This window comes from Bos javanicus, chromosome 15, assembly GCF_032452875.1.
Source record: "Bos javanicus breed banteng chromosome 15, ARS-OSU_banteng_1.0, whole genome shotgun sequence".
NCBI classification, from domain to species: Eukaryota; Metazoa; Chordata; class Mammalia; order Artiodactyla; family Bovidae; genus Bos; species Bos javanicus.
Window position 1 is genome coordinate 35,124,542 of NC_083882.1, and position 132,844 is coordinate 35,257,385.

A 132,844-nucleotide genomic window follows, 5' to 3' on the forward strand; every position below is an offset into this window, starting at 1 on the left:
CAAACTTCCAGTTATAATAAGTTCTGGGCATGTAATATATGGCATGGTGACCATAGTGAACAGTACTGTATCATATATTTTAAAGTTGCTAAGAGAGCAACTTTAAAAATTCTCATCACAAGAAAAAAAATTATAACTCTGTAAAGAGATGGATGTTAACTAAACACAGTGATAATCATATCCATATATTTAGCCATTATGTTATACATCTTAAACTTATGCATTGTTATATGTCAGTTACACTTAATAAAACTAGGAAGGGGATCAATGTCTTGTCCTTGGATAAGAAGCTGATTTGAAAATTGGAAAACTTGATACACAGTCTCCAGTTTGCCAGGCTTTCTTACACAATTGAATCGCGAGAGAAAGCTTATTTGTCCACTTTTACAGTTGAAGACCAGGGAGGCTGACTTGCCCAAGGTCACATGGCTGGTCAGGGGCTGAACCAGAACCTGAACGTCCACAGCACAGAGTTTGATCCCCTTGGCTCAGGGGAACAGGAGCTGAGGTCCCTCTGGGTGGGTGGGCGGGGAGAAAGCTAAAAGGAAAACAGGTGGCCCAGCAGCATGCCCCACCTCACCCGGCTTCAGCCCTGGCTCTGGCGGGGCCCCTCAGGCCCGGAGAGCTGAGGCTGTGCTGTACCTGCCAGAGGCACCTGTCTGGGGCCAGGCTGTGCCAGAGAGAGGAGCCCAGATGGGGATTCTGCTGCAGGGCGACCTGGGTAGGGAAAGAGGAAGCCGGGCGCACCTTATGGGATCCCTGTGCATCTCACGTGCAATCATTCCCTCTGTCGCTGGAAATCATCTCCGAAGCAAATCACTGCAAGGTCATCTGTGAGCCTGCTTCACCCACAGGTGAGGCCCCAATCCACGGAACCCCCTCACACTCACGTCCTCCCACCTGGCCCCCCGACTGATGCCAGTGACTGATGTCATGACTGGTTTCCTTTGGCTTCTAACACAGAGAAAAGGCAGAGTACACAGCTGTGTAGGTTTCCCCAAAGGTCTGTCCTCTGGGGCCTGCATTCATTCCCTCCTCAGGAGATGAAGTCTCAGAGGCAATAAAATGCTCAGGACCCTCAGCATCGCTTTAAGGAGTGACTGACAGAGCAGGCTCTGAAGCTGGCCCCAACTGGGTTTTGGTCCTTTCTCTACCAATTTCCAGCTGTGTGGGAAAAGAGCTTCACTCCTCCAAGTCTCGGTTTTCTCTGATAATAGTAACTTCTAGGCAGTTCCCCTGAGATTTAAATCAGGTAAAGTGTGGTATACACTAAGAACTCAAGAGTTGTTGGGGAAACAAAAGACAGAAAAATCTTATTCTCTCTGCCAATAATCTGTCCAGGAAGAGAGCAGGTTTGAGGCCAGTCAGCAGCTAGGGAAGGGACACAGGGCATGCTTGAGAAACCCTGAGTGGGTGTAGAAGCTGAAGGCAAATACTGAATTGCCCTGGGGACTGAGGGGCATGTTTTGAAGAAGAGGCTGTGTGGGAAAAAAGGAAGAGGAGATGTAAGAAAACACAAATCAGAGAAGACTGCTGGGGCTGGAGGAGAAATAGGAGATTCTACTAAGTCTCTGTTGTGAGGTGTGAAAATCACATCTTCCCACCTCCCCATTAGGAGTTCAGTAAAGCCTCCATTTGAAATCAAGGTACTGGGGAGCCGGATCTTTTGGGAATATAGTGAGAGGATGGGCTTGTCCTCAAGCGTGTAGAGAAACCAGGTCATGCATGGAGTCGTCCTCTGGCTTGTGTTACTATGGTGAGGGTGATCTTGGACCAAAGCTTAAGTGGGCAAGAACAAGAACTTATTTAATTTCTATCCCTTCCAGGCTGGCAGAAAATGTTAACCCTGGGTTTTATTGGAGTTCCTTCCCCACTTCCCCATTTACACGGTGCCAAGACACTGGGGAGGGTTCATCTTGTTTCTGCAGCATCCACCCAGGCAAGGATGGCACAGGGTCCCCCACCGCTGTCAGTCTGGTGCCCCTGCTCTGAGGCAAGGGAATCTGCCTTCAAAATGGCCCTTGTGTGGATTTTTCTGGCACGACTGACACCTAGACTTTCCCTTGCTGGGTGGCTACCCACCCCTCCACCCCACCCTGCAGACGCACACACACACACGTGCAGCAGGCAGGCAGGGAGGCTGAGTGCAGGTTCCCGGTCTCAAGAACTTCTCTCTCTTTGATATTTCAGTTGTCTGTTCTCTGCCTAGAATTTCCTTCACAATCATCTGCCTGAAGGGTGACTTGGGGGTGGGGTTTCTAAGTTGGTTTGGATAGCCCTGGGGCTTCCCAGGTGGCGCTAGAGGTAAAGAACTCGCCTGTTAATGCAGGAGACTTAAGAGGAGAGAAGGGTCTGCCCTGGTGGCTTAGAGGTTAAAGCATCTGCCCACAATGCGGGAGACCCGGGTTCGATCCTTGGGTCCAGAAGATCCCCTGGAGAAGGAAATGGCAACCCATTCCAGTATTCTTGCCTGGAGAATCCCATGGACAGAGGAGCCTGGTGGGCTACAGTCCACGGGGTCACAAAGAGTCGGACACGACTGATCGACTTCACTTAAGAGAAGGAGGTTGGATCCTTGAGCTGAGAAGGTGATGTGGCAACCCACTCCAGTGTTCTTGCTTGGAGAATTCCATGGACAGAGGAGCCTGGTGGGCTACAGTCCATGGGGTCACAAAGTGTCAGACACGACTGAGTGACTTAGCATGCATGCACAGATAGCCTACTTTACTCTCTCTACTTACTGCAAAGCATGGATAATACCATTTTGGGTTTTGTTTGTTTTTAACCATCTCACTATTGATTGGGGTTACTGAAAGAGTTAATTTCTTGACCTATCCTCCTTCTCTACTATGTCACCATTATCATCTTGATGACCTCCTCTGTCGTGGTTACTGACACACCTGAGCCAGGGCACTAAAGGATGAACGACATCACAGCTAGAAGGAAGTTTTCTGAAACCTTGTACCCAGGTTTCCCTTCTCTGTACACAAAGCGAGGGACGATCTCTGCCTCCGTTCAGCTGGCGAGCCCTTTGAGCTCAAGAATCCAAGTTGTGAAATCCCTCCCAGGTTTTCCATTCTACTCTGAGGAAGGCTGAGAATTCTCAAAGGGGAATACCCTTGCTTCAAGCCTGCTATTGATGAAATCGAGCCAGCATCTTTGGAGGTGCAAAAGCCTGAGATCCAGTGCCTCCCCATAGAGACATTGCAGCTCCCTGTCTGTTTCTGTTGCAGAAATAAAATGGTTTCATGCCACACACACAGACTGCTCTATAGCTATGCCTTGGACATCTTTCCACGTCTCTGTACATAACCCTACTTCATCCTCTGTATTTGCCTCGCAGTATCCCACAGCATGGAATTATGATACTGTTCGTTTGTTTTTTGGTTTTGCTTTCACTAGCCCTCTATTGATGTACATTTGGGTGTTTTCTAGATTACAATCCATGTTACAGCAGAAGTCCTTTCATGCCTCCTTATGCATCCAGTTCCACATTTCTTAAAAAAATGTATTTATTTGGCTATGCTGGGTCTTAGCTGTGGCATGCAAACTCTTAGTTGAGGCATGTGAGAGTTAGTTGCCCGACCAAGGATCCAACCAGGCTTCCTGCATCGGAAGCACCAGAGTCTCAGCCACTGGACCACCAGGGAAGTCCCCTAGCTCTACACTTTTCAGGATAATACAGTCACATGATGGGCAGTGGGATGGGTATCCTCACTAGAAAGCTAGGTGTAGGGAAGGGTGGAATTTGCCCACAGTCATGCAGTAGGTTTGCATTAGAGGTGGCAAACGTGGTACCCCTTCCAGCCTCTAGACACAACACTCTCTTAGTCCCAGTGAGTGATCCCTTAATTGTCCTATATATTTGAGTCCAGCTTGGATTGTGTGCTAAGTTGCTTCAGTCGTGTCCAACTCTTTGTGACCGTTTGAACTGTAGCCTGCCAGGTTTCTCTTTCCATGGGATTAACAAGCAAGAACACTGGAGTGGGTTGCCATGTCCTCTTCCAGGGGATCTTCCTGATCCAGAGATCAAACCCATGTCTCCTGCATTTCAGGCAGATTCTTTACTATTAATGTCACCTGGGAAGCCCCCCAGTTTGGGTTAGAGCAGGCTTTTTATTTATTTCAAATGACCTAGAAGAAGCAAGTATGTGGGTTATGCTGGGCACTGTGTGCTGAGTGCAAGGAAAGGAAAGACCACTAGATAACCTTCATTGATTGATGGGGTCCCATATGTGAGCCCCCAGAGGATGATGTAGCCAGGATCATCTTCCAGGCTAACACAGCACATGTATGCCTGTGACCTCATTTGAATCCTCTAGGGTCTGTATTATTATCTTCCCCATTTAGAAAAGAGGAAAGTTAAGCACAGAATGGTGACTTGTCCTATGCGACATAAGCGGTAGAGGCAGGACTGGGGACTTGTCTTTTAAACACACCTATATTACTACTGGTAATAGCACTACTGGAATATACATATATATTCTCTGGTGAAGGACAGGGAAAACTGGTGAGCCGCAGTCCATGGGGTCGAAAAGAGTTGGACATGACTGAGTGACTCAACAACAACAACAAAATATTACTACTACTGAAAGGTAAAATAGCATTGCTGAAAGTGTGAAAAACTGAAATTATAACTACAAAAACAAAATGGCAACAAAAAGTTGCTGGGTTTTTTTAATTATTTTTTTAATGTGGACAATTTTTAGTCTTTATTGAATTTGTTACTTCAATAATATTGCCTCTGTTTTATGTTTTGGTTTGTTTGGCAACAAGGCAGCTGGGATCTTAGCTCCCCAGCCAGGGATTGAACCTGCACCCTCTGCATTAAAATGTGAAGACTTAACCACCAGACCACTAAGGAAGTCCCCAGAATGGCAGCAGAAAGTATGAAAAGAAAAACTTAGGAGTCAAAAATAAAATCCTAAAAACAATCTTGTTAGGTGACCAAGAGCACATCATATCTCTTTGAAACTTAGTTGTCTCGTTCTTACAGAAAGAGAATGGTAATAACAATAAGAATCAGCACAGCAACAGCAGCTAATGTACACTATACATCACCCTAATCTAACAGCCATTTCCAAGTCTGAGCTTCCCCTGCAGGCTTACATTCAAATATACATATTTAATATGACTATAATCAAAGGAATCATACAGTTTTATTTCTTGATTTTTCACCTGACATTGTCTCATAAGCTTTTCCCCCTTGGTTACATACACACACTCGGCAATCACTTTTTCCATGACTGCCTTCACCCATGTTAATTAACTCCTTTCACTGGTACTGGACATTTACTGCCACCAGGTTTTCACTATTTTGGCTAATACTGCAGGCCTCTTTCAGCCTCATAGAGATTCCCCAAAGTCAGAGACTGTCCAAGACTTCGGACTCTGATCTCCTGCCCTTCCTAAGCTCTTCACTCAGCCCCACCTGCCTTCTGCTCTGGTGCCCGGCTCTGCCCTGGCCTCTCTCAAGGCCTAAGGCAGAGCTGAGGCCCTGCCCGACAGTGTTCTATAAAGGCTCTGAGCCTCAAAGTGGCCTCAGAACAGGCTCAGAGAGGCTCAGAGGGAAAGGGACTGAAAAGAGCTTCCTTGACGATGCCCCAGCTCCCCCTGAGAATACATGCATTTATGTTGCAAACCTCTAACTCAGAAAATTCTTCTAAAATCTAAACCAAAATCCTCTTTGTCTTCTTTCTCCATAGGACATAAACCATTTTTGAACACAGACCTATGAGAATTTTTCCAAAAAGCCAAAAAGGCATAACACTGTCTTTACAATTTCACAAGCTTAAGGGTTCTTGAACTCCTTAAGCTTGTGTGTGTCAGGTTAAGGATACAGCTGTGTGCACGCTCGCTCAGTCATGTCTGACTCTTTGCGACCCCATGGACTACAGCCCGCCATGCTCCTCTGTCCATAGCATTTCCCAGGCAAGAATACTGGAGTGGGTTGCCATTTCCTTTTCCAGGGGATCATCCCCACCCAAGGATCGAACCCAAGTCTCCTGTGTCTCTTGCATTGGCCAGCAGATCCTTTACCACTGAGGCACCAAGGATACAGCTTGCTGCTGCTGCTGCTAAGTCACTTCAGTTGTGTCCGACTCTGTGCGACCCCATAGACAACAGCCCACCAGGCTCTGCCGTCCTTGGAATTCTCCAGGCAAGAACACTGGAGTGGGTTGCCATTTCCTTCTCCACTGCATGAAAGTGAAAAGTGAAAGTGAAGTTGCTCAGTCGCGACCAACTCGTGGGGACCCCATGGACTGTAGCCCACCAGGCTCCTCCATCCATGGGATTTTCCAGGCAAGAGTACTGGAGTGGCTTGCCATTGCGTTCTCCAAGGATACAGCTTAGGGTGACATTATCTTTCCACCTCTCTTGGCTGCCTTCCATTGCCTTAACTGGATACAGGGAGACCTTGGGTCAGTCATGTAAACTCCCTGAGCCTCAGTTTCCTCATCAGAAAAATGGGAGAGATTATAATCTGTACTTAGCAGGAGTATTGGGAGATGCCCTTTGTGAAAGAGTGGGATAGGCTATAAGGCACCTGTGAACATACAGCCCCTGGAAGGACTTTTGAAAACAATCGAACTGTCCCGCTAGATACTGTTTTTCAATGCTTTTCCTATTCATATGGGGTGGGATTTGTCCCACTCTGCCTCCATCAGGACCCTCAGATGTAACTTCATCCACCAGCACCAGGCCAGGTGAGCCCACATTTCAGACCCAGGGCAGTGAGACTCCTACAGCACTCACTCCGGACACACGAGGCCCCTCCTCTCTTCTGCACCCCTCAGCCTCCCACCCAGGATCAAGCGGGCCCACCCACCCAGCCAGCCTGCCTTCTCCCATGCCCCAGCGTGCGCGCGCAGCGGGGCACCCACCAGGCGGCCCCCCGCACAACAGCTCGTGCGGACGCCGCAGAACCCCCGGTCCCAGCGCGGCCGGGCGGGTCTGGCTCCCCGCCGGCCCCCGGGGCCCAGCAGGTAGCGGAGCAGGGAGGTGGGGGTGGGGGCGCGGGAGCGCCGGCGGGGCGGGGCCTGCGGGGTGGGGGCGGGGGCCTGGCGGCCAGGCCGGGCCGCGGAGCTATAGGGGACAGAGCGCGCGAGGCGCGTGGAGCCAGCGGCAGCCGCAGCCTTAGCCGGAGCCGGAGCCAGCGCCGGCGCCGCCATGCCCCTGGCCTTCTGCGGCAGCGAGAACCACTCGGCCGCCTACCGGGTGGACCAGGGCGTCCTCAACAACGGTTGCTTCGTGGACGCGCTCAACGTGGTGCCGCACGTCTTCCTGCTCTTCATCACCTTCCCCATCCTGTTCATCGGTGAGCGCTCTGGGCGAGCGGCTGAGGAGGGGAGGGTGGAGGCCGGGAGGGAGGAGGAGGCGCTGCGTCCTGCCGCTCTCCGTGTCCCCTTGCGGGCGGGCGGTCGCCGCTCGCCTCCCTCCGGGGTTCCCCTGCTCTGTATGAAGCCCCTCGGTCCCTGCGCTCGCATACCCGCGCAGCCCTCACTACTGGGATGTCCCTGAAACCGCGCCAACCACAACGGACGCTCCTGACCCAGGGGACCCCCAAGTTTTGCCACCGTAGGGCTAGAGCCGGAATGGAGAAAGGGGAAGGCAGGAGGTCTCTTTCCGTGCTGGAAAGGTCTGGAGGGGGTCGGGCTGTACTCTGAGAGGCGCTGTGTAGGGAGCCGGGTCACCCCTCCCCCAGGGCACCCTCCTCGTCAGCCGCCAATGGGGCCAGGGAGGAGAGCAGCCTGCGCCTCGGAGGCTGGGATGGAGGCCCTGCGAGCCCTCGGGCTGAGCCGAACAGTGATGGTCAGCAGCCTCCGGAGATCCTGGGATCCCACTCGCCCTGAGCGAGAAGAGGCTCCGCTTCCCCAGCCAACCCCATCCGGGCGCGCGTGTACCTAGAGTGCAACTTCTCAGGCTCCGTGCAGAGCCCATCCGACTTAGCAGCGACCCCGGAGGACCCCAGCGCCCTGTTTGAAAACCCTCTGCAGAGCTGGGCGGAACCGCCCGGGAGGTTTTCAGTGCCTCTTTCCTGGGGTCCCCTGAATGTATTTCCCAAGCTGGCTAGCTCTGTCAACTTACTCTGTCAACCCTGCTTCCCCCCAAACCTATTAATTCCCTCTAATTAAGAAAAAAAGCAAATCTTAACATTCATACACAGCTTTGGGGAAGAAAGGAATAATTGTCACAGAATTAAAAAGAGAAGGATGCTGCAGAAGCAAAAAGTTGTTAGTTACTGACAAAGACAATTAGAAATAGGAAGGAAGCTATGCTCACAGATACATCAAAAATTGTACCAGCATTTACACTGTTACTCTCAACCAGATGGATTATTTATGCTGTAGTTTGTCACATGAAAAGCCAGATATAAAATGGGTACCTACACATGTGGGCCTCCATGGGTCTGGGCTTCATGCAAAGACATTTAGTTCAAGTGAACAGACTGAGACATTGTCCTGGGTACACTCCTCATCCCCACCGCGGGCCCCGTGCCTAAGCACCTTCCTGGGGTTCATGAAACCTCCTCCAGGTGAGCCAGGCTTCCCACCTCTTCCTGTGTCTCCTTGCAGGATGGGGCAGTCAGAGTTCCAAGGTGCACATTCACCACAGCACATGGCTCCACTTCCCTGGGCACAACCTGCGCTGGATCCTGACCTTCATGCTGCTCTTCGTCCTGGTGTGTGAGATCGCAGAGGGCATCCTGTCTGATGGGTGAGTGACTCTCAGAGGACCGAAGTAAGCGGGTCTCTTCCAGGGTGCCTCCCGAAAGGCCCAAGGAGACCCCAGCTCACCTGCATTCCATGAGCCGATACGGTTTTATTTGCTAATAAATTCAGCAACCGTTTACTTAACATACATGTGCTGGGCTCTCTGTGCCAGGCACTGGACACTGAGAATCATGCCCTACCTAGATCTGCACACCAAGACCCAGTGAAATAATCCTAGAATTTATTAGAGTACCATAGCTCCTGTGGATATACTCAGCCTCTCCCACAGACTGCTGGAGTTAACCTTCTCAGGGCAAAAATCACTCTTGCTTGAGATCTTTCCTTGGCTCCCAGTTGTTTTCAAGGTCCCAAGTGCTTAGACTGACATCCAGGTTCTTCACAGTTGGTCCTCCCTGTCTCAAGCCTCATTCCCAAAGGCCTTCTCCCCATGCCCACCTTTCCCAGGGCCTCACAGCATACTCTCCACACCTCTGCCACTGCACAGGTCATACTCTATGTTCTCATCTATATCTATTTGCAAACTCTTTCTCCCTAAGCCAGAAAGGCCTCAGAGTTGGAAGCTGCATTTTACTCATCTTTGTATTCACCATGCAAGGCACATGAGAAAGTTCCATAGACTCTTAGTGACTCCTTAAGAGAATAAATGAAATAATCTTGCAAGTAAGTACTCTGGGAGGATAAAGGAAGGCAGATTGAGCAAGCTTCATGGTTGAGGGGACTTCTGAGCCAAATCTGGAAGGATGACTAGGGTTTTGAGGAGCAGAGGAGTTCCAGAGAGGGTGGGAGCAGTGAGGCAGTGCAGCGGGGCTAGTGTGAAACACACCAGAGCTGTGAAGGCTGAGACTTGGACACTGAGGGCATCTCCAGGAAGGTTTCCAACGCCAGGCTGAGTGTTTGAGTTGAATTTTGCAGGCAGTTTAGAAGCGATGTAATCAGCATAGCACTTGGAAGTGAGAACTTGAGGGCAGGGTGGCAGCAGTGAGTAGCTGGAGGTAAACAGCACCTAGGAGGTGACTGCGGTAGTCTAGGTGAGAGATGACTGCAGCCGAAAGTGGTGTGTCAGCAGTTGGGGGTGCAGACAAGGCGGAGGTGAGCAGCCATCGCATTAAAGAAGAATGACTCCCTTTTGGGTGAAGCAGTGATGGAAGGTGGTGGGCATTTGGCTTAAATAGGTGAGGTACAACCCTTCTGAGCGGGGGTTAGACTATGCCCAGATTCCATTCCTGCCAGCCCTGGCTCCTGCAGGTGGACAGCACGGGGAGGGGATCCCCACCCCCATCGATAGACATACTCCCTCACCCTCTGTTCCCACTGCATCCTGGCTTCAGAGATAATCTCTGTGTTAACTGCTTGCCTTGGGCTTCCTCCAAAGCCCAAGGGATAAGCAGGACAAGAATGCATACTGCCACATAACTAGCAGGTGAAAAGTCTGCCTCCTGCCTTCTATCCCAGCACCCTTTCCAAAGCGGCGCAAATGCCAGAGAGGGGAGGGCTGCCTTGTGAGCCCTGGGGCCAGAAGATACTCACTGGGCTGTAATGAACAAAACAATGGAGAAGAAACCATCATTTCTGTAGAGAAGGTAGACCTTGGTCTTCACCAGCATTTCTGCTATGCTGTGTATCAGCTGTGGGACTTTGGACAAGTCACCCAGCCTTCCTGGGCCTCACTTTCTCTACCTGTGAAATGAGCTTCATAATCCTTGCCTGACCTGCTTCATAGGAGAGTCCAGGATGATATTAGAGCATGGAGAGGATGCAGAGTGCAGAGTGGCAGAGCTCTGGGCAGATAGCACACTCCCAGGATGTGGGAGACTGGAAAGAATCAGACTGGGGACTCCTTACTGCTGGCTGTTCAACAGACCCCTCTGTGTGGGCAGCACCTGTATCCCAAACCTCTCTACGCTCAGTGCAAATCACCGTCAGCTCCCCAGAGGGTGGGTCAGCTCCTCAGTTGGGCACTTGTCACCTGGTGTCTGCTGGTTTCCATCTGTAGCCTACACCCTTGGGCAGGCAAGCATGAAAGAGGGACATGGGAGGGGAATCAGACTGGAGGAGAAGCCACAGTCCCTGCCTTCTAACACCCCCAATCCACCCACCCTGGGTTTACAGACTTGCTGGGAAGTCTACAGGGCAGATAAGAGAAGGGGTGTTAAAGCAGTGGTTTTCAAGTATAAGCCTCATTTGGGCTTCCAGGTGGTGGTAGTGGTAAATAACCTGCCTGCTAGTGCAGGAGACACAGGAAACATGGGTTCCATCCCTGGGTAGGGAAGGTCCTTGAAGGAGGGCATGGCAACCCATTCCAGTATGCTTGCCTAGAAAATCTCACGGACAGAGAAGCCTGGCAGACCACAGTCCCATGGGGACACAAAGAGCCAGACACGAATGAAGTGACTTAGCACATATGCAAGCCTCTTATAGTGATTAATTCAACCAGTCCATTCTAAAGGAGATCAGTCCTGGGTGTTCTTTGGAAGGACTGATGCTAAAGCTCAAACTCCAATACTTTGGCCACCTCATGCGAAGAGTTGACTCATTGGAAAAGACTCTGATGCTGGGAGGGATTGAGGGCAGGAGAAGGGGACGACAGAGGATGAGATGGCTGGATGGCATCACTGACTCGATGGACATGAGTTTGAGTTAACTCTGGGAGTTGGTGATGGACAGGGAGGCCTGGCGTGCTGCGATTCATGGGGTCGCAGAGTCGGACGCGACTGAGCGACTGAACTGAACTGAAGGTATAGGGCTAATCTATAGGGCTTCTTGTCTTCCTTTAAGGATTATTTCTCTGTGGTGCTCTGAATTTAGAACAACCAAAGGTTTTTAGGTTATTTATAAAAATGTTTTCTTAACATAGAATGTTTTCCCAGACCAGCATAAACTGGAAAAAGCCCTGTAGAAACTTTTACCTAATTTGTTACCTAAGTCAGTATGTATTATTTAATAAAGCAGCCGAAAATCTGTTCAAGTCATGTCATAAAATACTTATTTCAATTGTGGTTATTCATTGTCATTTTATAAAATATTTATTATTTCTACCTTCTACTGCAAACAGAAGACTGTATTTAAACTTATGAAATAACATTTTAGATGTCACTTAAAATCTATGCAAGAGTACAGAGTTTTTCAAAATTCTTTTTAAAAAATGTTCTATGTATTTCTTTTAAAAATATTTATTTGTTATTTATTTGTCTGTGCCGGGTCTTAGTTGCGGCATGGGGGCTCTAGTTCCCTGACCAGGGATCGAGCCCAGGCTCCCTGCACTGGGAGTGTAGTGTTTAGCCACTGAACTGCCAAGGAAGTCACTTCAAAATTATTTCAAGGAGTACAGAGGCAAGAGTTTTGAAGGCCCCCTGGGCAGGGTGTTGGCTGTTCCCAGTGTCCCCACTAGTGACTGCCTTGCACCTCTTATAACAGTGTGAAGACCTTGTGCTGAGACTATCCACTAATCAAGGCTTGAAGAATATCAACATTTACAGTCTCATTTACCAAGAAATCCGGAGGCCACCTTTTTTAGTTGGTGTGGTGGCTTAGTGATGGCATCAGGACCCCAGCTTCTCTGCATTCTGGTTTCAGGCTAGAAGCTTTGCAGCTGTGACTGCCAAGGCCAGCTTCCCTCTGCCAGATTCTGTAAGCGTGAAACCAGGGAGAGAAGACCATGAATTTCAAAGCCTGAACACCAAACCCTCATAGCATCTCCGTGAATGCCTGGGCCCCTTATTTAATAGATGTGTTTGGGGTACTGCCAAGCAGAGCTGCCAACATATAGCTGCCGTGCATGTGTTCTGGAGGCCGCACTGCATGCTGCACCCTAAACACAAGGCCTGGGCTACTCGGTTGGGGAATGGCGCAGCTCACCCACATCTCCTCTCTCCTTCTCTCTTACCCTCCTCTCAGGGTGACCGAGTCCCGCCATCTCCACCTGTACATGCCGGCCGGGATGGCGTTCATGGCTGCTGTCACCTCTGTGGTCTACTATCACAACATTGAGACCTCCAACTTCCCCAAGCTGCTGATCGGTAGGGAAGCGGGAGGGGTGAGAGGGGGAGGGAATAGGGACTTCCATTTGTTCCTGTGCCAGGCGCTGTTCTAGGCGCTAGAGGTTCAGAAGTGGAGAAAAATCCCTGCCATTGTGGAGCCTCCAGTCTGGTGGAGGAGACCTACAAAGACAGTAGACAAATAAGTAGTGATGATGCTAAGAAGAACACAAAGTATGGTAAGGGGCAGAGAGGAAAGGCCGTGTTGCTGTCTGTATAGGATGCTTGGAGGAGGCCTCTGGTAAGAGTGGGCACGCAGACTTGGGGGGGGGGTAGATGTTGCATGCAAATGGCATAGCAAGTTCAAAGCCCTTCTGATAGGAACACACTTGGCAAAGAAGCTGGTATGGGCCAAGGCAAATGTGGGAGAATGGTTGAAGGTTAGGTCGGGGGCCAGGAGATGAACAGAAGACTCCAGGCTCTGGGCCTGGGCACCTGTGTGAGCAGTGTATTAGTGACCACCGTGGCAAAGGAGCAGGAGTTGGGGTGTTTAAGCCACACTGAGTTGAAACAGCCAGCTCAAGTATCAAGCAGGCAGATAAACAAGTTGGGCACTCAGGGGAGGTCTGGGGCAGTCATGGCTTTGTAGGTCGCATGTAAAACTTGAGCCCAGATGCGGTAACCTTTAGAAAAGAGAAGGGCCCCAGGACCAGAGCCTGCGGTTTGCCAACGCTTGGGAGTGCCCGCTTAGACCTTCTGACACCATGTGGCTGGGGTCCCAGGCAGAAACAACAGTGATGATTGTTGACCTTTATTGAGACTGTATTGTGTGCCAAGCTCAATGCTAAGCTTCCTCCATGCATCATCTCACTTAACCCCCACACTCTCCCTCTTGTACTGTTGCTATTCCTATTTTACAGACGTGAACACTGAACTGAGAGAGGTTACACATAATGACAGCGAACACTCATTTAGCACCTTCTATGTGTCAGGCACAATCCTAAGCATTTTACATGTATTAACTCCATTTAATCCTTACAACAAATCTGTGAGGGAGGTACCATTATTACCCTTTTGCAGATCAGGAGACCAAGGCTCAGAAGTTAAGTGGTTTGCACTAGTCTCCCCAGCTAGTCAAGGGGTAAAGCCTGGTTTAGAACCCAGGAGTCTGGGACCCAAGCAGACTCTTAAAAAGAATGAAGCTGTGTGTCTAAGAGTCCTCAGACTACGTTGGACCCGAGGTATAAATCCACAGATCTTCCTCTGTGTGGGGCTCAGTCTGCATGTCTAAGGCCGGGCTGTACATCTTACTGTTAAGCTGTGGTCAGACTGTGTGTCATTAAGTCAGACCATGATTTTTAGAAGTCACAGCATTAATTGACATCTGGAGTCTGGAACTCTCTATGCTAAGCCAGAGACAGCCTGGTGTCATGAATGGGAAGGGGGTGCTTCCCAAGCTAGCCTCAGGTCTACCTTTCTGGTAAGGTGGGAGCTGCACTCCATCAGGATCGTGCAAGAGATGTCCTCACCCCAGGGGCCCCCATATGAGTGTTGTTGGGGGACTGAGGGGCAGCAGGTGGAGAGAGGTTAAATACAGGCTTCAGAGAGCCTCCCGCACCAGTGTCTGAAGCAGCTTCTCATGCACAGAGACCCCTCCTTAATCGCCAGGCCCGGCTGACCAGTGCCTCTGGAAACACCCTATCTGGGCATCTGGCAAGTTCATTTTGTCATTCTCCAGAAAGCATATAATATTCTCTCCCTAAAGCACAAATTGGGCTTCCCCTGGCTCGGCAGTAATGAATCTGCTTGCCAATGCAGGAGACACAGTTTCAATCCCTGGGTTGGGAAGATCCCCCAGAGAAGGCACTGGCAACCCACTCCAGAATTCTTGCCTGGGAAATTCCATGGACAGAGGGGCCTGGCAGGCTACAGTCCACGAAGTCGAAAGAGTCGAATATGACTTAGTGTCTCAACAACAATGAAGCCCAAATTACCACCTTTGGACAGACCAGTCCTTCTCCAAGAAACAAGGACTAATTCCCTCCATTCCCCTTAGGTAGAGTCTTGCTCTCCGTGGAGCCAGAAGTTCTAGAACAGGGGAAAGTGAAGAGGATGCACCCCATGGGCTGCAGGGCAGTGAGTACTAGAGAAAGAACTGTCCTTCTGTGGAGGCTATGGTCTGGTCATAGGTCTGGAGTCCTGCAGAAAGGTGAACCGTGTCCCGAGAAGTAACCTTGTTCGTGGACCTGGGTGAGATCAGGAGGTGTTCTATGAGAACGTCATGTTTGAGTTGAAAACGGAAGATAGGTAGGAACTAGTTAGGGAAAGGGACAGGGAAATGCTTCAGACAGAAGGACTGGCATGTGCAAAGGCCCAGAGGCAGAAGAAAGAAAGCACATTAGGAAATCTGGGGTGGGGGAGGGAAGGAGTACTAGAGGGCAGAGGGCAGAAGGGAGCTGAACTGGAAGGCTAGAGTGGCAGGTGGGGCAGGACCTTGAAGGCCACCCCACAGGCGTTGGTCTTTATCCCAAGGACAATGGGAAGCCATTGAGGATATGTAACATAAAACTTAGTTTAATCACTTTTCAACGCATTCTTCAGTGGCATTCAATACATTCACCTTGTTGGGTAACTGTCACCACCATCCGTCTCCAAAACTCTTTCATTTTCCCATTAAACAATAACTGTATGTGTTAAACAATAACTACCCTCAACCCTTCAAAGCTGGCATTCTACTTTCTATCTCTGTGAATCTGACTACTTTCGGCTCCTCATTTAAGTTAAATCATACACTATTTTGTCCATTTGTGACTGGTTCATTTAACTTTGTTTTATATTCTCAAGATTCACCCATTTGTAGCACGTGTTAGAAAGTTCTTCCTTTTTAAGGCTGAATGACATTCCATTGTGTGTGTGTCTGTGTGTGTGTGTGTATGTGTGTGTGTGTATATATATTCCATTGTGTTATACACATCCTGTTGTATATCTATATATATTATATATATATACACCATATTTTGTTTTACACTCATCCATCAATAAGCAGTTGGATTGCTTCCACCTTTTGGCTACTACAAATTATGCTGTTATGAGAATGGGTGCGTTGAGGTCATATTTCGTTAAATATATTGGTCTACAGAGGGCGAGAGGGGAAGTGGGGAAACCCTGAGAAAGCTCTAAAGGTAATCCAGGGGAGACATGATCGTGGCAACCCAGGTGGACAGAAGTGGATGGATTCAAGATAATTAGGAAGTAAAATAGAGTTTGGTAATAGGTAGGATGTGGGGGTGAGGGAGCGGAGAGAGAGGGAAAAAGCGGAGGTGATGAGAATTCAGAGGGGTTTTTCAATTATTTTATTTTTTTAACTTTTTATTTTCTATAGGAGTATAGCTGCTTAACAATGTTGGGGTAGGTTCAGGGGAATTCAGAGTTTAAAGCTCAGCAGCAGCCCCCGTGCTGTTCTTTCCCCTCTCCTGTTCCCTCAGACAAGCCCTAAGCTTTCACCGAGCACTGCTGTGTCTGGCCACAGGCTGAGAGCTCAGCACTGTAGGGTAGGGTTGTTGGCTTAGTCCTGGGTCCACCACTAACTCCTTGTGTGACCTTGGACAAGACGCTCAGGCTCTCTGAACCTCAGTCTCCCCATCTGGACAGGAATAGTAAGTCCCTGGCTAAGTCCTAGGGTTCTTATAAAGATCAAATCAGATCATGTCTGTTAAGCATTAGAGGCTGGACCAACCTGAGACGTATTTACAAGTCTGGTCCCAGTAGGAAACCCTCACGAAGGCCTCCAGAGCTTCTGGTGCCTGGGATAGAGTCTGTTGGGAGAGTGTATGTGTGGAGGCAGGGGTATGGCCTCCAGCTAGGGGATTCCTTGTGACCTGGAGACCAGACTCAGCTGAGAGACACCATCCAGACTTGAGGGCTGGGACCAGAAGCAGACACTCCTGCCCGCTATCCTGATGCTCTCACTCAGGGACCTGAGATAGGTGGCATTCGCCCCTCCCCAATTCAGTGTCTCAACCTAGTTCCCAGCCCAGAGCCAGGCTGAGACAGATCTCAGCTTTTGTCCCCAAGAGCCCACCCAGGGAGGAAAGGCAGGGTGATGGTCTTCTTCCCTCTCTGTGATTCCTCTAGAGAAGAGCTCTAGGCATTTAGGCTGACCTTATAACATATATAAGATCCCATATGTCATATATTGTAAACCATATGACTCTAGGGAGTGAGGGGGAAGGCCTGCCTGTGCCAAAGCACTCCCTAAAGGGGGACTTAATCACTGCTCTCTTTTGTCGTCACCAGTAAGCCAAAACTGTCTGGTTTATTGGTGGATTTGAATGAGGTAGATAGGAATTTAGAGGATAGACTCTACCAATGACTTCTGGTCATTTACGGTCTCAGGTCTTAAATCTGGATATAATAAATACATTAACACCTGATACCCAAAGAGTACCCAGTGTGTGCCAGGCTCATTTTGCTAAATGCTTCCCATACATTGCTCACAACAACCTTTGAGGTAGTAATATTATTATTCCCATTTATTGATGAGGAAACTGAAGCCTAGGTGGGTTAAATGACTTTCCCAGGATCATGTAGCTATTAAGTCACAGAATCTGAGCCCAAGCGTATCTGGCTGCAGGCCCAGCTCTAACCACAATACGCACTGCCTCCCAGGACTGTGACTCACTGTTTTGTATCCCCCACTCCCCAGGCTCCCTGAAGAGCATCACTGTGCTACAGTGGGCTCTGGGCGAGGGAGGCCATAGACCTAGGGCTTCACCTTCCCTCTGTCATTAGCTTGCAGTGAGCTTGGGCAGGTCCCCTCCTCTCTCTGGGCCTCAGCTTCCTCATCTGTAAAATTAAAGGACTAGATTGAAGGACTTTTAGGATATTCCCAGACTGGGGATTCCACAAGGAAGCCATTATATGGTGGAGCCTACTTGTGTTAGGCGTTAAGCTAGCCCAGTTATGCCACGTAATGGCTGTGTGACCTTGGATCAGTCACTAAACCTTTCTAATTCCTTTATCTGTTTAATCGAGGGTGATGGCAGGACTTTGCTCACGAGGCTTCTGTGAGAAATAAATGAGATATGTATGTTTAAAGTGCTTATTTGACACGGTGCCTATAACTTAGCTAAATTCAAGAAATAATTTCACCATTTTTCTTCTTATTTATTATAAAGGAAAATTTGGCTGACCACCTTGACTTGCAGGATTACTATTATTTCTGAACATGCCTGTCATGAATGTTTTAATGTATGCACATTGCTTCTCTGGTAGCTCAGACAGTAAAGAATTTACCTGCAATGCCAGAGACCCAGGTTCAGTCCCTGGGTGAGGATGATCCCCTGGAGAAGGGCATGGCAACCCGCTCCAGTATTCTTGCCTGGAGAATTCCATGGACAGAGGAGCCTGGTGGGCCACAGTCCATAGGGTTTCAAAGAGTCAGACATGAATGAATGACTAACACCTTCACTTTCACTGTCTCAAAATTATATGCTCTTATATTCACACACACAGACATCTCTCACACTGAGTGTGCTTGGCCACAGGCACACCTCCTCCCTGACACACTTTTCTGTCCTCTTGCACACACTTGCGCAGGCATGAGTCCACACACATCCACATACATGCACACACACCCTCCGTGCTCTCTCGCCTCTCCCTGGCAGCCCTGCTAGTCTACTGGACCCTGGCCTTCATCACCAAGACCATCAAGTTTGTCAAGTTCTACGACCACGCCATCGGCTTCTCGCAGCTGCGCTTCTGCCTCACGGGGCTGCTGGTGATCCTCTACGGGATGCTGCTCCTCGTGGAGATCAACGTCATCAGGGTGAGGGTAAGCAGGCCCCCCGGGCTGCCACCCGCCTTTGGACACACCTGCGCCAGGGCAGGGCTGCTGACCAGGGTCCTGCCCCTGGATGTGGGCCACCACCCTGCTTCTTAGCCACGTCCTAGAAGGAGTCAGCTTCTTTTACCTGTCCTCAGAAGGAGAGTTGAGGCCAGTGAGGGATGTTTCAGGAGGAGCCTTCCATCCAGCCCAGCAGCCCTCTACCCCAGGCTCCCAGGGGGAAAGGAGGTGACAGCCAAGGCTAAAGGACTCTGGGTTTAATAGGGAGGAAATAAAACTTCAGGTTCTGACTTCTCTGAGTTTGATTTCTTTTTTCTTTTTGAGGTGGGGGGGCTTGTTTTATTTTAATGTATTCATATAATTACACATGAATTAGTAAATGTGTTAAGTGTGGCTGCATACATATCTTTTGAGTTTTGTTTTTTTTTTAATCATTTCTGCTTGCCCCCTTTCCCTCTCTGAGATTCTTACCTTCCCCTCCCTCAACCTGTCCCTCCCCAGGTAACCCATATCAACATTCAAGCATGTATCCTTTCATTCTTTTTACTAACATATTGTGCTACATACTTGCATTTGTTAAGGATATCTCCTTAACATAAATAGGTATTGTTTCTTTCAATGTTTGTTTTATAAAAATGGGATCATATTATATGTAGTTTTTTACATCTTGCTTTTCTCATCTATCGGATATCTCTTAGGATTCCTTCCAAGTCTAGTATGGTTAATTTAGTTTTCTTAATGGCTGCATAATATTCCATTGTGTAACTGAGCCATTACCCTATTGATAAGCATTCACTTTGTTGCCAGATTTTTGCCATCACAAATAATGGCATATTAAACATACTTGTATCTATGTAAAGCTGCTTCTGTTTCTATGGGAGGGAATCCAAGGAGCAGAGTTGCTGGCTCAAAGGGCCTGTGTATTTGAAATTTTAATTGATGTTACAGATTGCCTTTCAGAAATGCTGTAATCTACCAGCAATGAATTAGAAAGCCCTTTGCTTTCCTCCAACCAGCCATTTCTAATTTGGGCCAGTCTGATGAGTGTGAAGTGCTACTTTAATTTGCATTTCTCTGCCTCCTCTGCTTTTAGTTGGTGATTTGCAGGGTATACGGGCTTTCATATTCTCTGCCTCCACTGACCCTCACAGCATTGCTGCGATGCAAGTAAAATCCCCGTTTAAGATGAGACATTTTAGATGAGGTTTGTCCAAAGATACCGTGCTAGTTAGTGGAGGGGACAGAATTTGAACCCAGGTCTGCATGGCTCCACATTCTGCAAACCCTATATGAACATGGTGGTTTCTTCAGATTTGTAGGAGAGAGAAGATGGCATATGGGAGACTCCTGCTCTTGCCCAACCCAACCCAGCCCAGGGGATTCAAAGTAGGACCTCAATGAATATTTACGAGTCAGGAGGCCCTGGCACTGGTGGTCAAGAGGAGTTGGGGGCGTCTTTTTCCTGGGAAGAGGCAAATGATGGCCCGACCTGTTAGAAGTCAAGGGTGGGACGACACAACCCCAGGTCTCTGCTGGGACAAAGTAGAGGTGATGAGAAGTTGCACTTACCCTTCCCTGGTGTCCGTGTGCCCACAGAGGTACATCTTGTTCAAGACGCCAAGGGAGGTGAAGCCCCCAGAGGACCTGCAGGACCTGGGGGTGCGCTTCCTGCAGCCCTTTGTGAACCTGCTGTCCAAAGGCACCTACTGGTGGATGAACGCCTTCATCAAGACTGCCCACAAGAAGCCCATCGATCTCCGAGCCATTGGGAAGCTGCCCATCGCCATGCGGGCCCTCACCAACTACCAGCGGCTCTGTGAGGCCTTTGATGCCCAGGCGGTCAGTGGGGGCATAATCACACTGTCCGTTCCCTGCCCTCTGGTTTAGCATCACAGACAGGGAGCTCAGAAAGCATCAGGTCAAACCCCTGATGGGACAGTGAGGAAACTGAGTCCCGTGAGGGAAAGAGGCTTGCCCTAAGTCACACAGTGAACCAGGGAGAAGTCCAAGATCAAAGACCCATAAGACAGTCACAGCTGGAATGGTCCTCACGTTTTAGATCACCTAGCCTAACACTTTCATTGTCCATGTGGGGAAACTGAGGCTCTACAGGGAGGTAACCCTACTGGTTACTGATTTCCCATGTCTTGTGGTCTTTCTTTTGGAGCTCAGTGACTGTACAGGTGGGGATTGTCACCCATTTGGAGAGTAAGGGCATTAGTGGCCTAATCCTTGCAGTAACTCTATGAGTTAGGCCAGAAGGCATCTCATCTCCTCAAACCACTGATGAGGAAACTGAGGCCCTGAGAAAGGCCATGACCTCCCCAGAGCTAGCCTACCTCTGGCAGGTGGCAGAGCTGGTCACCTGACTCCCAATCCAGTGCTCGTTCACTGCCTCTGCCCTAGCAGAGGAAAACACCAAGACAGACACAGTGGCATTGGACTGACATATGCCATGCCCTTGTTATAGCACTATGCTCACCACGCAGTCCCTGCCCAGCCATGTGACCTTGATCCATCACCTGGCCTCAGTTTCCCTATCTGGACCACGTTAGGTGTCTATTTGGACCCACACAACCATGCACTTGGTGGCTCCATAATTTCTTCTCTGAGCCCACCTTTTTGCAGCAGACGTGGCCACTGGGTTTCTCTAGGCAGCAGGAGCCAGGGGTTCCCTGGAAGGCTGGGCCCTGCTGTGAATGGGCCCTCAGCCACTCTGACTCTGTCTCTCTGGGCAGCGGAAGGACACGCAAAGCACACAAGGTGCCCGGGCCATCTGGCAGGCTCTCTGCTGTGCCTTCGGGAGGCGCCTGGTCCTCAGCAGCACGTTCCGCATCTTGGCTGACCTGCTGGGCTTCGCTGGGCCACTGTGCATCTTTGGAATCGTGGACCACCTTGGGAAGGAGAATGGCGTCTTCCAGCCCAAGGTAGGCCCCCAGGGGGAAAGCAGGGCGTCCTCGGCAAGCTTTTCACTCACTAGTGAGAACAGGCAAGAGGTTGATGTGTGTGAGAGTGGCTGCACCGGGCAGTTCCTCACCATGCAGAGCGCTTAGCAATATCTGTCTCTAGGAGATGTCTGCACCTGGTCAGCAGAAATGCTAGAAGGCAAGCTTGTGCCCCTAAAGAATTTATGGTGCCCTACGCTTTTGACTTAGCAACGAAACAGCAGCATACCGTAATCACCATAATACTTCTCTCGGTTATGTCATCATTCAGAAAGTTGCAGGAGGTGTCTAAGCTTTTATTTATTAGTTTTTAATTCATGCTATCTTAACAGACTCTCGATAACTTTTACGGATCTCTCTTCTTCAGTTTTGTATGCTCATAGCACTTGAGGCTCTGCAGGGCTACTTTGGTGGCTGCTGTTGTGGGGAGGAGAGTGGGAAGCCTCCATCTGTGGGGCTTTTTCTCCCTCCACTCCAAATTTTGTTAAAAGCTGCCCCAGTTTTATTAACATGTTAGAACTTCCCATTAAAATTTCTTTTTTAAAAAAGAATCCCGTGTCTTAAAAGTAATTGAAACCCATTGGACTAGATGGTACCCAATGGCCTTTCCGGCTCTAAAGATGCTACAAACTGAAATTTGTCGGACGACAGAGACAGGAAATCTTTCTGGGGTTTGTTTTCCTTCCTGGGGGCAGTACCATTCACTCTGGGGGTGAGGGTGGAGTACCTGATTCTTTCGTCTGTTTCTTTGCGGCTGCTTAGGTTTGTTGTTGTTCTTCAGTCGCTCAGTCACGTCCGACTCTCTGGGACCCCCGCAGACTGCAGCACACTCGTACTTCCCTGTCCCTCACCGTCTCCCAGAGTCTGCTCAAACTCATGTCCATTGAGTCGATGATGCCAGGTTTACACGGCCACAAAATGGAAAACTTTTCACCTCTAATAAGATTCAGAGTCTTATTTCCCTAGCAGGAACATCATTATAACCTTCTAACCACAAATAGACAGTCCAAAAATGATGCAGGTAATTACTGATTAGGGATCTGATTACTAATTTACGACTTCCCCTCGTGTAGTATTATCCATCTCGTGGGTTCCAAAACTGCAGATACCATTTAATTCCCAGGAGGTGCATATGAATCTTTTTCCAGAGACATAATTAATCAGCTGAGCACTTTTGGCCAGGAATATGAGACACTCTAAGTCTGTCTGATTTACTCAGCAAACAATTATTGAGCCATACCATGTGCCAGACCTGGGTAAGACTGTGAGAGTATAGAAACAATGGTTACGATGAGGAAGATTAATAACAACCACTTATTGACTGCTTAATACTTATCCATGTGTTATCTCATTGAATCCCTAAAACAGCCTTTTAGGGTAAGTTTTTTTTTTTTTTTTTTGTAACAGCATTTTGAGATGTAATTGACAAACTATACAACTTATAAGGTAGGTATCTTTAATCCGCATTTTATAGATGAAGAACTTGGGGCTCAAAGAGGTTAAGTAACTTTCCCTAGGGTCTCTCAGCTAGTTAGTGACAGAGTCAGGATTTGAAACCAAGTCTCTTTTACTCCATAGTCTGGGCACTTACAATCATGATGTTAAATTGATTACTATTATCAAGTCTTCATCTCTGGCCTCGAGGAATATGGAACCAAATGGAAGAGAGAGAAATCTAAATGAAACATTTTATGTGTGCTAAGTCACTTCAGTCATATCCAATTCTTTGCGAGCCTATGGACTGTAGACCGCCAGGCTCCTCTGTCCATGGGATTCTCCAGGCCAAGAATACTGGCGTGGGTTGCCATGCCCTCCTGCAGGGGATCTTCCCAGCCCAGGATCTAACCTGTGTCTCTATGTCTCCTGCGCTGGCAGGCAAGTTCTTTACCACTAGTGCCACCCGTGTGTTAAATACTGCTACTTGGAAGTAGATACGAGGAACTGTGGGAAAAGGAGTAATTAACTCAGCCAGTGATCATGACAGCTTCGAGAAGGAGAAGATATTTGAATGGGGCCTTGACAGATGAGTAGGAGTTACCTAGGCTAAGATGGGTAGATTTCTTGTTCATTTAAGGATGTGAGAACTATTAACTTGGAAATAAATTTCATGAAAACTTTACAGTACTTCACAATTTTTTCACTTTTAAAAATGTTTATATAATGCATCAATTTCTTTAAAAAACTAACATGAGAAAGCCTTAAAAAAAAGAAAAGAAAAGATGATTAGGACTCTTTTTGCTTATGTAGACTTCAGTGGCTCTTGAGACCTTCTCTGGCTTTTGAGCTGCTGAACTTTATTTGGCCCCAAAATGGGGGGAAGAGACTGTTTCTTTTGTAAAAAAGGAGTGTCACCTTCAGCTTCAGACTAACCATAAATGAAAAAAAAAGAAAAGAAATGTTACTCAGTCGTGTCTGACTCTTTGTAATCCCATGGATTGTAGCCTGCCAGGCTCCTCTGTCCATGGGATTCTCCAGGCAAGAATACTGGAGTGGGTAGCCATGTCCTTCTCCAGGGGATCTCCCTGACCCAGGGATCAAACCCAGGTCTCCTGCACTGCAGGCAGATTCTTTATATCTGAGCCACCAGGGAAGCCATAGGGGATTCCCAAATACTCCACACTGATAAGCCTGCAGCAGTGTGGAGCCGATTGTTGGCATTAGGGAAAAGTGACACCAGCCAGAGCCCTTATCAGCTTGTCTACATCATCTTCTTCATCCTGTGTTTCTCTAAACTCTTATACCAGTCTCCTAAGAACTCTGGGGCCAGATGTGTCAAAGAAATGGTAAGAGCAACACTTAGAATACTAGTTCATTTGAGTGTTAGCTTTGCATTCTCTTTTCTCTTTGTTTGTACAGAAAGAGAATTGGGATTTGCTGCCCTCTCATTGGAATGCTCTTGTCTCAGTTACTTGTCAGCACATAAATCGCCGAGACAGATGGCCCTGCCTCAGTGGCAGCAGGTCTTATCAAATTTAATATTTGTTCCCAGCAGCCCAAATGCAATCAGCAAATTACAGACATAGAAACGAGAGTTGAAAGTAAATATCGTCTCCAATGTCAGCAACAGAGAGTCCTCAGTCGTGTGGTTGCCTGGGATATGCCTTAATTCTCATGTAGTGGGGGAAAGTGAAGTGAAATTGCTCAGTCGTGTCCAACTCTTTGCGACTCCATGGACTGTAGCCTACCAGGTTCCTCCATCCATGGGATTTTCCAGGCAAGAATACTGGAGTGGGTTGCCATTTCCTTCTTCAGGAGGTCTTCCCAACCCAGGGGTGGAACTCGGGTCTCCCGCATTGTAGGCAGACGCTTTACTGTCTGAGCCACCAGGGAGGGTCTAGTGGGGGAAAGGGGTCATTTATTGAAGTTATTTGGTTCACCACCACCCCCTGCCTCCCAGTGGCTCTCACCCAGAGAGACAGGTGCTATTCTGGTCTTCATGAACACAGAAGGAAGCTCTGTAGCTGTGTTTAACAATCCTCTCCATGAGAAAGCCCTTCTTCCCATTCAACCCGGATCCATCCTGCTGCAGTCGGCGCAGCCGGGCACCCACTGTTTACTCTGTTATCAGAGGCTGCCCTGTCATCTCTTCCCTTGCCAGGATACTCATGGTTGGCAAGAAATCTTGCCGCCCTTGACATCCTCAAGGACAGGCATTTCTTATTTCTTCTTTTATTACTGGAAGTGTCATATGGCCTGCTAGGTCCTCAACACTCCTGTCCCCACCGTCACTCCCCAGGGAGTGCTGGGACCCAGGCCCTGCAAAACCCCTGATAGGTCTCTTTCCAGCCTCCTCTGCCACCCAGCCCCCACCCACAATCTGTCACCTGCCATGGGTGCCTCTGATCTGGCTGGAGGGCAAGGGAATTGGATTTATAAAGAACTGCTGGCATCTGAAACTGGCCAGCACTGCTCTAGGCTGTCAGCTGAGCAGAGGAAGAAAGAACAGTTTGGGTTTGATCTCAGGGCCAAACAAAGCCTCACACGGCCTCTAAACCTCCGTGGGGATCATGTGTAGGTTAGTGTGTGTTTCTGACTGAGTTCTTCTGGGACCTGCTTATGAGTCTTTGTGTGTGTCTTTCTGTTGTCCCTGTGTCTCTTGGTATGTCTGTTTCTGTGTGTATCTGTGTCCCCATCTGGACATCCGTATTTGTGGCTGTCACTCTGGGTACTTTGAGAACTTATACACATTTCTGTGACTGTGATGTCAACGTGCGGGTTGGTCTCTTTATGACAGTGTCCATGTGGCTGCTCTGGTCTGGCATGCCTCACTCCCTCTGAACTGCGAAGACATGTCTTTGATGTCACCTCCTCCAGGAAGCCTTCCTCTGATTGAATTAGATGCTCCTCTTCTGTGCTCCTGTAATATCCTATGTTTGCACCATCAAAACACCCATTTTCTTTTTCTTCAACTTGACCCTGAGTCTCCTAAGACATGACCTGCATTGGCTGATCTCTGTGTGCCCAGCTCCATGCCTGACACCCCAGAAGCACAAGAGAAATGATTTTTCAATGAAAAATGTAGACATTACCATATACTTGTAGTATACTTACATGTAGTAAGTATAAGTACTTACTACAACCCACTCCAGTGTTCTTGTCTGGAGAATCCCAGGGATGGGGGAGCCTGGTGGGCTGCCGTCTATGGGGTCCCACAGAGTCGGACATGACTGGAGTGACTTAGCAGCAGAGCAGCATGCTTACTACAAATCTTTATTTTTCCACACCATGTAACATATGGGATCTTAGTTCCCCAACCAAGGATCAAGGCAATGCTCCCTGCGTTGGGAGTGTGGAGTGTTAACACTGGACCACTGGGGAAGTCCTAAGAAAACTTTTTACTTACATTGTTACACTGAATTGTCATAACAGCTCTCTGAAGTAGAAACCCTTAATAGCTTCATCTTACATGTAAAGAAACTGAAGCTCAGAGAGGTTGAGGAACTTACTAAAAACACAGTCACTAACATAATGAGCCAGAACTTGAACTCAGATATGGGCTAACCTCAAACTCTAAACCACCATGTCAAATGGTTGTGGTTGGATGGGTGGATGCCTTGGTCTATAAGCAGTCAAAGACAGTTATCAACATTTTTACCAGGGCCTTCCAGAGCTGGAACCTTACATTCAGCATGCCTTGATTGGCTCAACTGTAAAATAGGGAAATGGATAGCTTCTATAAAAAGTAGATGGGAGATGAAGATCATATGCATTGATTACTTTAAAATATATTTATTGAGTGCTACTATGAAAACCCCTGGAAACAAATACAATTTCTTCCCTGAGAGCTTATGAAAATGTGAGACAAGGGCATCTGATCTTCCAAAGCATTTTCCACTCATCAAATGTCAAGCTGTAAGTCCTTGGCCTTTCTCTCCAGCTGTCAAGGTGCTGGGCAGTGCCAGTGCCCTGACAGCCATTTGAAGCTTCCCAGGGCTTGCCGTCCACGAGCAATATCCCTGGCCTCTTTGGCTAGTCTGTTACCTACTTCTTAATCAAAAGGTAGCTACTCTGGCCTCTATCTCTTTTATTCTGTCTCTTTGAAGAGTGATAAAAAAATGACCCAATGACTTACACCTGCAGGCAGATTTTCATTTTAACAGGTCATAAAACTCTTGACCCAAATACATATTATTTCTGACCGTAGGGTGTGTGCATTTTGGGGAAAGGGAGCAAGGCTTTTCCTTTAGACCAAAAATTCCAACAAATTCTAAAAAGAGAATTTGTTGCTTTGTGGAAAATGTACAGATATTGATGAGTGCATTTAACAAAGAACACACATGCACCCGTAACCTAAACAGTGAGATCGGTTGATTTTTCTAGCCCTCATTCTGCAGCCTATGTGCTTTCTAATCATTGTGATATAGTGAATGTGAGCCGTTCCATGCTACTTAAGAGCTTTCATATTGATTGGTGTTCTTGGGTACATAGTGTTTCCCATGAGTGTCATAATATACTTAACCATCCCTTGTGGTTACACATTTACATGGATTTTTGCCTGCTCTAACCCAGAGACAGTACATCTTTGCACATACAGCTATTTCATTATGTAAAAGTATTTCCTTTGGGATAAATCCCCACCATGTCCTTTATGGCTTTAAAATAATGGAGTCCATTCTCCAGAGCTGGGTCTCTACATAAGCTGGTAGAACGGAAGAATTCCAAGGCTACATAGGCTGGTAGAACGGAAGAATTCCAAGGCATGTTAAACAGGACCAGGTTTTTCCCTAGACCAGATGCCTTCATTTTGGACCTGGAACTAGCCAAGTGGGCAGGTTCCAGTCCCTGCAAGGTCACAAGCTTGCAGCTGACAGTAGGAGACTCAAAGTTAACAGGTTGGATGAGGCTCAGGTAGTGGATCTACGGGAGCGTTTTTGGCCTCACATGGTTTCATGTTCACATCTTTTCCTTTATCAGCATGTGACCCTGGGCCAGCCACTGAACCATGATGAAACTCCATTTCCTCATGTATAAAACTGGTCTAATAATGGTGTGCTTCTCACTGGGTGTTGTGAGCATTGTACCTGGTGAACACTGGGCCCTGCCCCTTGCTTCCCTGTAAGATCAGGTCTCAAACTCAGCAGCCCAATTTTAAGGTCCATTTTGCTGCTCCCAGCAACCCCCACTGTCTTCCTTCTCCCTTCCCCCTCTGCCTTTCCCCCTTGTGCTTTAACAAGTGAGGCAGAATCAGGGCTTCAGGTTTCAGTAGGACCCTCTTTCTAAGAGGCCTCAGTGTGCCCTGTGACTGTTTCCTGCTGACCCCAAAAGGGAGCGACCCTGTTCCACAGAGGAAGGGAAATATAGTTGTAACCAGAACCAGCTCCATGGACCTGTGAGAGCTGGTGGAAGGGCACTCTTGAACCAAGAGGCACAATCTTTCCTACTGTCAGAAAGGTCTATGTCCAGGATGCAGGGATTTCTGACTCTAGAAAAGGCGTCCGCTTAGAATCCTGACCCTTTCAGCCTGATCCTAGTGTGGACACGCCCTCAGGTTCCTTCTCATCATTTTGTTCCCACCACTCTTTACCCTGCAGCAGCAGCTCCCACAACCTTCCAAATCACTTGCAGAGTTCAGGGCAGAGTCTCAGAAAGGGGTGAGCTGTGTCTTCATGGAAACATTGATGTGGAGCGATGGACTTAATCAAGATCAAAGTTTTCCTGGGAGCTGTTGATGCTGAATTTAGAAACGGACATGCTGTTGTTCTCTGGTATCTTTAGCAACAAAATCAAACCATTTGGTTTTTTTTCCCCACTGCTTATCATCTGAGATCTTGCTGGAGGTTCAGAAAGCTTTCCATTTGAAAGGCAGTCCCAGGAGCCCACAAGCCTGGGGTGCTTGGGTCTGAAATGGTCCATTACAGGCGATGCGGTCCATCCCTCCCTGGGAGCACTGCTGCCGTGTTTTCTGCTGGTCTTTCTGCCCAGAAATTTCTACAGTGCAGGCTGTTGGTGAGTGTGAGACTAAACCTCAGCTGATTCCACTTTTGTAGCAGAGAATACATCTCGTGCGATCTGTTGTAGTGGTTCTAGTTTTGACTGCTTTATGATTTGCTCTATTTATTCTTGCCCCCATTCAGAGTGAAATCCCCTGGCCTCATGCCCACAAAGCTAAGAATCATATTTATGGACATGAGGTTAGAACTGGGTCACATTCTGTTTACCTAAGTGGGTTGACAAACAGACGATAGGCAACTCTCCCTATAGTTACAAGAATGTTTAGCCTGATGATTTTTCCACTCATAAACAGTTGCACAAGGCTTTCAAGCATGGAGAGTCCTATAACAATGGCCTCTGTGGCCCATAACAGGTATTAATGGCAGTCATTTTGCTGGCAATGACAGCTACCTCTGAATTTCTCTTTCCAACAGACACAGTTTCTCGGAGTTTACTTTGTCTCATCCCAAGAGTTCCTTGCGAATGCCTATGTCTTAGCCGTGCTTCTGTTCCTTGCCCTCCTACTGCAAAGGACATTTCTGCAAGCATCTTACTATGTCGCCATTGAAACTGGAATTAACTTGAGAGGAGCAATACAGGTACTTGAATGATTATCTTTTCTCTATGCAATAAGGAGCACATTATGTGTCCTCATGAACACTCAAGAATGATTTCCCTGTGAATGTATTGTTTTGCTGCCTTTTGACAGTGTTTTGAAACTAACCATTGACAAGGCAGTGTGACACTTGGAAAGTGCCTTGGGCTGGCCTTGGAACTGTAGTAGTTCCAGCCCTAGTTCTGCCTTGGACTAGATCTGAGATGTCAGCTGCTTAGCCTCGAAGTGGGACAGACATCACTAATCAATCACAGAACTTTTTCCTGCTGAATGCAAGTGCAGCCTCATAATCCTTCTACAAATTCTGTTCCAGGGCTCTGCTACTGGATAGTCTTCTTTGGCTACAAAAAAGCATCTTTGACATACCAGGATTAGATAGACTGAGTAGCTCAGATGGTAAAGAATCTGCTTGCAATGCAGGAGACCCAGGTTTCAATCCCTGGATTGGGAAGATCCCCTGGAGAAGGGAGTGACAACCCACTCCAGTATTCTTGCCTGGAGAATTCCATGGACATAAGAGCCTGGTGGGCTATTGTCCATGTGGTCACAAAGAGTTGGACACGACTGAGCGATTTCAGACCAGACCAAGATCAATTTGAGCTCTTAAGTCTCAGGCCATGATGAGAGGGACATATCTGGCCTGTCTGGTCCCTGGGTCTAGGTTCTTGCTACTGCCTGCTGTGACTTCCTCCTCAGAGTCTGTTGGAAGGCTGATCAAGGTCAGGAAGGATTCAGGGACCCTTTAGGCAAGATAGTAATGAGCCCCAGTGTTTTCATTAGAATTTTAGTTCCACTGTTAGAATGGAGAGACCCAGTGTGATAGTGGCTTAAATAGGATGGAAGTTTGTCTTTCACGTTTGGTCAGGGCTAATACAGTCATCAGAGATCTTGGCTCCTTCTGTACTGTTGTGCTGCCAAGCCTTCTCACATGACTTTGTCCCATGGTTTAATGTGACTATGGATATCGCCACTATTGTGTCTACATTTAAACCAACAATAATAAAGGTGGGACAGTAGGAGGGAAGGCTGCCCTCTTTTCAAATCATGATGCAGAAGTTGCAGAGATCTTCACCCATCCCTTTGGGGAACATTTGGCCCCATGGCTATACCTAGAGAAGCTAGAAACTGTGGCTTTATTCTTGACAGGCTTTTATGCTACCCTGCTACAAATTCTTCTTATGAAAAGAAGAGAATGGATAATGAGGGACAGCTAGCAGATTCTGCCTTACCCAGCAATTCCCATGAAGTCAGTAGAACACTGAGAGGTTGTGACTAAATCCCAAAGCTGCCTCATTCTTCAGAAATGTTCCTCAAAGTCATTTACACTGACTGGTCCTCTGGGAGCCAGGATCAGAAGCAATGCAGAAAAGGGACTAAGGAGAAGGGTACAGCCTAGGCTGGGGACAGTGTCAAGGCCCAAACTCTGGTTATCTTGGTATAGTCCATGTGAATGGCGCCCCCTGGAGTTGTGTAGTACACAACTTGTGAAGCTGTGCATGACAACACTCCATCGCCAATGCTTTTTTTGTTGAAAAGCAGAGCCATTTCCTCATGAAGGTCTTCATGTGAAAATGATGGAAAGATCCCAGAAAAATCCAAGACCCTTAAGACTCATAGGGGTTCAGATCTAGGAGAACCAAGCTATTGCAAGTTCAGAAAACCTTTCTAAAATCCTAACCTCTGTTCAGAGCCTTCCAGTGATAAGCAGGCATGTACCACTACAAAAAACAGCCAGTTTTGTAGCCAAGCAGTTTTGTAATTAAATCTACTTTCTATTTCTGTCATAAATCACACTCTAACCTAATATTTTCCAATTATGCTAAAAGAGCCAAATATGGCTTTTTAATGTAGTAGCATGTAATTGTTTTTATTAAACTGTCTGAATATTTTGAATGAATAAGAAAGATTAATACATTATGTCCCCAAAAGAAAATGCTGGCATTAATTATGGGAACAAATTAGAAAAAAATTCTTCCATTCAAAGATTTACAGAAATCTATAGATAAAGATTTATGTCTTTGTGAGTTTGAGAACAGCCACAGTTCTTGCACAAAAGGTTATGAAGCAAAATTCCTGTATTGTATATAATTTTTGACATATACCAGGTTTTAGTTGTGTAATTCTGTGAATGCTAGTCTTTACTTAATAATGCTTTCTTTGTTAGTTTACTTATGTTCCTACTTCACTGAAACTAGATTTATTATTATTCTTTAAAAACTGATTGTATATAACTTAGGATAAGCCTAGATCTGTCAAAAAAAAGTCATTGCCATTATTTTAAACCTAAACCATGGTGTACATAACTCAAAAAAGACAGAAGAAGTTCATGCTTTAAGCAGACCTGCCCCATGAAAAAGCCTGGCTTTACACAAAAGATGAATTAAGGGCTGGGAATCTACCTTACAACAGAATGCACAATAAAATTTCCTTCAAGAGCAGACATCCCCAGGTCATTAAGACAGAAATGCATTTTTCCTTGTTTCAGGACACATAGCCTGAAAATTGCCATCTTTCTGGAAGGCACAATCACTCTGCACATAGAGCTTTTAGGTTCAGAGCTCATGGGAAGCCATTACTGTGGCTGTTCCTCATGTGCCCTGGAGAGACAGAACAAGGTCCTCGGGGGTGGCTGGACTGGGGATAGTGCTAGGGCTGATCGACATACACATTTGTCTCACATAAGACCTTCCCAGGCTGAACCCTTGTATTTATTTCAAGGGTCAATTAAGACAAGATTTAGCCCCAGAGCAAACCCCTTTCCCCATTGGAGAAGCCACATTAAAACAGATGGCTGCCACCTTTCATCATTTTTATGGCTCTCAAGTATGTTCTCCACTGACCTCCAGTAAATCAAGAATACGACTGGGCATGACAATCTGCATTTAAGATTTAAAAGCCAATTAAGTCCTGTCCAGTTAAGACCAACCAAGGGAAAGGTCTTGCTTGCTGGGGAAGTAGCTTGTCATGCTGGTGTAGATTCCTCATGGGAATGCTGCCTCTCTAACTTGCTTGGACTGTAGTCAAAGCCCTTTACCTCTCTGAGCCTCAGCTTCTCCATTTATAAAACTGGAACAGTCATGCAGTGCCCTTTACAGGGCTGCTCTGGGGCTCCATGGGGGGAGGCCTGAAAAGCCCCTGGCACTTTAGAGACACATGGCATCTGGAGTGGTGATTAGGGGGTTGATGATGACAAATGTGAAACACTCTACTCTCATTTCCAGACCAAGATTTACAATAAAATTATGCACCTGTCCACCTCCAACCTCTCCATGGGGGAAATGACAGCCGGGCAGATCTGTAACCTGGTAGCCATCGACACCAACCAGCTCATGTGGTTTTTCTTCTTGTGCCCAAACCTCTGGGCCATGCCAGTACAGGTAAGGGACACGTGCTTTGTTGGGAGTTGGGAGACACGAAATCGGAATCTGCTGGTGCATGCCCGGTGGCTAAGAGCCTGCCGTCTTCCAGTCCATGTTTACCTATACCTTTCGCCTCCTTGGGATCTCCACGGGGTGTATCCTGGGTGTCTGCACTGCCTCACACTCTCCAAGGGGTCTAGGCGTCTCTCTTGATGATCAAAGAAGGCAATGGTCACTAAGACTTTAAAAGTGCAGCCAACCTTAAAAAAACCCAACAACTGAAGGATAATCATGTGTAGAACACTTTCACATAAAAGTCGTGTTATAGCAAAGTACTTACTTACATTGAAAAGTGTTCATGATGTGTTTTTAAGTGTGTTTTTAGTATTCAAAGCATGTATCTAAAAACATGATGTGTTTTTAGTATTCACAGTGTGCTTCCTGCTAAATTGGAAAACACATATGTATGCATTTGCACACATTTTTCCACACAGGAAAAAAAGAACTAAAGGGCCTCATGGGGGCTTACAAATGATTTTTTAAAGAAATGAATTCCTTTTAAAATTTTATTTATTTTTAGCTGTGCTGAGTCTTTGTTGCTGAGCGGGCTTTTCGCTAGTTGCCGTGAGTGGGGCCTACTGTTCATTGCAGTGCACAGGCTTCTCATTCTGATGGCTTCTCTCGTGGGTCACAGTAGTTGTGGCGTGAGGGTCTGGTGGTTGCAGCTCCCAGGGCTGTAGAGCACAGGCTCAGTAGTTGTGGTGCATGGGCTTAGTTGCTCCACGGCATGTGGGATCTTCCCAGATCAGAGACTGAACCCATGTCTCCTACATTGGCAGATGTGTTCTTTATCACTGAGACACCAGGGAAGCCCTACAAAATTTTAATTTATTCGTTTCTAAATTCTCCAATAAGCCTGTTTTAATTTTGGAAATCTAAAACATGGCACTTTCTTTATTTTTATGTATATATCTTTTTTTTTTTTTTTACTTTACAATATTGTATTGGTTTTGCCATACATCAACATGCATCCGCCACGGGTGTACATGTGTTCCCATCCTGAACCCCCCTCCTACCTCCCTCCATACCATCCCTCCGGGTCATCCCAGTGCACCAGCCCCAAGCGATTTGTTTCTTATATGATATTATACATGTTTTCATGCCATTCTCCCAAATCATACCCCACCCCTGCCTCACAGAGTCCAAAAGACTGTTCTATACATATGTAGAACATAGGCAAAACACTCTCTGACATACATCACAGCAGGATCCTCTATGACCCACCTCCCAGAATATTGGAAATAAAAGCAAAAATAAACAAATGGGATCTAATTAAAATTAAAAGCTTCTGCACAACAAAAGAAACTATAAGCAAAGTGAAAAGACAGCCTTCAGAATGGGAGAAAATAATAGCAAATGAAGCAACTGACAAACAACTAATCTCAAAAATATACAAGCAACTCCTGCAGCTCAATTCCAGAAAAATAAACGACCCAATCAAAAAATGGGCCAAAGAACTAAATAGACATTTCTCCAAAGAAGACATACAGATGGCTAACATGGCATTTTCTAAAGCCAGACAACTTTTGAGATTGGCTCTGGAGGAGGCGCGTTCTCCTCCAACAATAGAATGAGAATTCTTTGCATGGTTTACTGACTCCTGGCCTCGTCTGCTCCTTCTCCCATCCTGAGCTCTTCCACCACAGAGTCTGTGACTCCTGTCCTGTGCCTGGGGGTGAATCTTCATTCTGGTGCTCAGGTCAAGAGCCAAAATCCCAGATCCATTCCCAGAAAGTCTGCAGGCTCCCTGGGTTCAAGATACTTAACCTATCCTGAACCTTAGTTTCCTCATCTGTGAAAAAGGGGAAGATTCCTACTCTCTGGAGTTGCTCTGATGATTCAGTTAGATAATGTAAGCAAAGCACCAAGCAGGGAGCCTGACATAGAGTGTTGTTTAGTCGCTCACTCATGTCCAACTCTTTTTCAACCCCATGGACTGTAGCTCACCAGGCTCCTCTGTCTGTAGAATTTCCCAGGCAAGAATACTGGCATGGGTTGCTGTTTCCTTCTCCAGGGAATCTTCCTGACTCAGGGATCAAACCCACGTCTCCTGCTTAGCAGGTGGATTCTTTATCACTGAGCCACCTGGGAAACTCAAAGTTTGTATTTAAGAGACACTAAAGGAAAATAGAAGAGGCTTGTATAGGGAGGCAGCTAGACAAGATTGGAAGAAGTGTGTTAGTCACTCAGTCATGTCCGACTCTTTGTGACCCCATGGACTCTATCCCATCAGGCTCCTCTGTCCATGGAATTCTCCAGGCAAGAATACTGGAGTGGGTTGCCATTTCCTTCTAGACAAGATTGGATGTAGGGTAGAAAATCTGATGGTCCTTTTTATGGTAACAGCCATATATGTTATGCCCCACTTACTCACTCCCAGACCCCTGTGCCCCCTCCGCTCTGCTAAGATTTACCATTTTATCTTTTATCATTTCACTTGTTTTCCCTTAAACAACTCGTTTCAGGAGATTTTGTCCACAAAACTGCTACAAACCTGGTTACTATTAATAATAGTTTTTATTGCATAGGGACCATTGCTAACAATACTAATACTAACTAACAACTAATAACCCCTGCCCTGTGCCTGGCCTGTCCAGCTTCTCTCACTTGTGTGATTAACCCTCACAACATAGTGGGAGGAAAGTTAGGTAGGAATTTTTACCTCCACTGATTACTTGCTGCTGCTGCTGTTTAGTCACGTCAGGCATGTCCGACTCTGTGTGGCCCTATGGACTGTAGCCTGGCAGGCTTCACTATCCATGGGATTCTCCAGCAAGAATGCTGGAGTGGGTTGCCATGTCCTCCTCCAGGGGATCTTCCCAACCCAGGGACTGAACCCAAGTCTCCTGCATTGCAGGCAGATTCTTTACCGCTGAGCCACCAAGGAAGCCCCCACTGATTACTTATCTATACTTATTTATCACGAAGTATCATTTGATTTTCTAGGTTTTTTACATTTATTTTCTAATATTTATTTATTCATTTGGCTGCACTGGGTCTTAGTTGCGGCACACGGGATCTTCAATACTCATTGTGGCATGCAAACCCTTAGTTACAACCAGAGATAAAACCCAGGCCCCCTGCATTTATCTTAGCCACCAGACCACCAAGGAAGACCTTGATTTTTTGTTTTTAATTCCTCAAAGACTGTACCTTTGCACTTAGAGCTTTGACCAGCCCTCAAGACCCAGTATTACCACCAGAACTAATATAATCCCTTCAACCGGCTCAGGATTCCATATGCAGCCTGGTTATCCACAGGGCACACGAGGCTTTTGATGGTGTTGAAAAGAGCTCAGGAGCCCCATTCCTTCATCCCCAAAGGCTCTCCCTGATTGGAATCTTTTTGGATTACATATGCCTTTTAAATAACACTTTCATTGAGATATAATTCACCCATTTAAAGTGCACAGTTTAGTGGGTTTTAGCATGTTCACAGAATTATGCAACATCATCATAATTTTAGAACACTTTCATTACCCCAAAAAAGAAACCCATACCCACTGGATGAGTCACTCCTCATACTTGCCCCCAGCTCTACACCGTCACTGATCTGCAAATACTTCTTTTATATAATTTTCATTGGTGTATAGTTGATGTACAATGTTGTGTTAGTTCCAGGTGTACAGCAAAGTGAATCCGTTATATATACACCTGTATCCACACTTTTTTAGATTCTTTTCCCATATAGGTTATTACTTTTGAAAACATAATGAAACTTCTCCTCAGAAAAACAAAAGTGCATTCACACGTTTTGCCTACAATTTCAGGGGCTTTGTGGGCCCCCTGAAGCTTATGGACAACTATGTTAAGGAACTTGCCCATAGTGGGGACCTCTGTGCCACCTCATCCCATGAGCATTGGAAGCCCAGAGAGGGCAAGGGCCTTACCCTGGGCGACCCAGCAAGCTGGTAGCAACACCATACCCAGGTATATCCTTTCTGTGGTTCCCTAGTGACAGAGTTCCCATGAGGCTTGTTTGTTTATTTTAATAAGGAGGATCAGCCACCTTGTCTCCAGCTGTGTGCCAGGCACTATATATGTGCTTGTTATATATGTTCATTTCATCTTCACAACCCTGGAGAAGGGCATGGTAACCCACTCCAGAATTCTTGTCTGGAGAATCCCATGGACAGAGCAGCCTGGAGGGCTTCAATCCATAGGGTTACAAAGAGTCGGACATGACTGAAGTGACTTAGCATGCATGCATGCAATCTTCACAACAGTTCTGCTAAGTGGGCAGTTAAAATCACCACCTTAAAAATGAAGAAGCTGAGACTCAATATTGCACAGCCAGTAAGTGCTGGGACTGCATTCAAACTCAGGGCTCCCGACTCTTGGACTGTGATCACCCCACTACTACACGAGATTGCTCTCCTGGCCTGTGACTAGGAGATAAAATAGTCTTTTTATTCCCCACACTTGCTTTGCGCACTCCAAATCCCTGATTTCTGGTGTGTTCTTCCACGTGGTCCATTCAGACCCCTGCAGAAGAACAGAGCAGACAGAGGGTCTGGGGAGCATGACACGGGGTGGACAAATTGTGGGGATAAGCCTGGTGGCAACAGTGGTCACATCCCCAGCAGCTGCCAGCCTTGGAGGTGGTGGTGGGTACAGATACCTATACCCAGCTGGGGCCCTAAGAGTGCTCTGGGAGTGCTCTAAGAGCTTTTGTGGTGTCCATTTTTACTCAAGCTGCTGAACGACACCCTGATAGCCTCCAAATGAGGACAGCTAATGAAAAGGGTGGATGCCAAGGATAATTTTCCGGAATGACAATGGGAGTGTGTTCTAGCAAGAGTAGGAATGTTCCCTAATGTGCTCCTCTGCCTGCCCGTGCCAGCATTTAACATCAGCTAAACACTGGGAGGTAGATGGTGAAGGGGTCATTTTCCAGCCCCTAAGAACCCGCTAATGGAGGAGGTGTTCTGTAATTAATAGATATTACAGAGTCAGCCACCCACTCCTCTCTCCTTGAGATGGTGCAGGAGCTTTGTGCCAATTTGATGAGGGCTCAGGCAGTGCAGGGCCAACCTTACCATTTTTTTTTTCAATTAAGGAAGACAGCACATCTGTTCTTCCAGAATAAGCCCTGAATTTAGAAGTGTCTGCCTTTGAAGGCAACCTGCGAAATTGTCATCTTGAGGCTTTGGGGGCTGGCAAGAGTAATTTACACTTCTCATCAATATTCAGAAGCCGGCTGTCACTTACATAAAGCTAGAAGCAGAATGAATTCTCTTTTTAGAGAATACCTACTGGATTCATTAAAAATTAAAGACACCAGGAACATTAGAATAAAAAGTAAACTCTCAGAGCCTGGACTCATTTTGTCGGGCATGGGTGCCGTTCTTTTACCTCTTTTCTCAGGTATCACTTTTTTCCAATAGAGTGAAATATCAACCTTGATAAGCAGCAAACTGAACAAAAGGTACCGTCACTCTTTGTGCAGCCTCAGCTCTGAGACTGGCTTCCATCTGGAAAGGATACCTGGAGAGAGTGAATGCCCCAGTCAAGCTTGCAGATAAATGTATTTAGTTGCCAGTCCAGAAACTCTCTGCTTGTGTGCGAACCCATCGTATTAATCCCTCCTTCTGAAATCACACTGTCACACCTCGTCTTTTCTCCCAGGAAACTTTGGAAGGCTGGACACCAAGGCATGTCCCACTTTAGGGTGGTGGGATTGGGGGGATGGAGTGCAGACTTTGTTAATACCCGCTGGCAGGGGCTTCCCTTGTGACTCAGTGATAACGAATCTGCCTGTCAGTGTAGGAGATGCAGGTTCCATCCCTGGGTTGGGAAGATTCTCTAGAGAAGGAAATGGCACCCCACTCCAGTATTCTTGTCTGGAAAATCCCATGGACTGGGGAGCTTGGTGGGCTACAGTCCATGGAGTTGCAAAGAGTTGGACACGACTTAGTGACTGAACAACATCAACATGACCTGGCAGGGCAGCCCCCAGGTCAAAGGGAACTCATCTCCACAACCCTCCCTCAGATCATCGTGGGTGTGATTCTCCTTTACTACATCCTCGGGATCAGTGCCTTAATTGGAGCGGCTGTCATCATTGTACTGGCCCCTGTCCAGTACTTCGTGGCCACCAAGCTCTCCCAGGCCCAGCGAAGCACACTGGTAAGAATCCACAGTGTGCATGTGGCCCCTCTCCCCATCCTTCCCCAACTCATCTCCCCTCGTATTGGTGGGTCTCCTCACTCTTCCCCCGGGTGCCACCAAACAGCCCCTCACACATCCACACTGTGACTGACCTTAAACAGGTCACGTCAGCTGTCCAGACTTCAGTTTCTTTGTGAAATAGGGTTAATGCAGGGACATTCCTGTGGGGACAGAAGCTGGGCATCATCTGTAAAACGGCAAGGGCATTGACTCAGCTTCTTCCTCTTGGGTGGGATGGGGGCAAAGGAAACCCTCCTCTGACTTGGGGACTTCTGGCAGGAGTACTCCAATGAGAGGCTGAAGCAGACCAACGAGATGCTCCGTGGCATCAAGCTGCTCAAGCTGTATGCCTGGGAGAACATCTTCCGCACGCGGGTTGAGATGACCCGCAAGAAGGAGATGACCAGCCTCAGGGCCTTCGCCATCTGCACCTCCATCTCCAGTGAGTACCCGCCGCCTCCACCAACCAGCCAGCACTGTGTACTGCTGCCTACATGCCAGGATAGGGTGTCGGGGCTGGAGGAGGAAGTAGGGGTGCAAAAGCAGGAGACTTTGGGACCATCCCATCCAGGGATGATCAAACTGTCTCTTAGAGCTGCCAGAAAGCAGTGTTCTCAACCATTGATCCAGCAACTGTATTGAGAGCCTGCCACGTGCAGGACACTGGGCTGGCCCTCAAGAGACAGTGATGAGAAAGACAGATGTGGTCTTTGATGTCTTACTAAGCTGATGTGTTATTGAGAGGCATCAGTAACTGAATAAAAAACAGCAGTTTTGAATTCTCCCAAGTGTGAGGACTTCTCTTCAATAAGTCAGGCTGAGCTGCCACTGCCCTAAGGAAGCTACAAGGAAGCTTTTGTCTCCCTGGGGCCATAGGAGTGAGAAGTTTTCTCTTTAAAGAACAAAAGCTCAAACTTGAGGTACTTACAGGTATAGATACTGAATTTACATTAGTCAAGTGGTTTGGGAAGCCCAAATCCAGAAAATAGAGAAAAAAAAAACCAAAAAGCATAAAACTCTTATGGTCCCAGAAGATACACATATTAAAACCGTTTTCCAGAGAACATAGGACTCCAGTGGCAAACATTCATGTTAAATAATGAGCTAATAATTAAGAAATTAAAATCCACCAGAAAAGATGCACCATCAGAGTGAAAGTCAGCAAATGCAAAAAATAGAATTAGTTCTTCAATACTTAGAGATGATAGAATAGTTTGAAAGAGATAATAAAATATACGTGTTAAAATAACTAAAGAGCTAAAGGAGGGCACAAGGCAAAACAGCGAAAAGAAAGCCAAAAGAACTTCTCAAAATTAGAAATTCAGTTCTTGAATTCAGATGGCTTCCTGGTCAGAGTGAGCATATAGAGGTCAGGCCGTGGATGGAGTCCTGGCCTGAGTTTATCTCCACAGTTGGTCTAGTGGCTCCATGGACTCACCGCTTTGCAGTTACTGCCCAAGTCCATAATCAGGATGTAGATATTTAGCAGCTAGAAGACCCCATACCGATTCCCTGATCTGCCCAGTTTAAGAGCCATTTTTGTAGGAAGGGCTGAGGGGAAGCCCCCAAAGAGAAAAAATAAAAGGGCAAGAACTCAGTGTACAGGTTAAATGAATTCACATAGCCCAAGAGGGGATTTTTGAATAAAAAGATATATCTGTGGAAATTACACAGAATGTGGCAGGGATAAGTAAATGGGAAATGTTTTTGCAAGTTAGGAGAACCATTTTACAGATGGGAAATTGAGGCCCAGAGTGGGTATCTCCCTGAGGTCACTTCTAGGTTAATAGCATGGCTCAGACTAGATTCTCTGGAATCTCTGAGACTCTCAGAGCTGAGAACCTAAATGAGGTGAAGAAAACTTAGGACACAATGGAACACCATTTTCAGGCTGTGGTCTCTGAATGGAAGAAAAGCAACCTAGAATGGGCTTTGATGGGAATGGGAAACGAAGGGAATTAGGAGAGAGAGACACTACCACCCCCTCCGCCAGCTGAAGCTGGCTCTCTTGATGCGCCAGGAAGAGACATACGTGTGGGTGTGCCAGCAGTGGGTAGCAGTGGAGGGTGCACTGACTGTGTTTCCCAGAGAGGCACGGGGGAATGAGATGGGATTCGGGTCATCTGTGTGTTCCTGGCAGTCCACTGCCTAGAGAGAGGGTCTGGCGGGGCAAAGTGGCCTGCATTCAACCTGAAGGTTCTCACAGGGCAGGGCTTGCACTGAGCACCTCCTTGTGTCTGGCCAGACAGCACAGGACAGATGGTATCCTGGTCCATGCAGCAGTGACCAGCCCATCCACCATCATGGCACCAGCCATGGCATCTTTCTGCAGGAAATCCTGCTAAGAGCTGATTTTCACAGAATGGAGTGATGAGCATCGCAGGCTTCCTGGACTTCTCACTGAGACACTCCAGGTTCCTCTGCCATGACCCTGTGGCCTCCTCCTAGACTGAGCACTTGATCAGTTTGGTTCATTCACTCAGTTGTGTTCAACTCTTTGTGACCCCATGGACTGCAGCCCACTAGGCTTCCCTGTCCATCACCAGCTCCCGGAGCTTACTCAAACTCATGTCCATTGAGTCGGTGATGCCATCCAGCCATCTCATCCTCTGTTGTCCCCTTCTTCTCCTGCCTTCAATCATTCCCAGCATCAGGGTCTTTTCCAATAAGTCAGTTCTTCTCATCAGGTGGCCAGAGTATTGGAGTTTCAGCTTTAGCATTAGTCCTTCCAGTGAATAATCAGGACTGATTTCCTTTAGGATGGACTGGCTGGATCTCCTTGCCATCCAAGGGACTCTTGTGAGCACTTGATAGAACAGGAGAAATTGGGAAGGAGCCTCTGGGGAGCTCAGGGAAACCAGTGTCCACAACCCCAGGCCTTCTTCAGCCTGTCTGTCAGCTCTGCCTACCCCTGGGTCTGGTCGTGGTAACAGTAACCCCACACTATGTTCAGCTCCGTGAGTTACAGACACTTGGCTTCCAGACACCCCATCAGGAGGAACAGCTGTTGAGGTAGGGGAGGGCTTCTCCCTCCAACAAGAATGTGGCAGGGTGGAGTGGGGCAGGCTCACCGTTGCTACAGTGGGAGAGAGAGAAGGGAAGCAGAAAGGAAATTGGGGGCACCAAGTCCCCAAGATTCCTGGCAGCAAGGTAGAGGCAGCCTTGGACCATATAGACGGGGGCATGTGGGAGCTGCTTTGCATCTAGGAAATGTATGCTCATTTCCTGTGATCTGAACTGCAGCCTGCTGGGCCATGGCTTCCTATGTAAACAGCATTATAAGATGCCTAGGTTTCCGGGCTAGCCCAATGAAGCCTGTCTAATAAATTCTTTTTGTCCTATGGGCCCCCAGACAACAAGCCATAGCTTTGTGAAGGGTTTGGGGAAGGAGGACCTAGGGCAAGGAGACTGCTTGTTGTCCAGAGCTGAGATGACTCTGGAAGGAGTCAGGGGCTCTGGAGCTATGCAGGGGTGTGCCCAGGGCCCCTAGCCTGTCCAGTACTTGGTGACCTAGAAAGATAAACAGAGCAGCCGAGGCTGGTCCATGGAAGATGGCAGAGAGGGGAACAGGAAAAGCCCTCGGAGAGAGAGAGCTTGGAAAGCCAAGTGCTGCTTGCTGGGTGTTCACCTTTCCTGGGATGGGTTTCTCTGTGTTGGTTGATGGTGGGATGGGGAGAGACAGGTTAGAGGCCCTGCCAGGCTGCAGTTATTAGCTTTGAGTGTGTTTTCACTTACGTCCTCCTGGACTTCCTGCCTTCTGCTCTCTGTCATCTGGAATTAGGACACAGGTGATTAGGCTTGAGGTAATGGGGCATCTTTCATTCTCCCTTCTGGCACCAACCATGGGGTCCTGGTGCCGCAGTGGAGCCCTGGAGTCACGTGTCCTGATGGGGCCCATCGGTGGTGCGGCCTGCGGGGTTTTCAGTCTGGTCATCATACACCAGGCAGTCAGACTGTCAGGCAGACAAGGTTACCTCTGGCACTCTATCTGATGGTCTCAGTGTCAGCATCACTGAGATCTCCTGTGTGTGGACCCCTGAGCTGGTGCAGGGCAGGTCAGCACAAGGGGGTGAAAAGGAAATGAGTCCAGTTTCCCTGCTATCAAAATCCAGAATGGGTATTTCCTCTTGAAGAAAAACAGATGTGAGTTACTCAGATGGCACTGAGCGAGCCCTGCCCTGTGTTAATCACCCAAAAGGGCAAAAGATGTGCTGCTATTCTCATGGAGTCTATACTCTGCTGAGAAGTCAGCGCTCACGTACATGAGACAGTGTGGCTGGGAGTTCTCAACCACAGGACCTGCTCTGCACTGGCCGCACTAACCCTCACGACTCTGTGAGCTGTGTGCCCCTGTTGTCCCATTTTACAGCAGGAAAGACTGAGGCTCAGGGAAGGGAACGGACTCTCTGAGGTCCTCAGCCAATAAATGGCAGAGAATAGAGAAGAAGGAAGCCCACATGGGCAGGGAGTGCGCACAAAGCTTCATGCAGGAGGAGGTTTGGCTGCAGCTGGCACAGGCCAGGTTTTAGTAAGAAGACCAAGTGAGGAAAAGCAGGGGTGAGTGCTGTGCTTCCTCTTAGAAGTCAGTCCCACCCTTCTTTTCTTGCAGCACCCACATAGCCATGCATTGGAGGACAAGCTCTGCAGAGGTGACAGAAGGGTCCCAGGCCCTACCCATCACCCAGCCGACATGCTGCCCGTTCATTCTGTCCTTCATGCAGCACTCATTCCAGAGCCTTCTCTCTTTGCCAGACTCTACTGAGGCCCTGGGCATTGGAGAGGAGGCTGCGTGGCCTTTGCCCTCCACGTCTTGTGGGAGACCGTGACGTGAACAGGAGCCATGCCTGTGGTCAGTTCTAAATCCCCGGGTTTGCTTTCATGGTGCACACCTGGCCCTGGCCTCTTTTATTTCATTCCCACAGATGGTGCTGCATCTTGTGCATTGGGTTTCCCCTGAGGCAGGGAGGCATTGAAGGAGTTTAAAGGAAAGGGGTTTGCCGTCTTTTCCAGAGTTCTGTGGTCAGGAACCTTCCCTCTTCCCGGTCGGGTCAGAACCACACTCAGGTGGTTCACCTTGGATAAATGTGACTGGCCTCATACTTTGTCCTGAAAAACAAAAAACAACCCCCCGTCCCCACCAAACCCAGCTCTGCCATTCACAGAGCACCCAGCACCTGCCCCTCCTGGAAACCCAGGGCCTGGCTATTCTTGGTGAGTCTTAAGCTCCCTCTTTCCCCCTGGGTGGAGGCCCTGACTGAAGACAGCCCGTGTCTGGGGACAAGGTGACCTCCAGACTTCTCCAGCTTCTCGGGACTTCTTCAGCATCTGCTCTTCCTCCCGCCAGCTGGTGCAGCCGCAGTGGGCTGCTGATGCACATCCTGGCCTGCCTGGGGAGGGGGCCACTGGATGGCCGGGGGGCGGTGTCAGGGGAGCTGGAGGCACTGCCTGGGGAGGGGGCCGCTGGGTGGCTGGGGGCGGTGTCGGGGGAGCTGGAGGCAGGGCTCAGCTGGCTGTGAGCCTCCCGCCTCACTTCCACCACCTCCAGCGCCGGACACACCACCGTGAACCTGCTTTCCTTCCCTCTCTTGACTTCAGACTGAATAGCGCTCTTGCAGGTGCGGCCTGCCTCACTGTGAGCCGGCAGCTTCTCCCCTGGGCCTGGGGAGAGGCGGTGAACTTAACCAGAGGCACAAATGGCTCACTGTGCCTCCCCGACGCGTGGCTTCTGAAATATTTATCAGGGCTTTGGAGATGAAAAGCTGCTGTTATTACAGTGTGGGGGCTGGCACCCGCGGGCCGGGCAGCATTCCTTGACCAAAGCCGGCAGGGAGCGGGCTATCTGAGCCCTGCTTTGTGTTCAGGGGATGTGTTATTTTGTTTGAGGGGCGACACCATTGTTCACTACTGTACCCCTCAGTAGTGAGGGGTTGTGTTGGTTGCCTGGAATGCAGTGCCTGGAACAGAGGAGACCCTCAATTTCTGAATGAATATTTCTTAAAGGAGGAGGGGGTTATTCAAACAATATCTGTCCTTAACGCTGCGCTGTTACAGAAAGGCTTTCCCTTTTGAAGGTGGCCTTTCAGGCCTGCCTACACATAACTAAACTTTTCCATAACAGCATCACACTCACACCTCGTTTCGTAATCTTCTGCTTTCACTTCGTGTTATTTAACAGTATTTCCTGCTCCCCAACGTTCAAGGTTTGAGCACTGTCATGTTTTTCTTTTTTTAATTTTTTCCTAGATCACATCAAAGTGAGTCAGCCTACCCCATGCCAAAGTTGGAGAGAAATCTACTCTTGGTCTTACTTCCCACTCCTCCTATAGGCCCTTATGTGGTTCAGGGAAATGGAGGCAAGGCCTCAGGTCTTCAAGCCATGACCACTTGAAGGGATGCCCAGCTCCCTTCCCACCCCACCCCACCATACCTTCATCCCAGGCACAGGGGGGTCTGCTGAGTGCAGAGAGAAGCCAGACCTTGTAGCACGCCTGCGGCTAACACCTCCCAGTCTCTGGCACCGACACCCCCAGTTCCAGCTGTGTTCACCCCAGGTCCTAAGGGGCTGATCTTACAGCTGGCAAGTCTATTCACCCAACCCCCACCCCTGAAAGTGACCCAGAGCTCCCTGTAAAAAGGCCATCCTTCCAAAAGAGAATGAGGACAATGGAAAATAACATTTTCATTTTTAGCATCTCCATACAATAGCCAAAACTGATAGAAGTTAATTATATATCACTTGTGTTCTCCGTGTTGCTGCATCAGCTTTGGAATGCTCCTTTTCAGATTTATGTGTAGCTCGTCTCATTCCTCAAAGGAGTTCAGGCAGCTACAAGAATGAAGACAATAAAATAGAAAAAAATATATAAATGAAAAAATCACGACCAAGGAAAACACGGAGTAGAACAAAATGTCAATTATCACACGTCTCCTGACTGTAAAGTCTGCCTGGAGTTGCCGTCCATTGTTTACTAAAACAGCCGCTCCCGTTAGATGTTTCCAGTTTACTTCGTTTCAGTGCTTCTTTGCTGTGGTTGCGGTTTTCATTTTGCTGTGACAGATAGTGCTGCGGCTAACACCGTCTTACTGAGAGCTTTGTGCTTCTCTTGAGTGATTATTCAGGATAAATTCCCAGGAGAGAGATTACAGGATCAGAAGGTCTGAACTTCTGTGCAGCTCTAGCTCCGAAGCACCAGATTGCTTTCTGAGCGAGTCCTACCGGTTTATAATCTAACTTCCTGGTCTGTTCTTTAGCTGGGAGTTGAGCCCCCACATGTGTGGGAGGGGTCTTGGCCTGGGGCAGGGGTGGGGTGCACAAATTCCTGTTGACAGGATGGGCAGGAGAGGAACAGAAGGTGCCATCTGCCCTGAGGGAGCTCCGAGGGTGAGGCTACCTGTCTTTCGAGCTGTGTGGTAATGGTCAAGGGCCCAGGCCTGATGGGCATCATCCTCTCCCTCCCTCTCCCCAGCCAGTGATGGCCATGCTGTGTCCTGTATGCCAGATCTGGGTTCCCTGTGCTGTGGGAAAACCAATACTGCTTATATCCTGCCCCCTGCAGTGTAAGAGGGCCATGAGGGAGGGCTGTGGCATTGTGGTGGGCACCAGGAGACCATGGAGCCTTCATCCAGGAAGAGCAGTCAAAGCACTGTCATGTATGATATTAGTGTTGATAAAAAGCCCTGTGGTCAAAGAGATTGGCAGTGCCCCAAGGGCTCCAGTCATATCTTCTCCATGAGACAGGGAGCCCTCCAATGGCAGGGCCCATAGATCAGGAATTCCCCAAAGATGGGAACAGTGTCTTTCCTATTTGCTTGAGAGCCCCACAGGGGCTGTCTCCCATCCTATAAGGTGCCTCCTGGGAGCATAGTTCCTTACCTCCTTCCGCAGACTGGGAGCCTCATGAGGGCAGGGACCATGTTCTTCCTCTCTCTTGGGGTTCCGCATCTCCAACACACACAGTGGATGTTCTCGCTGGTGCTGGACTCTTGGAGTAACTAGATAGTCAGCTTCTTGGAATGGTGTTGAACGTCTGGAATTTTTCAGTGTCAGACACTTCACCATTGAACAGGGGCCATGTGCACAGGCTGAGCCCTTGGCCTCTGGCTCCTGGCCCCTTCTGCTTTCATCTGGCTAATTGTAGAACCAGACTCTTGGCTGGTCTAGAGGAGGCTTCAGGAAGGAAGGGGGAGGTGGTGGGATGGTGGCAGCTAGAATGGGCATCTCTTACTCCAGGAGGGGTGCTCTCTCCGGAAGTTTGGGCCAGGGGTCAGGGCTGCCTCCGGCATCTCACAGGTTGGTCCAGAGGAGCAGGGCTAAGCTAGCCACCCAGGAGGTGTAGTACTTAGGTAGCACTAAGGCTTCATGGAGTCCCTTCCCTACGTTACCTGCTCTCACCGAGGAGAGCGCCTGAGTGTGGGAACAAGTCGGTACAAGTTAACAAAACTCAGGGGAAAGAAACTGAGGTCCAGGGAGGTAAATGATCAGCCCAGGATTACACAGGTTAGAAAAAATGAGGACTCCACCCTTCTCTGACTTTAAGTCCAGATCTCTTTGCTCTTTGGGGTCCCTGTGAAGAGTCTGAGGACTGCTCTGTAGACAGAACAAAGAAGGGGCTTCCGTTGCAGGAAACCTACTCTCCCTCCTATGCATGGACTCCCAGCCTTAGAGCTAAGGCAGTCCCTGCTTCGAGCTGTCCTCAGTCACTAATACCTCAGTGTGAATGAGTTTGAAACCCTTCCTAAGAGCCATGCAAGAGTGAAAGTGTTAGTTGCTCAGTCGTGTCTGACACTTTGCGACCCCGTGGACGGTAGCTCATCAGGCTCCTTTGTCCATGAGGATTCTCCAAGCAAGAATACTGCAGTGGGTTGCCATTTCTTCCTCCAGGGGATCTTCCTGACCCGGGGATTGTACCCAGGTCTCTCACATTGTAGGCAGATTCCTTACCATCTGAGCCACCAGGGAAGTTCTAAGAGCCTTGGGAGATTAGGAATCCTGTAAGCCTCAGTCCAGGGAAATTCAGGGACCAGAGACAGAGGAAGGAGAAGCAACTCGGTGCCCCCAGAAACACATGCTGCTGACCTCACGTTTGACCACTAGCTGCCAACTCTCCAATCCTTCCCCCTGCCATTTTCTTGTAGGGCTTTCTTCACACTGTCTACATGGAGCAGAGTAAGAGCATTTCAGCCTTTCTTTAGAGGCTTTTATGACTCAAGGACAGGGGATAAGCATCTTGAGGGCACATGATAAGGAGCTGGAGGTGCCACAGGGCTAAGATTTCTGTCCCAGCTCCACCCTGCAGGCTGGGTAAGGACCCCAGAGGCTGCCCTGCCTCCAGTCCAGCCTGGGCAGCTTCACCTCCAGCTGTCTTCTTCATCCTGCTAAACTCCCTCTGTGCTTCCTCCGCAGTTTTCATGAACACGGCCATCCCCATTGCAGCTGTCCTCATCGTAAGTGGATCCTTTCTCCGTCTCCCATTGTTGGGGGGTTGGTTGGGGGCAGTGGGGATTTCTGGAGTGAGAGATTCCCAGGGTTTGGCCTTTCTGTACAGGGGCTTCAGGAGCTAGGTGCAGCAGGGGCACTGAGAACAGGGTCACGGATGGCAAGTCTGTCTGTATATGGAGCTGGTCGCTTCTCCACACCCCATCCAGGCAGACAAGACCTCTGCCTCCCAGCCTGGAAGACCTGATGCTTAGTCTCGAGAGCAATTAAACTTTCTTTTAAAAAGTGCCATCAAACTTCTTCATTATAAAAGTGAGACACGTTTTTGTAGAAACGTTGGGGAATTCAGAAGGGAAAAGGCAAAGAGAACTTAATTCACCCATAATCCCACTGGCAACAACTTCAATGTGTTTCTTTCCAGTCTTTTCTTGAGTCACAGAATACAGCATTTTTACAAAAATAGGATTGTGCTTCACACGCAGTTTTGCAACCTTTTTAAAATTTAAGACTATGACATGAACAATTCTCCATGTCATTAAATATCACAGTGGTGGTTTTCTAAAGCAATTTTGGCCAAAGCTGTGTGGGAGCTGAGTAGTGGGGGCCAGCAGCACACCCCTCCAAAAAGGCCACACGCCCACAGCCCCTTCTCTCAGGACTCCCATCCTTGACTTCTGTGACTGCTGCAGTTCTTTAAAGAGATGCATTTCTTTCCCCCGGGGCCGGAGTTCCTGAACTGTGTCAAGTTCACAGCCTGTCAGTCACGCTTGGGAATTCACTTTCAACATGACTTATTGGGCTGGTTCCCGGCCTGGCTCTTGGGGAACTGTGGGTAACAGAGGCTACCGAGCCAAGCCAGGTAGCCAGAGGCTGGGGGGCACAGCTGAGGAGGTTGTTTTGTAAATAGCATGTTTACATTTTCCGGCTGAGGACTGTTGTCTGAGAGTGAGCAGAGCTGACCTAACCTGAGGGCTCCTGGTGTTCCTGGAATGAAGGAGGCAGGGCCAGGAGGGATGGTTCCATGAGATGACTCTGAGGATGACAGCATCTCCAACCAGAAGTTCCCCTGGATCCCTTGCTCCCCGCTTCTGGTTTCCTTCCCCGGAGACTGAGGCCCGCCAGTGTGGGAGGGGCCCGTGCCCTGAATCCCGCTCTGCTCTGTCTCATTTGTGCCTCTGTCCACAGACCTTCGTGGGCCACGTCAGCTTCTTCAGAGAGGCCGACTTCTCCCCCTCAGTGGCCTTCGCCTCCCTCTCCCTCTTCCACATCCTGGTCACACCGCTGTTCCTGCTGTCCAGCGTGGTCCGGTCCACCGTCAAGGCTCTGGTCAGGTGAGAGGAGGGGTCCGGCCAGGGCGACAGGCTGCTCATGTGTCGGGCCCAGGCTCGCTCTGGCGACCACAGCAACCATAGCTGTTTGGTCCCGGGATACGCCTGCCCGTTGATGTGGGCTTTGCTGAAGCTGGTTGTGGTTGATCAGAGGGACATAGTCCATGTGTAGCTCCCCTCTACACCATCCCTGAGAAGGACTAGCCAAATTTCTTATGTCCTCCAAGGAGAGGGAACTCAATGTCACCTTCAAGACAACTCCATAAAAAAAAAAAATCGACATTGAGCCGAACTTGGTATATCCTCATAAATTCTAACCATTGCTCCAAGTTCTGCCCTCCAGAGCCACTCAGAATGAACATCATCCCTCTCCCACATGATGACAGCCCCGCAGATGTTAGAAGGCATCCCTGAAATCCTTGTCTTCCCCAAGCTGAACACCCGCGGTCTCTCCACGGGACTCAGCACCTTCACAGTCCTGGTCGGTGAAGAGGCTTTCCCCAAGCACCTGCACCCCCTGTCTCTAACTGGCCTGCACTCTGGGAGGCCCCACTTCAGGGCTCAAGAGCCCAGTGGTGACTCTGCCACTCTCCCAGAGGCATCACCTTCTTGGGAGTGAAAGCCTGGAGGTAGAAGGCTGAGGCTCTAGCTGGGGAATGCCACAGCTGGAGTGTGAAGATCTCCCGAGGCCGCTGAACTAGCTTTGTGAAAGCAACGGGCAGGCGTGCCTCTAGGGAGAGCTGGCTATGTCCTTCCTTATCACCAGTGGGACCAGACAGGAACAAACGTCCTCTGTACTCAAACCCCTCCAGCCTTGTGGGAAGTGACATCCCTCTCCTGAACCCTGGCAGGTCCGAGGCAGCTGGCAGGAGGGGTGGCTGTTGGAATGAAGTAGCTGATGGAAAGAGGGTCAAGGATGGAGGGGCATAACACAGCAGAGCTGTGGTCATAGGAGAATCTCACTAGGGAGTAGCTGGCTGGAAAGGGATTAGCTCCCATTTCCAGGATCAACTGTGTTGACTCACTTTTAGTGACATTGTGAAACAACTAATGATCAACCCTCCTCCCCCACCCCTACTCCAGCCGATGATTCTGTGTAGAACCCATATATTCAGAGGTGTTACAGCTATGGGGAATCTCTTGCCTGACCCAGAAGCATTTCTATATAAATACTCCTCATCTCACCTCAGGATAGCTACAGCCTTTTTAAAGAAGGAGACCAGACTCTGGGCTGAAAGTGGGAACATAACACAGCCTGAAGCTTTACCCTAAGTCAGCTCCATCTCCCACTCCTTGCCCCCGCACCACCCCACCAAGCTGTGTTGGAATGGGGACAGAAGGAGAAGCAGGCAGAGGCTGGCAGTCTGCTCCTTGTATGGGGAGAGACTGTGTGCTCAGAACAGAGATAGGGGTGGGGTGGCCCCAGGCTGTTGGAAATTTTAGCAAAAGGTGGGATTGTATGAACAATTCTCAAGATTCCCCAGACACCTTGCCCACCCCTAGGGATAAGAGAGAATGAATCAAGTGAAGATTCTGGAACCTCCTCTGAGTTCATAAGGAAATGCTTGGGGGTGGAGAATAGCCTTTTCCTCCTTGAGTTGGGAATAATACTTCTTCCACACCTCCCCCAGCAAGATCAAATTATTTAATGGGGATTCAATTATGTGCTTATAAACCATTTAACAGTGTCCGCTGTGTAGTTAGTAGTGATGTCATGTCATGTCTGACTCTTTGTGACCCCATGGTCTGTAGCTTGCCAGGCTCCTCTGTCCATGGAATTCTCCAGAAAAGGGTACTGGAGTGGTTAGCCATTCCCTTCTCCAGTGGATCTTCCTGATCCCAGGATTGAACATGGGTTTCTTGCATTGCAAGCAGATTCTTTACTGTCTGAGCCACCAGGGAAGCCCCAACTCAATGGTTAATAGCCAATCCTAATCCTAACTAACCTATCAGAACTCCCATAAAGCCCAACACCAACTATCCTTAAGTCTAATAACCAGACTAACCAACTAACTTTAAACTAACCCTAAAACTAGTCAGTCCCTCCTAATCCATGCCCTAACCTACTCCAGCTGACTAGTCAACACTAATAACCCTAGTAACTCCTATTGCCCCCACAGAATGGCCCTGGTCTGTCCCTTCCTGTGTGGGCTTTGTGGAGGCCACAGCTGGAACCTGAAGTCTTCTCAGAACTGCTCTCTCAGGCCTCGCCCTCCTCCCTCTCCCCTCCTCTCTGCCCCCCCGGCAGGGTGAGGGGTGTCTGCGCTTCCTCTGCAGCGTGCAAAAGCTCAGCGAGTTCCTGTCCAGCGCAGAGATCCGTGAGGAGCAGTGTGCTCCGCGAGAACCCGCGCCCCAAGGCCAAGCCAGCAAGTACCAGACGGTGGTGAGTGCCCCCCTGCCCTGCACCCCAACCCCGGTGTATTTCTCTAACGCCTGCAGCTCGAGCCCTGCTGTTGTCCTGCCTCAGCTTCCTTGCACAGCTCCCAGCCCCTGGGCCCTCACCTCCTCTAATAAACTCCAGCCCCTCAAGGTTGTGAACCGCAAGCGTCCAGCCCGGGAGGATTGTCGGGGCCTCATGAACCCACTGCAGAGCCTGGCCCCTGGCACAGATGGGGATGCTGACAACTGCTGTGTCCAGGTGAGTCCTAGACCCTGCACCTCCATGCCCGGCCACCCAGCACCATCTCCACAAGGGAGCACAATGTCTGAAGGATCAGACACCTGGGTCCTGAGCCCTCTGCCCTGGATGGAGGTCACCCTGCCTGCCTGTAGTGTCCATAGGAGCCCTGAGACCAGGGCCAGTGCTTCAATCTCCACCAAGTGGGGGCACCTGTGGCCATCCTCTGGGGAGGGTGCCTCAGGTAGAGGTCTGCATGAGAAGGCCATGCTCCAACTCCCCTGCCTTGGAGGTGGACTGGAATCAGTGTGTGTTTTGTTTTTTTTTTTGCTTTCATGGGGGAGGGGAGGCAAGACTATTCACACCAAACTCAGCTGCCTTTCTGTTCTCTTCTGGTCGGTGGGGTGCCCCTAATGAAGATCATTGGAGGCTTCTTCACGTGGACACCCGATGGAATCCCCACACTGTCCAACATCACCATCCGCATCCCCCGAGGTATGACCCGGCTCACACCTCCATCATGGTCTAGGGGTGTCCCCCTCAGAATCATGTCTGAAGTGCCCCCTCCCCATGTTCCACTGAATGACGAGGAGAGAAAAAGAAAAATCAGGACCAATTGAGCAGCTGCTGTATGTGCACTCTTGGTGGGTGCTCTGGGGTACGAAGTCTAGAGAGGGGCTGGGCTCCTTCCTCGGGGAGTCCAGGTGCTTGGTGGGAGAGCAGCAGCAAGGACAGGGCAGGACAGCGGGGTCTTGATGTCAAACCATCTGTTGCAGACAGAGTGGGTGCTTCACAAAAGGAAAAGTGATCCCCAGTAGCCAGGGAAAGCATTGTGAAAGAGCTGGGGACTCCGAGAATGAGCAGGGTCCTTCAGGCCGTGAGCAGGGTAGACAGTTGGGCAGAAGCAGCAGCTTGAGCAAAGCATGGGAAGGAGAAGGATAGGGTGGCCTTTGTGGGGACCAAGAGGCACTGAGCTCACACTGGAGAGCACTGGAGAGAGACGTAGGCCCTCAGGAAAGGGCAGGGAATTAGTAGTAGAAGAACATGGGGAGCCAGAGATAGGGTGTGGGTTTCCAGAAGGAAAGGCTCAAAGGAGGAAAGGACTCCCTGGGGATTCTAGACAGGAGAAGAGCAGGTGGGGGCCCTAGAGTTGGGTTGCTGCCTGTCTGTCTGGGTGGTAGTTGTTCAGACTCTCTCTGGCCTCCGCTCCCCCTGCTGCCCTCCCTCCCTGCAGGTCAGCTGACCATGATCGTGGGGCAGGTGGGCTGCGGCAAGTCCTCGCTCCTCCTCGCCACCCTGGGGGAGATGCAGAAGCTCTCGGGGGCCGTCTTCTGGAACAGGTACTGTGTGCACCTTCCGGGCTCAGTCAGTGGAAAGGCAGCGGCAGGTGGGCAGCCCTCCTCGCAGCCGTTCTCAGTGCAGGGTGCGTCATGCGTGTATTGAGTGTGTTCCATGAGCGCTCGGTGAAACCAGTTACTTGTTACTCTCGTTACCATCATTAGCATTAGCCCTCACTATGTGCCAAGGACTTCCCTGCTGGCTCAGATGGCAAAGAATCTGCCTGCAATGCAGGCACCTGGGTTCGATCCCTGGGTCGGGAAGATCCCCTGGAGAAGGAAATGGCAACCCACTCCAGTATTCTTGCCTGGGAAATCCCATGGACAGAGGAGCTTGGCGGGCTACAGTCCCTGGGGTCACAAAGAGTCGGACACGACTGAGTGACTAACACTTTCACTATGTGCCAGGTACTTTGCCAAGTCCTCTGCACACACTATTTCATTTAATTCTTACGAAAACCAGTAAGGTGAGTACTGTTAACAGATCTCATTTTGGACAGAAGGGCCAAACGATTTGCCCTAATTCACCTACCCAATTAGTGGCAAAGCTGGAATTCAAACTCAGTTCTGTTTGACTCCAAACTCCACGTTCACTCAGCTGCACTGCCCCCCACTGCGGGGATCCATAACATGAACGTTGGTTTCTGGCTTGGTTATCAGCAAAGCTGATACAGACCAGTCAGTGCGTATTTCAAGGAACCAGAGATAAATCAGGCAAATGTGGGATTCTGTGCAAAGATCACTGTTTCAATTAAAGAGCCGAACCCCAGCCTGAGTCAATCATGAATCTATTATTTATGGCTATCTATTTCCCCAAAGCACTTGAAACTAGTTGATTAAAGATACATAAATGATAAAAGCTTTTTTAAAAGCAAGAAAAGAAGAGCCAAGAAATGAAGAGGGTGGGAAAACTGTTCAGAAACCTGGGCAGAACACGTCTACTGCAGTCAACATGTAACCTGGGTTGGAGTCCACCACCCTCTGCCCCCCAACACCTCCCTGCCCCCAAGTATCCAAGAGAAAGAGGGATATGATCAAGGTTTAAGGAATAAAAGTCGAGGCCAATTCAACAGAGGACAGACTTTCCCTAGCAATCATTTCTAGGGGCAAATTAGCATTCAGGATGTCAGGTTTTTTCACCAACTTGAGAGCAGACTGAGGAGAGAGAGAGGCCTTGGGACAGGCCCCCCCATCTCCTGCTTTTCCAAAATGCCCCTGAACAGGGCACTCAACAAATGGCAAGTTTCCTTCCTCAACGGGGCTATGGGCTGGCAATGAGCTCCTTGGGTTTCCTATAACTTCAGACTCAGGAACCTTAATTCCACTGGGAATATGGTGTGTCTGGGGGCACAGGGTCTCTGCCTCCATTCCCCATCTTATTCAGGTGTTTCTCAACACAGCCTGACTGGAAAGGTCCAGGCATTGGATTGCCAGAGCCTGGTGCCAACTGCCTCTCAGGGCTTTGGAGGGAGGAGCCCTGCCACTGGCTGCCTGTGTATATCTGTGACAGGAAGACAGGAAACCCCAGTGAACTGTGAGCCGAACAGAACAACTGCTAGTCACTGCGCACCCGCTCTGCGCAGGCCCTTGGCTAGGTGCACTGCACACATGAGCTCATTGGATCCTCCGGCTGGGTGCTATTACCCCATTTCACAGAAGTAGGAACTGAGGACAGCGAGGTGGGGTGACATGCTCAGCATGTGGACCAGAGTCCCAAGCCTGGACTCTTTCCCTCAAGCCTGCCTGCTGCCTTGGGCTGGGGTGCCTTGCGTCTTCGCTCCAGAGATTATTCTCCAATTTCCATGTAGAGGGCAAGCTGGATCCTCTCAGGGCAGGGTGGGATTTCCTGGATGGGATTACACTGCTCAGAGACTGGGGTCACTCCTGGATTCCCATTTCTGCATCTGGCTCAGCCCTCTCTGAGCCTGTCCCCTTTGTCCCACTTCCTTCATCTCCTCCCCACCCTGCTCACCCTCGCGTGCCCTTTCACACCAGCATCAGACCTCTCTGTCCTCTGCAGAGGCCTCAGCCTCAGGCTCCCACCTCCTCTCCAAGCTCTCAGGGTCTGACTGCTCCTCCTTTCTCTTTGGAAGCCTCTGCCCCAGCCCCAGGGGGTCTCTCCAGGGAGTTAGAGCAGCTCTTTTGTGCAAGATTACTGTGTAAGGTACTTTATTTACTTCATTGTCTTGGTCACTCTTCACCAAACTCTATGAGGCAGGCGTTCTCATTATCCCCATTTAACAGATGAGAAAATCTGCACCAGCCCCAGGGGGTTCAGGGTCCTCTCCAGGGAGTTGGAGCGGCTCTTGTGTGCAAGATTACTGTGTAAGGCACTTTATTTACTTCATTGTCTTGGTCAGTCTTCACCAAATTCTATGAGGCAGGCGTTCTCATTATCCCCATTTAACAGATGAGAAAACTGAGGTGAAGCAGGTTGCCCTGAGCCACCCAGCTCTTAAATGGCAGAAGTGGAATGTACACTTAAGTAGTGCTCAAGTGCATGTGCTTTCCACTGTGTGCTGAGAGAGAAGGGGCTGGAGATCAACATGAAGAAACAGCCAGCCTGACGTTCAAGGCCAGCAGCCGCTATGGCTGTGATACCCTGCCCCCCGACCCCAGCAGAACCACCACATCGCTGCTCACAGCTCTGTCTGCATGGACACTCGCTCTCCTCAACAGGCAGCTTGGGCCCTACATCCTAGTTCTGTTTGAGGCTCAGGGAGGATCTCATGTCTCCTGAAGCTACTTTGTGGCAGTTTCCCTCCCAAGCATAGCGAGCACGTCAGGGTAGCCTGCAGCCCACCCTGAGAAGCTGTGAGAGTTCATTCATGACTCAGCTTGTGCTCTGGTTTCTCTGCATTGGTGTATTTACTCGCCACATATTTATCGAGTGCCTGCTATACGCCAGACCTCAGGCACAGCAATAGGAATGCAAAGATCATGAAGACGTGGCCCTGCTTCCAAAGGAGGGGAACAGATATCCAGTGCCATGGTGCCACCTCATGCCACCATCAAGCACAGAGGAAGAGTGAACTCTGAGGTCAAGGGGAAAAGACTCATGTGGACATGGTATCTGAGTTTTGAGGGACCCTTGTGGCTTCATCAAATAGAAGAAGCAGGGGTGGGAGGGGAAGATGTTCCAGGCAGGAGTATCAGGGTGGGCAAAGGCATGCTGATGTGAGAGGATGTGGTTCTGGTGCCCGGAGCAGTGGGTGTGAGGGGCGCTGGTGAAGGTCAGAACTGAAATGTAGGCTGAGCTGAGGTCAGATACCCTGTGTACCAGGCCCAGGAAATAAGATTTAGTCTGAAGGCTGTAGAAGAAAGGTACTGATGATACAGGATGAGGGATGGGAGAGAGAGAGGCCACAGGAAGGGAGACCAGCCCTGAGCTCATTACAGTAACTGGAAGGAGTAGGCTGGCCGGACATGGCTCATTGGCTTCATCTGCTCTCAGAATCCTGGCTTGTACACAGCTCTGCCTGGCCCACCTACGCTGGGCAGTGAGTTAAGTGTACGGGCTGTTTGTTGAGGGCCCTTCTACGTTACTTGCAGGAGCTCCATGCCTCAGACCTTGGGCGCCAGGTCTGCAGGGAGATGATGCACTTGCAAAATGAACCAAGAGCAAAATAGCATTTGACCCAGCAGCCCCTCCCGAGGGCCTGCCTGTTTGCAGCCAGAGGTGAGGGCGATGCCAGGTTGCTCCCATATATTTTTTAATCCATACCAGGGCTGAGACCTGGTAACCAGGCAGCCAGAAGAGTCCCAGGAGGCCCAAGGCAGAGATTTGGGGGAATAGGAGGCACACAACAGAGAATGCTCTGGGATACAGGTTTGTGTGTGCACCATTCATTTATTCCTTCCCTGAACAAGATGAGCAGTACTGCTGAGCGCATAGGATCAGAAGTTCAGGAGGCAGGCTGCCCGAGTTCAGATCTGGACTCCATCCTTTGGGAAATTCTGTGACCCTTCTGCACCAGTTTCCCCTTATTACCCACGGAGTTAATGTGAGGCTTAACCTGGCACATACCAAGTGCCCTATAAATATTAGTGTAAATATTATTCTTTGACAATGTACTTCTATGCCAGGAAAAAAATTCCCCTATTGCTCTTTAATTATACCCCAGCCTGTCTCCCAGGAGAGACTGCAGTGAGCTCCCTGGGGACAAAGATAATATCTTATTTGTGTCTCTGTATCTACAGTGCCTTTGCTAAATGAATGAACTGGGAACAGTTTATGACCTTTAGGAGACTGCCGTTAAATACGTCTTTATTTCTCTCTCCTTCCCACACACCTTGGCCCAGGCTGTTTCCCTCACCCATAATTCTACCACCCAACTTTTCCACCAACATTTAGAATGTACACATCCTCTTTGTGTGGCCTCATATCGCATGCTTGTGTGTCTGTCTCCCCCAGGACACTGGGCTCCTTGGAGGTGGGGCTGGAGGGTTATTCCAATGCGGTGCCGACACGGGATGTGTATTTTGTGAGCCTCTCTGTGTAAGCTACAAAGGAGAAGACCTGGCCCCACCCTCAGGGGGCTCACCAGTCTTAGGTGGACAGAAGCCTGTGGGGGACCCGGAGTCCAGGGGTAACGCCCTGAATTCCAGGCTGAAGAATTACTGTGGCTGCACTGAGAAGATCCCACACATCAGCTGCTGGGCTCCAGGTCTCTGGGAAGACTGTGCAGCTTTCAAAATTCTCTCTAATGATACTCGCCTGCCCCAGCCCAGCTCTGTGCTCTGATGCACCATTAACCTGGAATTTGCAAACTCTTTCCTTGATCATTAAGAGAAAAACATTCTGATAAGCGGTCAAAATTAGCAGATATACTCTAGTGAAGTTCTTTCCTTGGAAATAAAAAAAGAGAACCATTAGTGTCCACAGTAGATTGATTTTAGATGTCCCCCAGGAGCCAGCAGGAAGCAGGGATCCGAGAAAAACTTAGGAGTGGGAGAAAGAGCCCAGCTCCCCACCAGGAACTGCAAACTGGCCTCACTGGAGCTCCCTGCTGCTCCTGCCACCCGCTAGGGTGTGGGCCCGGGTCCTGCTTTCTCTCAGACACTCTCAGAGCATTGCTGCCTTGTGGTGGTTGGGTGTGAAAGCTGCTTCCTGAGACGCCTGATTCCCCAGGAGTGAAAAATAGCTCCTCTTAGATTTCCCTGGTGGTCCAATGGTTAAGACTCTGTCTTCCAATACAGGGGGTGTGGGTTCAATCCCTGGTCAGGGAACTTAAGATCCCACATGCTGCAGAGTGTGGCCAAATGCAAAAAAAAATAGGCTCCTCTCAGCATAGCCTTGTGATCCATCTGTTAATACAGTCCCTGGAGCCTTTGGGGAGTTAGGTCAGGAGCTCAAGGACACCCCAGGCTTCCTTGGCAGTTGTGGAGAGATGGTGGGCAGACAGAAGGGGCGCTGTGTGAACGTGACAAGCCTGCCTTGAGAACGGGATTATCTCTGGCTGTCGTTCTCACTCTGCCTCTCAATAGCTGTGTGACGTTGAGCAGGTTATTTCACTGGTCTGAGCCGTAGTTTCCTCATCTGAACAATAGCAAAAACCCTTTCCTCCCTCAGAGATTTGGCATTGGGACCCAGTGACCTCAATTGGAAAGGGCACTGTGGGTGAAAGGTTACATTTCAGAGCAGCAATAAGTATCTCTGGGGCGGGATGTACGGACCGTGGAGACCTGTAAGTCCTAATTTGCTCTTCCAACCTCAGTCCCCACAGCTTTCCTCTGTGTTTATTGTTGGGGGTCTTAGATGAGTGTTGGGGCCTTTGGATTCCTCCTCTGTCTGCACCTTTGAAACCAAACACTGAGCTGAAAGGATGGTCTCCCCACGCCCCTACTCCATCCCTCATTCTCAAACCCCATCCTCATCTTTCCCTCCAACCAACTCTGAGCTGTGTTGTTAATACATTCTCCCAGTGTCACGGTGAGGTTCCTACCATGACCTCAATTTTATAGGTAGGAAACAAGGCTACCTAAGTAAAGGGACTTGCCTAAGATTTCACAACCAGTGAGTAGAGAAGCCCCTCAGATACAGACTTTCCAGCCCATGTTCCTTCCGCTTCTCTCACTGCCTGCACTTGTGCTAGCTCCTCCTCCAGCCCGGAATTCCCTCCTTCCACTCCCAGTCTCAATCCTTCTCTCTTTGAGGTTCCATTCACCTGTAACTTCTGTGAGCCCGTCCTCACTTTCTCAGATTTCTTCCTCCTCCAAACTATTTGTAAAATATACATTTGGACTTACCTGGTGGTCCAGTAGTTAACACTTTGCCTTCCAATGCAGGGGGTCCTTGGTCTTTTGATCCTTGGTCAGGAAGCTAAGATCTCACATGCCTCGCAGCCAAAAAGCCAAAACATAAAACAGAAGCAATATTGTAACAAATTCAAAAAAAGACTTTAAAATAGTCCACATCAAAAAAAAAATCTTTTAAAAAAGTATAGTTTTCTCTGATTCTAAAAGAATGTGCATTGAATAAGAAAAGAAGCAAGTGTAAAGAGGGCAAAAACCACCTAATATGAACACATACAATATCCATCACCCAGAAGTTTCCAGTCTTTTTTCTGCATATTTGCATATGTGTTTGTATACTTTTCTCCCAAAGTTCTATAGCAGTTTCTTGCTCCTACTTTTCTTTTGGCCTCTATAGCTTTCTGACTTCTGTACGTGTGGGATTCACTCTGCCAGTCCATGAGCCATTTGAGGGCAGGCTCTGGGCCATGATTCAGGTTGGTGTGCACTCAGGGACCCAGCTCCCAGCTGGCTGCAGAGAAGGAGGTGGGTCAGAGAACTGGAGAGATAATCTTCTTAGCTCAGTGTTTGGTCCCAAAAGTGCAGGCAGAGGAGGAACACTCCTTTAATAGCCCAGCAATCAATGGGAAGAAGCGCATGCCATGTGTACCCTTCTTTACTTTTCAGATTAAGAAATACATATACAACAAGGAGGCTCATTCTAGAAAGGCTGGAACTATGCTGGAAAGAGGAGACGATGAACCTGGATTCACACCACAGGCTCCCTTCTCCCTAGCTCTGACCTTTGGGTACATCAGGCAAACTCTAAGCCTTGGTTTTTCTGTAAGATGGAAAACCTCTTTATAGAGTTGTGAGGATGAAACCATGGATACAAACAACTGCACACAATGCCTCACGTTGAGTGCCAGCCCCCCTCCCTTCCTTCCTCCCAAATAATTAAAGATGTCTGTTATCAACCTCCATTTATAACAGATCTCCCATATGCTAAGCCCTGTGGGGGCTAAAAAAGATGCTCTTCCTGCCTTAAAATCCCACTGGGGATAAACGACTTACACAGGGACTTATTAGAGGGGAAAGTAGTCCATTATAAGGGCTAATTGAGCAGCCCAGATAATGATGCAAACTGAGTTAGAGCCGAAGGAGCGCCCTGTGTCCCGGGGTCCTTGGGGAGGCCACAGATGTGCTTCCCTCTGGATAAACAACAGCCTTTGCAACTCTGGAAGCAGTCAAAGCAGAAGACTGCAGAGATAAGCTTCTCTGGGCTGTGGACGCAGAGTTAGAATTTGGAAGCTTGGGTTTTTTATCTGTTTCATGTTACCAGCTTGTCCATAAATCACAGCAATCTGATGATTAAGCAATACGAGTTAGGTTGAGTTGAGAGAATGAAGTGAAACTAATAAAGATCGAAGAATAAGATCATAGGGAGTTGGTGATTATATACCCATCAAGGTCTCAATTAAGTTCTGCCCCTCAGCAGAGGACAGAAGAGAATTTCATCTGTCTTCTTCCCATCCCTGTTTCTATCCATCCTGATTTTCCTTGCAAGAAATTTATCAGAGCTATGGCCTGGGTAGTCATAGTGAGGCAATATAACATAGTCATTAAGAGCATGGAGCTTTGGAATCAGACAAATCTATTTCCTCTGCTATTTGCTGGATGTGTGACTTTGGACAAGTTACTTAGACTCTCAAAAATCTCCTTGTCTTTAAAGAGACTTTCCTTGTCCATAAAGAGACCTCTTCCATATGGTTTTTTTGAACTTTAAAATAGATAATAGTATTGCAGTGCTAAACTCCAGTAGATAGTGAAGGCCAGGGAAGCCTGGTGTCCTGCAGTCTATGGGGTCACAAAGAGTCAGACACGACTGAGCAACTGAACTGAACTGATTGCAATGCTTATCACTGTGCTTGTCAAGATTATAATAAATGTTAGCTGGTTTTATTAAAGTAGTATCTGCATGAAAACAGAACAGATTGATTTTCCCCAAATGTGCATGTCAGATGTACACACTTCATTGGCAGAAGGTTGCTTCTGGAAGGTTGGAAGGTGGCCCGGGGCAAGAGAAAGAGCACTAGCGAAGTTGGCACCAAAATTCAGGTCACTTCACAGTGTTTTTCAAAAAAAATTTTTTACTATAATTCACAGTATGAGATGCATTTTATACCACAGTCTGCTACATTTATGCACTGACAGGCGAGAAAAAATTTTACACAAAGAATACACATCTTGACCACATGTGGTACAAACTGGTTTTGGGGTGGGGGAATTGTATGTTGGTTTGTTTTAGCGCAGTTGCAGTTTACTTATTTCGGACCCTATATTGGGTCCCAATCCACAGTTTGAAAACACTGTATGAAATGATTATGACCTTGGGAAAGTCACTTTCCCTCTCTGAGCTTTAGTTTTCCCAACTAAAAGCCCGTCCTGACACCAAGCCAGCCTCGCTGCTGCTGAGAGTGGTGCCAGGGGCACTGATGAAGCCCTTGCTGCTTGGAGGACGCCCATCCAGGGCCTGTGGGAGGGACAGACGTTGAGAAGCCACTTGGGGACACTGGGGATGGGTGGGAGGGGTGGGGATTGTGGAGGTTGCTTCTCCCCAAAGACACAATGTGATCTAAATAAAGGCAGTGGGCAGGGGAGAAGTAACTGGTGGTGTTTTTTCCCATTTGTGCCCCAGCAGCCTTCCTGACAGCGAGACGGGAGAAGACCCCAGGTACAGCCTTGGGACTGGGTTGGAAGTGGGTCCCCAATAATGGGAAGGAGCTTGGGGGGATTCCCTGGTGGTTCAGTGGTTAAGACTCCACACTTCCACTGCAAGCAACACAGGTTCAACCCCTGATCAGGGAACGAAGATCCCAAATGCCACGCCATGTGACCAATTTTAAAAAAGGAAGAAGAGGGAATACAGGGGAGGAAAGTAGTTTAAAAAAATGGGGGGGGAGGGGCTAGGCAGGGTGTGTGGGGCGGGGAGGGGTGCTAAGGATAGATTCAGGGCTGTATCGTCCACATACACTTAGAGACATGAAGCCCTATAACACGTGAGGCATGCATTCTCAAAGAGGGAAAAATCTGGTACTGGAGAGGAAAAACTTAGATATTCCAATGTTTTGTGGCTCTCCAAAGGGCCACAGTATATACGCAAACATACAGTAGATCTGTGGTTTTAAAATTTCATAGAGGATAGAGTCAGAAAGCGGATTAGTGGGAAGGGAGGAAGGTGATGACTGCTAATGGGTATGGCTTCTTTCAGGGGTGATGAAGATGTTGTGGATTTAGACAGCAGTGGTGGCTGCACAAACTTGTGAATATAATTTTTTTTTTAAACCCACTGAATTGGAAAATAAATGCAGCAGGGAAAGGACAATTAGAAAAAATACGTCTAAAATGGCCCTGTGGTGATCCAAAAAAAAAGTTGAGAAACAAAGCTATAAGGAGAGGAGGTGGTTATCCCCGAGGCCAGACAGGAAATTCAGCCTGTTGCTTTATGTTCTATGTGCTTTATGTTCTGGTTGTCTAAAACATCCAAGTGAAATAGATTAATGTGGCTGCAAGACCTTCAAAACCCTCCCTAAGCACACTTCTTTCAAGACAATCGAGACACACTGGAGGAGGTGGGAAGTCAGGACTGGGAAGGTTGACTTGACCTTGTAAATCAGTGTAAGTGTCTGGCCTTCACTCCCCAACTCCACAGAGGTTTCACAACCCCACATTTTCTCTGCCGTTTCTCCCACCTTGTCACCAAGTGCCAGGGCCTGATGACAGCCCAGCCTCTCTAGCCATAGTGACCGTAACTCTTGAGCCAAAAAGCAGACCTCACGGTATGTGACAAGTGTGAACATGTGGACGAGAGCAACAGGGCAGAATATTTGACACTGGAGCAGCTGGGGTCTGTCCAGGCCACATGTGACCCTGTCCCTCTGAGTGAATCTCCTAGGCTCCACGGTTGTCTTCTGGGAATCACACTTGGAGCGCTTCTCAGCCCTGCAGGTGCCACCCTGAGTTGCATCAGCTGTGGGTTCCCACCCCCAGACTCGCAGGCACCCATGGTCCCACCTGGGCTGGCTGCTGTCAGAGTGCACTCCCTGCTCCAGCTGTCTGTGCAGCCGTGTCAGCCCATGAGCTCGGCCAGTGCATCCGAGCCCTGGCTCAGAGGCTGGGTCTGCAGGACCCATGAGTTGGGCCTCAGACTCCCCTGACGTAGGAAGACCCCCACCACCGTGAGCCTACACCCAACGTGCCTTCACTCCACTCTCCCTTGTAATTTCACACACCCCGATTGTATTCAGGCAGTGGAGGCTCCCCAGGGGGACCTGTGGCATTTGTGGCTGCAGATTCCGTCTCAGGGGTCATCAAAGCCTCATGCTGGGTCTGAAGGAGCTGAGAATGTCTATGGCGTGCTCAGTCCATGTGGGTGAACCCTGAATGTATGTCTTTCCCTCCCTGCTGCAGCCCCGAGCGGGAGACGGTGGCCGACGCTGACGTCAGGTACTGTGACCCCGAGCACTGCCCCCTGGGGGAGACTTCCTCAGAGGGGCTGTGAGGCCTGAGGAGCCACAGAGTTCAGGAAGGCAGCTCCCCAGGTCCAACCCAGCCTCAGAGAAGGCCAGGGAGGGGGCTCTGCTTCACAGGGTGGCTGGGAGACCACTGCTCCTTCCAGGCATCAAGCCCTTCACACCAGATTGTTTTTATCCCTGTGGTCATCTTCTCCTTTTCTTTTTCCTTTTTTTCTTTCTTTGTCTTCAGAAACCATACCACAGTAAACATGATTTCCTTAACAGTGCTCTTTTTAAAATTTCCATTTGGAGAGTTAGCTGCTAACATCAAAGTTGAGTGGTTTGAGGGCTACGCAAGGAAGGAGGAGATCAGGGTTCAAGTATTCACTTAGTTGGCTTCTCCCAGGCTCTGAGCAGACCTGGGAAGGGGAACAGACTGCAGAGGTGGGACAGGGAGGGGTGGAGAGCAGGGAGGGGTTGAGGTCCCATATCCCCCAGTCAGCTAAGGCCCAGCACCCAAGCCTGCCTCAGGCCTTGGGGAATGGAGAGGCCACCAGGAGCCACACGCAGAGCAGATTTCAGCCAACTGCACCTCTTCATCTTCGCGGCGCCCCCACCCCCTAGTCCCAGTTTTATCCGTCAGCTTGATAACCACCTCTGACAGTGACCCCCTGAGAATGCCTCCTCTCCTCCTGCCCTACTTTTTCCAGGAAGAGAGGCCCAGTGGCCTATGCTTCTCAGAAGCCGTGGCTGCTAAATGCCACCGTGGAGGAGAACATTACCTTTGAGAGTCCCTTCAACAAGCAACGGTAAAAGCCTCCCAGAGGGAGGGAGCTGGGGGAGGGAAGAAATTGGTCATGCTTTAGTCTCCCTCCCCAGCCCCTAAGCACAGCCAGCTGCCTGCTCCTCCATCCATCTCCCTCACCCCGCCATCCTGCTCTCCAGCCTGCTGATCGGGATTCCAGCCTGTTCCATAAGGTCCACCTGGAAATGATCCAGATGTTCTGGACGTCGGGGCAGTCCAGCTCCCATGGTTGAGAGGGTAGGAGGGGAGGGAGGTGTGTGCACACTGGTGCCCCCTCTTGAGGTTGGTAAAAAGGCTCCCCCAGCGCTCTGCCCTCTCCATTCTTGTGATTCTCTGCCCCCAGCTCTGCAGCTCACACACAGATCCCTCCAGGGCTAATGACCACTGACATCCATGGACCTCTTTCCAGAGGCTCTTGGTATTCATGATTTCTTCTAATGCTCACACCAATCCCAGTAGGCAGGTACTATTATTATCCCCATTTTATAGATGAGGAAACCAAGACTCAGGACGGTTAGGTAAATTGCCCAAGACCACCCAGCCAGGAAGTGACAGAAATGGGTTTCGAATCCATCTTCTAACGCCCAAGTACCTGTCACCAAGACACTCTGATGCCTCCATGCACTCTGGCTAGCACCCACCCAGACTGAGAGCTGACCAGGGAAGTGTGAGGGGAGTAGGCTGGGCAAATATTTGAACGGCCATCATCATTTACTGCCTCAACAAACCAGCAGTGATTTTTCCCTGGCAGTGCCCCAAGCGTGGGCTCTGGCTCTAGCTTTTCCCACCGTACAGGGGCCACAGGCCCTCTCTTGTCACTTACATGGCTATTTGCTCCCATCCAATTTCATCCTTCAAATATTTAACTTGCTTCAAGATGGTGTCAGGTGCTGCCCTCAGCTCTTTTCGAGCTCACGTGGTGTTTGCTCACACCCATCAGGAGGCCCATTAAAGCCATCGCTCATCCTGGCACAGCTGCCTGGAGGGTAATGACCCTCTGCAAAAGCTCAGGCCCACCTCCGGCCAGGCTGCTCAGCTGTGTCCCCACCCCACCCCACTGCAGGTACAAGATGGTCATTGAAGCCTGCTCCCTACAGCCAGACATTGACATCTTGCCCCATGGAGACCAGACCCAGATTGGGGAACGGGTTAGTAGCAACCTCCAGGGGAGTTACTCAAAGCTGGGACCCTTGGCCTCCCCTGCTCCCCACCCATCACCATCACCACGCCCTGAGATCATTCTCAAGGAGAGCAGGGAATGTGAAATGAAAGAGGGGTAAGGCTGCAGAGTGCCTGCCATGGGATCAAAATGATCTCCTTGAGCCCTGGGCTTGTGGCTGTCCTGGACAAGTTTCCAGTCTTGCTGGGTGCAGAGGTCAGCTTAGCACTTTCCCAGGCTGGGGAGGACTTGACCTCTCTACTGATACCCCGAGTATGTACTGAGAGCCTGCCCAGCACTGCCCCGGGCTCAGGGTTATTCTTCCTGTTCCATCCTCAGGTGGGGTCCCTCCTCCATAAGCTTAGATGAATAGGATTCTCCCATGGCTGTCCTCCTGGTGTGTGATTTAAATCCCCTCATCCTAGGGCTTCCCTGATAGCTCAGTTGATAAAGAGTCCACCTGCAATGCAGGAAACCCTGGTTCAATTCCTGGGTCAGGAAGATCCACTGGAGAAGGGATAGGTTACCTATACCAGTATTCTTGGGCTTCCCTTGTCTGCAGTGCAGGAGACCTGGGTTTGATCTCTGGGTTGGGAAGATAGCTACCCACTCCAGTATTCTGGCCTGGAGAATTCCATGGACTGTATAGTCCATGGGGTAGCAAAGAATCAGACTTGATTGACAGACTTTCACTTTCCTCTGTCCTGGTTTTCATGGGTCAGATGGTCCCTAGCAGCTACATGATGAATTGTTAAAGGCCTGGGGATCATTCTCCCCACTTCTGAATGAATTCAGTGAACGTGTACAAGTTCCTCCTCTCTACCAGATGAGGAGGGCGCAAAGAGGTGAATGAAGCCAAAGAGCTCACATCAAGTAGGGGCCTGGACAGTCTCTGCTGAAGGGCTGTGCGGGCCTGACCTTTCCTCCCCTTCGGCGGCAGGGCATCAATCTGTCCGGTGGTCAGCGCCAGCGAATCAGCGTGGCCCGAGCCCTCTACCAGCACACCAACGTCGTCTTCTTGGTGAGTACACCAGCCAGCAACTTCCTTGAGGTCCTTGTGTCTGGCTGCCCCCTTGGCTCAGACAGACAGACACACACGCACACACACCATCACCAAACAACATCCCTCTCCAGGAGCAAACTTCTCCTGCCAGAGATAGTACCTACTGATCTTTTTTTTTTTTTAATTTATTTATTTATTTTAATTGAAGGCTAATTACTTTGCAATACTGTAGTGGTTTTTGCCATACATTGACATGAATGAGCCATGGGTGTACATGTGTTCCCCATCCTGAACCACCCCCAACCTCCCTCCCTCCCTACTGATCTTATTGATGGAAAAACTGAGACAAGATTAGTCCAACTGATCAATGTGGACGTCACACAGCTCTGCAGTAGGCACGAGGGGAGATGAGCAGTAATTATAGGCCCCTGCTTTGTAGCACATCCCCAACCTATTAATACTCATTTAGCCCAAATATAAGAATCACAAATACCTGGAAAGTGAGTTGCCATTTCCTGTTTCAGGCCCAGAGCAGACATTGCTAATTGATCTCAGTTTTCTCTCCCATGAAAACTGAACTTGGCCTCAGAATCCTTCTTAACACAGCACTCCAGGTAACCTCTAATAATCAAACATGAGATAAAACTTGGCTGTACCCGTCCTCCTTCATGCCAAGTTCTGTGTGGTGTGCCTTAGTTGATACTGAAGAATTCCAAGACATAGCCCTTGGCTTCAGAGGTTTAGAATCTAATTAGGGAAACAGAGCTCACCAATACTCAAGAGCCACAGCCCACTTGAAAGCCAAACTGTGTAACAGGCTATGAAGGGCCTTGTCCGGGGAGACAACTGTAAGGACAAGAGTAATCAGGGAGGGCTTCACAGAAGAGAGTATTAAAGAGTGAATCAGTTAAACAGAAGGAAAGAGCGAGCCATTGGGACAGACCGCTGGCAGAAGGACTCTCAGTTCTCTGATCCTGGCTTTATTCTCCACCCCGCCACCTCCCCACTAAACTCACTGCATGACGGAAAGGTTCACAGTGTTTGTTACCATCTGACACAGGCATAGCATTTTACAAAGTACTAGCTTGTTCATCATCCCTTGTGAGCTTCAAACAACCTTGTTAGAGAGGAATAAAGTGGATACTTTAATTTATTTCAGCTAACTTTTAAGCTCCTACTCTGTACTAGGCACGGGCTCAGGGGATATCAGTTCTTGAGGGCCCCACGGTCCAGGCTAGACAAATAGCTATCAAATCTGACTTCCTGCAGGGTATCACTGGGACAGAGGGAGGAAAGACTAGGCTCAGGTATCAGGAAAGGACACAGGAAGAGCTGGTGCTTAGGGGAAGTGCTGAAGGATGAGTAACAGTTCACCTGACAGACAAAAGGCCGATCAGCACTCCAGGCAAAGGGAAAAGCTTGGGCAAAGGCCTGGAATGGCAGATTCCCTGGAAATCAGAGCATAGGGAGCTTTTACAAGACAGATGGGAAGTGAGGTTGGAAAGGAAGACTGAGCAGTTGGGAAAGGGTCTGGATTAGGGTGCTAAGGAATTCGGACGTAATAGACTATGGGGAGTCACTGGAGGTTCAGGAGTCAGGAAGTGCTTGTGATTAGACCTGTTTGAGAGTGGTGACTGATAGCCCATTTTGAGATGAGGCAACTGAGGTCCAGAGAGGTTAGGTACACTGTCCAAGGCTACACAGTGAAGTGGTGTCAGTCCCTAAACCACAGCATGTACATCCACTGTTTTTACATCCACTGTTACCCACCCCCATGCTTGCCCCTGTTTTCTCCCATCTACCCAGGACGACCCCTTCTCAGCTCTCGATGTCCATCTGAGTGACCATCTGATGCAGGCCGGGATTCTTGAGCTGCTCCGAGATGATAGGAGGACAGTGGTCCTAGTGACCCACAAGCTACAGTACCTACCACATGCAGACTGGGTGAGGGGCCAGCAGCGGGTCAAACTGTGGAGGGCTATGGTGGGAGAGGCAGTTGGGTGTCTTCAAAGGACTCCATCAGATGTCTGAGCAGCAATTGCTGAGGGTCACAGAGCAGAAGAGAGCAGCACTGGATGGCTTCACTCAGGCTTGGCCCATCAGGGAGACCTGGCATAGTCCAAGTGTTTGGTGTCACCTAGAGTTGCAGACATCTGCATCCTGACCAGGGGCCCCATGGGTGCACACAAGGTCAGCACCAAGAAGTCTAGAAAGAAGCAGACACTCAGTTCCTACTTCCATTTCCTACCCAGTTTGATGACTCATTCCCCTGTCCTTGGGGAGTGCCCATGTGGACAGGAGAGCATCTTCCTGCCCACTAGTGCGTCAGATTCAAGTTAGGATCAAATGGGAAATGTGGAAACAAACATTGGCAGTAGTAATAGAAACGTCAGTGTTATCAGTAGAATGAAATATCACATCAGTTAAATCCCCATATTCCTCAACATGAAGAAGGTAGTTATTTTTAAAATAATTGGAAAGCATTTAATTCTTAAACTGGAAATCATGTGACTTTTGAAATTGGGGCCTTGCCTGACTTGTACATAAATTTGTCTGTGAAAATGAGGCCCTTCCTAAGCTTCAGGTCTGTGTTAAATGCCCCTGATAATTTCCCTCAAATAAGTCTTCCTTCTACATGTAGTAAGGTCTTCCCCTCTACTATGAATAAAAAGGAAAAAGGTCCAGACTTTTCAGAAAAGCTATTAAAACAGAAAAAATGCAGGGGGCGGGGGGTGGGGGGAAATTCCAGATTTTAAAAATAGCTATTAGAGGAGGTACAAGTTTGTGTCTGAGTTTCTGCAGTGACCCTGGTGAGACAATTCAGGACAGTCCTTAGTCCAAAGAAGGCCAACACAGAGGTGCCTGGTTCCTTAAGTGAACAGGACTTTGGGGCATCAGCCCTTGAACCCCAGCATGGGGTGAGTGGGAGTGAGAAGAGCAGGTTGGGTTTCTGAATTAATGATGGGTCTACGTGAGTATAAAGCATTGACTGTTTCAAATAAAATACATTTTATTGATCTCAAAGGGGCCTCCCACATTTAGACCAACAGGTGCTTTGCCAAACACTGGTGGAACCTGACAGGCCTGATGTGAGGAGGAGTTAAGGGTAATGAGCTGTTAGCCCAGTAAATGCATGCAAACAGCTGTCATTGCTGGAGTCCTTGGGGATAACCAGACAACTTGACCAGGATGCACTAATTTGCTCTGCAAACCCTCCTATCAACCACGGGGCAACCATTGAGAACTACCCCTGAGATGTACCAGATTCTAAATCCTGGAGTGTCCTGCTGAGGGCAGTGGGTGAGCGGGAGCCATTTGTGGTGGGGAAGGGATGTGTGCTCTGAGCACATCCGTCTCAGACCCCTCGGTCAGGCAGGAGTATGACCTCCACTCCCCCGCCTCAGCCAGCCCCCCACCTCAGCCAGCCCCCCACCGAGTTTGTTTCTGCCTTTTTAGATCATCGCAATGAAGGACGGTACCATCCAGAGGGAGGGCACCCTCAAGGACTTCCAGAGGTCTGAGTGCCAGCTCTTTGAGCACTGGAAGACCCTGATGAACCGGCAGGACCAAGAGCTGGAGAAGGTGGGTGTAGCCTGGGGGCCAGGCAGCCTGGCCCCTGAGGATAAGATTCTGCTAGAACCTGAACTCATAAAGGCCTTCCTGCCCTCATTGGCCCTAGAAAGCCCCCAAACCCACACACAAAAGACAGATGTGGGAGCTGGGCATGAAATTGCTCCTACTAGACAGCCAGTACCTGTGCCAGCTACCCAAGGCAGAGTCAGGCCAATGCCTTCCCCATGTCCCGAAATAGTCAGATACCATTTAGTTACAAAGCTTCAGATAACCAACTCAGACTGGCTAAACAAAGAGAAAAGGGGGGTGGGGAGTTAAGGATTTACTGGCTCAGGAAACTGGAACATCCAGTGATGCTATAGCTTCAGGTGGAGCTGGATCCAGGTGATCAAGCAATATCATGAGGAATCTAATTCTCCCCACCCCTTGGCTCTGCTTCTCTCACACCAGCTTCATTCTCATGGAGGCAGTGAGGGCCATCGGCATCTCAGGCTTCCATTCTTCCAGGTCAGCAGCTCTGCCAGAAAGACAGTGCCTGTTTTATGATAGTTCAGCAAAAGTCCCAGGGCTGACTTCTGTTGGTCCAGTTTGGTCAGGTGCCCATCCTGAGCAAATCACTGTGGTCAGGGATGTGGAATGTGAAGACTGACCAATCCCGGGTCACATGACCACTCTGGGATTCAGAGAGAATGATTAGCCCACCTGAATCACAGAGACAGAATAAGGGAGAGGTGGTCTCCCACAGGGATACTGGGATGCTAGTAGCTGATGCAGGGGAAGGAGTAAATTCTGGCAGGCAAACATGTGTCCATCTGGACCATCCTCCAGGCAGGGGCAACTTGATAACTGCCAGTGGTCAGCACCAGGGGCAGTTCCCCCCTACCCACTTCCCTTTTCCCCTCCGCACACCCTGAGGACATTAGCCAGGCCCCATCTATCTTTCAGGAAACCGTCATGGAGAGAAAAGCTACGGAGCCACCCCAGGGCCTGTCCCGGGCCATGTCCTCAAGAGATGGGCTCCTGCAGGATGAGGAAGAGGAGGAAGGTAGAGGCCATGGGACTGGAGTGGAATCATGGCCTGAGGTCTGCTCCACCGTGAGGAGACTAAGGGTTGGGGTTCCGGGAGTGGGGAGATGGTGTGCCTCTGATGCATACCTTCCCCGCTGTGCACCTCAGTATCCCCATCTGTAAGTGGGGCTGATCCAACCCCTGTTCTCTTCAGAGGGGTGTGCAAGGTGACTCCATAAGGGGGTTCTTCCACCTGCAGAGGAGGCGGCCGAGAGCGAGGAGGAGGACAACCTGTCGTCGGTGCTGCACCAGCGTGCCAAGATCCCGTGGCGGGCCTGCGCCAACTACCTGTCCTCGGCTGGTACCCTGCTCCTCTCGCTGCTCGTCTTCTCCCAGCTGCTCAAGCACATGGTCTTGGTGGCCATCGACTACTGGCTGGCCAAGTGGACTGACAGTGCCCTGACCCTGAGCCCCATGGCCAGGAACTGCTCCCTCAGCCAGGTGGGTCCAGCAGCCCCAGTGCCAGAGCCAGGGGACCGGGAGGACTGAGCATGGGCCACCCCCCACAGGATGCCAGCCTCGTTCTCTGCCAGGCCCAGGAGTGTTCCCTCAATCAGACCGGCTACGCCATGGTGTTCACGGTGCTCTGCAGCCTGGGCATCGTGCTGTGCCTCATCACGTCTGTCACAGTGGAATGGACGGGGCTGAAGGTGGCCAAGAGGTTGCACCGCAGCCTGCTGAACCAGATCATCCTGGCTCCCATGAGGTAGCCCTCTCCCCTGGCTGTGCCTGGCTGTGGGCGAGTCATTGTTCTCTGGGCCTCAGCTCTCCCATCTGTAAAATGGGGATATATCAATACATACAATCTCTATTGCAGGTCACTAGATGTGACTCAAGGACATGGGGTGGGAAAAGCCCCCTCCTTGGTGCAGAAAACAGGGAAACTGTTATCTACTCAGCTAGACAGGGTGTTAGAAATGTCACACAGTTAGCTCATCTAATTCTCACAACAGCCCTTCAAGGGTCTGCAGGCTCTGCATGAATGTTTCCCCTTTCTAGGCAGGTACCACCCCCGGTTCAGCTCTCCCCTTCCCTGCCTCTCCTTCCTCATTCAGCCATTCTGCAGGTTCTGACCCCAGGGACACACGGTAGTTATTCTAATCCTCTGTATTGGGATCAATCAAAACCCCAAAGGCTGCTTGGTGTGAAAGACAGTTAAAGCTGTCATAGCCCGATTGGCTGCCAACTCAGTTTACAAACCCAGCAGGCAAACAGGCTATCTGATCCCTCCTCATCATCCAATCACAATCTCCTCTCCAGTTTCATGATCAGTCTGTGACCCACAGACACAGCCTCCAAGTTTACTTATCCTCTATTTGTCTCAGATCTGTGGTTCTGAAATTCTCTGGTTGGGGTTGGGCTGTTTCCGGGTCACAGCCAGAGTGCTGATAGCTGGAGTGACCTCGCAGGGCCAGCCAGCTGACAGGCTGTCCCCAGGGCCCGGCCTCTACCCTCCCTGCCCCATCCCCACCCCCAGGAGAGTCGTCTCTCTGGAGAGAACTCTATGTCCCCAGGAGGACAGCTGCTGAGTGAGGCAGGCCCAGTAAGAAGCAGAGAATGGTGGCAGTGGTCACACATGGGCTGGAGGGTCAGAGAGGCTGCGAAGGGGCTAGCATCCCTTTGGGCAGCCATGGGAATCCTCAGGGACACAGGCCAGACACAGGCAATCACCCTGGGAAGGCAGACCTGGGGATGACTCCAGAGATATGGAAACAAAAAAATAACTACCCTCCTTCAGTAAACAGGAAGGAAATCAATACACGGATGAGTAACTGTCCTCTGATCACCTCTTAGGTTTTTCGAGACCACGCCCCTTGGAAGCATCCTGAACAGATTTTCATCTGATTGTAACACCATCGACCAGGTACACAAGATCGCGGTGACGTATGTCCCCAGTCCAAAGAGAAGCCAGGTCCCCAGGAGCTTCTCCTGTCTGATGCTGGCTTCCCCAGATCAGCTGATCAGAGCCTTGGGCTAAGAACCTAGTGGGCTCCATCTGATTATAATGCTGCCTCAGGACCTGGGGCCTCCCCTGGGAGACTCTCCTAATGAGGCTGAAGGAAACCACATCCCTTTGGCTTCTGCCCAAGCCCACTCTGGCTCACAAGAAGGTTCCAGCATACTCCGCACCAAGGTGACTGATTTTCTGAAGAACAAGCATTTTGATTCTGCCTATGTCCTTTATTCTTCATCGTACTAAATGGTGAAAAAGCAAAGTCCTAATGCCTGGCCTCAGGGAGCCTACAGTGTAGCTGTAGGGATAAGACATGGACCAGTAGTAAAGGAAGAGCAAAACCTGGCAGCAGGTAACACGCTGAAGATGACCAAATACCAAAACTCACCTCCCAGAACTTCCCTGGTGTCCAGTGGAAGAATTCGTCTTCCAATGCAGCAGATGAGGGTTCAATTCCTGGTGGGGGAACTAAGATCCCCCATGCTGCAGAGCAACTAAGCCCGCGCGCCGCAGTGGCTAAGCCCAGAGGGCCTCAGCTAGAGAGCCTGTGTGCCACAAACTACAGAGCCCAAGAGCTCTGGAACCCGCAGGCTGCTCCCACATACCGCAACCAAGATCCCACGTGCCACAACTAAGACTCAATGCAGACATACATAAATAAATATATATATTTTAAAAGCTTTGAAAAAAAAATTCACCTCCCTTTCTCACCCTTCCTTCCCGCAGCACATCCCGTCTACGCTGGAGTGCCTGAGCCGCTCCACCCTGCTCTGTGTCTCAGCTCTGGCCGTCATCTCCTATGTCACACCGGTGTTCCTCGTGGCCCTCCTGCCCCTGGCTGTTGTGTGCTACTTCATCCAGAAGTATTTCCGGGTGGCATCCAGGTGATGGCAGCACTTGCCAGTGGGGGTGAGGGATAGGAGCTGCTTTGCAATAGTCACTTCAGCTCTGTTATCAGAATCATTATAGAAGTGGTAGAGTCATGTCCCCTTCCCCAAAATGAAAATAGAAATATTCGTATTCCACTGTCCTAATACAAGCATCTGGCAGTACACACACTGCAGTTACTATCTGGACTATTTCCTGGGGTGATACGCTCAGGAATGGGATCACTAGGTCAGGGTGTATACATGCGACTATGCCCTTCATTCATTTTGCCAAAATGCTTCCCAGAAGGATTGTATGATTCTAGTGTCCAGGCTGATTGCTGATGCATAAAATCAGAGGGCACCTGATGTGACGGGTCTGATGGCAATCAGACCTCCCAACTCACTTGGGTCCAGAGCAAGGATAGAAAAATCCTTGACTTGAGGGAGCTTCTCATGGCCTTTCTCATTGATCACATTCGCCTTCATGGGCCATGGAACCATGCATGGCTCTTTCCTACTCAAAATTTTCTAAGAATGTTTTCTAAGAAGTTCTTTCTGGGAGCGATTCTATTAAGCTCACAGATTCAAAGATTTGTAGGGCCAATTTTTAAGAGCCTCTAGGCCAGTGTTTCTCAAACTGCCAACCACAACCTATCAGTGGGTCATGATATCAGTGTCATAGATCACAACCAGTTTTTCAATGAAATAGAAAATATATAGAAAATATCAGGCTGTATTCACACACAGTAACAATAAGCTTTGCTTGATAAACCTTTGTTTTGGCTGTGTATGGGTGTGTGTGTGGGGGGGGGTGCACGTTTGTGTACTGATTTGTAATATAATGTTTGTTACTGGGGTTGTGGTCAGAAAGGTTAAGGATGTTTCCCAAGTACACAGAGTTTGTTAGAAATGAATCAAAATACTGATTGGGCATTATAATAATAATTAAATTTAGATACATATTGGGTACAATTACCTTGCCCGCAAGGATCAAGATCTGTATAAATGGCTTTTTGCCTGGTTGATCTGGAATCCCTTGGTACCCACGAAGAACAAAGTGCATTGATATCCACAAAATCACAGAGGCTTTTTAAACACTATACAAGCTGTTCTACAAAGTTCATTTCTTCTGCCAGAAAAACCACCCTATTCCCCTGGCATCCACTCTGGCCGTGGGTGTGGTTTGTCCAGGAAAGCTGCTTCCTGCATTCCAACCTGGCCTCCTGGGCACTAATACACTTGTCAAGGTGCAGCTGTGGGGAGCAGGAGCAACTTCTGTTGCCATGGAAACCACTGGCCTTTCCCTCTCAAGGAGCTCTTTAGATCCTGGCCTGTGATGTGCCAACACCTGTGGTGGTTACTGGGGAGTTTGGTCCTCCTGTTCCTTTGCCTGGCTGTTAAGGTTGTTCACCTCTGAAAGGGAAGCAACACTGCCTGTAGAGCCTCACCACAGAGTGAGGTGCTGCAGCAAAGCCAGCGGACAGATGCAGACGCGAGGTGGATGACGTGCGTGATAACGGTAACCCTTCAACATGCTCTGCTTAAGCATCTGCATGAATGAGATGGGGTGGTACCCTCCTCTTCCCTCTTCACAGGCGAGAAACTGAGGCCCAGAGGGGTGAAGCTATTTGGCCCCACAATGGTAGGGGTGGAGCTACGATTCAGACCCAGGCTGAGCCGCGACCTACCATCTTAACCATTCGGTTCTGCTCCCCGCTTCCCCCGCAGGGACCTGCAGCAGCTGGACGACACCACCCAGCTCCCGCTGCTCTCGCACTTTGCTGAAACTGTGGAAGGCCTCACCACCATCCGGGCCTTCAGGTACCAGATTCACCCTGGAGGGTAGGGGAGTGGGGATGGGGCCAGGGTCACAGGTCATGGGATTTGATTCTCAGGGCTCCACTTAGGAAAGCGCAGAACACATGTCTGCCAGCCCCCCATCAGGCCCTGAGGCCGGTCCACCCGAGGGGTCAGGTCCACTGGGCTCCAGCTGCATGATCTAGAGGGGAGATTCTCAGACCTAGAGCCAAGCCCAGGGCCTCTGTGAAAAGGTAAAATGTGAAAAGAGACAAGGCCGAGACAATTCCTCATAAATCTATGTGAAAAGGCCCTCACAGGGTGTGGGCCAGTCCTGAGGCCATCTTTCATTGAGACATTACTGTGAGCCAAACACTAGTATGCTGAGTACTTTACATGCCAGTACTCATTCATTCTGCCCTGCAATCTGACATGGAAAGCTTGATGAGTCCCATTTCTCAGGTAAGAAAATTGAGGTTCTCTGTAAGGTTTCACAAAGTCCAGATTTGAAGCTGGCTTGTTCATTCAACAAACATTTACTGAGTGTTCACCCAGCCCCTTGCCAGGCACTGAAAAGATGGAAATAATTCAGATGAGCCCATACCCTGGAGGCATTTACATTGTCAGCTTTGAGCAGGCCAGGACAAACCCATGTGCCAGGTACTCCGAAAGAAAGGCTATGGTAGCACAGCAGGGAGGCAGTCATGGAAGCCTTCACTGAGGAGGTGGCATTAGTGCTGGGACTCAAAGAGTAGGTAAGAGTTCACCAGGCATAGAAACTTACCCCAGCGTCAGTGCCCTGCCATCCTCTTGCCACTCTGAGTTGTGGTGTTCAGCATGACAGGGGCATCTGAGGCTGCCTTGGGAGTGGGGGTTAGAACTGTTGCTCCCCACCTCAGTCTCTGTCTGAAATATTAGAGCATCTCTCCTCTGGATAGACACGTTAGAGACATCTGACCCAGATTCTGGGCCCTGGTCTCTAAGCCTCAGAGAGTGACTCTAGGTTATTTTTAGGATAACATAGCTGCACGGGGCATGCCAATAACCATGCGGCACTGGCCTTGTGTCCAGGAACCCTGGGGCTCAAGGAGAGAGTCTAAGGAGGCTTCTATCTCCTCCCTCCAACCCCCAAAGTCCAGCTGCCTAGACTCCTGGTGCCACACCGCAGCCCCAGTTCACTCCTTGGGGATCTGGGGCCAATGGGAAGTCCTCTTTGGGGTCTCATCTGAGTAAAGCAAAGCTGAACCCTGCCCTGGCCTTGGCCCTGCTCCCTGGACCTCCCCTGCCGCTGTGTGAGCCTGTGCCATCTTCCCCACGGAATACTCCCTGGAGCCTGGCCTGACTCCAGGGTTTCCTCCCAGCTTTGTCCTCTTCTCCAGTCTGAACTCCCTAGTTCTTCCACCCTTTGGATCCCTCAACACTCCCAGGCCAACCTCTACTCTAACTTTTGGTGATGCTCCTCTTAGAATTGGTATCCTGGAGGCCTTCAGGCTGGGCCTGGGGCAGAGAGATTGTGACTTTCCTCGAGTGGGCCAGACCCCCTAGACAGGATCTGCGTGGATGCCAGCATCCTTGCCTCAACCAAGCCTATGGTCGACTAGAGAAACTGCTCCTCTGGAGGCCTACTCCACATTGCACTGACACAGTGGATGATTTTTAAATTTGAATGAAGGACTTTTTAAAATCATCCCTGAAGGTGTTGAATTCATTGGCTTTTGCCCAGCAGCCTGCCCTGCCAAGAGCAAACTAGTGATTATTTATTGGTTGTACACTTCCTGTGTGCCAGGCATGTGTGTGGATTATAACATTTAATCCTCACAAGAGCCTTGTGACATAGGTAGGAGAAGCCCCATTCTACAGATGGGGCCGAGTAACCAGCCCGAGGACACACAAACAGTGAGAGCTGGTTCTGGGCTTGGGACCCAGGTCTGGCTGACCCTCTGGTTTTCCTGGAAGCCCTACTTTTTATCCCCCCAAAAGTTTCAAGGATGCCCAACACTGAGTGATTGTTTCAGTTCACGAAGGAACTATTACTAGCCCCATGAAAAAACTTAGTTTCAGTCCTGAAACATAGCCGGTAATAGTAATACTCAGACTCTAGCCTGCTTCTGCATGACTCCAAATCTGGGGCTCTTTCCACATTCCTTACATCATCACACACCTATCACAGAAGCCCCATCTCACATGCACCTTCATGCACACCCACCCCTCAGGCCAGTCACACACGCTTCAGACTCTCCAGTTACACGAGCACTCACACATGTACATCTCCAGCATGCACTTACTCACTCAAGCCCTCAGACATATGGTTTCACACTCCCATAAGATACATCACCCCATCACACACACATCTACCCTGTGGTTGGGCAATCACACCCTCTCACACCCCAGAGATTCACTTTGCTCTCCTCAGACACATGGTTCAAACTCAGACCCTTCACCCAGAAATAAAGCAGAACAAACATCTTCTGGGAGTGAAAAGCAAATGCCCAAAAAGGTTCATCTTGAGTCCCTCTGAGTCCCCATCGGTTGTTTCCCTGAGACCATGTTGAGATGGCTTTCCTTTATTCACCATCAAACAAGCACAGCTGCCCCCTTCTGTCGGCCTGGCCCAGGGTCTGACGAGGTGGCCAAGGAGAGTGACACCAGGAGCCCAGGCTGGTCAGAGAGAAGAGGCAGATCATACAGAGTAACATGAGGGAGAACATGAGGAGGGCACGAGAACAGGGAAGAAGCCTCCAGAGTTCCTTGCACAGAAAATCCCATCTATCTTAGAGGGATAGAAGGTTCGTTCACTCAACAGATACTTATTGACAGTGCCAGGTGCTGGGGATAGGGTTTCCCAGGTGGTGCTTGTGGTAAAGAACCTGCCTGCCAATGCAGGAGTCATAAGAGACGTGGGTTTGATCCCTGGGTTGGGAAGATCCCTGGAGGAGGAAATGGCAACCCACTCCAGTATCTTTGCCTGGAGAGAGGAGCCTTGCGGGCTACAGTTCACAGGGTCACGAAGACTTAGACACGACTCAGCCACTGAGCACACACAAGTGCTGGGGATACATTAGTGACCAAAACAGACAAGGTCTCCATCCTCATGCAGTTTACAGGCTAGTGAGGGAGATCGATGGTAAACAGCTAGAGAAATTAATATATGAGCAGAGATTATGAAACAAACAGGCTGCAGAGATGGAGAACAATAGGCCAGGAAAGGCCGCTCTGAAGAGATGTCATTTAAGGTAAAGCCTGAAGGTTGAGAGAAATCAGCCTTGGGTAGAGCAGAGGAGAAAACATTCCAGGCAAAGAGAACAGCATGATAAAAGGCCTTGGGTGGGGAGGAACTTGGCATTGTCACAAAACTGAAAAGAGGCAAGCAATGTAATAAATTACCTTGCTGTCATTTCTGTGGCTGCAACGCAGTGAGCAAGGGGATTTGTGGCATGGAAGGAGGCTGATGAGGTTGGCAGGGACTGGTTCCCACAGGCAAGAAAATGGTTCTTTATCCTAAAAAGTCTTTCATATTCTTAGCATCGGAGAGATAGGATGCAATTCATAATTTGGGAAGCTTATGCTGGCTTCTGTGTGGAGAGTGGACTGTAGAGAGATGGCAGGTAGACCTGTTAGGAAGCTGATGCTATAGTCCAGGTGAGTTTGTGGTGGGCAGGGAGCAGGCGAGAGGCAGGCAGAGAGGCAAGGTCAGTACTGGAGGTGGTCAGAAGAGGACTGAGGGATTGGATGTGAATCAGATGATTGGATGTAAATCAGGTTTCTGGCCTGAGCAATGGGCTGGACGGAGGAGCCCTTTCATGTAAGAGGGAAGCCCTACAGAGGAGAACTGGTCTTGGAGTGAAAACAAGAGTCTGAAGGAGGTGGCGCTCTTGACAGGTATGAATAAGAAGAAGGGAGCTGGTAAGGCATTCCAGAGAGGAGAGGTGTACATCAGGTGGCAGAGGTGGCATGTTTCAGGGCTGCAGGTGAGGAGGGTCCCAGGGGCTGCATGGACCAAGATGATTCCCCCTCACCCTCCTGATCCTCCCTCCAGGTACGAGGCCCGGTTCCAGCAGAAGCTCCTTGAATACACAGACTCCAACAACATCGCCTCCCTCTTCCTCACGGCCGCCAACAGGTGGCTAGAAGTCCGCATGGCAAGTGCCTCCCCCCACCCCCCAGCCCTGGGACAGGGGGCTCTGATAGCGCTGTGCTGCCAGAGCAAGGGCCAAACGGGCCGGAGGGCGGGAAGGCAGGATGGATGCTGACCCAGGTGCGCACACGGGGTGGGTGCGGAGCCCTCCTGCGTCTCCCAACCCTGGGGGTTCTCCCTGTGTCTGCCCTTGGCCTCCTCTTCCCTCTCTCACTGCCTGGAGGCTTGTGTGTCTGAGGTGTGGGCCAAGGGGGAGAACAGTTGTGCGTTGAGCTGTGACAAGTGTGTGTGTCTGGAGTGGGTCATATGGCACGTGGGGCCAGCTGGTGAGGTATGCGTTTGGGCATGGGGGTGGGGGGAGCACTGCTGTGTGCACACGGTGACTCCCGGGGCTCCAGCCTTCACGCCCTCCTGCGTGTCTGACGATGTGTATGTGCAGTGCGGGGCTGGGGTTGAGTCTCAGCTGAGCTGCTCTCTGTCCTAAGGGAGTGGGTGTGGGTTGGGGCGGTGTGCTGTGGCCATAGCGCCACTGAGGGCCCAGGCCAGCCCCGCTCCCTCCACAGGAGTACATTGGTGCGTGTGTGGTCCTCATCGCGGCTGTGACCTCCATCTCCAACTCCCTGCACAAGGAGCTCTCTGCCGGCCTGGTGGGCCTGGGCCTCACCTACGCCCTAATGGTGAGTGGTGACAGGCGGGGCAGGAGAGGGGGACACCAGCAGACATCAGGGCACCCCCTCCCCCGACTGAGATGCTCCTGGGCCTTCTCCCTCCACCCGGCTACACCAAGTCTGATGCCAGAGGGACCATGTGGGCAGGAGGGCTCCCTGCAGGTCCCCACCCCTTCACCCAGGCCTGGGCCCCAGATGGGTGCTGGGTGAGGATCCACATTCACTGTAACCCCCAGGGAAGGCACCCTGGGCTGTAAGAAGAGCCATCCCAGGGCCCAGGGACAGGACCAGGGGATCACCAATGGGACCAGGTGACTGGCTTGCTCCCCGAAGGTGTCCAACTACCTCAACTGGATGGTGAGGAACCTGGCGGACATGGAGCTCCAGCTGGGGGCCGTGAAACGCATCCACGGGCTGCTGAAAACTGAAGCGGAGAGCTACGAGGGACTGCTGGGTGAGGGGCGCGGGAGGACTCCCGGAGAAACGGCCCAGCGTGGATGTGTGTTTAGGTTGAGGAGGCACGAGGAACCTGGGGGTGGGGGGGGGGCACTCCTGGATACCAGCTGTGGCCCATGCCTGGCAGCTGAGACCCCCACACTGGCCCCCAGCACCATCGCTGATCCCCAAGAACTGGCCAGACCAAGGCAAGATCCAGATCCAGAACCTGAGTGTGCGCTACGACAGCTCCCTGAAGCCGGTGCTGAAGCACGTCAATGCCCTCATCTCCCCTGGACAGAAGGTAGGGGCGGGGAGAGCTGGACAGCACCCCCAGGGTCGCCTTCTGACCCTCAGGGCCCTCCAGATCTCACACCCATCCAGACCCTCAGTCTCCCAGCCCTGGGCCTCTCCCTTTCTCCTCCTGCTGCCCCCACTCACCCACCATGGAGACAGACACCACAGACTCCGTGGGCTCAGAGGTGCTTTGTCAGGGCCCCCTGCAAATGGCCAGGGGCTCTCCCAGGACACTGGTCCCTGAACTTCAGAGCAGAGTCCTGGGGCAGAGAGCGAGGGCCTGTCCTGGGGAGGAAGCCCCCCGTCTGGCACTCTGATCTGACTTTGATTGACCCCCTCCGCCCCTCCTCCTGTCTCTCTCACTTCATCATTGTCTGTGGCTTCCCGTCTTACTCTCCCTGACCTTTCGATATACTTCTGTCCCTGCCTCTCCGGTCCTTCTGTATCGCCATCTCTGTCTCTGGGTTGGTCCCTGATGATCATTTCTGTAGGGATCCATGGGCAGGAAGCTATGGGGTAAGGGATGACTCCAGTTTAAGGCGGGGCACACCTTGCGGCCCACACTCGGCCACCCTGTGCCCTCCTGCCACACCCCACTGAGAGTGCTCCAGTGCCCCCACCTCCCCTGAGGCCCTGTACCTGACACAGCCACACCCACACGCAGCCAGGCAAGCCGGAGCCCCCTCTGGAGCCACTGCAGGAAACAAGCCTGAATCCAGGACCAGCGCTGGCTGAAGAGACACTCCCACGCCCGCACAGCCCAGAGTCAGCCCTCACGGCTCCCAGCCGCCCCAGTGCCCACAGCATGGCTGCTCCTCTCCTTCCAGATTGGCATCTGTGGCCGCACAGGCAGTGGGAAGTCCTCCTTCTCTCTCGCCTTCTTCCGCATGGTGGACATGTTCGAAGGTGAGCCGTATGACAGGCATCCCACAGCCACCAGACGGGATCGCAGTCCTGGGTTTGCTCAGAAGTCACAGGAGGCCCAGCCGTTGCCGCCTTCCCCTGCATCCTCATTGAGACCCATGTCCCAGGCGGACCCTGTCCCCAGCGCCATCATCTCCCCGCTCCCTGGTGCCCCACCTGTGACACTGTCTCCTCACAGGGCGAATCATCATCGACGGCATCGACATCGCCAAACTGCCACTGCACACCCTGCGCTCGCGCCTCTCCATCATCCTGCAGGACCCCGTCCTCTTTAGCGGCACCATCCGGTGAGCCCCCTACCCCACTGCCAGGCCCACCCCAGCCCCAGGCCCAGCTCCACTCCTCCATATCTGGGCAGAGAGAGGAGAGAATGGCAAGGCCAGGGGCAGCCCTGCTCCAGCTCTGGCATAAAGGGTTGGCATTGGTTCTTTAGAGCTGCACCCTGATGCCTTTCTCTTTCCTGTGGCGCCCAGGTAGGGGTCTCCCACTCCTCAGGCCTGGGTGCTTTCCTCCCCCCTCCCACAGCCAGCAGCTTGCTGCTGCCTCCCATCCAAGCCCCCAAGTCAAATGGGTCCCTCACAGCTCCCTTTTCCAGCCTTGCTCACTGCACGTACCCTGGGAATGGAGCCAGGACCCTGCTCCCCTCCCAAAGGGCTTTGTGTGTCACCCTCCAGATTTAACCTGGACCCAGAGCGGAAGTGCTCCGACAGCACGCTGTGGGAGGCCCTGGAGATAGCCCAGCTGAAGCTGGTGGTGAAGGCGCTACCAGGAGGCCTTGGTAACTACTCCTGGCTGAGCACTGGCCGGGCACTCAGGGACACCTGTAAGGGCTGGGGATGGATGACTCACACCCACATCAACTTCACCCAGAGTTTAGAGTCTAGGGTCTGGCAGGACCCCAGAAACCATTGAGTTCTATCTCTTACCATACAGAAGCTCAGCGAGGTCATGTGACTTGTCCCAGGTCACACAACTGGTCAGTTCAGGATCTGGCCCCTCCTGCAGGGCACAGGGGGGACAGTAAGGGTCACTGTGACACAGAGCTTGCAAGTCCCTGATACCATGTCCCGCCCTCCCCATCCACCTACTTGCCCTATTCCACCCTGAGGAAGGAGAGACTGACTCAGGGATCACAGGCACAGCTCACTCAGCAAGGCTACTGAGAAGAGTCTGTCCCCAACCCAAGGGGTGGCGGGGGCGTCAGCAGAGCCTTGGTGTACCTGCTGCAACCCCTGGGGCAGTGGGGGCCAGCCAAGCCTTGGCTTCAGAAAATTACCCCACCACAGCCCACACATATGCCTGACGTACACACTCTGTGCTCACACCTCCTCCCAGTACTGCCCAGGGCCACAGCCGCGCATAACTCCTGGGGACGCTCTTCTCTTTGTAACTCCTGTAATTCCCGTGTTGTGTAAGGTGCAGCCACCCTGCACACACCTCTACCCATGACACACACCTACATGTTAGCCCCTGTACACACATTCCCACACAAGCCACTCTATCCACTCAACTCACAACGCAGGGTTAACTCAGCGCTCCCTGGGGCTGTTTTCAGATGCCATCATCACGGAAGGCGGGGAGAACTTCAGCCAGGGCCAGAGGCAGCTGTTCTGCCTGGCCCGGGCCTTCGTGAGGAAGACCAGTATCTTCATCATGGATGAAGCCACGGCTTCCATCGACATGGCCACGGTCGGTGCTGGGCACACCCATGGGGCAGGGGTCTTGGAGACGGTTTTCAGGGGGTGTTAGGGAGAAGTTCAGAAAGTAGTCCTGAAGTTCAGGTTGCTTTTAGCATCAAGGGCCATTTGGGGCAGAAAAGGCAAAGACTGAGGGACTCTGATTTCAGCTCGTCTTAGGGCATGTTTATAACACACATATACACAAGCTGCACAGGAACCCACAGACTTCACACCCATCCCCCACCAGGCAGCACACCCAGACACACTCACAGCCTGCATGTATGCACACATGCACACACACAGCTGAACTCCCAACAGGCAGAGCCCAGCCCCTGAATACTGGGAAGCAGGTTGGTCCTGTGGGGACTAGAGCCCCAGGGAGGGGGCAGGGCTGGGTTTGGGGGCACATGGGAACTGGGCCAGTAGCCAGGCCAGACCCCACCCCCTGGGCAGGTAAGCCAACAGCTGCTGCTCCCACCTGGCAGGAAAACATCCTCCAGAAAGTGGTGATGACGGCTTTCGCAGACCGCACCGTGGTCACCATCGCGGTAAGGGGCCCACCGATGGGGTGCAGGGGGACACCCGGAGAGAGGGCTGGCCTCCTGAGGCTATCATCAGCGGGCAGCCTCTGGGCTCACCTGCACCCCAAGAGAGAGCCATGGGCAGTGCAGGGCAAGCAGCCTGGCAGGCTTGCAAGGAGTCTGGATTGCAGGATTTGGAGTGTAGGAGGATTTGCACCCACACTTCCTTTAGACTTGCTGTCTTTCTCCAGGTCCCAGGGTCCACCCCTGCCCCAAGGCCCTGTGAGCTAGGCTAGGGTTACTTCTCCAGAGCAAATGGGAGATGCAGGTGTTGGGGATCTCTGAGCAGATCTGAGACATGGTGGGGGAGAAGGTGGCATTAGTGGATGGAGGGTTTGGAGTCCCACCCTGGGAAAGGGCAGTCACCATGGAGACAGGACATTCTGGCCACATGCCTCCTCCTCCAAGATGCAGGAGGGATGCCTCAGTGGCCCCAGCCCTGCCCACACCACCCTGACAACCCTTCCTGCCTCGCCCAGCACCGCGTGCACACTATCCTGAGCGCAGACCTGGTGATCGTTCTGAAGCGCGGCGCCATCCTTGAGTTCGACAAGCCAGAGAAGCTGCTCAGCCGGAAGGACAGTGTCTTTGCCTCTTTTGTCCGTGCTGACAAGTGACCTATCACAGCCCAAGTGCCATCCCTGCCCCACCCCCCTGCCTGGGTTTTCTAACTGTAAATCACTTGTAAATAAAGAGATTGGTTATTTCCTACTGAAGGCCAGAGGTCATGGGTCTGGTGGGCAGGGATTGGGGTGGGCCGTGGGTCCCATGGATCCAGTCTGACTTTAGCATCAAGCAGATCTGAGGAAGCCGTGTGAGTGTGGCCAAAAGCACTTTCCCTCATCTGTGAAATGAGGGCTGTCTTCGTCTCCTAGATTGTGTTCTGCTGTAGCAAAACACCATAGCCCCGGCGGCTTAAACAGCAGAAATTTACTTTTGACAGTGCTAGAGAGTGGAAGTCCAAGATCAAAGTGTCACAGGCTTGGTTTCTCCTGAGGCCTCTCTCCTTCTAGCTGCATCTTCACATGGCCTTTCCTCTGTGTGCACAACCCTGGTCTCTCTCTAGACAAATTGGATGAGGCTGCACTCCTGTGACCTCATTGGACCTAATTACCTCTTCACTGGCCCTATCACATTGGAGGCTCCAACATATGAATTTCGGTCATATGATGTAAGTCAGTCCATAACAAGGTTATAGTATTTTTGTGATTATATCATCAGATAAGGTGGCAGATCTCCATACAGTCTGGTCCCTTTTCCTTCTTACTTTAATTCTTGGGTTAAAATTGTGGGTCCCCAGGTACACTGGATCAGTGCATTTCGATTACAAATGACAAGAACCCAACTCAGAGTGGCTTTAAAAAAAACTGGAATTTCTTGTCCTATGTGACTGAGAAGATCAGGAGGTGTACTGCTTCAAGCATGGCTGGATCCAGGTGTTTGCCATCAGGGCTGATGGATTCCGTCTTCCTGTCTCTCGCCCATGACGGATGGCTACTAGCACCTGCAGCGAACATCCTACCCCTCTGAAAAGGAGAGGGGCATGAATCATATGTCCCCCACTCCATCCCACACACAGGGACATTCAGAAGTTGACGAAGGGTGGCCCATCAGAGGGAAAGCACAGTACCTATACCACAAGTCAACCAGGTAGTGACTGGGAGATGCTGGGCCCAGACACTGGGGAGACTACAACAGTTGTCCTCAGACTCCACAGTCATCGTGAGACAGGAGTGCACACCTGTCCCGGCAAGAAAGGAAGGTGCTTATTTCCATATCGCTTTATTATCATTTATATGTTTCCTTTAGTACTAGCTTTTCTGAGTACTGGGGTGCAGACACAGGCTGCAGCTTTGTCAGTTGCAAGGGGGTCAGAAGCAGACAATGTAAGGGAAACCCACCAGTCATTGGAGAGGGGCCCAGCACAGGCCCTTCTGGCTGTTCTAGGAGCCAGAGGAGCTCAGAAGGAAGAGCTCTGTGAGGCCTGGCAGGGTGCCTGGGAGACGCAGGATTGAAGTTGATCATGGGAAGGGTAGGCATTTTATCTAAGCAGAGAGTTAAAGAAAAAGGCCCAAGAAGGGGAGGGAGAACAAGATCAGAGAGCCTTGAATGCCAGGACCAACCCAAGGTCTGGGACAAGCCTATGCACAATAGGAAAGTGAAGAAGGTTTCTGAGTGAGAGAGACCTAACAAATGCAGTGTTGGGGGGAGATAAGTATGAGGAGGTGAAGGATGGAGCACAGCAGGAGGCTGAGCCCTTTGGGCAGGGAGCAAGCCTTCCTACAAAGGGAAGAGCAAGGAATAGCTGAGGTCTCGGGGCCACCCTGTGAGGCAAGTCCTAGCCTTTCCAGCTCTGAGATGCCTCCGAGATGCCTCTGGGGGCCCAGCAACTCCCTCCACTGGGAAGGAGCAGAGCCTGAGGAGGGAAAAAAGGGTTCCCAATCCTCGTGTCTATGACCACCCCCCCCGCAAGGGATTAAAGGAAAGTAGCATAGGCACAGGGGCACATCACAGCTCACACTGAAGTCCTGCAGAGATGCCCAAGGTCATCTTAACCTAAATCTCTCTATAGCACCCCTGATGGCCCACCAACCATGATATGGACACCCCACAGATGAGGGTCATCTCTGGTCATTAGAACTGACTTTTCCATACATGTGTGATGATTCCCTGGTGGCTCAGACAGTAAAGAACCCGCCTGCAATGGGTCGGGAAGACCCCCTAGAGAAGGGAATGGCAACCCACTCCAGTATTCTTGCCTGGAAAATCTCATGGACAGAGAAGCCTTGTGGGCTACAGTCTATGGGGTCACAAAAGAGGTGGACATGACTGAGTTACTAACACCTTCTTTCACTTTCTTTTCCACACATGAAATCAAAGCCTGCCGCTGTTCCACTCAGTATCTATACCAATTCTATATTTTGAGCCACACAAAATAACTAGTCCATCCTCCTTGGACACCAGGGGTTTCTGCAATAGTACACAAACTCCCTGGGAAGGCTCTCCAAGGCTTCTTTTCTGATGGCTGAACAGCTATAGTTGCCCCAGAGGTTTCCTGTGTAACTCTGTCTCCTTGAGCTCCCCTCTCTGCTCATCCTGTTTTCCCCTCCCCATCCTAAGCATTTCATCTCTGGTCAGTTCAGTCACTCAGTCGTGTCTGACTCTTTGCAACCCCATGGACTGCGGCACACCAGGCTTCCCTGTCCATCACCAACTCCCGGAGCTTGCTCAAACTCACGTCCATCGAGTTTGTGATGCCATCCAACCATCTTATTCTCTGTCGTCCCCTTCTCCTCCTGCCTTCATCTGCATCTCTGGTAACACAGCCCCAAATCATGCTTACCATGAGTAGTAGAGGGGGCCCAAGCCACAGAACAACCCGAGGTAGATGCCTGCAGTAGAAACACCATTCCTCTCCAGGCCAAGAGCTTGAGCCCTCCCTACACCCCCCACACACAGTGCCCAAAACAGCCCTTTGACACAGCTCCTCAGACCTAGGTGCCTCCCATAACCTAAGGCAGACAAAATCATGTACCCCAGGAGGTGTAAAGCAAGCAACAGTAGCTTAAGTGCGTGCATGCTCAGCCGTGTCTTTACAACCCCTAACTGTGGCCCGCCAGGCTCCTCTGTCCATATTTTCCAGGTAAGGATACTGGAGTGGGTTGCCATTTCCTTCTCCAGGGGATCTTCCAGACTCAGGAATCGAACCTGCGTCTTCTGCATCTCCTGCATTGGCAGGCTGATTCTTTACTACTGAGCCATCCGGGAAGACGCTGGTAGCTCAAACCCTCTTTAAAATGCAGGGGTGGTTTTACAAGGATGGGTCATGACTGAAGAAGATGCAACCACCCAGGCTTCTGGGCTTAAGCATCCAGCATTCTCTGCAGTGGGTGTTAAACTGTGTTTCTACACCTACTAAGGTACTTTTTTTCTGGGGAGGAAGTCCGTAGCTTTTATCAGATTCCCAAAGAATCCGTGACTCAGAAAACACTAAAAATCATGGCCAAGGAGAAGTGGTCTGTTGAGAAGTCCTCCGGCCACCTAATCTGGCCCTCGCCCCAATACCAGGTTGTGACACAGCTCCTGTATCTCCTATCGCGGGGAACCCACAAAGCCCAGGCAGATACTGGCACAACCGACGATGAGAAAATTGGAGTAGGAGAGCCAGGACAACACGGAATCTGTCCCCAGAATGGGAGATCGGGTCGCGACTCCCTTCACTGCCCCTCACCCCGCCCTGATTTCATAGTGTGAGGGCTGGGAGGAACCTCTTCGGAGCATCTGATTGGGCAAAGTCCCCAAGCCAGACCTCGAGCTCGGGAGAAGGCAGGCGGGGGAGGTGAATGGCGAGGGGCGGGGCCTGCGCCGGTGCCCGCCCGCCCTCCAGCCCAGGAATAGGTCGGGCTCCCCCTGGCGGTCCCCGGCCCCTACTCCACGCCCCGGGCGCCCGGTGTCCTCAATCCTCTACCCGACCTAGCACAGGTCGGTCTCCGCGGGCCGACTGACGGACAGACGGGCCGCAGAACGACCCGCCGCGGGCGCCCGGGCAGCAGGAGGGGGCGGGGAGGCGAGGACTGCGGCTTGAAGAGCAGGAGCAGGTGCCGTGGCGACGGGCGGGAGAAGCAGGGACAGAGCGGCGGGCGGGGGCGCGGCGCCGGCGTGCGTGCGGCGGGCGCGGGGCCGGGAGGCCGCGACTCCGAGTTGAGCCCCGCCGGGTCGCGCCGAGGCGAGGGGATCTGGAGTGGGGCCGGGTGTACTGGCGACTCTGGAGGGCGCAGGATCCCAAGGAGACAGAGAGGACGAGAGCTGGAGGGGGATCGCAGATTGGCGAGAGCGCTTCGCGGGGTGGGGTAGGAAAAGAGGGAGCGTACCTGGAGGGGAGACCGTGTGAAACTGGAGCTTGGAGGGGAGCCCAGGGCGGAAATGGGCGAGACGGGAGACACGGTGGACGCTGTGTGAGGTCTGGTCAGCCGATAAGATCCGGAGGTGTGAGAAGGAAGGTTGAGAAGGAAGGCTCGGTGGGGAGAAGGGGTCCTAGGAAGACGCCTAGGGGTCGCCAGCGGGTGGAGGAGAGTTGACCTGGGATCCAGCGCCAGGTGGCAAACAGGCAGAGCGGAGGTGATTCAGTAGGCAGTGGGGCAGGTGGGCTGAGGTGTGAGGCTGGTATAAGGAAGTGAAGCAGGGGCCAGGTGGAAGTGAGGATGAGTCGAGTCTAGCTGGAGACGCGTCTCAGAAGTAAGACCAGTGCAGACTGAGGGTGGTCCCAGGGCGGGAACCCCACAGTAGGGAGAAGGCTCAGTCAGGGGTTGTCCCCCTCCTCCATGGGGGAGGCCTCTACCTGGTGGTCCCTGGAGCCATGCTGTCCCGCAAGGGCATCATCCCCGAGGAGTATGTGCTCACGCGACTAGCAGAGGACCCCGCAGAGCCCCGGTACCGTGCCCGTGAGCGGAAAGCCCGCTTCGTGTCCAAGAACGGCAACTGCAACGTGGCTCACAAGAACATCCGGGAGCAAGGCCGCTTCCTACAGGACGTGTTCACCACGCTGGTGGATCTCAAGTGGCCATACACGCTGCTCATCTTCACCATGTCCTTCCTGTGCAGCTGGCTGCTCTTTGCCATGGTCTGGTGGCTCATCGCCTTCGCCCACGGTGACCTGGCCCCTGGCGAGGGTGCCGCTGTGCCCTGCGTCACCAGCATCCACTCCTTTTCGTCTGCCTTCCTTTTCTCCATTGAGGTCCAGGTGACCATTGGTTTCGGCGGGCGCATGGTGACCGAGGAGTGCCCTCTGGCCATCCTGATCCTCATTGTGCAGAACATCGTGGGGCTCATGATCAACGCCATCATGCTGGGCTGCATCTTCATGAAGACGGCTCAGGCCCACCGGCGGGCCGAGACCCTCATCTTCAGCAAGCATGCGGTCATCGCCCTGCGCCACGGCCGCCTCTGCTTCATGCTGCGCGTGGGCGACCTCCGGAAGAGCATGATCATCAGTGCCACCATCCACATGCAGGTGGTGCGCAAGACCACCAGCCCTGAGGGTGAGGTGGTCCCCCTCCACCAGGTGGACATCCCCATGGAGAATGGTGTGGGTGGCAATAGCATCTTCCTGGTGGCTCCGCTCATCATCTACCACGTCATTGACGCCAACAGCCCGCTCTATGACCTGGCGCCCTGCGACCTGCACCACCATCAGGACCTTGAGATCATCGTCATCCTGGAAGGTGTGGTGGAAACCACGGGCATCACCACCCAGGCCCGCACCTCCTACCTGGCCGACGAGATCTTGTGGGGCCAGCGCTTTGTACCCATTGTGGCCGAGGAGGATGGCCGCTACTCTGTGGACTACTCCAAGTTTGGCAACACTATCAAAGTGCCCACGCCACTCTGCACAGCCCGCCAGCTTGAGGAGGACCCCAGCCTGCTGGATGTCCTGACCCTCGTCCGCGGGCCCTTGCGCAAGCGCACCGTGGCTGTGGCCAAGGCCAAGCCCAAGTTCAGCATCTCTCCAGACTCCCTGTCCTGAGCTCTGCTCCCTTGGGCTCCCTCCTTATGTGTGCGCACGCCAGTGTGGCATGGTATGTAGAGCGGACGTGGTGTGGGCCCCTCGGCCAGGCCAGGACCTTGTGTGAGGCTGGGCCCTCCAGCTCAGCCTCCCTGCCTGCTGCTCGCCCAGGGTGTTACAAGGCACCTGTCACTACTCTATTTCTGGCCTCAGCAGGAGCCTGCACTGGGTTATTTTTGTCCCTGCTCCTCCCAGCCCCAACTCAGGACTGGCTCGTCCCGCTCCCCTGCCCCAGACTGACAGAGCTGTGGAAAGGGTCAGGCCCTAAAGTTGGGTCTCCATCCGATCCTGGGCCCCCGACCAACTGGCCACAAGCTGGGCAAATGGCTGGGGAAGAACAGGCCCCACATTGGAGGCCCGCTGCCCTGTTTCTGTGGCCCCAAGAGATGCCTGTGGTGAGGCCCCAGCCCCTACATGGTCCCTGAAAAAGTGATGGGCGAAAGGGTGGGCCTGGCCTGCTAGGAAGGGCAGGTGATAAGGGAGCACAGTAGAGCTGGAGAGTTGGAGAAGTGGAGCCCCTGCCCCCCGGGCATGCTCAGCAGAGAGGAGATGGCGCTGAGGGGCTTAGCTTTCTGAGCCCTGCTCAGGCTCGGGGAGGAGCGATAGGCCGCTTGCCTCTGACCTCAAAGCTTCTTTAATGGGGGCTCCATGGCCCAGGGCTGCTGCACCTGCCTGTTCCCATTCTGTCCCCCACCCTGGGAGGCTGTGGACTGAAAGAGGCTGAGAGAGACTGGGGTCCTGGGCCCACCACAGGCCTGGCACAGCCACCAGTGGCTGCCACTCACTTTGTCAAAAGGGTGGCCTTAGAGAGCCTTTAGATTGCTAGAAAAGGAAATGTTGGAAAGCACAGGATGGTGGGGGTGGGTGAGGTCCCTGAGGCAAAAAGGCCATTGATTGTGACCGGCTTGACCCCAAGCCAGGCTCCTGGAGCAGTGCTATGTGTACTTGCCCAGAATCCTGCCTTCTTTGTCGTCAATAAAGCCTACCCCTTTGTGACCTAAACTCTGGGCTGTTCTTGCTGGTGGGCAGGGAGGGCAAGGGCTGGTCGCTGCCAGCCCACATTTCAGAGGCTCCAGGGACCCTAGCTGGGAGGCCAGGAAAGGGACCTGGGGTTGGTCCTCTTCCGCTGTTCAGGGACACTTCCCTTCTCTGCCTCCGGTAGCCCAGCCCTGCCAGCCTATCTGACTGGCTCGATTGGGCACTCATCAGGCTTACAGCCCTGAGCCCTGCCTCCACTCCCAGGGATCTGCTGGAAGGCTGAGGTGCTCAAGGAAAGAGGCAGGGACGTCACTGGACGTCACACGTCCAGTGTGGCAACTGGAGCATTAGCTCTCAAAACAAGTGCTTTCGTTCACACCCTGGCTCGAGTTCTCAGCCTTCATCTAACGTAACCTCTCTGTGCTTCAGTTGCCTCATCTATAAAGTGGGGCTACTAATAGTACCGACCTCATAGAATTGCTTTGGGAGTAAATGAAGAGCACAAGTCAAATGCTTGAGTGCCTCGTCCATAGTAAGTGCTCAATAAATGTTAACAGTTGAGACTGCTGTTGAATCAGCTACATGATGAGACAGCTGAGCAAGTGGATGCCAGGAGAGAAAGTGCTATTATGTGTCCCCTAGTGAGGAGTTTCTCTGCCTGAACTTACCTTCTACACTGTTTCCCCATCCAGCTCAGACCCTGATGACAGGGGCTGTGGCAGCACCTATTACCTATTTCTCTATCTCAACCCTCTGGACTCCATCCACCATGTGGCCACAAGAGTAGTCTTATTAAAAGACTTCATTCTTTCCAATGTCAAGTACCTCCAGTCGTTCCCCATTACCTTCTGGTCAAGGCTAGACACATAACCAGTCGTTTCAGGCTTTTCCTGACTTCTAGTCATTATAGCCTACTGTTCTCTGGCCAGGACCCTATGTAACCGCCCACCACCCTGGCAGCCTCAATATCCCCTCCCTGCATACAGCATTGATCTTCCTACCTCTGAGCTTTAGATGATGTTATTCCCTTTGCCTGGACTGTCCAGGCCTCATCTCTCCCTGTGGAAATCTATAAAAGTCCAAGCCACCATGATGCCTCCTTGAAGCCTCCCGATTCCTCTAGAAAGTGATGGTCTTGTCCCTTCCTCTGTGCTTGTGGGCATTCTACTTTTGCCAGTGTTTGTGGGTCTGTCTCCCCATTCCCAAGTCCATGGCTCCTTGAGGTCAGGGACTGTGCCTGATTGAGCACTGTGACTGTCTTTCAGAAAGTGCTGAATGAGTGAATGATGAATAATGTACAGGACAAGTCAAGGTCAGTGGTGCAGTGTGAGGCCTGTAGAGGGCTTTGGTTGCATCAGTGAGAGTTTGTCCCAGGCTATTCCAGAGGCAGGGCTGAAGGACTAAGGAGCTGCTGGTTCAGGCTTTAAGATGCCCCATCCCTGTACCCACAGAAACACACCCTGCCCCCCATCCAAAAGCTGATTTTTTGCTGTGCTGACTTGTTTCTGGTTTAGAGGAAGGAGATGAGAAAGCTGTTCAAAGTTGGCCCAGGGTTCTGGGGACAGTACCTGGTTCTTAGTCTAAAGACTCAGTTTACCTGTCTTCAAGAACAGAGGAGGAGGTCAGACTCACTAATGAGAAGCGTCTGGGCAGCACCTTCCTTGGGGACCATTCAGAGTAACCTTCCTCCACTCCTTCATACACCTTTAAGTTGCTGCTACTGCTACTGCTAAGTCGCTTCAGTCGAGTCCGACTCTGTGCGACCCCATAGATGGCAGCCCACCAGGCTCCTCCGTCCCTGGGATTCTCCAGGCAAGAACACTGGAGTGGGTTGCCATTTCCTTCTCCAATGCATGAAAGTGAAGTCGCTCAGTCGTGTCCGACTCTTAGCGACCCCATGGACTACAGCCTACCAGGCTCCTCCATCCATGGGATTTTCCAGGCAAGAGTAAACAGCTGGTGATAGTGAAATGGCAGAACTGAGGGCTTAGTGCCACCTGCTGGCCACAGACAAGACCCACTTGATCCCAGAAAATCAGAATCACTGCTGCCGCTGCTGCTGCTAAGTCACTACATTCGTGTTCGGCTCTGTGCGACACCATAGATGGCAGCCCACTAGGCTCCCCCGTCCCTGGGATTCTCCAGGCAAGAACAGTGGAGTGGGGTCCCATCGCCTTCTCCTAGTCCTGGGCTTTTCACGTTGTAAGATCCTTAGCATTTAGGCTTAACTCAGGGAAAAGCTGAAAAGCTCCAGGCATGGAAGGAGCAGCTGGACCAGACCTCCTTTGATCACCCCACAGATGTTCTTGTCCTCTAACAGTGCTCCCATCCTCTGGGGCCACGCATCTCTTTAAGGCACTTGTCTAACTATAGACAGAAGAGCTCCCCTAACCTCCCCTCAGCCTAGCAGGAAATTCTTTGAGAATTGTTTCTGATATTCTGCCTCCAGGGCATCATGTGATGGAGCAGTCTAAGCTTGTCCACACCCCATGTGCAGATCCCCCAGAAAGGTGTGTCTCATGTCACTGTGGTCCAGTGCTGAGGAAGGCGCTCTTCTCCCAATTTTCAGATGAGGAAATAGGATTGGACTTGGGGGTCACTTGCTAAGACCATACAGCTAGTAAGTGGCAGGTCCAGTATTTGGCCCTGAGTCTGTCTCACACCAAAGCTCTCTCCCTTCCCACTGCTGCAGGATCCCAGTGACCTGAGCATCACCTTTTACTAGGGGTGCCACCTTGCTCTTGGTTGTCAAAAACCACCACTGGCAGACGGATGTCTCTGGATCAAGAACAAGAGGGAAAGTGTAACTCAGGAAAGTCCCAGATTTGAGACTGATGCAGACTCATCTGTAAGAGACAGCCCAGATCATGTCCAAACACCAAAGGAGCCAGAGGGACTGCTACTGAGTCCAAGCTCATATTGCTCGCCACATGAGAGGCTGATAAATCAAGAGACCAGTTCTTGGGGCAAGGAATAGCGACTTTATTTAGAAAGTCAGTAGCCCAGGAAGATGGTGGACTCATGCCCCTCAGAACCATCTTGTGAGTTAGAATTCAGGCAACGGGAGGAAGTAAAAATCAAACATCTTTACTTGTTCTGGTCATCCTCCAGAGATGTGTTCATTGGTTCCTTTCTGCAGTCATTCATAGGTCATCAGGATGTTTCCTTTGAGCTGAACAAAGGTATTTTAGCTCAATACTCATTACTTGGAAGGCAGGCTTCCCAGGGATGGGCCATTATGTATAATTCAACCTTACAGGCAACAGCCCTTTATTGGTTAACTTGTAATAGAATACAAAGTTTCTTCCCTATTACAGGACCTCACTGACACTTTTTCCCACTGGTGTCTATGAAGAACCCTCCATCTTCTGCCTTCTTTATGTGGACTGGGGTCCCTACCTTGCAGGCTCCCCCAACTCCAGCCAGTCAGGCGGCAGTGCAGACTGACGTTGCACATCTGCCATCCCTGTCTCCAACTCCCACAGGTGTTGTGACATGTGTCCTGGGTCTCAGTCCTGAGCTCAGCAGAGAAGGGAAGCCAAGCCACCCTCTTCCAGTAGTGAAACTGAACTGCTAGGCTGGAGAAACTAGCCTACTTAGACATTCTGGAAAACTGCTCAGGCCTAATGCCTCTGGGTTTGGCATCTCCAGCCAGTCACCACACAGCCCACATGTGGCCCACCTAGGTGGCCCTCTGGTCTTTCTGCTGGGGAGGACTCAGCCAGCTTCTATGAACCCACTCTCCTCATGTATCATCCTCTCAGCTCTGTCCTGCTCTTGAGTTCCTCTCCAACATCTTTTCTTAGGGAGAACTTTCCTAGAGTGCTTGCTGCAAAGAGTAGCTCTGGCTCCCCATACATCTCTGGGTTCACCTCAGAGGTCTCCCCAGGGCCAGTGTCAGACACCTTATTGTACTAAGACATGCAGAAGACCTGGAGGAAGAAGACATGAATGCTGCTGACCCCAGATTAGGGTAGGCTTGAATAACAACAGATCTGTTCCAACATGAAAGGAGTTGGGGAAAGGCCAAATGATGGGATTAGAGTCAGAACTGGGTTCCAGAGGGTGGGCTTGTTGCATTAGAACCTAGAGTATTGGTGTCTCACTGTATCCTGCTGACTATACCAGCTGTCTTGCGTATCTCATTGTATGCACTGTTCGCTGAACCCAGGGTAGGTGAGGCGTGAACCAAGAGGCTGGAAGGAGATGCAAGGAGCCATAGGAACTGCAGACACATTTATTCTCTCCTGACTGGCACAGCACCATGACAGCAGCCATAACATAACTTTAACATAGCTGTAATGTAGCCTTAATGCAGCCTCCAGGGCTTTTCAGGCGGAGCTTATATATACTTGCAGAACAAAAACAGCTTGTGGCCAAGAAGTACGTCGTGACATGTATGCATAGTGCTATAAATGATCTCAGCTCTTACATATTATTATTTACCAAACGTGTAAGAGCGAGAAACCGTGGAACAAGAGAAAGCCTGACTACTGCCACCACCAATTGCTCTTTCCCTACAATTGGCATCCTCGCTGCCAGGTCCACCTGCCTGGGGCATCGTATATCTTCATCTACCTACACTCTACTCTATTTCCACTCTGGAGTGAAGTGAAAGGCAGGCCACCTACACTGGCCACCTTGGGTACAGGAGTGTAAACTTCTGTCTTTCCCCTGTCCTTAGGTCCTTCCAGGCATTGATGCCAATAATTGAAGCAGTGATACAAAGTGCATATGCAACTGCACAATTCATTACAGAACCCTGCTTCTACGCACTCTGACTTCACTTGACCAATTCCAGTTTTTCTCACTATGCCACTGTTACTGGGGAAGAGAAGATAAATAAATACAGGATAAATCAGTACATTTATTTATAATCACTACATTTATTTATAATCAGTACACTTATAAATACAGGATAAATTAGTACATTATCCTGATAAATAAAATCAGGATAAATAAATTCAGGGAAATAAGTACAGATCTGACTGAAACTTTGACACAGGTCTGCTATCTGTGAAGGGAGGAAGAAGGGATAATGAGGGATAGCATGCCATTAGCTTTCAAGCAAGTTTGAAACTACAGCAGATGCCTGAGATGCCATAGCTGGAACATGGTGGCTAAGTGGCTTTGAAAAATAAGTCTCATGCACTCAAGAGTCAGTTCTGTTGGCACTGATGATCTTAGCTAGACTTGCTGATGCGTTGAGGAAGCGGTCATCTGATCCAGTTCCAGCTTCGAGGGTCCCTTATCCTCCAGAAGTCTCTGTTTACAGTGTCTCTCATCCTCCAGCTTCCCCAGTGGCTCAAGCAGTAAAGAATCCACCTGGAATGCAGGAGACTTCGGTTCGATCTCTGGGTTGGGAAAAGCCCCTGGAGAAGGAAATGGCAACCCATTCCAGTGTTCTTGCTTGGAAAATTCCATGGACAGAGGAGCCTGGCAGACTACAGACCATAGTGTCATGAAGAGTTGGACAACATGAGCGCAGACTCTCTTCAGCAGGCACCATTTCCAGCATTTTACTGACCTAGGTTAAATCAGGAGAGTAAGTCCTATGAATCAGTTGGCCAACTTTAGACAAACAGCCTTTTTTCTTGATGAATGGATTGGTCTGCTTTTCCAAAAGCATTTATAATGAGATATACTAGCTATTGCACAGATTCTGCATCAGCAGGCCTGTAAATAATTGGGGGCAGTTTTATTACCCAAAAGCATTTAACTAATGCATTTAAACTGGCCTCGACAACAGTTTGAGTTGTTTTATTTGCTATTTGGACCATAGGGAATAACATGTTTGGAAACATGTTTTAGATTGGCAACACCCTCACTGGGGTTGGAAATTCTTGGTTAAACCAGTATAATTTGGGTGGTAAGTTATCCCATTGAGTTATTAACAAAATATGCACAAATGGTAGGGAAGGAAATCCCCTCTCTGAGCCAAAGACTCTGTATGCGACAGCAGTACTGCAGCTCATATATCATTCATGGGCCTGGTGTGAACAACGAGGTCAGGCTTGATTCACAGTGAGCCGATTCATCAGGAGGAGGCAGAAGGGCCTTACAGCACGTCTTCCCAGAGTCCCAGGCCACTACATGGAGACCAGATGAGACAGTGCCTCCCCAACACATCAAAAAAAGCCATATATCATAAATATACTTAGAACACCCCAGCATCAATCCTGAGAGCTCTCCAACACCATGCACTGGCCATGAATTCTGAACTCCCAGAGCGTACTCCAAAACACAAGGCTAAACTTTGCTTTAGAGCCCCTTACCTTGTCTTAAGAAAAATATATAAAAGTATGATCAGTCCAATGATGATTACTACAATCATTCCAATAAAGAGCCAGTCAGTTTTCTTCTCAGATTCTGCAAAAAGAAGGAAGAAAACGTTAAGAGGAAGCCTATTGGCAGGGGCCAATGAGATCACATGACTGCTTCTAGGATCGGTGTGGTTGTATGTCATCTTCTGTCAGGGATGGTACCACCAACCTTCTGCCACATGTCTTTGCCCTCCTCCATCCTATCACTTACACCTCCAGACGTCAAACAGCCTGTTTAGCACTTATCAGAAATACAGCAATATCAAACACCACATACAATATGCACATGCTGTGCACATGTTTAAAGCTTCCATAGCATTATACCATCCTGTATCACCTGTATACTGCTATAGACTGAACGTCACTCTCCCCTCAAAATCTGAATGCTGAAATCTTAATGCCCAGTATGACAGCATTAGGAGACAGGGCTTTGGGGAGGTGATTAGGTCATGAGGGTGGGGCACTCAGGAGTGAGATGAGTGCCCTATAAAGGAGGGCCTTGAGAGATCGCTCACCCTTCCACCTTGTGAGGACAGCATGAGAAGTCTGAAACCTGCAAAAGGGCTCTCACCCAACCATGCTGGCCACTAATCTTGGGACTCCAGCCTCTAGAACTGTGAGAAATGAAGTTCTGTTGCTTATAAGCCACCCGCATGCGTGCGCGTGCACGCTCAGCCACTCAGTCATGGCTGACTCTCTGCGATCCCATGCACTGTAGCCTATCAGGCTCTTCTGGTCCATGGGATTTCCTAGGTAAAAATACTGAAGTGGGTTGCCATTTCCTTCTCCAGGGGATCTTCCCAACCCAGGGATTGAACCCACATCTCCTTCATTGGCAGGCGGATTCTTTACCACTCTACCACCTGAGGAGGCACTTATAAGCCACCTAGTCTGTGGCAATTTGTTACAGCAGTCCATTTGGACTAAGAGGGCTTACCTGGTGACTGGTGATGGTAAAGAATCTGCCTGCCAATCTACTTCCATATTCTTACCTACAAGTCCCATGGACAGAAGAGCCTGGCGAGTTACAGTGCATGGGGTCACAAAAGAGTTGGATACAACTTAGCGACTAACCACCAACAATGGTAAGCACCAACAATATACAACAAGATATATACATATCACCCAGCCCAGACAAATCCCTGATACCAAACACACAAAGCATATTTCAATTTCATATTCCCCTGTTTCTGAGATACCCTAAACACATCTGTGTACACACCACCCACACAATCCCTGGTCTTTACTTCCAAGAACAATTTCTCTCTCCCTTCAGGATCATCTCAAGCCCCATCTGGCACACCCAGACCACATCCCTCAGGGCCACCAGTCAGCCTCTGCCTTCATGACCTCTCTCAGCTCTATGCAGATGCATTGGACCAACAGGATCATCCCCACCTAGGACCAGAGCCATGACCATAGAAGCCAGGTCACCTATTAGACCATCTGTCCTGGCTTAGGGACCTAATCTGGACTGCTGACTCTGGGGCTGATCTAAATCAGACCAATTTTTCTCCCCTTCCCTATATAACCAAAGTTTATATGATACTCCCCTCAAAATGAAGAATAAGGGAAATGTCCAGGAAGATGCTTACCTGGATGTAGAATCAACTGAAAGTCCAAACTCTGGATTGTGGGCAAGGATACATGCCATACCACACACTGATAGATGGTCCCATTGTCTTCCAGAGATGGCTTCAGCCTTAGGTGGCTAGTGATATTAAATGTACCATCCTCATTCTTGACTATGTGGTCAGTGGTGATGTTCTTGGAAAATTCCCTGAAGTGGCGATCATTCTGGGTCCACTTTTTCCATGTGATGTTGATATGCTCTGGGTAGAACCCACTTGATGTACACAAAATATGTCTGTCCTTGTTATCTCTCACCATGACTTGTTCAGACAAGTTGCTGACTGGCTGAGCTGCCAGGGGAGAGAAATCATTCTTTGAGGGTAGGTAGAGATTTGCTTATTATCAGCTCAAATGTCAGACCCATGGCAAGCCTTCAGGAAAGCGAAGTAAACTGAATGGTATTCTGCTTAGACTAAGTGTTCTGGGTACGTTGGTCCCAGTGCCAGTGGGGTACTGATATGCTGTGACCCTGAATCTCAGGCAGCTTTATAAAGCAGAGTTTCTTAAGCCCCTCTGTGTCATAGATACCTTTGGGAATCTGAGGAAACTCTTGGAATAAACACTTGGAATTAGCAGAGACTGCTAACTGCTGCCAGTCTCCATTCTTCCATGACACCTCCAAGTTAAAGCTGCTTCTCCCACCCTCCTCTGCAGCTGGGTGTAGTCATGTGAATTAAGGTCTGAAAGTTTGATTGTAATCAGAAGTGGTGAGAGCAACTTCTAAGAAGGATCCTGAAATAACAAGGGTATCTTAAAGAAAAGAACAGTGTCTCTCCCCCTCCACTTCCTTCTTTCTACAGAATGGCTGGAATAGTATGTCATGGCTGGGGACAGAGAAGCCGTTTCTAAACACAAAGCAGAAATGCAGGTTGAAGACAGAAAAGTGACAAGATAAAGGATCTTGGGTCCCAGATGATCAGAGCACTGCTATATCTGCCCTGGGTTGGCTACATTTTTGAGAAAGGAAAATAAGCCGCCTTCTTAAAAGCACTACTGACCTCTGGCTTCCCCTCTCACATGTAAAGATCTTGAAAGTCATCATTTCTATCCTTGGAACAGGAAATAAAGCTGAACTGAACAAATTGAAAATCCACAGTTTTCTTTAGATTCATCAAAGAATTGAGGTGACAGGGCAAGCCACCACCCTGTAAACCATAGACACACACAGGCAGATTGAGAGAATCACGGCCAAGATCATAAAACCTTAAGCAGAAGGTACTAGAGCAATAAACTGGTTGACATACGTAAGCACTAACTCTGACAAATTGCTAAAGGATAAGTGTGGACTAGGTTGAGAGTAAAAGACTCCTAGAGGCCCAGCCTTAGAGGGGGCCACACACTTTCATGAGTTGTTCCTCCAAGAATCCCACCAGGCTCTCACTGTGAAGATCCAAGAAAAATCCCCTCCTGTTTTGAGCAGGGAAGAGAAGAAAAATAACTATTATAACTATTTCAAAATATACCCAGGACTCCCTGGTGGTCCAGGGGTTAAGAATCCACCGGCCAATGTAGGGGACACGGGCTTGATCCCTGGTCTGTGAAGATTCCACATGCTGCAGAGCAACTAAGCCCACGTACCACAACCACCGAAGCCTGTGCACCCTAGAGCCTGTGCTCCGCAACAAGAGAAGCCACCGTAAGAAGCAGCCCACGCACCACAGCCTGAGAGTAGTGCCTACCTGCTGCAACTAGGGAATGCCGGTGCACAGCAACAAAGACCCAGAGCAGTCAAAACTAAGTAATTAAATACAAATTAAATATATATACACACACACACATACCCAGTGCATTCTCCACAATAAAGGATGCTCTCAAGGGAAAAGAATTTGCCAAAGTCTTATCTGACCTGGGATAGCGATGTTTAGCGGCTCCAGCCCCCTCTTAGCCTTCCTGTCTCACCTAGGAACACTTGTGAAGGTGAGACAGTCTAGCGGCTCAGGCAACTCAAAGAATGAGATTTAATCAGAAAATTATAAACAGCTTCCCCTCTATGACAACTTACCACTACATCAACAGAGCCCCAGAATGATAACAGTAGATTACAACTGAGAGAGCTGTTAAACGTAGGTTCTATTTCAGAAGGAGTTCATGAGGAAACTCAAGGAAAATAAGGCGGGGGGTGGGAGGAAGACACCAGAAGGAATCGAAGTCTCTGGCATCTACAGGCACAGCATTAACATTAAACAGAATGCAACTCCTAGCCAAAGAAATGCAGATCCTCATACGAAAAGCCTATTCACCTCAGTTCCTACTATCTGATACGGAATATCTGGTTTTCAACAAAAAATTACAAGGCATGCCAAAAAGTATGAAAAGACAAAGCAAGCATCAGACCCAAACTCTGGAATGACACAGATTTTGGAATTACCAGATAGGGACTTTTAAATAACGATTAAGCACATGTAACCTAGAGCCCATGCTCCACAATGAGAGGCCACTGCAATGAGAGGCATCCCCTATTTGTCACAACTAGAGAAAAGTCCGTGGAGCGATGAAGACCAAGCACAGCCAAAAACAAATAATTAAATAAAACTCTTTTTGAAAAAATAGTAGCCTTCAGAGCAAAGAAAATTATCAGGAGGAAAAAACTAAGGAAATCTGAATAAACTATGTAAGTGTTAGTCACTCAGTCCTGCCCTACTCTTTCCAACCCCATGGACTGCAGCCCACCTGCCTCCTGTGTCCATGAGATTTTCCAGGCAAGGATACTGGAGTGGGTTGCCATTTCCTTCTCCAGGGGATCTGCCCGACCCAGGGATCCAACCCAGGTCTCCCACATTGCAGGTAGATTCTTTACCGACTGAGCTACAAGTGAATAAACTATGGACGTTAATAAATAATAATGTATCAATATTGGTTCATAATTATAAAAATATAGCATAAATGCAAGATGTTAATAGGGCGAGTGGGGTGTGGAGGCAAGAGTAATATGGGAACTCTGTACTGTCTTTGCAATTTCTCCATAAATCTAATCCTCTTCTAAAAACATAAAGTCTATTTATTTATTTAATTTTTGAAAGAAAAAAAAAAAAAACTTTTTAGGCTATCAGTTGCAGAGGAATTCTAATATACATCCCTACCTCCAAAATTGATATGTACAAGTCTTCAGTGAAATTGTGGAGAGCTCACAGATACTGCCCCCCAGTTATACTGAATTGTACCCCCTCCCAAATTCATATGTTGAACTCTTAAACTAATTCCCTCAGACTGTGACTATATTTACAGATAGAGTTTTTTTTTTAATTAATTTAATTGGAGGCTAATTACTTTACAGTATTGTAGTGGTTTTTGCCATACAATGACATGAATCAGCCATGGGTGTACATGTGTTCCCCATCCTAAACCCCCTCCCACCTCCCTCCCCATCCCATCCCTCAGGGTCATCCCAGTGCACTGGCCCTGAGCACCCTGTCTCATGCATCAAATCTGGACTGGCGATCTATTTCACATGTGGTAATATACATGTTTCAATGCTATTCTCTCAAATCATCCCACCCTCGCCTTCTCCCAGAGCCCAAAAGTCTGTTCTTTACTTCTGTGTCTCTTTTGATGTCTCGAATATGGAGTCATTGTTACCATCTTTCTAAATTCCATATTTATGCGTTAATATACTGTATTGGTGTTTTTCTTCCTGACTTACTTCACTCTGTATAATAGGCTCGTTTCATCCACCTCATTTTTTTTAATAGCTGAGGAATGCATTCTTTTTAATAGCTGAGTAATATTCCATTGTGTATATGTACCACAGCTTTCTTATCCATTTGTCTGCCGATGGGCATCTAGGTTGCTTCCATGTCCTGGCTATTGTAAACAGTGCTGCGATCAACATTGGGGTACACATGCCTCTTTCAATTCTGGTTTCCTCAGTGTGCATGCACAGCAGTGGGATTGCTGGGTCATATAAGCACATGCGCTGTGAGAGGGGCAAACCCAGTGTGGTCCATACACTGCGAGCACTCCCCACACATGCCAGTGATATTTGTTTGCAGTGTTCCTCCCTCCCCACAGCACAACTGAATAAGTGAGCCTAAATAAGTGACCATCTTTGCCCCTTTGTGTCAGGGCAGAAACTAGACACTGAAGAGACTTGCAAACAGAGGAAGCCAAAATAAACAAAGAGGGAACCGCTTCGGAAATGACAGGTTTAACAGATTAAAACCCTGTAGTTAGCATTGACTAAGTATTGGAAGGGGCCTATAGACCTTGAGAAGTATAAGCTGAAACAAGGAACTATCTGAAACTGAACTGACCCCACACTGCCCTCAACAGCTCCAGAGAAATTCCTAGATATATTTTACTATTATCATTTTTTAATTTTTTTATTTTTAAGTTCTTTATTACTCCTTTAATTTTCATTTTTATAATCTACTATTACCTTGCAAAAAAAAAGACCCTATTTTAAGGCAAATTTCATATATATATTTTTTATAATTTTTGTGATTTTGTTTTGTATTTTTAATACTGTATTTTTGAGAGTCTAACCTCTACTCTAGATTTTTAATATTTGCTTTTTGGTATTTGTTACCAATTTTGTACCTTTAAGAATCTAATCTTCAGTTCCCATTTTTACTTAGGCGTGTGATTACTGGCTTGATTGCTCTCTCCCCTTTTGACTCTCCTTTTCCTCCCCAGGTCACCTCTATCTCTTCCCTCCCCCTTCTCTTCTCTACTTAACTCTGTGAATCTCTTTGGGTGTTTCGGGCTGTGGAGAACACTTAGGGAACTGATCACAGGCTAGATTGGTCTCTCTCCTTTTGACTCCCCCTCCTCTCCTCCTGGTCACCTCTGTCTCCTTCCTCCCTCTTCTCTTCTCTGTGTAACTCCGTGAATCTCTCTGAGTGTTCCAGACTGTGGAGAGCAAATAGGGAATTGATTACTGTCTAAATTGCTCTCTCTCCTTTTGATACCCCGAATAGCACCCCACCCCAGTACTCTTGCCTGGAAGATTCCATGGGCGGAGGAGCCTGGTGGGCTGCAGTCCATGGGGTAGCTAAGAGTCGGACACGACTGAGCAACTTCACTTTCACCTTTCAGTTTCATGCATTGGAAAAGGAAATGGCAACCCACTCCAGTGTTCTTGCCTGGAGAATCCCAGGGACAGGGGAGCCTGGTGGGCTGCCGTCTATGGGGTCGCACAGAGTCGGACACGACTGAAGCAACGTAGCAGCAGCAGCAGCTTCTCCTCCTAGTCACCTCTATCTCCCTCCTCCCTCTTCTCTTCTTCATGTAACTCTGTGAACCTCTCTGGGTGTCCCCCACTATGGAGAATCTTCTCACCATTAACCTAGATGTTTTATCATCAGTGCCGTATGGATGGAGAAGTCTTGAGGCTACTGTAAGAATAAGATTGCAAGTCAGAGGCAGGAGGCTTAAATCCAAAACTTGAGAACACCAGAAAACTCCTGACTCCAGGGAACATCAATCGACAAGAGCTCATCCAAAAGCCTCCATACCTACCTGAAACCAAGCTCCAACCTAGAGCCAACAAGTTTCAGAGTGAGACATAACAAGCAAATTCTCCAACAAAGCAGGAAAATAACCCTGAGCACAAAAAAACAGGCGGCCCAAAGTCACACCAAACCCATAGACACCTAAAACTCACTACTGGAAACTTCGCTGCACTCCAGAGAGAAGAGATCCAGCTCTACCCACCAGAACACTGACACAAGCTTCCCTAACAAGGAAACCTTGACAAGCCACTCGTTCAACGCACCCTCAGGGAGGATCCTCCACAATAGAGAGGAACCACAGACTTCCGGCATACAGAAAGGCCACCCCAAACACAGCAATCTAAACAAGATGAAAAGGCAGAGAAATATTCAGCAGGTAAAGGAACATCATAAATGCTCAGCAAACCAAACAAAAGAGGAGGAGATGGGGGTCCACCCGAAAAAGAATTCAGAATAATGATAGTAAAGATGATCCAAAATCTCAAAAACAAAATGGAGTTACAGATAAATAGACTGGAGACAAGGATTTGAAGATGCAAGAAAAGTTTAACAAGGACCTAGAAGAAATAAAAAAGAGTCAATCAATAATGAATAATGCAATAACTGAGATCAAAAGCACTCTGGAGGAAACCAACAGAATAACTGAGGCAGAAGATAGGATAAGTGAGGTGGAAGATAGAATGGTGGAAATAAATGAAGCAGAGTGGAAAAAAAGAATTAAAAGAAATGAGGACAACCTGAGAGACCTCTGGGACAATGTTAAATGCCCCAACATTCAAATCATAGGAGTCCCAGAAGAAGACAAAAAGAAAAGGCCAAGAGGAAAATACTTGAGGAGGTAATAGTTGAAAGCTTCCCTAAAATGAGGAAGGAAATAGCCATCCAAGTCCAAGAAACCCAGAGAGTCCCAAACAGGATAAAGCCAAGGTGAAACACCCCAAGACACATATTAATCAAATTAACGAAGATCAAATGCAAAGAGCAAATATTAAAAGCAGCAAGGGAAAAGCAACAAATAACACACAAGGGGATTCCCATAAGGGTAACAGCTGATCTTTCAACAGAAACTCTTCAGGCTAGAAGGGAATGGCAGGACAAACTTAAAGTGATGAAAGAGAAAAACCTACAACCCAGATTACTGTACCCAGCAAGGATCACATTCAAATATGAAGGAGAAATCAAAAGCTTTACAGACAAGCAAAAGCTGAGAGATAGGGTTTTTACTGAGGTTGTTGATAAGTTAAAAGAGATCATTAGGTTGAGCCCTAATCTGACTCATGTCTTTATAGAAGGAGATTAGGATACACAAGCACAGGAAAAAGACAACCAGCTACAAGCCAAAGAAAGAGGCCTCAGAAGAAATCAACCCTGCTGTCACCTTGATCTCAGACATCTAGACTCCAAAATTGTACGAAAATTAATTTCTGTTGTATAAGCCACCCAGTCAGTGGTGTTTTGTTGTGGTAGCCCCAAGCCCATCCACAGAGAATCCAACCTACTTATAATAGCAGACAGAGGAGTTCAAAAAGGTGTTTAGGGAAGAACGTTGCTGTTGTTAAGTCTTGACTGAGCACCTGCCTTAAAACAGCACTGGCCGAGCATTTTCATACATGATCTTACGTAATCCTCGGAACACCTCAGCAGGTAAGACTTGTCACCTCATTTTAAGTGGGAAAATTCACAGGCAAAGATATTAAATGGCTGACCAATCACTCAGTTTGAAAGCAGCAAAGTCAGACAGAATAGGATTCAGACCCATGGAAACAGAGTGCAATCTCTCTCCTTCCCCAGATACCTTTCAGAGGTATCTCTTCAGTGAAGGCTAACTATAGACATACCAGGGAAATTATCTAATTACTGTGAATATCTTTTACTGCTACTTTAAATGGACCAAGCTCTATTCTGAGCATTTTACCTGCATTTAAAAAAAGTTTTTAATTGGAGTATAATTGCTTTACAATGTTGTGTTAATTTCTGCTGTATAACAGTGTGAATCAGCTCTATGTATACATATATTCCCTCCCTCTTGAGCCCCTTCATCCCACCCGCCCATTCCACCCTTCTAGGGCATCTCAGAACACCGAGCTGAGCTCCCTGTGCTGTACAACAACTTCTCACTAGCTATCTTACCTGCATTTTTCTGAGCCACTTCTCTACAATCAATTCTCTTAGAAAAAACACTGTTACATCTGTTTAGAGTTTCAGCGTGATTAAAAACTTGCCCAAAGTTGTTAAGAAGTCCATGGAAGTCCTGGACTCAAACCTATGTTCTATTTGACTCCTAGGCCCATGCTCTAAACCTCTGCTCCACTCAGCCCATCCACATCTCCACTGCAAGCCCCACCATCAGTAGAACCACAGGGCACTGCCCTCAGTCACTCACCTACAACCTTCAGCCAGACACTCCCCTGGGCCTTCTGAGGAGTAACCACCAGCTCACAGCGGTACTCCCCTGCATCCTCCAGCTGCACACGAGGCAGCTGCAATGAGGCATCTCCCTTCTGCAGACTCCGTAGAGACACCCAGGCTCCACGTTGGATGTCTCCCTGTAGTTTCCGAAATACTGAAACAGTTTGGTGTAGGTTTTAGACTTTCCAGTCTTCTGAAACCACGTGATACCCATACTTTTGATGTCCAGGTGTGGAGAATCACGGATCTTGCAAAAGATAGTTACATTTTCATTCAAGAAAACCATCTGAGTCCTCCCTGCCATCTCCACTTGCAGTAAACCTGTGGCAACAAGAGAAGGTTATGGAAGACCCTTGAAAGAAACATAGTCCTGGTACTCTAAAACACAATCATGTGATTGGAAACATCTTCCCCTTTTTGGGGGTGGGAGCAGGTCTGGGGTGGGGGGGATCCTCAGATACAAAACCCCTTAGTTCATGGCCCCTCATTAATCCATATAAAATCCTTGAACTTTGTTCTTTCCTTCCCCCAACCAACCCCACCCCAACCCCATCCATCCAGCCAATCCACCAATATCCAAAATAAAGCAGTTTCCTTTCCACCAACCTGGCCTCTTCACTGGCTTTTGAGGGACCAACAGGTGGAGCCCACTTTCGGTGACACCCATGCACTCTCAGTAAAGACTTTAGTGAAGTCAAGATACACAGGTGGAGTCTATTTCCTTTTCTTTTTAAAGGGAATTTAAGGGACTCTCAGCTAGTATGATCCATGGCCCAATTCCTTCGCCCCTGTTGAAGAGGTTTCTGTTGAGTGTTTTTTGTTTTTGGCCACCAAGGGTGGCATGTGGGATCTTAGTTCCCTCCCAACAGAAATTGAACCCCCGCCTCCTGCAGTGCAAGTGGAGTCTCAACCACTGGACAACCAGGAAAGTCCCAGAGTAATCTCATTTCACATTTTTTATTTTTTCCCTCAGTTCTAGCAACTAGCATGATGCAAGGGATAAAGAAGTTTACAGAACACCAGAGCACAAACTTGAGGAAACACTTGTTCTCAGGCTCCTACACGAGGCGACTCTGCACAAAGCAGGGATTCAGTATGTAACTGTTCAATAAATCAATCAGCATTTTCCGAAAGCTACCTCGGGGTTATTCGCGCCCCTATATTGAAAAGCAGAGATACTACTTTGCCAACAAAGGTCCGTCTAGTCTAGGCTATGGTTTGTCCAGTGGTCATGTATGGATGTGAGAGTTGGACTGTGAAGAAAGCTGAGCGCCGAAGAATTGATGCTTTTGAACTGTGGTGTTGGAAAAGACTCTTGAGAGTCCCTTGGACTGCAAGGAGATCCAACCAGTCCATCCTAAGGGAGATCAGTCCTGGGTGTTCATTGGAAGGACTGATGCTGAAGCTGAAACTCCAATACTTTGGCCACCTCACGCGAAGAGTTGACTCATTGGAACAGACTCCCATGTTGGGAGGGATTGGGGGCAGGAGGAGAAGGGGACAACAGAGGATGAGATGGCTGGATGGCATCACCGACTCGATGGACATGAGTTTGACTGAACTCCGGGAGTTGGTGATGGACAGGAGGCCTGGCGTGCTGCGATTCATGGGGTCGCAAAGAATCGGACACGACTGAGCGACTGAATTGAACTAAACCCAGCCGACTGCGATCTCACGGCCTAGCGACCGCTACCCCTCCTCCCTCCCTCCTTCTCTCCCTCATCCTACCTGCGACGAGCTGGAAGCGCTCCAGCACCAACACCGACATCAGAAGGCGGAGCAGCCACACGGAGTCCCACCGCATGCGGCCAGCCGCCCTCTTCGCCATTGCAGTAGCCTAGCTTTACCGGCGGCCTCGAACTTCCTCTTCGTTCCTTTTTCTTCTTAAGAGTGAGCAGCGCCTAAGAAGTGGGTACAAAGTGTATTCTCTCGCGTCCAGACCGAACTATAGGCGTATTTAACTAAGGTCTCTGGGCCCCTTCTGCAGAACTCTGCGAAGTCGTCTTGGTCACTCCGTTCACGAAGAAGGAAAAGTTTCGCCGAGCGCCTGCTCAGTCGCACCTCCGCCAGCTGCGCGGGGAAATGGGCTGGGCTGGGAGCCGCGGACCAGGGAACAGGCAATCCCCACCTCCAGCGCGGGGTTGACGGGCGGCGAGCGGCGGGGCGGCCGAGCGGAAGCAGGGCGGGGCTGAGGGATCCGCGCACGGACGGAGAGTCACAGGGGGTGAGGGCAATCAAGCCAGTAATCACACTCCTAAGTAATAACTGGAACTGAAGATTTGATTCTTAAAGATACAGAATTGATAACAAATACCAAAAAGCAAGATTAAAAATCTAGAGTAGAGCTTAGATTCTCAAAAATACAATATTAAAAAAAAAATCGCAAAAGTTATAAAAGAATATATATATGAAATTTGCTTTAAAAATAGGGTCCTTTTTTTAAGGTAATAGTAGGTTTTAAAAATGAAAATTAAAGGGGTAATAAAGAACTTAAAAAATGATAATAGTATAATATATCTAGGAATTTCTCTGGAGTTGTTGAGGGTAGTGTGGTGTCAGTTCAGTCCATTCTAAAGGAGATCAGCCCTAGGTATTCTTTGGAAGGAATGATGCTAAAGCTCAAACTCCAGTACTTTGGCCACCTCATGCTAAGAGTTGACTCATTGGAAAAGACTCTGATGCTGGGAGTGATTGGGGGCAGGAGGAAAAGGGGACGACAGAGGATGAGATGGCTGGATGGCATCACCGACTCGATGGGCGTGAGTTTGAGTGAACTCCGGGAGTTGGTGATAGACAGGGAGGCCTGGCATGCTGCGATTCATGGGGTCGCAAAGAGTTGGACACGACTGAGTGACTGAACTGAAAAAATGGTTATTATAAAAGAATGTCCTTGTTCAGTTTCAGATAGTTCCTTGTTCCAGCTTATACTTCTTCTCAAGGTCTATAGGTCCATTCCAGTGTTCAGTTCACTCGCTCAGTAGTGTCCGACTCTCTGTGACCCCATGAATCGCAGCATGCTAGGCCTCCCTGTCCATCACCAACTTCCGGAGTCTACCCAAACTCACGTCTATCGAGTCAGTGATGCCATCCAGCCATCTCATCCTCTGTCATCCCCTTCTCCTCCTACCCCCAATCCCTCCCAGCATCAGGGTCTTTTCCAATGAGTCAACTCTTCGCATGAGGTGGCCAAAGTAGCCGGTGCTAACTACAGGGTTTTAATCTGTTGCACCTGTCACTTCCAAAGCTGTTCGCTCTTCTTTGTTTATTTTGGCTCCCTCTGTTTGAAAGTCTCTAAGTATCTAACTTCCGCCTTGACACAAGGCGGTGAAGGTGGTCATTTATTTAGGCTCACTTGTTCAATTGTGCTGCAAGGAGGGAGGAACACTGCACCTGTGGGGAGTCCTTGCAGTGTCTGGCCACACTGGGTTTGCCCCCACTCACGGCGTGTGTCAGAAGCATGTGTGCTTTCCTGGTCTACACTGCTCAGGCTCCAGGTTGCTCTGCCGGGGAACTGTCTGAGGTGGGCCCTGGGTTGCATGCACTTCCCAGGTCTACTCCGCTCCAGTTCAGGTTCTCAGGTGTTCCACCAGGGCACAGACTCGGTTGGGCCTGCGTTTTGTGCCCTTCTCAGATACAAGCAGCTCAGGCGACCAGGTGCTCGGCGAGTGCGCTCTCCCCAGGTGCAGTGCATCTTAGCACCTCCCCGGTCCCAGCCACGCATTTCCTGGGTGCGCAGCGGTAACGCTGTCTCAGGTGTGCCATGTCTCTCCTCTGGGGAGCAGATCTCTGGCTGCGACCCTCCTGGCCAATGTCAACAGGAAGACTTGGTTAGCAACTGGGAGCCTGCTCAGAGTTTGGTAGGGGATGCCATCTCTGGGGCCGAGTTTACCCCTTGCCTTCCGGCTCTGGCTATTGCCCACCTGCCTCTCTGCCTCTGGTGGGGGATAGGCCTGTCCGCAGCCGGCTAACTCTCCTCTGGTATTTGCTCAGTCCTTTGTTCTGTGAGCAGGCCTGGCAGTACCTTATGTTAGAACTTTACATGTGAAAGTTCTCTCTCTCTCTCTTTCCTCTTTTTTTTTTTTTCCCTCTCTGGCTATCCCATGGTTTGGGTTGCTATCTCATGTTAGCTCCCTCAGATTGCCCTCGCATTCAGGTCTGCTCCTTACCCTAAGCAATGCAGCCTGAACCTCCCTGTTCAGCCCCTGCTTGCTGGTGGCGGACACGAGCGCGTCTGGGCTACTTCTCCGCTGGGAGTTGCAGTTAGGCATGTAATCTGTGGGTTTTATTTATTTATTTTTTCCTTCTGGTTCTGATGCCCTCTGAGCTTCCAAAACTCTCCGCAGACCCGCCTGTGAAAGGGTGTCCTGGTGTTTGGAAACTTCTCTTACAACTCCCTCCCCGGGATAGGGCTCCATCCCTAACTCTTTTGTCTCTGTTTTTATCTTTTATATTTTGTCCTACCTCCTTTCGAAGACAGTGGGCTCCCTTTCTGGGTGCCTGGTGTCCTCCGCCAGCGTTCAGAACTTGTTTTGTGGTATTTGATCAGCGTTCAAATGAACTCTCAATGAATTTGTGGGGGAGAAAGTGGTCTCCCCTTCCTATTCCTCCACCATCTTAGGACCACCGCCTGCAATGTTGAGTTTTAAGTCAGCTTTTTCACTCTCCTCTTTCACCCTCATCAAGAGGCTCTTAAGTTCCTCTTTACTTCTTGCCATTAGAGTGGCATATCTGCATATCTGAGGTTGCTATTTCTCCCAACAATCTTGATTCTGGTATTACTGACATGATTAAATAACATCCTCTGTGGAAATGTATGATAAATCCCTATACCTGCCCAAAAGAATGCACACAGTTGTGACATATACATATCACCCTGTAGAAAATTGGAGAAATTGCCTCAAAAAGTAAGCAGAGTAAAATTGGCAGCTTTCACCATTTTTATTAACATTTAAAGATTAATCAAATTTACATTAAATAAGTCTACTTATGTTATCATCTTTTCCAATTTCACATATTTTGAATTCCTGCAAACACACAAGAAAACATATCTTCTAATATGTTTGCTAGTCTTTCATTCAACCCCAAAGCACACAGCAGACGCTTCACAAATGTTTCTGAAACAAATGAGTTTAACATGGTAAAAACATATATTCCAATAAAAATAAAAGAATAAGGCATATTATACTATGCAAGGATCCATTGATTATGAAAAGAAAAGGGAGAATGACTTTGTTCAGAGCCCTTTGACAAAACAGAGACTGCCCATCCCCAACTCCTCTTGACAGCTAAGATTTGCCTCACTCAGCATTCCTGAAGGGTTTTCTGATCACTGACTCACATAGCCTGGCCTCTTTTTCTCCCACTTTCTCTCTCTGAAACCAGGTTCCCACTGGGAGAACTTGTTCTCTCTGCTGCTCCAAGCAGGACCATTTTCGCAAAGATTTGTCTCTTATGTGGTAGTCCAGCACAGCTTGTAATGGGATGTATAAAGTCAAGTCACTCACTCAGTCGTGTCTGACTCTTTGCGACCCCGTGGACTGTAGCCCACCAGGCTCCTCCGTCCATGAGATTCTCCAGGCAAGAATACTGGAGTGGGTTGCCATTTCCTTCTCCAGGAATGGGATGTATAAGGCTGTATATAATTCTGGAGTTTATTGTAATAAATCTCAGTTTCTCATAAATCTAGCCTTTACTAGTAATAAAGTTATTGTTTTATCATAAATAAATAAATTAGTTCTATCATGAATAAATAAAAGAAATGAGCTTACATTCTTAGACATCTCATGTTGAGACATGGTCCTCAAATGCTGGTTAATATTGAGGCCATTTATATAAGACAAATCCTGTCCAATGTGTTTTTGGAAGTCACATACAACTTGGAATATTTAAATTCATGAAAACATCCAACGAGAAATAAAAACACTGAAGAAGAGACATGCATACGAGGACAAAATGGCAGAGACTGCTATTTGTCAGTCAACTATTTTCTTCTTCTTCATTAAAAAAGTCACCAATTTTTTCTCCTGAGTACTGGGATCACCAAAATAAAAGACTGCGTTTCCAAGCTTCTCTTGGAGCACAGTGTGGCCATATGACAAAGTTCTGACCCAAGTAATATAAGTGGAAGTTCAGTTCAGTTCAGTTCAGTTGCTCAGTCATGTCCGACTCGTTGGGACCCCATTGACTACATCTTGCCAGGCTTCCCTGTCCATCACTAACTCCTGGAGCTTGCTCAAAGTCATGCCCATTGAGTCGGTGATGCCATCCAACTATCTTATCCTCTGTCATCTCCTTCTCCTCCTGCCTTCAGTCTTTTCCAGTATCAGGGTCTTTTCCAATGAGTCAGTTCTTCACATCAAGTGGCCAAAGTATTGGAGTTTCAGCTTCAGCATCAGTCCTTCCAATGAATATTCAGGACTGATTTCCTTTAGGATTGACTGGTTTGGTCTCGTTGCAGTCCAAGGGACTCTCAAGAGTCTTCTCCAACACCACAGTTCAAAAGCATCAATTCTTCAGCGCTCAACTTTCTTTATAGTCCAACTCTCATATCCATAGTGACTACTGGAAAAACCATAGCTTTGACTAGATGGACCTTTGTTGGCAAAGTAATGTCTCTGCTTTTCAATATGCTGTCTAGGTGGTCATAGCTTTTCTTCCAAGGAGTAAGCATCTTTTAATTTCATGGCTGCAGTCACCATCTGCAGTGATTTTGGAGCCCCAAAATATAAAGTCTCTCACTGTTTCCATTGTTTGCCCCATCTCTTTGCCATGAAGTGATGGGACCAGATGCCATGATGTTAGTTTTCTGAATGTTGAGTTTTAAGCCAACTTTTTCACTCTCCTCTTTCATCAAGAGACTCTTTAGTTCTTCTTTACTTTCTGGCATAAGGGTGGTGTCATCTGCATATCTGAGGTTATTGATATTTCTCCCAGCAATCTTGATTCCAGCTTGTGCTTCATCCAGCCCAGCATTTCTCTTGATGTACTCTGCATATAAGTTAAATAAACAGGGTGACAATATACAGCCTTAATGTACTCCTTTTCCTATTTAGAACCAGTCTGTTGTTCCATGTCCAGTTCTAACTATTGCTTCCTGACCTGCATACAGGTTTCTCAAGAGGCAGGTCAGGTGGTCTGGTATTCCCATCTCTTTCAGAATTTTCCACAGTTTATTGTGATCCACCCAGCCAAAGGCTCTGGCACAGTCAATAAAGCAGAAATAGATGTTTTTCTGGAACTCTCTTGCTTTTTCCATGATCTAGTGGATGTTGGCAATTTGGTCTCTGGTTCCTCTGCCTTTTCTAAAACCAGCTTGAACATCTGGACGTTCACAGTTCACATATTGCTGAAGCCTGGCTTGGAGAATTTTGAGCATTATTTTACTAGTGTGTGAGAGGAGTGCAATAAATTGAAGTGTTTTGTGTTATTTTGGGGAAATGTCCTTAAAGGGAGGGATATGCTCTTTACCCTTTCATCTGTCTGCTGGAAGGAATGGAGATGTAATACCTAGAGCACAAGCAGACATCTAAGACCCCAGCATAGAAGTCACGCACTGGGGACAATGCGATAGCAAAATAGAGGGCTGCTGGGTCCCTCATAATTTGTGAAACTGCCCTACCAGACCTAGGATGACACCCCGGAACTTGCAGAACATAAGAAACAAAGTCAGTAAGTCATTCTTATTTGAGGTGTTCTTATTTTCAGCAGAATTTAATCCTAATCACTACAAATGGTAAAAGAAATGGAGTTACTTTTGCTTGAAGTAGACTGAGGCTTTACGATGTGTCTCAGTTTTTTAAGTCTTAGAAAAGCTGACACCTAAGGATATGCATAGACATGTTATATGATGTTTTTGCAGGCAGAAGTAAAGTCCCTATGTAGAATTTATGGAGAGACAGATTTGAACTCAGCATAAGAAAAAGTTCTGCAATAAAGGAATGGTCATTTTAAGTCACCCCACAGGCAACCATTCACTGAACTCTGACAGGTATGGTCTGAATGTAATGGATTCAGGTGACTAAAACATAGTCCTTAGCCTCAAAAGGCTATTCCAGACACTGCTTGTCAAAATAACTGAGACAAAGGACCTTTGTAAAAAAAAAAAAAAATTCAATCTAAAATATTGTATAACATCCCTTATATGCAGAATCTTAAAAAAAAATGATACAAATGAACTTATTTACAAAACAGAAACAGACTCATAGACTTAGAAAATGAACTTAATGGTTGCAGGGGTGAAGGATGGGGGGAAGAAGGGATGGTTAGGGAATTTGGGATCAAGAAGTACACACTGCTATATTTAAAATGGATAACCAACAAGGACCTATAGTATAGCACAGGGAACTCTGCTCAGTGTTATGTGATAGGCTGAGTGGGAAGGAGTATGTGGGAGAAAGATACATGTATATGTATAACTGAGTCCCTTTGATGACACATGAAACTATCACAACATTGTTAATTGGCTATACTCCAACATAAAAGAAAAAGTTTAAAAAAACAAGATAGAATATCCAACCCATTGAGGACTGATATTTTGTAAAATACAATAAAAAGGAATTCTGAGAAAAATGAAATCAAAAGACATAAAAATTAAGCCTCCAATTTTTACTATAAAACAAATGTAAAATTATTTTCAAAGGCACAACAAATTTCAGTTTCTATGTTTACCCATCATTGTTGGGTGACACTGGTGTATAGACAGCATCAGTCACAGAACATACTTTGAGAAATAATGGTCTAGACAAATGCAAGCTGAGGGCCATTCTATAAAATAACTGGCCTGTACTTTTCAAAAGTGTCAACATCATGAAAGACAAAGAAAGGTTGAAGAGCTATTTTAGATTAAGGGAAATGAAAGAGATGTGAGAAGTAAATGCAAAGCTTGATTCTGGATTAAATCCTAGCTTACCAAAAAAAAAAAAAAAATTGACCATGAAGGACAGTATTGAAACAGTTGGTGAAATCTGAGTATGGACCAAATGTTAGAGCAATACTTTGTAATGTCAACTGAAAAAAAATACATAATCAAAAAATTGAGAATTGTGTTTTATTCAGTGGTCTTACTGAGGACTAAAGCCCAGGAAAGAGCCTCTTGGAATAGCAAAAGATTCCCATTAACTAAAGAAAACCACATATCTCAAGTAATGAATTTAGTGCTTTTCTATGTATGGAAAGATTCAAGAGTCTGGGCTCATTGAAATCAAGCCTTTGATAAGCACCTCAACTCGCTAAGGCTGGTTTCCTGTTTATCTCCTTCCTGAGTTCCCCTCGGGCTGCACACCTGCACAGAGGGCAGCCATGAAGGCTGATGATGGTGGTGATGCAACATTCTTTATTTACAGAAGTGGCAGACCACATTCTTTGTCCACAGGAAATTTCCTGAATTTGAATAAGATGATAATTTGACCACTTCTAAAAGATGGTGAAATTCTGAAAGAGATGGGAATACCAGACCACCTGAACCTGCCTCTTGAGAAACCTATATGCAGGTCAGGAAGTAACAGTTAGAACTGGACATGGAACAACAGACTGGTTCCAAATAGGAAAAGGACTATGTCAAGGCTGTATATTGTCACCCTGCTTATTTAACTTATATGCAGAATACATCATGAGAAACACTATGCTGGAAGAAGCACAAGCTGGAATCAAGATTGCTGGGAGAAATATCAATAACCTCAGATATACAGATGACACCACCCTTATGGCAGAAAGTGAAGAGGAACTCAAAAGCCTCTTGATGAAAGTGAAAGAGGACAGTGAAAAAGTTGGCTTAAAGCTCAACATTCAGAAAACTAAGATCATGGCATCTGGTCCCATCACTTCATGGGAAATAGATGGGGAAACAGTGGAAACAGTGTCAGACTTTATTTTTCTGGGCTCCAAAATCACTGCAGATGGTGATTGCAGCCGTGAAATTAAAAGACGCTTACACCTTGGAAGCAAAGTTATGACCAACCTAGATAGCATATTCAAAAGCAGAGACATTACTTTACCAACAAAGGTCCGTCTAGTCAAGGCTATGGTTTTTCCACTAGTCATGTATGGATGTGAGAGTTGGACTGTGAAGAAAGCTGAGTGCCGAAGAATTGATGCTTTTGAACTGTGGTGTTGGAGAAGATTCTTGAGAGTCCCTTGGAGTGCAAGGAGATCAGTCCTGGATGTTCTTTGGAAGGAATGATGCTAAAGCTGAAACTCCAGTACTTTGGCCACCTCATGTGAAGAGCTGACTCATTGGAAAAGACTCTGATGCTGGGAGTGATTGGGGGCAGGAGGAAAAGGGGACGACAGAGGATGAGATGGCTGGATGGCATCACCGACTTGATGGACGTGAATTTGAGTGAACTCCAGGAGTTGGTGATGGACAGGGAGGCCTGGCATGCTGCGATTCATGGGGTCACAAAGAGTCCGACATGCCTGAGCGACTTAACTGAACTGGAAAGATGGTTATTATAAAAGAATGTCCTTGTTCTTAGGAGATGCTAATTTACAGATTTAGGGTAAAGGATCATAGTGTCGGAAACTTCTGAAATGCTTCAGTAAAAAATCAGAATTGTAGAGAAAGAGAGAGCTTGATGGCAAATGTGGCATGCTGCTAACAACTGATATATCTAGGGGAAAGGCATTCTAGAATTAGCTGACCTATTGTTGCAACTTTTTTGGATAGGCTTTTTTTTTTTTCAAAGTTAACAAACACACCCATATATACAACTAACTGCAATGTGTGATCCTGAATTGGCTCTTTAGCCTAGCAAAAGTGTATTAGTGGGATAATTGGCAAAATTTAAAGATTAGTTAATAAAATTATATTAATGTTGACTTCCTGATTTTACTAACTCTGTTTAAGGTGTTAACATTTGAGGAAGCTAGGTGAAGGGCATATACTATTTTTGCAAGTTTTTTGCAAAGCTGAAATGATTTCAAGTGGAAAAGTTGGGAAATTTTAGTAAAATTAATAAAATCTCACAATCTAAACTTTAGAGTTTTTTCTCAAGACTCTAGGAGGGGGGAAAAAAACATACAGTTGGAGAATGACAGAGCCAAAGTCCTAACACCCAGACCCCAGAACTTTCCACTACCCCATAATCAGAGATTCTTTGTCACTGTTCTTGAATTTAGGTGGAAATGTTTCCTGCATGTTACAAACACTGGTATGTGCATGCAGGTAGCTGAAAGTGAAAGTTGCTCTGTCAAGTCCAACTCTTTGAGACCCATGGACTATACAGTCCATGGAATTCTCCAGGCCAGAATACTGGAGTGGGTAGCTGTTCCCTTCTCCAGGGGATCTTCCAACCCAGGGATCAAATCCAGATCTCCCACATTGCAGGCAGATTCTTTACCAGCTGAACCACCAGGGAAGCAGGTGACTGAAGTGACATTTAAATGCTTATAGAACCTTCATAACATCAGTCAGCTTTCCTCCCCAGTGTAGATTCTCTAACGTTGGTTAATTTCCACATAATTTACCAGCAGTTCCCAAACTGGTCTGCACATTAGAATCACTTGAAGATCTTTCAAAAATTTCAAAGCCCAGATCACACTCCAGAAGAATGAAATCACAATCTCTGGAGATGAGACCCAGGAATCAGTCTTTTCTGAAGCTCTTAGGTGATTTCAATATTGAAGACAAGAGCCTAGAAACTACTGTGTATTTCACTTCAGTCCTGTCCCTGGAAGCATATATGTGAGTGGTAAGTCATTTCAGTTGTGTTTGACTCTTTGCAATCCTGTGGACTATAGCCTGCCAGGCTCCTCTGTCCATGGGATGCTCCAGACAAGATACTGGAGTGGATTACCATGCCTTCCTCCAGGGGAATCTTCCTGACCCATGAATCAAACCCACATCTCTTATGTCCCCTGCATTGGCATGCAGGTTCTTTACCACTAGTGCCCAGATGATGTCCACTTCAATCCTGTCACTGGATAAAAGTATACTAAGAAATATAGGAGAAGAGGTCCCTTCCAGGGAAACAATTTCTAAGACCCTGAGGTTCCATGACTCTGCAACTTTAATGTTTTGCAAATAATTCATTTTTTCAATGTTGTCAAATTTCTTTTTCCCCAGAAAATTACAACAAATACTACATATTTTCTGACTTTACATTTAATATAATTAAATATAAACCTATACAAATGATGACCAGAATAATATTTTCCAACAAATATTTCTCTGGAAGAATTCTTACAACATAGAGCCAAAAAACAAGTTCAAATATAGCAAAGTTTTATAAAGTCTCTGTGTCTTCCTAATTATCAAATTAAAATCCAAGTATTTATTTGTAGTCTTAAAAATAGCCCAAAATATCTAAATAAGCCAAGAAGAATTACATCTGAAGACACTTCAAACTAATAAAATTTCTTCCCAAAGTTTAAGATCAATAGAACATTTTTGGCCACATGCTTATAAAAGGTTATTTTTTAACATTTAATTTTTGAAAACTTCAAAATACCCCCAAATTAATTGTAACAAATAAAAGGTCTTTATAATCTTGACCTTAAATAGGATATATAAACCATCATTATTAAATGGTTTTTAGAATATAATAAATATTGATAAAATATGGGTTATGCAATATTGGTCTCCTTCATGAGAAGAAAAGGCAACAATGAAAAAAATGTTTTTTTATGTTTTAATTCCAGAAGACAATTTTTTTCAAAAGACACAAGATAACTAATGGCCTTCCCTCCAGACCTGTTTTAGGCACAAGCTTACACATAAACACATATTCCTTCCAAAACTATGAACTTTCGGCTAGAGGCTATATAAATGAGTACACATACAGATACTTTGAAAATTGCAAGGGCTTGGAACTTTCATGTGCTAATAGATCCTGGATTAACCACCTCAGAGAAAGAAATACCTTCAGTGGAAAGGGGGCTCCTTCCTCCCCCTTGGCTCCTTCAGCCTCCAGGGCCCGTCCATTCTTAGGCCCTTACACTGGATTGACAGGAGAAAACTGAACTACCAAAGCCAAAGTCACCAAAGCCATCGCAAATGAATGAAGGTCACTCTGGTCATTAACTGCCTTCAAACTGTTGTCCTTAAAAGATTTAGCCTCTATTTTATCTTTAATATAATTTTTTTGAAAATTAATCCTGTTTTAATAAAATCACCTCCAAATTTTAATTAGTAATACAACAGACTCCCTTAGAGAAAAGATTAATAGTTTGGAATTATGAGGGAAGAGGAGAATTTATTTGAAATATTGGATAGTAAGTGCCATGAAGATGGTGGCCATGAAACCTTAAGATGGCTAACAATGGTACTACAACTGTCTGTATCCCTCTAAGCTTTCTCTAATGATTAAGGAGGTGCATTGGAAATACAGTAGTGGAAAAGTCAATAAGCGTTAGCGTTAGTCGCTCAGTAGTGCCTGACTCTTTGCGACCCCATGGACTACAGCCCACCAGGCTCCTCTGTCCATGAGATTTTCCAGGCAAGAATACTGGAGCCGGTTTGCCATTTCCTTCTCCAGGGGATCTTCCCAACCCAGGGATTGAACCCGGGTCTCCTGCACTGCAGGGAGATTCTTTACCAACTGAGCTACAAGGGAAGCCTGGAAAAGTCAATACAACAGTAGAAAAATGGTAGAGTACTTAGAGAGGAAAGAACTTAATTAAAACTCAGATCATCCAGGCAAAAGTAATAATGAAACAATACACTATGCTACTTCTCATCTAATCAGTGAGTACATGTGCTAAATCACTTCAATTGTGTCCAACTCTTTGTGACCCTATGGACTGTAGCCCACCAGACTCCTCTGTCCATGGGATTCTCCAGACATGAATACTGGTTGCCGTGCCCTCCTCTAGGGCATCTTCCTGACCCAGGGATCAAACCCACATCTCTTAAGTCTCCTGCACAGGCAGATGGGCTCTTTACCACTAGCGCCACCTGGGAAGCCTCTCTCTTCATATCAGAGATTGTCAAATTTATGTCCTGGTCTTCCTGTTCCCCAAAATACTTATTTTCCTTTACTAACAAATGTAAGATGGAAAATGTCTGTTGGGATGCACAAAGTATTTTCAAAAACACTATTATTATTTAAGGAGGGTATCAAAAAGCTAAAGAATTAGACAAGGGACATTTACAGTAGTCTGAACAGATGCTTTTGCTCCATAACCTGTTTCACTCTGTTAAAGGGAGGGAGTCAGGACATCTCTACTCATGAGTTATAAACTTTCTTCAGGGTTAGAAGCACTCTCTGCAGTGCTCAGAAACCACTCTAGGAAGATTGCCTTGTTGCCTAACGAGCCCTAGAAAACCTGACTTTTCTGCAAACATGGTTTTCTTTTCCCCAAGATCAATTCTTGACTCTGAATGAAACAGAGATGTGTATGTGTTTTTAGAGAATGAAACACATCAAAGGAAGCAAGAAATAAATGCAGGATTAGGACTGAGTGTTAGTCCAGGAAAAAGTTAAAAATACAAATTCTAAGATAACCTTACTCAATGCTCGAGAACCAGAAGGAAAAAAATGCTTCAATACTACCATTAAAAATGTTTAAAACATCAAGGGACATGGCAAATATGTCTCAAAAAGGAAATAATTTGTAAAATATCACTATTCGAATAAGGAAATATTTATGAAGCAACAACACCAAGAAAAGAAAGGATAAAGTTCAAAAGTAAAGCAAACTTAAATCACTTTAACAAATGTAGTGTAACAGTGGACAGCACAATGGTTAAGTCATATGGAACAAAACAAATACAGAATGGCATAGGCTGAACACATGTTTCTTACTCCATACACAGGGAATCTATGTGAGGATAAGGATTTAATTAAAGCGCACATATTCTCACACCACTAAAAAAGAGCATTTTAAATGGACTACAATTTAAAAGTAACGTTTTAATACAATGATTCACGGGAGGTGGCAAAGAATACTAATAGATGGAATTTTATTTTTTCCCCCTTATTTTTAAAACACTCAGACAAGGAAACTTTAAAATTAGAACTTTAAAATCACATGGAAAATAAATTATTCATTTAAAAATGTCAGAGAAGCAAAATTTTAAGAATTGTAAAATGAATTTTTTTTTTTTTGCAAGCGAATAGGATTTATTAAGAAGGAAAGTACAAAGCTCTCAACATAGACACTGAGGGGGGGTAAACAGTCCCTTAAAATGAAATATTTTAACAATTTAATTGCAAGATATATTTTCATAATCCTGGACAGTCTTAGGAAACATACTCATCACTAAGGATAAAACAAAAGGAGGAGGAATTCCCTGATGGTCCAGTGGTTAGGACTTGACACTTTCCTGCTGAGACCTGGGTTTCATCCTGGTTGGGGAACTAATATGCCACAAATTGTGTGACATGGCCAAAAAAAAAACAGGAAAGAGGAAAATTTGCACAGCTAAAGTCGTATCTATTGCTTATAGTAGATTGTAAACAAATTATAAACAAAACAAAACTTATTTTTAAAATTATTTTTTAAAGAAACCTTGTTTAAAGGCAGGCAGAGCTTGGAAGGCAACTGGAACAGTGAGCCTGTAAGACAAATACACAGTCAAGGGCTGGCTGACCAAGCTGGTACATGGCATTCATCATCCAGACTATGACTAAATAAATTTGTGAAAATTACAGACATCTGTAAGCATGAAATGTTTTATTTGGCGGGCGGGGGGTGGGGGGGAGGGGGGGGGGGCTCCAAAATCACTGCAGATGGTGACTGAAGCCACGAAATTAAAAGACACTTGCTCCTTGGAAGAAAAGTTATGACCAACCTAGACAGCATATTAAAAGGCCTCTGCTTTTTACTTTGACAACAAAGGTCTATCTAGTCAAAGCTATGGTTTTTCCAGTAGTCAAGTATGGATGTGAGAGCTGGACTATAAAGAAAGCTGAGCGCTGAAGAATTGATGCTTTTGAACTGTGGTGTTGGAGAAGACTCTTGAGAGTCCCTTGGACTGCAAGGACATCAAGCCAGTCAATCCTAAAGGAAATCAGTCCTGAATATTCACTGGAAGGACTGATGCTAAAGCTGAAGCACCAATACTTTGGCCAACTGATGTGAAGAACTGACTCATTGGAAAAGACCCTGATGCTGGGAAAGACTGAAGGCAGGAGGAGAAGGGAATGACAGAGGATGAGATGGTTGGATGGTATCACTGACTCAATGGACATGAGTTTGAGCAAGCTCTGGGAGCTGGTGATGAACAGGAAAGCCTGGCATGCTGCAGTCCATGGAGTTGCAAAGAGTCAGACACGACTGAGCGACGGAACTGAACTGAACTGAAACATGAAATGTAAGTTTTTTCTACATAATTCTAATAGGAAATATTTGGAGGGAAATCCTAAATTTCTAAAATGTAATAAAAGGTTTTATTGGTTTTGCTTTGTTTTTGTCTCAATAAACAGGTTGGTAGTGCTGGTAACCATAAGTCCAAATTTTTCAATTTGGTGTCTTCACCACTTGCTGCTGCTGCTTGTTCTGGCTCAATTCTTGAATTCTTTAAGCATGGTTACTAATTCATAACAACTATACAATCATAAAAAAGAATGAAATAATGCCATTTGTAGCAACATGGAAGGACCTGAAGATTGTCATACTGAGTGAAGTTAGTCAGATAAAGACAAATGATGTCCCTTATATGTGGAATCTAAAAAAATGATACAAATAAACTTATTTATAAAACAGAAACAGACTAACAGACATAGAAAACAAACTTATGGTTACCAGGGGGTGAGTGCATAGAGGTTGGGAGGTTGAGATTGACATATACCCACTGCTATACATAAAATAGATAACTAATAAGGACTTACTGTACCGTGCAGGGAACTCTACTCAACACTCTGTTATGGCCTATATGGGAAAAGAATCTAAAATAGAGTGGCTATATATATAAGTATAACTGATTCACTTTGCTGTACACCTGAAATTAACACAATATTGTAAATTAATTTACTCCAATAAAAAACTTTTAATGGAAAACAACAAATAAATTATAGCAGCACTATTTATAATGGCCAAGCAATCTAAGTGGCCATTAACAAATGAATGGATAACGAAGATGTGGCATATGGAATGGAATGGAATATTACTCAGTCATAAAAAAGAATGAAATATTGCCATTGGCAGCAACACGGATGAACCGAGAGATTATCATACTAAGTGAAAGAAATCAGAGAAAGATAAATATATAATTCATACGTGGAATCTAAAAAAGAATACAAATAAACTTATTCACAAAACAGAAACAGACTCACAGACATAGAAAACAAACATGGTTATCAAAGGGGAATAGAGGAATGGAGGGATAAATCAGGAATATGGGATTAACAGATACATAACACTATATATAAAACAGATAAACAACAAGGATTTACTGTATACCACAGGGAATTACATTCAATATCTTGTGAAAACCTATAATGAAAAAGAATCGGAAAAAGCATATGTGTATATATATATAAAAATCAGTTTGCTATATACTTGAAACTAACACAATACTATAAATCAACTATAGTTCAACATAAAATTTTAAAAACTAAAAGCTGGAAAAAATTGCCATTTATTAGATCTAAGTTGTTGCGTTTTCATTAACTAATTGATTAATTAAAACAGTATGGAAAGACTGAAGTCCTGCTAATGATATTGTGTTAAAGAAAAAAAAAAGCAAAGAAAAGATCTGATTTCCTTCAAATCTCATACCTTGAAAACAAGCTGTCATTACAGTCTTCCATTTTATCATCCACAGGAACTCTGCATTTTACTGAATACACCTTAGTCTCTCAATTCCAACAAAACAAATGCATTAAAGTATCAAGTTGACGTACTTGGTTAAGGGTAAAGATGATCTTCTCTAGCAGCTTTTTCAGGAGACACAAATCTTGCATGAAAATTATAAAAGTCATCATCTAACTGCCTCTTTTTCAATTTCTTCTTTATTTACTTTACAGCTATAAAAGAGAAATTAAACTTTAGGCACTAACCAGAACTAGACTTGTCAATGTGCTTAGTCGCTCGGTTGTGTCCGACTCTTTACAACCCCATGGACTATAGCCCACCAGGCTCCTCTGTTCATGGAATTCTCCAGGCAAGAATATAGGAGTGGGTGGCCATGGCCTTCTCCAGGGGATCTTCCCAACCCAGAGACTGAACCCATGTGTCCTGCGTTGCAGGCAGTTTCTTTACCATTGAGCCACCAGGAAAGCTCAGACTTGTCAATATTTCTCCCTAAAAAAAACATTTTGGCCGTCCCTGGTGGCTCAGTGGTAAAGAATTCATCTGCCAATGCAGGAGACATGGATTCCATCCCTGCCCAGGAAGATCCCCCATGCTGCGGAGCAACTGAGCCCACAAGCACAACTATTGCGCCTGTGCTCCAGGGCCCAGAAACCGCAACCACTGAGCCCATGTGCTGCAACCAGTGAAGCCCGCGCACCCTGGAGCCCAGTGCTCAGCAACAAGAGAAGCCACCACAGTGAGAAGCCCACGTGCAGCAACTAGAGAGTGGCCTCCTTTGCAACAACTAGAGAAAACCCACGCACAGCAATGAGGACCCAAACTGGCCAAAGAATAAATAAATATTTAAACACACACACATTTCTCATCACCTCTCTTATTAGCTTGACTATCTTAAAAAAAAGTCACATTAGCACAAATTTTTTCTTTTTATTTTTCCTCATATAATACAAATATGTTCAATTAGCATGAAAAAATGCTGTTGTAAACAAATCTTGGTTAAACAAACAAACAAAAAGAGCCATCTCTCAAAAGGATCTTTTACCACTACTTTTCAACTTCTAAATTTCAGTTTCCTTCAGTGACAGTCAAATATTATAGAGGACTATTGTCTTTGAAAATATAGTTTTAATTATATATAACTAAATATGCTATAGGGCTTCCCAGTGGCTCAGTGGTACAGAATCCATCTGCCAGTGCAGGAGGCACAGGTTTGATCTCTGGATCAGAAAGATTCTCCTAGAGGAGGAAATGGCAACCCACTCCAGTATTCTTGCCTGGGAAATTCCATAGACAGAGGAGCATAGTGAGTTACATTCCATGGGATCGCAAAAGAGTTGGACATGACTTAACAAATAAAAGCAAGTATACTATAAAATGCTTCATGGAAATTCATATGTGAAACAAAATTTCAAATTACTTATACATACTACTAAGTCAACTAAGCCAAAGACTTTTTAATATCTAAAGAATATAAAAATGAATGGGGTAAATCAAACAGAGGATCAATACTTTGTAAGAGAGCTGGAAAGAATACGATTAGCAACTCTTTAAGAAACAACCCTCAGTAATAAATGCCCAACACTCATATCAACTGGAATTCCTTATGTCCATAAATAATCTTAGGCTAACAATTCTATTTTCAATAAATTATAATTTGTTGGAAACTGAGGTATGTCTACATTAACATCTGTCCCTTATCTGCTGCTGCTGCTAAGTCGCTTCAGTCATGTCTGACTCTGTGCAACCCCATGGACGGCAGCCCACTAGGCTCCTTTGTCCCTGGGCTTCTCCAGGCAAGAATACTGGAGTGGGTTGCCATTTCCTTCTCCAAGGCATGAAAGTGAAAAGTGAAAGTGAAGTTGCTCAGTCGTGTCTGACTCCTAGCGACCTCATGAACTGCAGCCTACCAGGCTCCTCCATCCATGGGATTTTCCAGGCAAGAGGACTGGAGTGGGGTGCCACTGCCTTCTCTGGTCCCTTATCTACTCATGCCAAAAAAGCATTTTTAAAAATTTCTCTATGCTCTCCTCCAATTAATTTTTTTACTTAAATATATTTGATATATGATACTGTGTAAATTTAAGATGTAGAACATGTTATTGTTTAGTTGCTAAGTCATGTCTAATTCTTTGCAACCTCATGGACTGTAGCCCATCAGACTCCTCTGTCCATGGGATTCCACCAAAGTGGGTTGCCATTTTTCTTCTTCAGTAAAACGTGTTACTTTGATATATTTAATGTATTGTAATACAACTGCGTGGATCACAATAAACTGTGGAAAATTCTGAAAGAAATGGAAATACCAGACCACCTGACTGGCCTCTTGAGAAACCTATATGCAGGTCAGGAAGTAACAGTTAGAACTGGACATGGAACAACAAACTGGTTCCAAATAGGAAAAGGAGTACGTCAAGGCTGTATATTGTCACCCTGCTTATTTAACTTATATGCAGAGTACATCATGAGAAATGCTGGGCTGGAAGAAGCACAAGCTGGAATCAAGATTGCCAGGAGAAATATCAATCACCTCAGATATGCAGATGACACCACCCTTATGGCAGAAAGTGAAGAGGAACTCAAAAGCCTCTTGATGAAAGTGAAAGAGGAGAGTGAAAAAGTTGGCTTAAAGCTCAACATTCAGAAAACTAAGATCATGGCATCCGGGTCCCATCACTTCATGACAAATAGATGGGGAAACAGTGGAAACAGTATCAGACTTTATTTTTCTGGGTTCCAAAATCACTGCAGATGGTGATTGCAGCCATGAAATTAAAAGACACTTACTCCTTGGAAGGAAAGTTATGACCAACCTAGATAGCATATTCAAAAGCAGAGACATTACTTTGCCAACAAAGGTCCATCTAGTCAAGGCTATGGTTTTTCCAGTGGTCATGTATGGATGTGAGAGTTGGACTGTGAAGAAAGCTGAGTGCTGAAGAATTGATGCTTTTGAACTGTGGTGTTGGAGAAGACTCTTGAGAGTCCCTTGGACTGCAAGGAGATCGAACCAATCCATTCCGAAGATCAGTCCTGGGTGTTCTTTGGAAGGAGTGATGCTAAAGCTGAAACTCCAGTACTTTGGCCACCTCATGCGAAGAGTTGATTCATTGGAAAAGACTCTGATGCTGGGAGGGATTGGGGGTAGGAGGAGAAGGGGATGACAGAGGATGAGATGGCTGGGGATGGCATCACTGACTCGATGGACATGAGTTTGAGTGAACTCCAGGAGTTGGTGATGGACAGGGAGGCCTGGTGTGCTGCAATTCATGGGGTCGCAAAGAGTCGGACACGACTGAGCGACTGAACTGAACTGAACTGAACTGAATACGACTGCTAGGTTTCCCAGGTGGTGCTAGTGGTAAAGAACCTACATGCCGATGCAACCGTAACAGACACGGTCTCCATCCCTGGTTCAGGAAGATTGCCTGGAGAAAGGCATGGCAACCCACTCCAGTATTCTTGCCTGGAGCATCCTATGGACAGAGGAGCCTGGCAGGCTGCAGTCCATAGGGCTGCACAGAGTTGGACATGACTGAAGCGACTTAGCACATATGCAATACGATGGCTGTTGTATTGATATTTGTCACATAAAAGTACAATATCATTGCCTCCATTACTTTCTGATTTGACCCCAGTCCACCATCTAAAATGTTTTATCATATGTGAATCCCTGTCTTATCACAATAAAGTCATCAACAAAAGTATACCCCAGACCATTTAAAAATATTTCCTATAATTTAAACAACAGAGTTAGGAATTCTTCCCCATCTCTAGAAAAATAGCATTACTCTGCTGAGTGATTTTTGTAGGGTTTTTTTTAAGATACATATAAGTAGAACTTTTCTAGATTGCTATAGTCAATTCTAGGATACATGATTTAAGGGGAAAAAATCTGAAGTGTTTGGAGGAGTATACAATGATTATTTTAAAGTTTATAAAATGAGAACTGTTTCTAAAATTATTAATGTTAAGAGAAGCAATTAAAATTTGGAATTATTAGTGCAGATTTGTTCACCTAGCAGCTGTAAGCATGCTACAATAGGGGTAGGAAATTAAATATTATTTCCCAACCTCCCTTGCAGCTAGGATCCCATATATGATTGGTTCAAACAATTGGTTGCACTCACTTGAAACTTTTACTCAGAGCCGAGTTCCATGGGGAGAGAAGCACGACATGAAGTATCCACTTGTGCTGATCTAAAGTGTGTCAATGGTGGTGTTCTGGAGCTGGCAACTTCATGGCTTCCTAATCCAGTGGGTGGCTTCCTGATTTAGCAGACAGCTTCTCAATTATTCCCAAAGCAGCAGCTTCTTCGGCAGCCTAGTCTTGTGATGCAGTTCCTAGAAACTCAGCCTAAGTTCCATTCTTTCAGCCCTCCCAAAGATGCTGTGAGCTATCTATACACCCCTCCCACATTAATTCCATTCTGTTTGACAGCTGAAGAGGATTCAATGAGCTGCAACGAAGAATCTTAACCTATACAGAATTTGGTAACTAGAAGTAAGGTATAGCAAGTAAAGAGATAATAAGAATGGAACTTGCTTAGTTGAGGAGGTCAGGTTTGGGGCAGTGATATCTCATGCAAACTCAGGATAAGGTATCAGAGAAAATGGTAATAGAATTTCAGAATGCTAGCACGTGTAGGCTCTGCCTTCCCTCTTTCAGCAAAGTCCAACAAGACAGATGTGACTTAGGCTAAGGATGGTCAGGTCTAGAGAGATGGAAGGGAATGTAGCTTTGCTGAGAGAACTGCTCTCTATCTACCAAATAAATTGATAAAGTCCCAAATCTGGAGCCCTGAAGAACTAAAAAAGGCAACTACTGTACTACCGTACTCCAGACTGAAACAATTATAAATAAAGGTTCTGAGGAAGCTGCTAAAGCTTTCACAACCTTTCCAAGAAACTTCCCTTAAGAATTTTCTGCCAAGTAATGGGAACCATCCTAAAGAAAAAGATCAGAGTAAGACTGTTGTTATCCCATCCCAGCCTACAGTTCAAAACAATACTAAGTAGGTCCCACTCATTTAAGACCCAAAGGGAGAGCAAGAACACAGAGGCCAGCAAGTAAAAGATGAGGTTCTTTGCTAAAAGCAATCTTCATAAGATCTTTGTGCTTTCTCATGGTAATAATTGAAGAAAACAGACCAGAGACCTACTAAGTTTTTAGGGAACTGTTTTTCCAAAAAGCAGAAGAAAACAAAAAACAAATAAAAACCCTAAGCCCAAGCTGAAATAGCTTGTAACTTTCTAAAACAATTCCCAAGGCCCTAAACCCATAATAACAGGAAAAAAAGTGTGAAAGCTGTCCACTCTTCAGGAAGGGGACACTTTTCAAAGGCCACTTGTGTCCTTGAAGGTTAGTGGGCAATAAAAACATCCCAGAGGGCAATGCCAAGGGCCCCTGAGGACATAAGACGAGGGAGTTCCTCCCAGAAAGGTGAAGCAGGGGTTGCCTGATAGAAAAACCAAAGAATGTATTTATGGATAGAGCAGAGAGCTATTAGCACCTTGCTATTTTTTCCACAGAGTATTTTTTTTTAATTTCCATGGATATATGACTGCTATGTTTCCTGTTTTCCTCTTTTCTAAAAGGTTGATTTTACTGCAGTTACCCTGTACCTATTTTATTATGCATATGGTGCTCAGGGGGCAGACACGCTGCTTTTTAGTTTGCACGTGGTGGGAATGTAAGAAACCACATTCTATCCTCATGAAGGGGACTATACTCAGATATCATAGGCTTGTGTTACAGTTATTAATGGATTCGATTTTGGTGGTTTCCTTTTGTGGTGGGGGATGTGAGAGTTCTCTGTTTCAGAAGAATGCACACAGATATTTAGGTCACCAAAAGGCTGATTAAGTGTTCAGAGCTGTAGTTGCCCATCAAACATTCCCCTTTCCCTTCTGAAATGGAATTTTTCCCTAGTTAAAAAATCCTGATTTTTAGCTAGTCTCACTTACACTGGGCTTCTCAGCTTCCCTAGCAGCTAGATGGCAATGTGACACAGCTCTGGCCAATGAGATGTAAATTCAAACACTGTGTGGTTCTCTGAGAAAACCAAATCCAGGACACTGACTCAGCTGGGGAAATTTCCTTTGGTTGCCCTTCGCCCACTGCTTCCAAAAGCCACTTTGGACAATGAAAATGAAATAACTTGAGAATAAAAACCATGCAACGAGGAGAGAAGAGTAGAAAGATGGGAACCTGGACACTACCTACTTACAGATTTCTTTTATGGAAAAG

The 132,844-nt window shown here is 48.1% G+C and overlaps 3 protein-coding genes across 6 annotated transcripts; 2 read left to right on the forward strand and 1 right to left on the reverse strand.

The window, feature by feature from the left end:
- Window positions 1-7,066: 7,066 nt before the first annotated feature.
- ABCC8 (ATP binding cassette subfamily C member 8) lies at window positions 7,067-86,260 on the forward strand. Of its 4 annotated transcripts, none has more exons than XM_061440666.1 (39): window positions 7,077-7,318; window positions 8,577-8,718; window positions 12,630-12,751; window positions 18,376-18,542; window positions 20,151-20,393; window positions 21,293-21,481; window positions 29,365-29,529; window positions 32,768-32,923; window positions 38,960-39,094; window positions 39,416-39,578; window positions 48,540-48,580; window positions 49,758-49,903; window positions 52,178-52,283; window positions 52,422-52,538; window positions 52,937-53,012; window positions 53,752-53,857; window positions 62,787-62,822; window positions 64,559-64,594; window positions 65,313-65,411; window positions 66,471-66,555; window positions 67,507-67,587; window positions 69,376-69,513; window positions 71,026-71,151; window positions 72,088-72,187; window positions 72,410-72,651; window positions 72,744-72,916; window positions 74,005-74,074; window positions 74,891-75,048; window positions 76,762-76,854; window positions 80,867-80,969; window positions 81,529-81,642; window positions 81,967-82,087; window positions 82,242-82,372; window positions 83,193-83,271; window positions 83,468-83,576; window positions 83,964-84,067; window positions 84,845-84,978; window positions 85,454-85,516; window positions 86,029-86,260. In XM_061440666.1, the coding sequence occupies exons 1-39, from the start codon at window positions 7,171-7,173 to the stop codon at window positions 86,164-86,166; spliced, it is 4,755 nt and encodes a 1,584-aa protein (XP_061296650.1). In that variant the 5' UTR covers window positions 7,077-7,170; the 3' UTR covers window positions 86,167-86,260. The 4 variants fall into 4 exon arrangements, with proteins under 4 accessions (XP_061296653.1, XP_061296650.1, XP_061296651.1 ...); XM_061440667.1 differs by having other exon boundaries at window positions 62,790-62,822; XM_061440668.1 differs by lacking the exons at window positions 7,077-7,318; window positions 12,630-12,751 and having other exon boundaries at window positions 8,635-8,718.
- Window positions 86,261-90,226: 3,966 nt separating this feature from the next.
- On the forward strand, window positions 90,227-93,113 carry KCNJ11 (potassium inwardly rectifying channel subfamily J member 11). The gene has a single exon (XM_061440670.1). It carries the CDS (start codon window positions 90,906-90,908, stop codon window positions 92,070-92,072), a length of 1,167 nt encoding a protein of 388 aa, XP_061296654.1. The 5' UTR covers window positions 90,227-90,905; the 3' UTR covers window positions 92,073-93,113.
- Window positions 93,114-97,951: 4,838 nt separating this feature from the next.
- NCR3LG1 (natural killer cell cytotoxicity receptor 3 ligand 1) lies at window positions 97,952-111,285 on the reverse strand. Its single transcript, XM_061440672.1, is given in 6 exon segments — window positions 97,952-98,616; window positions 99,365-99,458; window positions 101,008-101,334; window positions 108,878-109,033; window positions 109,036-109,224; window positions 110,632-111,285. Coding segments are annotated over 6 exon segments (1,206 nt in total). The 5' UTR covers window positions 110,732-111,285; the 3' UTR covers window positions 97,952-98,276.
- Between the last annotated feature and the right edge of the window lie 21,559 nt (window positions 111,286-132,844).

Excerpts from the sequence above, each read along its gene's own strand:
- KCNJ11 (XM_061440670.1), top strand. The coding sequence starts at position 90,906 with ATGCTGTCCCGCAAGGGCATCATCCCCGAGGAGTATGTGCTCACGCGA.
- ABCC8 (XM_061440666.1), top strand. The coding sequence starts at position 7,171 with ATGCCCCTGGCCTTCTGCGGCAGCGAGAACCACTCGGCCGCCTACCGG. Across the intron at positions 39,579-48,539 it reads CATCTGCACCTCCATCTCCA|TTTTCATGAACACGGCCATC; the intron begins GTGAGTACCCGC and ends CTTCCTCCGCAG. Across the intron at positions 80,970-81,528 it reads GGTGGCTAGAAGTCCGCATG|GAGTACATTGGTGCGTGTGT; the intron begins GCAAGTGCCTCC and ends CTCCCTCCACAG.